Source organism: Grus americana, chromosome 1 (genome assembly GCF_028858705.1).
Source record: "Grus americana isolate bGruAme1 chromosome 1, bGruAme1.mat, whole genome shotgun sequence".
NCBI lineage: Eukaryota > Metazoa > Chordata > Aves > Gruiformes > Gruidae > Grus > Grus americana.
Window position 1 is genome coordinate 71,419,672 of NC_072852.1, and position 135,673 is coordinate 71,555,344.

At 41.9% G+C, this 135,673-nt stretch overlaps 2 protein-coding genes across 3 annotated transcripts; both read left to right on the top strand.

The window, feature by feature from the left end:
* The first annotated feature begins 18,428 nt into the window (after window positions 1-18,428).
* Window positions 18,429-26,872, top strand: STRAP (serine/threonine kinase receptor associated protein). The gene is made up of 10 exons (XM_054805453.1): window positions 18,429-18,686; window positions 19,852-19,987; window positions 20,737-20,818; window positions 21,073-21,145; window positions 21,735-21,831; window positions 23,252-23,389; window positions 23,959-24,095; window positions 24,838-24,987; window positions 25,541-25,606; window positions 25,942-26,872. Exons 1-10 carry the CDS (start codon window positions 18,575-18,577, stop codon window positions 26,001-26,003), a joined length of 1,053 nt encoding a protein of 350 aa, XP_054661428.1. The 5' UTR covers window positions 18,429-18,574; the 3' UTR covers window positions 26,004-26,872.
* Window positions 26,873-27,881: 1,009 nt separating this feature from the next.
* On the top strand, window positions 27,882-86,790 carry DERA (deoxyribose-phosphate aldolase). Of its 2 annotated transcripts, XM_054812977.1 has the most exons (9): window positions 27,923-28,179; window positions 37,784-37,881; window positions 41,352-41,499; window positions 44,795-44,890; window positions 46,195-46,329; window positions 54,519-54,647; window positions 78,674-78,786; window positions 82,493-82,642; window positions 84,372-86,790. In XM_054812977.1, exons 1-9 carry the CDS (start codon window positions 28,149-28,151, stop codon window positions 84,426-84,428), a joined length of 957 nt encoding a protein of 318 aa, XP_054668952.1. In that variant the 5' UTR covers window positions 27,923-28,148; the 3' UTR covers window positions 84,429-86,790. The 2 variants fall into 2 exon arrangements, with proteins under 2 accessions (XP_054668953.1, XP_054668952.1); XM_054812978.1 differs by lacking the exons at window positions 44,795-44,890; window positions 46,195-46,329 and having other exon boundaries at window positions 27,882-28,179.
* Window positions 86,791-135,673: the final 48,883 nt, after the last annotated feature.

Here is a 135,673-nt window from a genome sequence, read left to right on the forward strand (position 1 = left end):
TGTAACAATCTGTTTACAATCAAACAGAAGAAAACCTAAAGAATCCCATTTTACAGATGCTATATGAGGCAGAAAGAGTATGTGACTTGACAAATTACACCGAGAACAGAAAAAGGTGAAAATAAACTGCAGTTCTGCTGACATCTAGTTGAGTCTATGCAGCCCTACACAACTGATGGCAGCCGGGTTTGTACTGGTAGCAGGTGACAAAAGCTACTGTCCACTAAAAAATTATCAGAAGTCATGAGTTTCTTTCCTGTCATAAATTCAAAATGGATAATGCACTTGTTATTTTTAATGTTATTTGTGTCATTATGGCTCCAGAGAATAAAAATCCCATGACACTGGGATCATGGGAAAGATTGAAAATAACTCCCTTCACAAGTGAATCACAAAACTGGAATCTGTGAAATGTCTTAGAGGGTAGACCATTTTATATTTAAATTATAAAAAGTTATCTCAGAAAAAGTTGATATCTAGAACAGAATCTTCGGCAAAATTGCTAGTTCTAAACATTGCAAATTATGTGGTCTATCTGTGAAATATTAAATGAAGATATTTTCGGTTTCCCTGTAACTTTGAGCCCTTAAGGTGCACTTGGGTTCATATTTTATTCTTCTTCTCCTCTGTGAGATCCAATAACTTTATAAAAGTGAAGTTTGAGCTTCTTCAAGACCTGAAGTATCAAGTGAAAGCATGAAATACCGACAGTCTGAAAACAAAGCTGCAACAATCAGCAGTGTTCTTTCACTGTTAGCCAAATAGGAGGGTGGGTATGAAAGCAAGCACCACTGGAAAAAAAAAAGGCAGTATTTGCTTTCTCTCTGAAACTGTCATACAAATATCAACAGGCAGAGGTCTCTTGTTGGCCTGCTATAAGGCAGAAAAATAAATGCAACAAGACTTGTGGGGTTGGTCATCGGTTGTTTTTGCTTAACACTTCCTTTCTTTTCCTCCTCCTCCTCACTAAAAAAAAATGTAGGAGCAAATTGTAGGTTGCCGTACAGGTCAGGTGATCTTCAAGCTGGTACCTGATTCCTGGCAGTGCGCACCACCTGGAACACAGTTGATTGCTTATGAAGGAAAGATAAATCGAGTTTTCTGCACGAGTCCTTTCACACAATGGTAGGCACTCTATTGCAAATGTAAACCTTGCATCAAACCATTGCTTAGGCAATCTCAGCGTGAGTCAGCAGCTGCAGGGGATTATCTCCATCAGGATACGTGGAAAGGCAGAAGAGGCTGTTTCTGAAGAGAGCTGAATATGTAACATAAATCTTTCTCTGTTAGGAAAGATTTACTTTATAATTTGAATCCTCTCAGTTCTAGTGGAAAAAAGTCTTTCACAAGAAAGATCTGGAGGTGTATTGGAAATCGCTCAAATCTGGGAACTAACAGCATCTCTTTCCAAATGGCAAACTCCAAAGTCAGAGTCCAGGATGTCATTAGGATCCCAACATGAGCAGCATAATTTTTTTTTTTTAATTATTTTTGTGCAAAAACTTTTCAGTGATTGTAGGTTTGTTCATTCTAGATTGTAAATAAATCTCAGTAATCTTAGTTCCCAGTTCCACATTTCCGATCTAAAATAAATGATTTTGTACTATAAAGATGAGGGGAACATTCTACAGGGAAGACAGGTAACTTTGGAAAGGATATGAGGAGTGGTTTTATGGTTCAGGACTGCTGAGTGCGTGACCTCCTCGAGGAGATTACTCAGTAGTGAAGGCTCTGCCAAAAGTATCTGTCTTCAGCCTTAGTGTACTTTGTCCTGGACTCTCTGAACTGCTTTTCTGAGAAGGATGCAGCTCTGTAGCTGATGTCCTGCCAATGTGAATAGATTAAAACTTGGTGATGGCTTTGAAGATTAAGATCTGACCCTCAAATTGGCAGCCAGAGTGGACCTGAGCTAACAAAGATCAGTGCAGAGGAATGATATAGAATAGCCGCAGCTCTTAATCCCCCTGAAAATTAGACAGCCGCATTCTCCAGCAGCAGAAGCTCCGGTGTTGTCTTTACCTCTGGACAACCTCTGTAACTGATGGGCTACTGCAGTCAGGATCTCTTCTGACAGGACACAGGGGTATGGGATCAAGTTTAAGGATGAGTTTTTGCCACGCTGCCTATGAGCTAATGAATAAGCTGATGTTTCTGATCACATTAACATCTGGATGGAAGGAAGCAAATATATTCTAACTAGGCAGGTCAGGTCTGAGAGGCAGCTACTGTTTTTTTGGCATGGCACAACATTAATCTGAATAACTGGTTCCTCATTCAAGCATTAAATACTGTGGAATTTCTGATGCTGAATTCTTCTGTGGAAAACTATATATCCAAACAATTACACCTGATGTACGGTTGATATCACTCAATTTTCTCAAGTGGTATCATACATCTCCTGAAGCAGGACTTCTGTCCAGGACAACTTGACAAAAAGGACTTCTTGCTCCTCCCTGATCTCACAATGCTGTTGATAGGAAATGACTGACTGACTCCCGTGTAGTACTGAGTGGCCAAATTGTACATTTTTCCTGTTCCATTTTGTGATGTAAACAGGTTTTCTGCATCGATGGTCAGACATGCCATCAAAATGCCATCAAAAGACTGAATATTAACATACAGTTTCTATCCAGTGCCATGAGAAAATCTTTCTCTTTCCTTGCATCATTGCTAGCCTCTGTGTATCTTGCCAGCATCCAGTTATTCCAGCAGCAGGAACATTTGCAAGCCTTACTATTTCTTGACAATGGTTTTTGTCAAAAAATAGGAGGATGAAATAGTGTGATAAATGGGGAGGCTTCCAATATCTGTTGTTATCCTGACACTCTTATTGCTTTCATGAAATTCATGGTGGTCTTATTCCTCTGAAGAAAGCTCAACATTTCCATTAATCATATATGCTTCCTTGGCAGTCAGAAGACACGCCATGCTGGTTTTGCAGGTTGTCATATTTTGGAGCCCAAATGTGAGAGGATCATGTATGTGTAAAACTAAAAGAGAGAGGTGGGAATCCTCTGTCCCCTGGGAGTGCCACTCCTGCTTGGCTGATGTGGCCTGTCAAATAGGATAGATAGTCATCCCAGGTATCACTGCTATGGTTGGATTACATGGTTAGTACAACAGGAGAAAAACCTAAGAGATCTGCTTAAATAAGAAATGGCACTAGGTGACCCAGCTTTGCAAAAAATGTTATTTGAAATAGAGACGCTGTGTGTGTCTTCCATTTCTTGTAATAAAAGAAGAAAAGCTGGACACAAACTGAAAATGCACTCCATGGTGGTATAAATCCATAAATACCATAGAACCATAGAATCACAGAATAGTTTGGGTTGGAAGGGACCTTTACAGGTCACCTGCAATGAGCAGGGACATCTTCACCTAGATCAGGTTGCTCAGAGCCCCGACCAGCCTGACCATGAATGCTTCCAGGGATGGGGCATCTACCACCTCTCTGGGCAACCTGTTCCAGTGTTTCACCATCCTCATCATAAAAAATTTCTTCCTTATATCTAGTCTGAATCCACACTTTTTTAGTTTAAAACTATTACCCCTTGTCCTATTGCAACAGGCCCTGCTAAAATGTCTGTCCCCAGTTCTTCAGTTGTCTTAATGCTCTTTGTGTCAACTATCGATTCAAGTACCATACGTCTTCTCCCTAGAGTGCCACTGTGCTGCTTTGTAATTATTTCCATACGTATACATTTACCAGATGAGTTTCTCAGGCTTCTGGAAAAAAAGATCTCTAGTTTCTGCAAAAAACAGAATATATAGAGGGGATGATATAAATTCTGATGGTGGCTTCTTGCAGCTGCAAAAAAGCCAAAACCAAACCCAAACTTCAGGCATATTTAGAGAGGCAATCTTCTTACATCTTTAAGCAAAATAATAAATCAATAGGCTTGTTTTCTGCTTTTAATGCACCATCTTTCCTTCAATTAACTAAGTTTTACATAGAGTTTAAGTCTACCCAATAAAGATCGTGGAAAAAGAATTAAGCACACAATCTACTTTTACTAAAATCATTGTACAAACGCCCACTGGTTTGACTGGAAACAAGTCTGGACACATTTCAGTTATCACTAGAAACAGAAAGGCTTGATTTTTTTGGTGGCTGGTTCCATAACCATATCCAAGCTTATTGGAAAATACTCTTATTTCTTTTACAAGTTGTTTAAAAATCTGGAATATCATACATTTTCCAAATTATTTTGAATTATTTTAATTCAGGGGCTAGAAAACACTTAACTGCCAGGACCAGCTACATGTCTTTTGGGAAGCAGCTAATGCACATGGAATTTCTGTAGACGGGATAATAGTGGAGAAACTTGCTTCAATCCTGCACTGAGTATAGCATAATATAATACAAGCCCTTTACCTTTAGTAGGTTAATGCATTTGTGATGAAATCACAAACACTACTGCCATTTCTCCGCTCAGAGCAGGTATGAGAGCAGCAAAAGCAGCGCCTGCAAGACTCTGCGCTCCCCGCAGTGCCCTAGCAATGACTTTGGTTCTGTTCCTTTGCCTTTATGTCTTAACTCTCAGCTGAGACTGCTCACAAAGCACCTAAAAATTACTTTTCTTAATCAGCAGACATCTTAGGAAGGTGGACAAAAAAACCTCTCTGACTCACTAAATAAATGCCACCCAATTGTCAAATGGTAGTACCGTGTAATCACTACTAACTGCCTGTTCTTCTCCGTCCTCCTAGGCCATGGTGTATCTTTGGGTGACAACAAAGAATGAAGTTCTCAAGTCCATTTGCTTACTACTGGCAGGTTTTGGGAGGGTGCTTTAGAACCCCTGTCTTACAGATACCTTTGTTCATTTCCAACAGTCTAATGCAAGATACGTGACACCATGTGAAATGCAAAACAGATAGGAGAGAAGAAAGGACTTGACAGAAGACAAAATTTGGAGCATGACTTTTCCCGGTTAGCTCTCTTTGGGAGTGTGCCTATGTTGATGGTTCAGGTAAAGCTGTTTTATAAGTAAGAGAGTAAGTGGGTAACAAACACACTACTGGGAAAGACACTGAATGACCTCATTGAATGAATGTTTTTGTATGATAATGCAGAAATGAAAAAAAGTAGGCAAATTACACTTGTTTTCAACAGTGCTTTGAGACTATTCTGTATATGAAAGCATCAAAGAAACATCAAAAATGTCACTGCAGACATACCATTATATTGCATGATTTGTAACACAGAAGCTGACCTTGTCCTTCAAAGAAGGTGACTACAGTAACAGTTGGATACCCAGTGGTGGTGCAAATGAGTCCAAATCTGACCTAGGTCAGAGTGTATGGCAAAACCAGGAAAAAATAACATTCACATCTCTAGTCTTAAATACAGAGCTGCTCTTCTTGCAGAGCACTAAATAAGGAGTCCGCAAACTTTTCTTCAGCAGTCCTAACGGCGGCTGCCAATGGCAGTGCCAGCTCCCAGTTCATTTTGCATTTCTATACCACAAATCCATGTCCTACCCTTTGGAACTTCCACACTGAACCTGCAGCAAAACATGGGCTGAAAATCACTTTCCCTATCTTGGCCCATACTAGTTAGCAAAATCTGCTGTTTGACCACAGAAAAATTTCCACTGCTGAGTGATTCCTAGGTCTGTTTGGCTGATTATAATTCCCCAACCTACCCTTATGTGATTCACACCCATACATCTGCTCTAGCTTCAGCATATAATTGTTATTGCATACAGACAGCCCAGTATTTATTCAAACAAGGGTGCTCTTGTGCATTTCTCCTTTTTTTAGCTTCCCTAAAAAAAGTAAATCAGCCACAATACATTACATTGTATATGCATGTTTGTGTGGGGGAATAAAAACTAATTTTATTACCCTCTCAAAGGCAGCAGCTGATTACTAAGAATAAATAAAAGTAGTATGTTAAATCAAGTACTGTACATTTACATTAGAGACAGGGCATTCCAGCCTTCTCTAAAATACTGTGACTTGTTAAAAATTATTTCTGTTATTTTCTGACATCCTTTTCCATATTATAAAACAAATATTTGCTCTCCTGCAGATCTGTTGCTACGGTACAAAAAATCTAGGCTGTGACTCCGTGACACTGCAAGTCTTTGAGTCCTATGTTATCATTTTGTCCTGGGAGAAGCAGAAAAGATACTTGTGGAATGAGCAAGTTGATACTGCTTGGATTATCTTCATAAAAGAAGCTGAAATGAGTTTAAAAACATTTGTGCTTTGCCAGAGTCAGCTGACGTGTTTCTCAGGAGTTTGTGTGAACTGTTGTTTCATGGGGTTTTTTGGCTTACGCATGTGTTAGGACTTGGGGAGAGTTCAACGAACCCAGATCTCAAAGCAAAAATATTTTACCTACATTTTCTAGTGAAGATTTTTTTTTTTTTTCCTTCGGAAAATATTTTAAAAGTAATTTTAGACTCATTTAACTTATTTTGTGAAAACAATCCATATATAGACTTGAAAGTCTAGGGTTGGCAGTTTGGCTTTTGGTTTAAGACATTATACAAGTAGGGACCTACTTGTAAAAAATTTTGTAACTACAAGCTTAATGCCAAGTCACGCGTTTTCTGGATGTGGAATTTGAGCTATTTTCAGTAAGTTCTACTGAGATAAAAGCATAGCATTGTTTTTTTTCTTAGAAGGATAAAGATTCTCAGCAAAGATTGTAATATAGGTTTTATTCCTGAAACCCCTGTGCTTCCTATCACCGTTTTCCACGGTGCTTGCAGTCAGATCAGGAGCAGATGAAAGCAGTGTGTTTGTTTTTATCTACTCATTCCCGTTATAGCTCTGAACAAACATCCCGTAACTATGTTTCCCCTCAAACTCACATCCCCAGTTCTGCAAACGGAATCACACCAGCAGCTGGCACTCCCGCCACCGAGGGACTCACAGGCAGCGAACCGAAAGCGTGCCACCAAAAGCCACAACAGCAGCTTTCATCTGGAGTCTTCTGCATTCTCATCGGGCTCTGCGGTAGAAAACGGGTGAAGGGTGTACACGCATGTAGTTAGCGAGACATTTGTAAAGCAATGAGGATAAGAATGTCCAGCAAACTAGCTGGGGCTTTAATGGAGGAGCTGATAAGAGGCAGAAGAGACAGGTAAGGGAAAAAGCAAAGAGAGGTGTCAAAGCCTGGTTAGGAGTCGCAGGGTAAAAGCCTGAAGGCCTTCAGGAGGGTAGGGGATACTCCAGTTATCACAGCGCACAAAACACTTCGCTTCCAGGCAACCAATTCACACTCAGCCACAGTCAGCAGTGCCTGTAAGTGCTGGTGATCTGACAGATAAGATGGTGATCTGCCGGTTGTTTAATGGAATATGTGGAATAAATCCATTTTTCAGTAGCGTGAAATGAATGTACTAATACATAACTTTATACGTTTCCACCAATGTATTTAAACTCTCACAAGAAGAAGGAAAGTTGTTCAGATGATAGGATTAAACTGCCTTTGGATTCTCAGGTGATGCTGTCAACAAGAGGGCTTTCTGATACTTCTGATTTATTTTATTTTTTTTTAAGATGACAAGCTAACTGATAGCAGGTTTTAGTCTTTCAAGTTGGCACAGATTTGATTAATGATCCACAGATGGAAATCTCTGCAGCTCTTGCCAACTGTAGTAACAGCCCATTCCCAGGTGCTGGGCAGATTTTTAATGGATTTTTTTTTTTTTTTGGCTGATACAGTACAATGTAACACGATAAGTTAAATTACTCATATAATTCCTGTAGGCTACCAGTTATTAGTTTCCAAATTCTGCTCCCATTTCTCACTTCACATATGGTTATTTGTTCAGTGCCTTGAATAAGCAAGATACTAGATGCATATTATTGGTTATAATACTATATTCACGCGGTTCATTTTTAGTGTTGTTTTATTATTCATGTAAATAGACTAGCCGAAGTCCCCAGATATGCTAATGTGATACGGGGTTTTGTCTGTAATCTGTTTGCAGCTGTCAACTCTTAGTTGGTCACAATGTTCAAGGGATTTGCAGGAGCTGTAGAGTGTTACCAGTCCTGTAAAACGACTTTTTTTATCTGCCAGAAAAATTCCTTCCTAAAAGCCTGCACTTGATAATATTCCTACACTGGTCCTCTGTACTTTAGCAAACTAAGAGTGTCCCAGCTGTCTCGGGGCATGTCTCTGAGATGCCTGAATACATTGCTTCCTTTGGATTTAACTGCCCCCACAAAGACGGGGCAACCCAAGTCTGTAAAACAGAAGGACAAAAATTGAGGTGAAGAGTTGGGCATAAGACCAGCAGAGGGAAACGAGAAGTAGAACAACTAGAGAATGCTATTCTAGCTGTAACTGGATCCTTTTATTTGCTCCAATACTCTCTGGCATTCAGAGCCCAGTACTCAGTTCCCATAGAAATACGGTACTTTCCAGATAAGGCCTAAGATTAACTACTTAATGGTTTTTCCTTCCATGGTCCTATACTTATGCCCTTAGAGTTAGGCTTTGTTGTTAAACTTCAAAGGCTCTTGATGGGTGTGAAGGGATCTAGCTGTCTTGGGAACTTGTGATTTCTTCCCCGTTCACAGTCAGTCAGCTGATGAACCTGTAACTGTATAACCAAAGATGATGGTTTCACCTGGAATCAAGCAGTACAGGTGTCTAAAGATTATTTCTTCTTCTATTTTTATCCAGTTTGACAGACAGCCACTTCTAGCCTAAATCTAAAGTGCTCTTTCGTGGAAAGCTATTCACACATCCACATTAAATGTTATATAAAACCTGGGTCACACCGGCATTCACATGCAAATAAGATTCTTGGTTTTAGCATCCTGTAGTGATTGCAGATGATCCGTTACTAGCACAGACTAGCTTGGACGTGACTGTGAGATGAACTAATGCCTCCCTCCAGCTTGTCAAGCTGTTCCTGTGTCACCGTGAAGGAACAAAAAGAAAGAAACAATAACTACACTTCTGGGACTCCTAGTCTGTATTTTGCATGGCACAATTACATGATGTGCAGCACTAAATGCGAAAGTCTCACAAAAACCCAACTGGCAAGTATCTTCACTGCACTAATGAATTTTCAAATATTTGTATAAGCCTCATGAGCAAAGTTCTACTCAAGAATAACAATGGTACTTCCTATCTTTTTGACTCACTCCACCGTTACATATTTCCAGTTCCTTGGAGTTATAGAATTGTCATGCATCTTGGGGCAATAATCTTTGTTCCCCAAAATCTCAATAAAATGGAAAACTTCGCAAATCTCTCTGTCATGTCTCATACTTGTAAAAGCATGGTCACTGTCTTCTATCATCAGTGCTATTAATGTCTTTCAAAGTTTGATCCTGGCAAAAAAACAAACCCCCGCAACTGTAGTTACTCCAAGCATAATACCATGAGCCAAATTAATCCATGATCTAATACTGATGACATTGGTGGATTCAGTCCAGATACAAATGTAACTTAAAGTTGTTTCGAAATGGAACATATTCTCCAATCTCAGAAGAGCAATAATATTTGTTTAAAAGTTGGGGGGTTTATTCCCTTAGGGCAGAGATAATAATATGAATTGCTGTCTATACAAAGAAACTGTATGTAGTAATTTTTCTAAATAACACAAATATCTGTCGCATATGAGTAGTCTCTTATCTTTTTCTTGCTATCCTCTATTTTCAAGTTCATCTATTTTTTTCTGCTGTGTCCTAAAAGGAAAAGATAGTCTACTAGTAGTACTTTCAATTAAAAAAAAAAAAATTTCTACTTTTTCAAATCTAATTTATTGTACAAGTAGTAGCAGAACAACATTGCTGTGCTCTAGTTCTCTGCAATGCACAACTTGCTTTGATAAACCAGCAAATGTCATGCTGCCTGGTGAAGAGGGGCTTACAGTCAAGTTACAAACTAAGCTTTGTTTATCAGAGATTACAGCATTTTACATCCTGGCCCTGCACCACTAATATTAATGGTGGTAATATTATAACAACTGGACTTGCAGATGACGGCTAAAAAACAGATTCTGAAGAAAATCTGCACGATTGTTCAAAAAGTGATTGGAAAAGGCTTATCAACAAGCCTGACTGATGTTACACACTTTAGCTTCTTTTTTTTTTTTCATACTGTTGAACTCAGCAAAGCTTATACCTCCAAAAACAAGGAAAAAAATTACAGTACATGCCAACATAAATTTAATTTTGTATCTGCTGCCCTGTAGAGGTCTTGATAGCTGCCATGGATTATATAAATAAATTTCATTGTGTTCTTTGCATTTGATCTAGCTCTTTTCATTGTTGGAAGCATTTACTAGCTTGGCATTATTGCAATATAAGGAGGTCACTGAAGGAGTATCACTGATCTCCCTGCCATGTCTGGTTGTGTGACTAAAGGAAGCAGATGTATGAGTCTTTAGAATGATCCAATTTGATACTGGGTTATAGCAATCCTGCATCAGTCAGCATTGTGTCTCTGATATACAGACTCAATAATGCATAGGAAGCATATGTTAGATGACATCCTGTGCATGAAGGTGAAGGACTTGTAAAATTTAGCCGTGGAGAAGGATGTGCTTCTGAGGAATCAGGTTAATGCTTGAATATAAAGCATGTATAGGTGACTCCTGTCAGTCTTCTAAGACATAATGTTTTGCCTTAAACAAGATGACAATTTAGGAAGCTATTCTCACTCATCTTCAAAGGCTGAGGGCAAATATGTTTAGTGAAGGCATAAGAAATCATCATTCAAAGGAAACAGGAAAGGAAAGGAAATAAAATCACATAGGCTGAAAGGAAACTTCAGAGTTAACCTCATCCAACCTTCTACTCAAAGGAGGGACAATGTCTACCAGGTTGCTCAGGGACTTGTACACTCAGGTTTTGAGTATCTCCAAGACAGGAGATTCCACCAACTCCCCAGGCACCTCTTCCAGCACTTGATCACTGTTGTGGGGAATTTGTTTGGGGTTTTTTTGCTTACATTCACTTGGAATTTCCCATATTCCAACTTGTGTTCATTGCTTCTCATCCTTCCACTGTGCACTTCTGAGAATAGTCTGACTCTGTCTTCTTTACGTCCTTTTACAGGTAGTTCTACAAAACAATAAGGTCCTCCACCTTTGCTTTATCTTCTGAATGAACCCAGTACCCAAAGTGCAGGACTTTGCACTTGCATTTGCTGAACTTCGTGATGTTCCCTTCAGCCCATTTCTCCAGCCTTCAAGAGCCCTGCTCTCCCCCTTGGGATCTGTCCTGTGGGAACATTTGCAGATTTGCTGAAAGTACACTCTATCCCATCATCCAGACTGTTAACAAAGATGTTACATGTTACTGGCCACAGCAATGATTACTGAGGGATGCCGCTGGTAACCAGTTGCCAGCTCGACTTGTACCACTGATCACAATCCCTTGAGCCCAGCACTCCAGCTGATTTTCCACTCACCTATCCACTCACTCAGTTCTTATAATTTTGGCTCTAAGGATACTACAAGAGACCATATCAAAAGCCTTGCTAAAGTCAAGGTATGTAGCATTCCTCACTCTGCCCTCATCCACGCAGCCAGTTATTTCATTATAGAAGGCAATATGGTTGGTCAGGCATAATTTGTCATTGGTCTGGAAACGGCTGTACAATCTTCCCAGGAACACAGATGAGGCTGACTGGCCTGCAGTTCCCTGGATCCTTCTCTTGTCCTTCTTGAAGATGGGTGTGTTTACCTGTTTCCAGTTATGAAGAACCTCTCCTGATCCCCGGGACTTCTAAGGGTGATAGAGCGCAGCCATGCAATGGCACTGACTCGCTCCCTTGGCACTCTTGAAGGGTTCTGTCTGGTCCCATGGACTTGTGGTGTCCAATCAGCTTAAATACTCCTAGGACAGTAGAACTAAGGCTGTCTGCTATGCTTGATTTTCAGAGGCTGATGTTTGAATTACGGAACAGTAAGTATAAATATCTTGCACTGTGAAGAACATCTTCCAAGTGAAAACATCAAAGCAGCCTACAGTTACGAATTAACTCAGCTAAAGCTTGTTCCTAAAAATTCGCATTACTGTTTCTTACAGTACAGTAAGCTCAGAGAGAGGTACTGAGATGATACTTAGAGAATAAGAATTTTGCTAAACTCTTTCCTGGAAGGCAAGTGAACTGCCAGACAATGTAATTCTCCTTTAGCAAAGCTTTTACAATTGGATTGCAAATACTTATTTAGCTAGCCTGAATTAGCAAGCGGTTCCAATACGAGGCTTGAAAAGAGGTAGGAAAAAAATATTATGTTACTCCTACATCTCCTCCTTTACAGTGTAGTCATGCTTTGAATGGCCTAGACAGCAAAGCTGCTGACTGAGAAAGAAAATACAGAAATGGCTTATTTCAGCCAGAACTTAGCACCTATGATATCCATAACTTAGCTGGTTCACTTTGTCTTGGTTACAAGAGCTCTAAGCATGGGGCCAGACTTGTATATCCCTCCATTTCCCCTTGCCATCTCCCTTATTAACACTGCAAGATCACCCGTCCCACCAAGCCTTCTGTGAGCTGCTATAATGCTGTTCACTGACCTTTGTCCCTTCCATAAGTGCGTATCATATGCATTGGCTTACTGCAACATTCTGTACTGTTAAATGGATTGACTGAGCACAGTCCCAGTGCGGGATTTTGGAACACGTGCACACTATATTTTCCTCTCTAGATCAGTTCCCTATATTGACCCTGCATGGGCTTCCCCAGCTATGTCTTTACATCTTTCCGCCTAAACCCTGAATACGTATATATTTTCTGAGGGTTAACTTTAGCAACAGTATATTCTGAGAACATTTGGGTAGAAACTGGGGAAGCATTTCCTTTCCTTGGATTTGTTTTTAATAATTTCTTCACTTGTTGTCCCTTTTGTTTTGCAGTGGCTCCGCTTTTCAGTGAAAACACTGGCTACTGAACGTTTGTCCTTTCTTCTTCTTATCACTCTCCTCTCTATCTGGCCAGCACTACCAACTTTTTCCTTTCAAAAGACAGAATGGGACCTGAAGACTGAGGAACAGAGAAGCTATTATAGCAAAGATGAAACAATTTTTAATATTCCTTATCGGTTTCATCACTCTATGGTTGGTCCGTGCCCTGCCCTCCACACAGATGGAAAGGCTCCTGATGGCCTAACTTGAATGCAGACGGCATTAGGAACAGTGTTCTTCTCAGAAGAGTAAATCCTTTTGAGATCCTAACACTAGGATTAAAGAAGTGATCTTACATCTGACCTCACCTGAAGAGATGGAGAAATAAGGTACAAATCCCACCATAAGGCACACAGTTGGACTCCGAGGTAAGTCTCCTATTTCCCTTCCTATCAAGCTTCCATGTGTTATAGTTCTCCTGCTAAACCACTCCTCTTCCTTGCTGCTGTCAAACTCCTCTTCACACTCTTTGCTGTTCCTCTGCAGCCCGTTTCCCTGTCTAATCCCCTTGGTCTCTGTTCACACACAGCCACAATCATACCGTGCACACCCAACAGGAGTGTCTGTGGTCCAGCACTCACATTCCCTAGATCTATGTTACAAGAAGTTGCATGAAACTAGAAAAAATATGGTCACCTGCTGTGAAAGGCTTGACGTGAAGCACACTGTTCTATTATTTGTGAAATATGATTACATCTGCCTTTTATCTTTCATCTTGTTGCTCAGTGATAACTGACTGCTCAAGGCTAGCATTCAGTTGTAATTATTCCCCCGGTGAAAACACAGCAACATGCTCTGCAATTGCTCTCACATATCTGCACGCAGCATCTGTAACACATCATCCTTCAGCAAACAGCTATTCCTTTTTTTTTTTCCCCTCTAAATTAGCTGTGCAAATTAGCAGGGGACATTTCTCCAAAGAAAAACTTAACAGGAGTAGAGAGCACCAATGTGCCTACAGATTACACTGAATGTTTCACCATACATTAAAATATCTCACATTCAAGGCCCGCTAACAAAGGGGCTGCCCTGCTGCTGTCTCTTGTGGCACCTGGAGATTTCCGTTTACCTATTTAGCCAATTTATTTTACAGAATTGAGCATGTAGTAACTTCTTGAGCTCTGTGTCCACAAAGCTGCCAGGTACAAGCTGAAATAACCATCAGTAAGTCACCTCACAGTAGAAGCTCTCAGCTAGATCGTTAGTGTACTAATAAATATGTAAGCAGCTCCACTCAGTGGCAAGAGAATGTATTTCCAACTATGATATCTAACATGAGAAGAAAGGAGTCTTTGGAAATGTAAATATGTATACTAAACACTCTCTACTTAATTCAATCTCTGCATGATTTATTTTAATCAAAGCACTAGAATCATGACCTTTCACTAGGATAGCTTTATTCATCATCAGCAACAAATTCTGAGAAAATTCAATCACTGGCTGTGGAAAGATGTTGTTTAATCAAGCAGACACTCTGAATTATAAATGGTAAGTAAAACAGAGTCTTGCCCAGATGCTTTATAACCTGTGATTGGCATACTTGTTATTCCGTGCAGTGATGGGGTGAATTACTCTGTATGATTACAAGGCTCTGATTATTTCCTGACAAGTTGGGGTTGAATATTTATTTAGCACTACAAGACATTTATTTGGACAATAGACAAAGATGAAACTTTGAATAAAAAAGTTTTTAATGACGTTTCTTTTCTTCATTACATTATTGGAATCTGATACATAATCACCTTGGCTAAAACAATACAACTCAGTATTAAGTCGGTATTTTTATTTTAAGCATGCTAGGCTTTCATTTGTAAGTAACTACTTTTTCCATCTTTTCTTCTTTTTCTTGTACCTTCTCTAGACTTTCTTGAAAAACAGGCCTGTTTCACAGTTCCTAGCTTCTCTAACATCTCTTTATTAAAAGTAGTCTAGCTTGAGTGCACAGAATTAGTGTATTTCTAAATCAAATACTCTCAAACTGTGGGGAATAAACATAGGCAAACGGAGATGCTAATAGGGAGCAAAAAGGAAGGCAACAGCAGGGGAAATGCCAGAGGAGTTGCAGCTAGGGCCAAAGGCTGTCAGGCTCCAAGGGAGGGAAACGAGAGCTCTGAACACAAGCAGAGGAAGCACATCTGATAGAAATGACCCCATTTGGATGTTGCTCCCCAGCAAGAGCTCGCTGACAGTGCTGGATCAGTTCAGCATCTCCTTCTGCTCTCGCTCTGTGTGTATTTGGCCCCTTCCCTTCTCATCCTTGGTCTTGCTTCTGTTTGAAACACTTCCTCCTGAACACACTTATTCCACTTGCAGTGGCTCCACGGCGAAGTGTTTCTCCTTCCCCAGCCGCAAACGTGCTACATGGTGGTATTTCCCCTCTCCATTCTCAGTTTAAGAAACGCTGCATTAGAAATTTCTAGTTGGAGTTGGGTAGAGATGCAGAACGTACCCTGGAATGTAGCAGGAAAAAGTCTAAGATGGCTGCTAAACAAACTCACTGACTGAATTATGCGTGATATATCCTGAGATAGGCCTAGAACAAACTTCAGAGACTTTCAATTACTATGTTCTGTCTTGGTATAAAAGATTTTAGAAAAAAATGTAGATACCTTCATTTTCAGTATTATTTCTGTATGTCCTTAGTCATGTTTCCCAAAGATAAGAAAAGTCCCCCCTGCAATTTAAGAGTGATATCCTTCTGTATCACTGTTAAATCTAGAATCTAAAGGCCTAATTCCTGTATTTCTTGTCCAGACACGTGGCTGCACTATTACTCTACATAGGAACAGAAACACCTTCAGCGTGGAAGGCAAAAATCAGTTTCTGGACGGCACTGTCTGGTGCAGAGCAAGGAGCTAGCGGGTGGGATGTGAGGACAGGGAGGCTGGGGCTGGGGGAAGTTTCAGGCTCCAACTGGGAATCAATCAAGCACCTACTGCTGGAAGCAGACACGGGCACCGTGTGGGATCAGTGTTCATGTCATCTCCTACATGCTTGTACTAAGTCCATCTACCAGCAGATTTATAACTTCTACAAACTGGGCAGTAGCTGGTAACAGTCAATGCACAGGCTTCTACCCACTACAGTTGTTCTTCTCTGGATGAAACACAGCAGTCAGCAGCAGGATGCCTAAAGTCTGTCTGGGTCCCACAGTAGGTATCAAAGTCCCTTTTTAAGGATCTGGCTTTAGTGACACCCATCGTGTTCCTTACTAGAATTTTCACGTTCCTGCAGCGTACGAAAAACATTAATTCATAATACTACCCTATAGTTTTGCTGGGCCTAGTGGGATTTTTAATATGTCTAGATTTTATAGGTTTCACATCTCCATGATTTTTTTCCTTTTCTGATTTTCAGCTACTTACTGGCAAATTGGAAATATTTTTGCCTCTGTCTGCCTGTTATAGATTTTGTGTCTTCCTAAATGGATGTCATATTTTTGCTTTATGCAGGTGGAAAATCACGCTCCAATTTAATAGAAGACAACATCAATCAAAGCTATGAAATCATTAAACATAAACTTCCCTAAACACAATCTTCCCAAGCAGCATTTCTAACTAGGAGACATAATCCTATGTTTAGATTACTTTTAGGAAAATGTAAACATAAAAGTAATTAATCTTTTGTTTACTCCAGTTTTAAATATAAACTTAGATAAGGGATCTCCATCTATCTTTCCCCCTAGTTTCTGCCTCATTCCTATAAAAGTACTTTTTGGTGTGCAGTGGGTCTACTGAGAATCAAAACAGATACACATTTAGGAATGAAGAAAAAAGGAATAGGACAAACAAGAGAACATACATGTAAGGTTTAGAACATTAATATACCATGACATTTTGGAAACGCTGCTGTAATATTAAGTATAATAAAAATGCATTTGACTTTTGCACTCTGAAGTTTTAGCTACTCTACTGAATAAAAATATTTTACACATTAAGGTCTCAAACTATTCCTAAGGATGGGATAAAATACAGCAAATCCTTCAGTCGAAAACAGCTTTATCAACAGAAACACATTTTGGGAATTCTATTTAAATATGACTTTTAATGTGAACTTAAAAGCTTTCAGCAATGCATGTGAATTCCCCACGATTATAATCTGTAGTCTGAGACTTGATAGATTCAGCTATAGGCCTATGTCAAATCACAGTGAGAGACTGGTTATCACTGTTAGAAAAAAATCTAGAAAATCTCAAAGATACTGAAAAGGTCTACGTGGCTATCTGTGGCTGTGCGTGGAAAAACTTGAAATGTCAGTTACAGCGGTAGCATGCATGAAAATGGGTCACGAAATTACGAATTCATTAGGAGTTACTTTTGAGAACTCTGGAGTAATAAATTAAATACCAGGTCAGAAAACGAAATTTGGTGCCTAGCCTTTAAAGAGAAGCTGTGGAAGACTTAAGTTATCTTAAACTTCAATTATCTGTTAATGATTTAAATGCTTTTCCTAGTTACAGAATCACAGATTGGTAGAGGTTGGAAGGGGCCTCTAGAGATCATCTAGTCCAAACCTCCTGCAGGATCACCTAGAACAGGATCGCTTCCAGGCAGGTTTTGAATATCTCCAGGGAAGGAGGCTCCACAACCTCTCTGGGCAGCCTGTTCCAGTGCTCGGTCACCCTCAGAGTAAAGAAGTTTTTCCTCGTGTTCAGATGGAACTTCCTGTGTTCCCGTTTGTGCCCATTGCCCCTTGTCCTGTGACTGGGCACCACCGAAGAGTTCTAACACTTGAAAAAGGAGATGAGTAACTGTCAATCATTCCAATTTTTTAGCCTGTTGAAGGAAGACAAAGACCACTTCCCTAATTTTTAAGTAAGGCTGTTGACACATCTTCAGCTGCCAACTTCAGATGCTTCTGAGGGCAAGCCTAGACACTACCGTGAGCATGGCTCCCTCATGTTTTACACAAACCCAGGTGGGTGCTGCTATGTACCCCGAGATCCCTATGTCCCCTTCGGCCTGCCTTCCCCAGCTGGAAAGGCCGACCGGCTCCTGCAGAGCTGGGAGGGGAGCTCACTCTGCAGAAACTGCCATGCTTTCTTTCGCAGGATTCATTCGCTGCTGGCTCAGAGGCCTGAGGAGGGCAGGGGGTACCCGCCGGGCGCGAAGCAGTGCCCGGGGAGGCGCTGGGCAGGAGCATGCCAGCACTGCCATCCATCTCTGGGAAACCCCAGCTGTTGAAAGGCAAGCACAAGGCTGGGGCGTGCAGGGAACTGCTGCAGAAGCGCTCCTAGTCAAAATAAAGGAGCGCCGGGGAGCCTTGGGCCCTATCCCGGGGTCAGCAAAGTGTCCCGTTCCTTCAGGGGCCGGGACGAGGGAAGAGAGCGCGGTTATCCGGCGGCAGAGGCCGTTACGAAGAGTTCAGCATCGCCAGCGTGCGGGAGCGCTGCGGGCGCAGGGCAGACCGGCGGCCCTCTCAGAAGCCGTGCACACGCTCTGCTATGGACGAGCGCCACCCCGCCTCCCGTCAGGGGCACGCTGTGCGCCTGCGCACCCGTCGGTGACGTGCTTCCGGTCCGAAGCGTTTCCGTGCCGTCATTTCCTGCCCCGCCGCCGCAATCGCCGTTTCCTGCCCGGCCGGAGGGGACTCGTGTCCCTTCCCAGGCTCCGTGCCCGCGCGCCCCGCCGCTGCCCCGCGCTCCCTTTCCCCCTCCGCCTCCGGGGCCGCCGCCGCCATGGCCATGAGGCAGACTCCGCTGACGTGCTCCGGGCACACGCGGCCCGTGGTGGACCTGGCTTTCAGCGGCGTCACCCCCTACGGCTACTTCCTCATCAGCGCCTGCAAGGGTGAGCGGGGACGGGGAGACGGCGGCGCCCGCGGCGTCGGCCCCCCTGGTTTGGTCTGCCCGGCGGGGGTGTCTTCGCCCCCGGGGGTATGTGGGGAGCGGGGGGTGGGCCGCGCCCCCGCCCCGCTGCTCGTAGGCCGCGCATCGCCTTTCTGAGGGGGGTGTTGCTGGGGCGGGCGGGAGGAGGCGGCGGGAGAGGGGCGAGCGGCCGGGGCAGTTGTGCCGGGGAGGCCTGTTCGCCCAGCGAAGTGCTGGTACTTGTTGGGTAATAGCGGCTTACGGTGTTGCCGAATGAAAAAGGGAGCGCACAGCTGGTTTTCGTGGCGCTTAATGAGCGGGTTAGCCCTGGGGGGGTATCAGCCCGCATTCGCCCAGTTTGGATCCAAGCTGGGGGAGGGGCGGAGGCGGAGCCTCGGAAAGGTTTAATTCTAAAAGTGCCCATTTCTGCTGTCTGTGCACATGGGCTGTAGATTTCAAAGTGAGGTCCCGTTTACCCCGGGCAGCTGCCTTGCTGGGCATAGAATGATGACGTCCGCCTCCTTTCCCATGAGAACTCTCTTCTCATTGTGTGAATAGCGTTTCCCCTTCGTACGTGTATATGTTAATCTTACATATGTATTTGTAAGTTTAAAAGGATACTGTTTTCTGTCTTGGCGTGCTTCCAGTTCAGCTTTACATCTTCATGTGTGAACAACTCTTTGATAGCCTCCCAGAAAAAAATAATCACAGGAACGGCTTTCTGTTTGATTTTTACAACAGCTCTGTATGTGTTTTAAATATATCTGATTACAAACACAAGACTTACTTCTCAGTACTGTTAGTCTGAAAATACTGTTCCAAAGTAAAAAACCAAACCTATCCTGCCTGAAGAAAACATGAGTAAAAATTAAACCTAAACAAAGTGCTCCTTTCTATCTCCCATATGCCTTAACGCAAACCTAAAGAAAACTTTTATCTCATTTGGAGTAGTATTTTAATCTGTATACAGTTTTAGATGTATGCAGCAAGTATAGCTGCATATCTAAGCTCTTCAGCTAAACTCTTTTATGAAGAATAGGTTCATAAAGTGTGTGGTATTTCCAAGTGCTGGTGCAAGGGAGTATTTTTTTTAAAACAGCTTCCTTTTTTTATCATGTTACCTGAATATTGGTTTTGTTTTTGTGAAGATGGTAAGCCTATGCTGCGTCAGGGTGACACAGGAGACTGGATTGGCACGTTTCTAGGTCATAAAGGTGCTGTTTGGGGTGCCACTTTGAACACAGATGCCACTAAAGCAGCTACAGCAGCAGCAGATTTTACAGCGTAAGTGATTAACTGTCTTTGAAGTCTGTATTTTGATTTTAGTCTATAGTGCTCTTTGGTGACATAGCTGTAGTAAATAACCAATTCATTTGTTTTTCTTTAGTAGTTGTTAGCTTATTCATAGCTAGCCAAATTAAACCCTAGACTTCTAGGTTCTTGAAAGCAGCAGTTAATTCCATCATGATGAACAACTATGATTGCTTCTTGGTAAATATACTTATTCTAGCAAACCAGTATGGTAATTAACATTTCTATGCGGCTCTAATCTCTGATGCTGTAGCTATAGCAGAGGTGAAAGAGTGATTTTTATTTTGCTTCTACCAGCTAGCCTCATCTTATTACAAGAAAACTCTTGTGAAAATTCTAATGAATTATTTCTTTGATGGTGTGTGTTTGTGCTGTTTGCAGCATTTATTAATATTTGGCAAGTTGAATCCTGTTAGTAGAGGGTAATCTCTATTAATAAAGTTCCAGAGAAGAACTGCCATTGTCTAAAACTGAAATACTAATTAGTCTGCGTTATCCTGAAGAGGAGAATGAAGGAAAATGGTGGGATAGTACAAAAAAAGCTCTAGTAAAAACATATAAAGTATTCTCATTGACTAACTGGGTTACAACTTGTAAGAATGTAGCATTTCTGATAAAATGTTATGATGGTGTCGGGAAAGATTGCTTATACATTAATCTGACTGTCCACATTGATTTATCCTGATCCTACTAAAATATAAATGTTTTCTCTTGCCGTTTAGCAAAGTGTGGGATGCTGTGTCAGGCGATGAACTAATCACATTGGCTCACAAACACATTGTCAAAAGTGTGGATTTTACACAGGTATGAAAAACCTTTATACCTTATTCACCAGGGAAGTAAGCTCTTGAGTATGTTTTGCTGTTAGTTACTTTCCTACTCTTTATGAGTGGATCTTAACAGGCAAATAATCTAGTATACCACTTTAAGATTGTAGCTTAAATGGAGTAAGTGTGTTAGAGGCTGTCTGAGAGAAAGAACTGTTATTTTAAGACTCACGGTTGAAGGCTGGTATTTTGGTTCAAAGTAGAGTTGACCCTTTATAACTTCTGTTTCAGGATAGCAATTATCTGTTAACAGGTGGACAAGATAAACTGTTGCGTATCTACGATTTGAGCAAGCCAGAAGCAGGTGAGTCTGCTTTTAGAACTGATTCTTGGTTTTTGGAGTTAAATAAAAGTTCTGAAATTAAAAGCTACTTTCTGTTATGAATCACAAAAGACAAAGTTGAGAGTTGTTTTACAAATGTAGTGTCTATAACCTTTTGTTATAGTAAGATAATCTGAATGTTTTAAGTTTACGCTTTTACAAGTCAATTAGAGTTTATGTATAATGGTCTTCAAGGATAGCATGTTTCAGTTCAATGCAGACTCATTAGAAGTAGGTCTAATTAATTAAAATTTATTCATCTGAAAGAAAAAAGACTCCACATGTTTAAGTGTGTTTAAATTCTTGTTGATACTGAACTACTGATGATTGATACGAAGCTAGAGAACCTTGATGTTAAACTAGCGAAGCCTTTCAAATTTAGGCAGTCAGATACCCAGTTTACATTTATCATGTTCCTGGAATAAGATCTACAAATAAAGTCCTAAGTGCTCAAAGTAATTTTACAGTTTCTAGTAAATGGAAATCCATATAGTGTAAGAAAGCCCCCAAACTGCTACATGACATTATTTCATTTTCTTACATGTATTAAAATATTTGGCTTTATTTTAAGAACCTGATGTTGTCAGTGGACATACTTCTGGCATTAAAAAGGCTTTATGGAGCAGTGATGACAAACAAATTCTTTCAGCTGATGATAAAACTGTCCGGTAAGAAAAAGTAACTTTCTGTTTTCTAAGAAGCTCACTTTTATTTATTGTCATAATCTATGTGAGAAGACAGTTACGGGTCTTTTTGTGAAGGTTATAAGTAACACAGGTTATTTGATCCTAGATTATTACAGCTGCATGCCTAATACAATTCTCTTCTGCTATTAGAGTCATAACTTTGGTAATAATTCTAATTTACCCCATAAACGTGTCCTTCCTGATAAGAAGAGGTGGTCTTTGAGAACTGCGTAATAGAATGAATTTATACCTTTCATAATCCTAGATAAGATTAATTTATAGATGACGTCTTGTGCATACACATTGTTCTGAGGTATTTCTGCCTTGTCTTCTGCAATCCAGCCTTGAAAGATGCGCAAGGCACGGACTAGCAAGGCACTGGGATAAAAGGCTGGGAAGAGTATACGGAAACAGTGCTCTGTTGATAGACGTAACCCTCTTTCTCTGCCATGCTGACAAGTTGAGTAGGCTTTAGTGTTTTTATAAGATGGCTCGTCGAGTCATGGTTAAGTGTTTACTTTATGCCCATTTGGTAGGAGATGTGCTGAAACCTGGACAAACCTGGCTGCTGGGGAGATGAATTGGCAAAGACCCTTCCTCAAACTATGCCGCCCAGAAAAGATGGGAGATGTGCCTAACTGGTTCCTCAGCTTTCTGGCTGGTATGACCAGTGTCATCTCCTGCCTAGCTGTCTCATTGTTCTTACATTTATGGCACACAGGAGATAGAAATAGAATGGTCTTTTCTGCTTTGTGGAAGGAAGGATGGGAGGGTGAAGTCACTAGTGCAATTTCCCTGTAGGCTTCTTTTCGGCTCCACTTCTTTTCAGTTTCTTAGTGTTCAAGATAGGCAAGAGCCCAGATTTGTTTATTTTTCTCTGAATTAGCAGTCAGCTAATGAACAAAGATTCTTAATTGTTCTGCTATGACAAGTTCATTTCTTTTCTGCTTAGATAGCTCTTGCACCCCTAGGTAAAAAACTATATTAAATGAATCTGTTCTTTGTATAAAGTGGCATTTAGTAACTCTTTGCCTTGTGAGGTAAAAAGACAGAATGGAATCTTCAAGCCTTGCTTCTAGAAAGCTCTATTGCTCAGGAGACTTGCAACAAGATTTTTAATCTCTGAGAATCCTTGAGTAGTTAAACGGTATGTATGCCATTTAATGATGTTGCATTAAGCTTCAAAAGTAGCAGTATTTTAAAGTAAGCATGTCTTAAAACTTTGCCTTGGTGAGAATGAAGGTAAGGATGCCACTGAAAATCCGAAGCACCTGTGGAATCAAATCACATTGTTTGTTAGGTTGCTTTTTTGATCCAAATCTTGCCATGGATGGGAAGTGAAAATTGTTTGATTTGCTGAAGTAATCTGAGAGTCTTTTTTTCCTTTTTGTTTCCTCTTAAGCCTCTGGGACAGGAGTACCATGACTGAAGTGAAGGCACTAAATGTTGCAATGTCAGTGAGCAGCATGGAGTATGTTCCAGAAGGACAGATACTTGTGATAACCTATGGGAAGACTATTGCTTTTCATAGTGCAGAAACGTAAGTCCAAAACCACAGAATTTTCACAGGTTGAGTAATGGGCTTGGTTGTAGGTAAAAACTGACTGTAAAAGACCAAAATCACCAAGTTGTCAGAACTGGCATTAGTGGACATCTTTGCTTGCCATCTTGTCAGAGTGTGAAACAACTACCCTCTTCTAAAATAATGAACCCTGACTGTCTATAAGATGCTAGACTGTAAAAGTTCAGTACCATTTTTGTATTTCACACTGATTGTAATTGTGGTGAAATAAGTTTCAGCCAGGGTTCAGTTCAGTGCTTTCCAGAGAACTAATTATTTATACATCTCTGTGATGTCTTAAGAAAGCAAGTTACACACTTAAACATATTCCTGGAAGTAGCTCTGAATGTGTGAGCTTTTGTTTTGCTTATTCTGAACTCATTTCTAACTTGACGAGTGTGATTTTCAAGTATTAAAACTTGTTTCAGAAAACTGTGTGTGGGTGTATTCTATTTTTCTTAAAAGCAGTTGTGCTTAGTAGAATCACAGTTTCTTTGCTCTCAGGATCTTTTTTTAATGAACTTTGTTAACAAACTTTTCTCCCTCAGTCTAGAGCAGATTAAGTCTTTTGAAGCACCTGCTACAATCAATTCTGCATCACTTCACCCTGCAAAAGAATGTTTGGTTGCGGGTGGTGAAGATTTTAAACTCTATAAATATGACTATAATACAGGAGAAGAATTAGGTATGTTTGTCTTCTATAATCAGAAATGAGTTCTGAAATGGGTATTAGATTAATGAAGTAATGACTAATAAATGAAACTCATGTATTCATATAAGGTCTTAGCATAGCATGCTGTGCAAGAGGATGAAAAGGTATATTATCAGTTAAGCATTTTTTCCTGTCTCGTTATACCTAACATAATTCTTTTAGAACTAATTAAAGCCTCCATTAAAGAGCTCTCTGTGCCTATTTAAAAAAAGTCATTCTGTATTTCTGCAATAGCAAGCTGCGTGTTAACTTCAGTGTCATACTATAGCATTCATTAGATATGTCTAACAAGTTGCAGCTACTTGTTTTTATGAAAAATGTGATATATTTGTATTCTTGTTAACGTTGGCCCAATATATTTTAAAAAAATGTATTTTGAAGTTTGTCCGTTGATCCTGTCCTCATTTAAAATTGTATATATGTGGACTGAGTGGTTGAAGGAACAGAGCATGTGTACTCCATGCTACTGGCTTGCTTTGTAGTTTTGCCTTGAATAAATAAGCGCCTGTTTTCTTCAGTTAATAAAACATTAATATGTTATCTAAATTTGAGATTGCTGAGATACCATTTAATAGAAGCTTTGTTTTGCATTGGAAGTTAAATACTAGGAAAGTGCCCTCCATCAGTATTTGTCATCTTCTGATCAGTTTTTAGTAATTAATTTCAGTTGTTGACTGAAATTTGAAATGAACGGTCTTGATATGTTCTCTTATAGAATCTTACAAGGGACACTTTGGTCCAATTCACTGCGTGAGATTTAGCCCTGATGGAGAGTTATATGCAAGTGGCTCCGAGGATGGTACGCTAAGGCTGTGGCAGACAACAGTAGGGAAAACCTATGGTCTTTGGAAGTGTGTAGTTCCTGGTAAGTGTGTGCTTGTGCTTGTTCTTGGTGAAACTTGCCTGCTCCATGTGCACTCTTTAAGCGGTATCTATCATAAATGGTAAACATCTGCGTTTTCTACAGTAACTACTGTCTTCTGAGGGTCTCTATATCCACTCAAGACTGTTAGATTTAAGGATTTACTTTTGTAGCTGTCATGTAAGCAGTTAACTTCAAACCTGTAAGTTTATTAAATATAGACGCTTTGTGGATAGTTAAGCAAATAGTCTGGTGTATTTTTATGTTATAGAGCAAGAAATAAGAAATGCCATTTTTATAAATCTTAATAAGAATATGAGAATCTCTATAAAGATGTGTGAATAATAGGCTTATTTTATATTGTACTTTGGTTCTGTAAATTGGCGGGAGATGGGTTGGAAGCAATGTCTAGAAGACTGCAAGTGAGTCTCCAGGCATGGAATTGCTTACCCAACTCTTTCTCCTCAACATTAAGTGGAAAATTATTTTTTTTTTTTATTAAGGTGGGTGGGGGGAACTAAAGGTTTTGACTGTTTTTTCTCCTTCCTCTCTACAGAAGAGGAGAATGCAGAAGCAGCCAAAGCAAGGACCACCCTTCCAGGAACTGCAGAGGAGGAAATAGGTAATGCACTGAACTGCCACCTTCAACTCAGCTAAGTGTTAAAAGATCAGTCAAGATGGTAGCATTCTTTAGTATGGAACAGTTAGTTTTCCTCAAGTACCTTCTGGCATTTTTCACTCTTCTCAAAAGATCTTTGAGTGCATTTTTCTGAAAAGGATTGTGATAAGTGTCAGACTAGTGACCAGGGCTGTGCAGACTGAACAGATGGCTTAGAATAACTGGATCAGGTTAAATGGGAAAACAAACTGAACTGATCTTTAAGTAATCCCTGCAACATTTATTTGGTTTATATATCTAAGGTGAAGTTAAATAATACCCCTTTTATTTAATTGCAGAAGAGCTTGCCTCTGAAAACTCGGATTCAGTGTACAGCTCAACTCCTGAAGTTAAGGCCTGATTATTGCAACTGTTACACAGCATATGGACGTACAAGACTAAATCAAGTGAACAGTGATAAACAGCAGCCTTCCAGAGTGCGCTCTCTACATAAGGCAAAGATGGGCAGTAATTGATGAGAATGCGGTGGAACTGGCTAGGTGTTGTCTGTAAGAGAACTGAGTATCCAAAAAAAAAAAAAAAAGACAAGTAGTAGAGTTTTGCTATCTTTTTAGCATAACTGCTTACTGTCTTTTCAAAGAAGTGTGCAAGCCAAGATCCAGTCTCTCCAATTTCAATTAGACTCATTGTAGTGTGTTTTCTTTATTATGGAGAAGAGATACAATGACTTTTACCCATTTTTTTTTTGACAGTTGGAAAATTTGGCTTTAGTTGAAAAGAAGGGATTATGTACTGAAAGTATTTGGTTTGGGTTTTGTTTCATTGTACTCTGCTTCTGAATGTTTAACTGTTTTCAGTTGTCTAAATAAAATGCCTCTCAAAACTTGTATCTTACTGTTGAGGTTTGTAGAATGGAAAAGGAACCAAGTTAATTATGTAATCCTTTCTAGCATCTTGGTTTTGTACTATACAGAGGGAAAGCAGTAAGAATGTTTTAGTGTTGGTACAGAGGGTGGCAAGTTCTTTGATCTGTAAGCTTTGTGTCTTTTTATTCTTTAAAGTTTGAATGTAAACGAGTCCCTAAAATCAAAAGCAGTGAAAACTCCTAAATTAAACATGCTGCCTGAAGTATTTGGTTGTACATGAAAATCTTGGAGGTTGGCTACGAATCTGTGTAAAGCTTGGGTTTAGTCCTCCAGACTGGATAAAAAAGTTACTCTTTCAAGGTTACAAATCGTATTTTCTTCATTAAAGAAAATATTGCCGTTCTTCAACTTGTCATTTCCTTTAATGTTATGCTGAAAGGTTTACATAATGTGTTCTATATGGAGCAAAGAAAAGTCATACAGAGGTATATTTATTCATATACCTCTTTATCTTTTTCATATTCATTGTTGTCCTTAATGTTTTTTGTCTGTCTGTTCTGCCCCCCCCCCCCCCCCGCAGAAGTACAATAATGCTATCATCTTAAAAAACTGAAGCTAAACGTTTGAAAATGGGTATACATTAAAACATGGGCAATTCTGTCCAAACATAAGAAAACACTTTTCCATTGTGAAGGGCAGTCAAACACTGGAACAGGTTTCCTGGGAAGGCTGTGAAGTCTCCATTCGTGAAGATGCTCGAACCCAAGTGGACGGTGTCCCAAGGGACCCTGCTGTAGCTGAGCCTGCTTGAGGAGAGGGTTGGACTTGGGTGGTAGACAAGAGGTCCCTTCCAGCCTCAACTGTTGAGTGAGGGGTGGAGTAAGAAGGAAAACAAAGAATGATACCATGAACCGTGGTTTCTTAGTGCAATACTAGCAGTAAAGATACGTTATTTCAGACTATCCCGAAATTAGTTTTGCAGTTACCTATTTGAAAGCAACTTGCAATGCTCTGATTTGCAGTTGTTTCAGCCTTATCATTAATTCCCTTAAGGCTTATGAGGGCACCAAATCTAGTACTTCAGCCTAGAAACTGTTCATTTTGTGAGCTGAGGACGTGTTTAAAATGAGAAACTCGCACACCTCTCCCCATGGTGAAACTCCTTCCAGGCTGTGGTCTTTGTGCCATATTTCAAGTAGGCAGTGTAGTGTTTCAGTGACGTCTGGAATAGTTTCTTCAGATTTCAGAGCTGTGCCCCTTTGCTGTGAGTTTGTGGATTCTTTGCTAGTGCTAAGCAAGTAGGACTAAAGTTGCAACTCGAAGAAATCGGAAGCTGCCTGGACTTGTTATCATCAAGACCGCGTGTTCGGTGTTATTTAGCATTAAAGGAAGAGCCCGTCTTAGTAATTCCCGTCCCAGAAGGGCAGTGGTCTCCTACCAGGTGGAGGCTGAGCGGTGGGGGTACGCCTTGGCTGCCTCGTTACCGACAGCTCCGGTGCGGCGGGCTCGGTACTAACGTGGTGGCGGCGGGGGAAGGCCGTGCTCGGGCGGCTGGAGCAGAGCGCCGAGCCCGCCCGCCGCCGCTTCCTGCCCGCTCGGGGCGGGACCGACGAGGCCGAAGTCTGCCCGCCCCGCCCGGGTCGGCCAGCGGGGGCGGAGAGCTGCCGGCAGCGCGGGCCATGGCGGGCCGGAACCCGGGCACCGAGCTGGGTAAGGGGCGGCGGCCCAAGGGGAGGGCCGGGGCGCCCACCCGCGCGGCGGGGCAGCGGAGGCGGGCCCGGGCCCGGGCCCGGCTCCTCCGGCGAGAGCTGTTAGCTGCGGAGCCGTGGCGTGAGGGCTTCCCGAGGCGGCAAACCGGGCAGCGCTGCTCGGGCAGGGCCGCCCGCCCTGGGAACGGGAGGAAAAGTGCCGGTGAGGACGGGTGAGGCGCCAGGTCCGGCCTCCCGCCCGCGGCTCTGCGCCCGGCTGACCCCCGCCGATGCGTGTGTACGAGCCAGGCTGCTGCAAAACCTCGTTTTTCTGAAGCCGACATAGAGACGGACTTACGATCCTTGTAGATGCTCTAACATCCACTCGTGGCATGTAACCTGGAGGCCTGTGGGAGGCTTGTTTTCCCTTTGGTACTCCAGGTTAAACTGAAGCTGAGGTTTGCCCATCGCGTACGGCCTTGTCTCGAGAAGCTCCAAGCAGGGCACCAGGTTGTAGGACCTAGTCTTGTCACGAAGCTGAGCCTGGTTCCTTCTTGTGCACCTTTCTGGTTCCAACTGAATAAACCTTCCCCCTCCTGTCTCCCAGAGAGGTTCAAACCGCTTTTTAATAGTTGGATTCTGATTTGCAAACTTGTGACTTTATCTGTCCTTATTGTTCTCCTTGTTGCTTGCTCTCCAAAAGACTGATAAGGATTATCCAGGTGTTTGCAAGTGGTCTCTAGGCTGGAAAAGTGGCTGTGCCTTCAGGTAAGGCAGAGAGCAGCCAAGAAAGTGTTTCTCTGCCATTTTGTGGCTGGAGCTCCTCTTTTGATGATTGCTGGGGATGGGGAAGGAGAAGTGGTTACAGCTTTCTGACTTCTCTGCCCAGCAAACCTCAACTGCAGTGGTGGAACGAATTAAGGTCATCAGCCTTCCTACAGTCTGCCTTTAGGTTATGATAATTTGGTCAATATGAGTAGATGTAAATTAAGTTGAGGAGGTACAGGGGTGGCATCGTGGAAGATGGGAAGGCAAAGGACAGCTGGTGTGGAACAGGGAGATCTCAAAGTTATCATGAGCAGAGTTCAGGAGGCCACGCCGCACGATGTCACGTGGCTATGCTCCTGTCTCTAGCACAGGCGCAGGCATTTTTACAGAGCTAATATGCAATTTAAATGATTAGCCTGTGGACAACTGAGAGTTGACTCTGTTTTCATTCTCCAAAACGTTGTAACTCCTAAAAGTGAGCTGTCAAGTTGCACTTTGATGTGCTTATATGTGGGCTGCTTGCAGGGACAGGTGAGTTTCAGCTGTAGCCATCTGAACAGCATCTTTTTGCTGAAACAAACATATTAATAATGTAGTGGCAAAACTTCAGTGTCTGTTAGGGGAAAAGCTATCATGGAAGTTTGCAAATGCACTCCAGTTACTTTAAACTAGGTGTGTGTTGTGCTTTTTCTTACTGTAAATTTAATCTTACAGTTAATTGTCAGTATGTGTGTGGGGTCCAGAAACTTGAGTGTGAAGTCAGTTCTTACCAAACAGTCATCCTCTGACAGACATGTAAGGAAGGCCATGACGCTGAGTGGGAAATTATTGGAAGGGATGGGTGACCTCACTAACATTTGGCCAGATCTGCTGTACAACTGTAGTCAAGGGAAAAGCGTTAAATGTGCCGCTGATCAGCACGACATAGTTGTTGGTTTTTTGCACCCACTAAAATAATCTTTGAGAATGTTCCAAATATTTTATATAACTCTTCCTTCTCCTGTAAGTAGCCCTCCCCTGCCCAAGAGGCAGAGTCAGCTAACACTCAAGATTATTAATGGACAATGCAGAGGGATGGGTGTCTTCAGGGCTGCACCGTGTGGCCTCTTCCAGCTGCAACTGGTTTACCTGGAAAGGCCACTGCCCTCAGGTACTTGTTGCCATCCTTTCCCAGGGATCTTTCTTCAGATTGGTTGGAGTGCAGATGGGCTGGGTTAGATGTGCAGGGCAGGCGTAGCAGGGGAATGGGGTGGCCGCGGCAGCATACCCGCTGTGGCTGTTTTAATAGCTGCCTTATGCTGGCTGCTTTAAAGGGAGAACTGAATCTCCCTGCCATTTGCTCACCCACTAAATACACATCTGAAACACGTCGAGTGGTGTATTTAAGTGAGTTGCTGTATCTTAAAGTGCAATATCTTAGCTGGTAGCAGTACTCAGAAAGGACGTGTTAAACCCTTGCCTTTATGTTTCATGGCCGCTAACAATGCACACTGCTTCTGTGACTTAGGCGCTTTGGCTTTTGAAGGTTTTGCCAGCCTGTGCCAGCAGCTTTAACAGTAATTCAAATGATTTGTCCTGTATCTCCCAGAGCATTACGGCTTTCTAATGGGGACACCTAGTGGTAAAATATCTTTTACTTAAGAATGTATTGTTTTAGTCCTTTTCTCTCTGTCTGCTATTTCTGTGCTTGCTACCTAATGTCATTATTTAAGCAGTAAATTTCTGATGCTGCCATTAGAGCACATCTATTTGTTTATCAATGACAAGCCAAACTCTTCTCAAATCATGGCATATAATGCTTTCCCATGTGATTTCTTTTGGCAAAATAAATACATTTTTGTAAAAGCCCTTAATTCATCCTTCCTTTCTTTCTTTCTTATCACTGTTCCTTAGTAGAACAAGGTGTTTACTTGGAATAAAGAACAGGTACATGTAACACAGATTAAAGGACGCTGATTTGCGTGAACTAGTCAGAGGGTCACTAGTCTAATACACTGATACATTTGCCATCAGAGAGACAGGTAAAGAAGGTGTATAAGGAATTTCACAAGTTTGTTATTCCCCAGGGACTGTTTGCGGAGTCATTCTTGGGTACTTGGGTTCACCACCATGCCTGCAGGGGCTGAAAGGAGTCTGCCTCTCCTGCTCTGCTCCCAGGGATGCTGGAGTGTAAGGGAACAGGTGCTTCATGTTTTGTCACTTTCCAGAAAAGCATTAGATGCCACTTCAGAGCAAAATGGTGAAACACATCGCTGAGCATCTGTTTTCTCGTGTAAGCTAGTAGCAGACTCCTTTGGTTTAACTGTGGGGATGCAGGCATCTGCCACATGGGCTTTCTGCTCCCTGCAGATGGAATTTTGATGCAACAACTTCAGAAGTTACGGAGAAGGGCAGACATTCAGTAACCTTGGGTAGTAGGATGCCTACTTGGCAAATAGGATGTTACTGTTACCAGCAGGTAACATAGCCAATAATACTTCACTTTGAGGCTGGTACCAGGTAGAGTAATGCAGGGGTCTAGCTTGGGACCCATCCTGTTTAACATTTTTTGTTTTCAATAACCTGGAGGAGGCGATAGACTGCTTGCTATAAAGTTTGCAGAGGACACTAAATTAGCCAGATCAAAGGGACCCAGCGAGGCCAGAGGAAGGGGCCACCGGGAGCCCAGTGACATTCAGCAGGGCCGAAGGCAGAGCCCTGCCCCGGGGAGGCCGAGCCCCGGCAGCCACCGCGGCTGGGCCCTGCCTGCCTGGGGAGCAGCTCTGCCCAGAGGGGCTGGTGGGCAGCGAGCTGGGCACGAGCCAGCGGGGCTCTGGCAGCAGAGGCGGCCAGTGGCCTGTGGGCCGTACCGACGGGGACACGGCCAGTAGCTTGCGGGAAGAGAGGGACCATCCCTCTGCTCAGCACTCGTCAGACCGTCTCTGGAAGGCCGTGTTCGGGTTTGTTGCCCCCGGATGGAAGGAGGAGATTGATAAACGGTCACAAGTTCAGCAGAGGGCCACCAAGGCAGTCGGGGGCTGGAGCACCTGCCCTGTGAGGAGAGGCTGAGGGAGCTGGGCTGGTTTGGCCTGGAGAGGAGGAAATGGCTTCAGGGGCCCTACGGGCAGCCTGCTCAGCCCTGTGGGGAGTGTACGGAGACAGCAGAGCCAGGCTCTTCATAGCATTGCACGATGGGGTGAAGCGACACAACTGGCTTGTCTGAGATGGAGAAGTTCAGACTGGATATAGGAGAAACATCTCCCCGCAGGACAGTCAGGCGGTGGGGCAGGTTGCCCAGAGAGGCTGTGCAGTCTCCGTCCTTGGGGACTCTCAAAACCCAACTGAATAAAGCCCTGAGCAGCCTGGTCTGAGCTCAGAGCTGACCCTGCTTTGAGCAGGGGTTTGGACAAATGACCTTCAGAGATTTTTCAACCCAAATTATTTTATGATTATATGTTGTTTTACCTCTCTCTATGTGTATGTATGTGTGTGTGTGTATATATATATATGTATGTGTTCTGAGTAATGAATAATTAGTTACAGTTGTTTTGCAAAGTATGTTCTTGGATTCTAAAAAAAAAATAATAATCTGTTGCTCAGCCCCTCTAGTTGAAGGGCCAGAAATATATTCATTATGTTTCAATTGATATTTTTAATTATAGTTGGTATTTCTGAGCCATTTACATGTGAGAGCTAGCCTGTTGGAAAGTGGCATTTAGATAATGAAGTATTGCATCCCTTTTCAAGACAGTATAATTCTGTTCTAATATATTAATAGCTGTTTTTAGCCTGTACTACTCTGGCTCTGTTTCTTCAGTGTTCCTTTCTAACACCGTTTGAATCTGCTGGATAATTTTAATCAAATTTGAAGGACAGATGGATGTCTCAGAAATAAATAAGTCACTGAGTGGAGCGACCAAATTAGTCCCTCTGTTGAGGGTAAGGCAGGCACAGCTCAGCAATTACATGACTTTTCATTACTTTTACTCTATGGTTGTAAGAATCATAATAGGACAGGAGAATTATTGGGGTGAGGAGAGGTCTGGAGCCAGGGAAGAAGAGACAGAACAGCAGAAGACTTGGACCTGCAGGAAACCAAGCTCCCGTTGTTCTGCAGCTCACTTTCTGAGGAAAGGCTTGTCAGCGGTTTTCAAAGTTCTTTGGAGAATACCATGATCTATTTTATGCGATCCATGGTCAACATTGTGTGATTTCACTAATGTCACAAGATAATAGAGCTGATTTCTAGTTCAGGGCTCATGCCTTGGTGTCCTGCTTTGAGTATCTGAATGCTGATATCTTGGAGACCGAACTTCTCTCATACAAGGAGGGCCCATCTGAAAATAAAATAGGTCTGTAGCAAGAGTCACTATGGGAAAATAACTACAGCTTCTGTCTCTCAGAAACTGAATAACCCCTAAACCTCTAAACAGCTTGAGTGGTATGGTAACTGTAACAAGACCTTTCTCTCTCCTCAGTGGCTTTGCTGGGCTGTGCATGGCCAGCTGGGGTCAGCCTGTGCCCAACTGAATGCCTCATTTCTCCACTCAAGGTTCGGGGCACGGTTTCACCCCCACCTCCAGAAATAACCGCTTCCGTCACTTCCCTTACCTATTTTATCATGTGTTCATGGTAAGAGCAGGAGCACACATGCTGTTTCTGACACAGAGGAGGAAATACCCAGTTTCGGGGGTGGGGGGGCAGCTTCTTTTGGGGACAGTGCTGCCTTAAAATGCTTGTGAAATTACAGCCTCAGGCATCCTTGAGCTTTCTGTTTCACCATCTGAAGGGATGCCATCTACACTTTTTTTTTTTTAAAGCTTCTGAAAAGCTTAGTCTGTTTTATGAGGAATGTGTTAGATATCTGACATATTTATGTAATTATCGTAATGAAGTGGTTTTATTTATTGTTTTCTGAGGAAATGCTTAGTATTTTTGGATTCATGTTCTTCAAAGAGAGGAGATGAATTTCCTGTTAAGATTATGAATATGATTTTTTCAAATGTCTTCAGAGGAAAAAGTAAACTTGAAGAGTGATTACAGAATATTGGCTAATTAGCTATAGTGTAACTGCTTTAATTACTTTTATCCCTGAAGCCACATGACTGTGCAGATGACTAGCAGATGACTTATTTAAAAAAAAAAAAAAAAAAAAAGACGTGTTCACACTGCAAGGTTAATGAGCCTAATTAAATATAGTTTTCCTTAGCCAGATACTAAATAATGAAGCTTGAGGGAGTGGAGGAGGGAAAGAAACCAAAGGCAGTCAGTTCTATTTCAAATAATGGTTTTATTCTGATTTTTAATGAGAAAAAAAAAAAAGCTGGAATTGTGAGTGATTTTTCTGAATAGAGAGAGACTTACATTTAAAGATTTGGTGAGACCTCACATGGCAAACTTTGAAAGTCTATTTAGAGACAGTTACACTGAGACATATTTGTTTTCACTTGCCCACTGCTTTAATTAATGGAGAAGTGGGCTTGAATAAAAGGTCTGTGTTAGATAGAAGTCTCCATCTGCTGCTGCGTACGTATCACCAGAACCTTTGTCCTTCCTCACCGTGTGTTTTTTTTATTACACCATTTTATTTCCTTTAGTAAGCTGCATAATGTCTCACATTAAGTTGTATAGACAGGATGGAGTTTTGATTTTTTTTTTGTGTAATTATTTTAACATTTTTTATTAAGTTTTCTGCCTGTGCTGTGCACAGTGGTTTGATATCCTACATTTGAAAAAAATACTTGGAGATCCAAATTCTATGGTCTTTCAAGGAAACTTGCATCTCAGGCACAAAAATTAGATAGTACACCTTACTGAGTTGCCATGTGTCAGCTACCTTCATGACTAGTCTTGAGTTACTGCAAACAGAAGGTAAAATGTGTTACGCAGTGAAATGGGCTTAAGCCAATTAATTTAATCATATTTGTAAAGACCTAAGAGCATGCAATCAGCTATTGCTGGTCAGCTGGTATATGGTAAATTTCACAGGTGACTTTGGGCAAAGATGAGTTAGCAAAAGTAGTAGCTTTTTTTTTCATTCCCACTATTCTTCCCCCTCTTTTCTCCCATTGATCATGAACTTCTTAAACATTACTTCCCCATCCCCTGCAAAAGGATATTACCCTCGACTATTTCCCATAAACTAATCTAATGTGCAGTGTTGCGTTTCCTGCAGAGATTACTCAGACCCTCTGAGAAGCTATGCTCAAAAGTCAGGTCGGGCCAGATACAACAGCAGCATGTTTATGCCAAATTCCAGCACAAGATTACTGAGACTGAATCTGCTTCAAATAATAGGTAATGAAGGGTTAACCTACTCATGGGGGGAAATTTTGGTTCTTTCACTTTAAATTCAGGTTTATGCCCGAAGAACCAAGAATATGATATTTTTCCATATCTAACAAACTGGATGCTGTTTTCATAGTCTTCCTAACTCTTCTGTAGAAGGCAGTAGTTGTTTTATAAATTAATTATTTAGTTGGATTTCTTGGTTGTTTTTCATTATGTAGAAAGAATAGGTTAGAGTAGAGTAACTGAAAGGATCCATATTTGAGAGCAAGAAGCTGAGTTCCTCATCTAAACTGGTTGCTTTGATTTTATCACATTTTCCAAAGGGGCTGAAAGGTCACCAGGCACCCAGTAGGGTTCAAAAGTTATATTGATAAATTGGGTTATGACTAAATGATTCTTCCTGAGCACTTTGCATATAGTAGCAGAATCCCACCACAGAGTTTGTGTCTCCTTCATTTATTTATTCATTTGTATTTTCCTCCTCCATGGACTTTGTCAAATATTGCCTTTAATGACCCCATGGGAAGTGATCACGTAGGAGCCTTGACCGTAAAGCAACTGCAGAGGATGTAGAGGTTTCACTAGCTTCTGTTTGAACTGTCTGTGTTTATATGGTTTGCGTTTATTGATATTCAAAAAGAAGGAAAGTTCTAGCAATAGGTTTAGTAGCAATAGCTTTTCTCACCTACTTTCTGCATGTCAGCTGAGTTTCTTGCTTTTGGGGCAGAATGGATAAGCCTGCGGCTTTGAAAGTGGAGAGGAGTAACGAGGGTTTGTTGTTCGACTGGTTTGCAACTTCGCAAGCTCCTCCTTTTCTTTTTCACCATACAGTGAGATGCTAAAGTCTTAAAGAAATCATTGAATGCCTTAGGATTCCTTTGAAATTTCTTCTTTGGTTTAACTTTTTCTGCTTTTGGCCAACATTTTGACCTTGCCTGTACTGCTCATTTAATTACTTGTATGTGGTAATAGAGAGTGGTAACAAGGTAGCTAGCTATGCTCAGAACAAGATTTCATTTAGCTGTGTTTCATGCCTTTGTTCTGCATTTCCACTGAGTCATCTTTCCCCTAAATTGGTTTCTCCAGAGCTTTTTTTAAGTCTAATTAGGAAAACAAGCTTCTATCTATACATCCTTTAACTAGTATATTAGTTCTGCACTTTTCCTGGCCATTAAAACTATAAAGGAGGAAGAAAAAAAATTGAAGATGATATTTCTGTACAAAATTAGTGATTTTGGCTATTAGCTTTTTTTTAAAGTTTTAAACCTTTTTAAATCAATGTACTCAAGGGAAATGCAAGTTTAATACAGTAGTAAAGAGGACTCATAGAGATGAGATGCTCTTAATAAAGTCACCCAGAATTATTATCTCTTAGTATTTAAGCACATATCCATATACTGACCTTAACTGATGATGATATTTGATTGATGATGGTGATTTGCTGATGACTGGTGGTTAGTGATTGTCAATGTTGTCTTCAGAGTATTTTCATGGATTGCTTATATGATTAGTATTTAGAAGAATTATTTATGTTTTGAGATAGGAGAGATTTTAAAGATGTTCTGCTTTCTTTTTCCTGTGTACTTCTGTGAGTAGTTTGTGTTCGTTAACATTCAAAATTACACTTTTGGTTTATCATACTAAGCAGAAATTTCAAGATCCAAGGGCGTGAACTCTCAATTCTCCTTTCTCTGTCAGTTACCCTTCATTAAGTGGTGTCCAATTTTTGGTGCTTCTATTTTTAGACAGTTTCATTATCTTAGTAATTATTGAGTATCTGCTTCTCTTTGACTCTGACGATTGTTTATGGATACTGAAACTCATTGAGATTGTGAGCTAGGCTATCTGCAGTTGGCATCTGAAGGAATTCACATGTTGAAGATGTTGCCATGAGTCCTCTTGGATGCTTGGCGAGGTGAGCACTTCCCAGGCAGGCAGGCGTGTACCTCAGCAGCTTTCAGGCAAGTATGTTGCCCAGGAAATCAGTGCTTTTGGAAACTTGCAGTTAGTCAGGCCCTAGCAGCAAATTCAGTAAAATTAGCTCTAGACAATAAAACCCCAAATGCTTTGTTATGCAAGGGTCTGTCCAGAGGTTTTGGTGACCGTGTGGGGTACAGTTCCTGTAAAAAAGGGTTCACGCGCACAAAAATTGCTGTTGTATCCTGGGTGCCAGCAGAGAAGCAAAGGGCTGAATAAATGTTGCCGTGTTCTGGAATCAAGAAGTAAATCAGCAAGCAATGGCAGAAAGCTGTTTTGTGGGGGTATTTTTATATGCTACCTGTATAATAAACTTCATAGTCTAGGACTGGCAACCTAGTGTGTCTCATCAGCAGTAAGTTAATTCAGTTGTAATGGCAAATGAAACATACTGCGTGAAACATCCAGTTCACAGATCATACCCTAACAGAAGTTAACGCTACTATGATATTTTGGACTGGTGATAAGTATGCAAGCCCTTAAAAGGACATGAAATCACAACATGCTCTTCAGAGGTTCCAAACCAAGCTACAACTTTCTTCTGAAGTCCCAAACCGTATATTAAAAGAACACAGAAATAGATGAGAATTTTTTTTCTTTTTCCACCCCAGAACTTGGCTGGATCTCAAAAGTGCATGTGAATCGACCTGCAGTTGTGAGGCATGCAGAACAAATTAAAAAATGGAGAACTGTGAAAGGTAATTGGCAAGTAAGTGCTCTTTTTATGCATTCTGTTCCCGTATTTTTCAAGCAGTCACTCTCCCTCTCCAGGCTGCAATATTGAATTTTTTTCAAGATACATGTAAACTTAAAAGGTGTGCTTGTCCATGTCTTATTTTAATAATTTGTATTTGATGATGATGGGATGGAATAAGGTGATGCATTAATCCAAACAAGTTAAAAACCTTATAACTCATGAGTGGCAAAACCGCAAATGAATTTAAGTCATCTTTATTCATGAGTGGATTAAATTGTATATTACTAACCCACCACATTTATTCTGTTTCCCAGACAGACCTCTCTGCATGCTGCCTTCTTATTTTTTAATTTTAAAGCTGTAAGATATGATCATGGTCCCTGTCAAGTTTGACCTACCTGGATGATTTTTCTTTACTTAAGCATCCCCAACATGTGTGATTTCTTTGCTTAACTAGTTCTTGCCTAAAACTCAAAAATCCTGACTCGCTATGGCACCTGGGGGGAGAAAGGAAAAAGCAAAAACAAATGAGCAAGCTCACTAATGTTCAGGAGACTGACTTCTCAACTCCTGAGATAAAGTAAATGATCAGTTATTGTCCATCTTAGTATAAAATAGATTCACGTAAGCCATCGCCAAAGCCTGTGGTGCAGATGAACTTTTCTTCAAGGCTGACTTGTATTAATTGCACACACGTGGTTAGAGTGCCGTAGCAGTTACCCTCAGCCTCTGCTGTTACAGCCCTCTTGGCCGAACTGTCAGATACTGGCCTGGTATGTGTTTTGGTTTCTCCAGTTTGTACGTGAGAACTGTAATGCGAAGCCATCAGATCAGCAACGTAAGCTAGTGCGTTCTGCAAAGCAGAGCAGGTGAGGTACGGCCACGGGCTGGCTTCTGCCGCCTCAGAGGCAGGACGGGAAGAGCTGAGAGGGGAACGGCAAGCAGAGCTGGCTGCAGGATGCCGCAAGTGCTCTGGCAGCATTTAGCCAAGGGCAAGGTCTGAGAAATGCCATGCAGCAGACCTGGAGCTCCCAGTGAGCTGTCAGCCATGGGGTTGTAAGCGGTGTCCAAAGGACAAATTATTTCTTCGTTCACCAAACAGCTGTTTTGCAAGCAAATGCATGTGATTCCTCCCCTCTGCACGCTAAACAAGTTGTTTACTTGCAACAGTAACTAAAAACCTGGAAGCAGGAGGAAGGAGACAATGAAGGATCAATCTTAACAGTGCAACATACTAGAACAAAGCAAGAACCATTTAATTATACTTAATCCTTAAAAAAGCTGTTCACAATAGTTGGCATTCTGAGCTTAGCAGGTTGGGCAGCCGTTCTGGGGTGGCCGAAGCTGCATTCACAATGAGCACAGATCTTGCGGATGACACTTCACGGATAATTTGATGTAGCTGTAAGATCCTGCTGGAAGGTGATAGAAAAAAACTTCCTGCTTGTTACATAAACCTGAAGGTTTTTTGCTTAGAATGCTGTGATTAAATAAAAAATGGACATAAACTGAGGAAAGTTAGACACCATCTCAGCATTTCTCAAGAATTTCTTATGCATAAAAAGTCACGTCATACCAAGTTTAGCAGTCCAGTGGCTCTGGGTTGGAAAATAGCATTAGTGAGAAAAGCCAGAGGGTATTCCATGACGTTGGCTATCTTCAGATACTGCAGGTGCAGTAACGTAAAGAGTAAGTCTTCTGATTTGACCAAAGTTACTATATAAAGAACAAAGAGAGCCACAGGCTTTGATTACAGAGAATCATTGGGAAGAAAGGGATTTAGTGTCACTCCCTCAACATGGCTGTAGGACAAATGTTTAATTATTACTAACACTTCTCCACTCTCCTGTGTGGTAACACTGGTACTGAGTTACTCGAGTGAGGTTTTACTCTGAAGAATGCCAGAAGCATCTCTCCTGTATTTAAACACTGTCATTGCAGGATAGTCACGTGCTGTTTATTTCACAGAGATGATTTTGAACCTTTACGTGCTTGAATGTAAGTAGCACCACAGATTCAAACTTTTAAGGTTTTTAAGGTTTGAAAAACCCTTTTAAAAAAATGAAGTTCATACCAGTTCTTGGAACTCCCTGACTACCTCTGTCTTGATGACTTTATGATTCATGATATAAGAGATGAGACAAAAATTCCCTCGAATGAAGGATAAAAAAATCCAAGTAAAAGAAACTTAAAACCATTTAAAGTGAAAAACCCTTTTGAAGTATTATAGGGTGAAAGTAGAAATCAATTAGAAACAAGCAGTCAAGTTTAGACTAACAGGGGCCAGTAATGATTCATTACTCCATTCAGTCACCCCAAAGCAGCATTCAGTATAACATTTACTGCAAGTTCAGAAAGGAGACACCCATGAGCCAAGTGTGAAAGGTTTGTAGGCTGGGCAGCCACTTAAGATTTGCAGAGTAATACCTCCATGCAGAAACAACAAGTTTTGCTGCCTATACTGACAAATCGTGTCACAGAGCAGAGCAGTCAGAGAGGGACTTTATGGACTCAAATGGATTTTGCCATTGTAAACTCTCCCCAAGTGCCCTCTAAGAGATGTCAGCTTTTAGTGAAGCCATCACTGTAAATGAGAATTTGCTGGAAGACCTTCAACAAATATTTCAAAATAATGTCTTAAGCTCGATTTTTGTTCAGCAAAAAAGCTCAAAAAAAATTTTAGTTGTGCTTCTGTTCCATTTGCCAATTAATAAGTCTTTTAAAATTCCGTAGCATTTTCATCTAAAGAGTGCTTTAGCCTTCTCACTTTGCTCTTGCTTTTGTTTTTTTGCACCAGATAATTACAGATGTTTTTTATTCCTGATTCACACAAAAGAAAGTGGAATCATATGGAGTCTAGATCCCAAGTTTTAAGAAGTCTGGGTTCTTACCCCCCACTGATTTCATGTTTCACTCTCACAGCAAGAGAAACATGCAGACGTGCAAATGTGCAAATTGCTGATGTGTAGACTCATCTGGTTACTGGCAATTGCAAACTTGTGCTCCTCTTGCAGCGTGTTTCTCGTGCATACAAGCCTTAAAGATACAGACATACTATATTGAATGGAGCATATTATAACAGTGAGGTTCCTCACATAGGTGATGTTTTTATCTTTGTCTTACAGAATTAAATTTGAAACAAGATGCTTTTTGTCCAAGTAAAAATGTTTGTCTGATTCTTACAGTCCCATTTGGGAGTTAGATTTTGCACCAAAAAATGTAATTTGATCCTTTGGTTCTGAGAGAGTGGACTTTTGATTCCAAATCCTTTCTGTGCCATTAGCTACTGCTCAAGACATGAACAAATATCTGCCAACCCTGTCTGTCATAAACCATTCTTTGCATATCCTCCATGTTATATCCCATACATTTCCTCATTCTTAGAGTAAGAGCCAGGCTTCTGATTCCTGCATCTTCTAAGTTGGTTTGGCTTTGGAAGTGTAAACTGAAATACTATATTCCTTGCTTTACTCCTTTTGTAGGCTGCTTGGCTGCTGAAAGCTGTCACCTGCATAGACCTTACCACTCTTTCAGGTGATGATACTCCTTCAAATGTTCACAGACTGTGTTTTAAAGCAAAGCATCCCATCAGAGAGGATCTGCTGAAAGCCTTGGACATGCACGATAAAGGTATGATAGTTTTTGTTGTGTGTATTTTGTAGAGAAAATGTCTGCATTTCCTCATTATTTTTTCAGTTTTCAGAAAGGTGTAAAAATAGCCACTTCTTCCTATAATGGAAGCAGTTATGGCAGGCAGCACTGCAGAACTAATAGTCCTGAGAGAACAAACTATGTCCTATACGGTCTTATTCAAAGCAACCGTCTTAAGTTCTAACTGCAAAATATCTATTCCTTTGAGTTAATATGTGAATACAAGGAGAAAAAAAGCTATTCTCAGTTTGGCAACCAAAGTGAAGCATGGACTCAGGGCAACAGTGTAAGTTATGATACCTGATGAGCAAATCCCAGCACAAATACAGACTGGGCAGAGAATGGATTGAGAGCAGCCCTGAGGAGAAGGACTTGAGGGTGCTGGTGGACAAGAAGCTCAACATAACCCAGCAATGTGCGCTTGCAGCCCAGAAAGCCAACCGTATCCTAGGCTGCATCAAAAGAAGTGTGACCAGCAGGTCGAGGGAGGTGATTCCCCCCCTGCTACTCCACTCTGGTGAGACCCCACCTGGAGTACTGTGTTCAGCTCTGGGATCCCCAGTACAAGAGAGACATGGGCCTGTTGGAGCTGGTCCAGAGGAGGGCCATGAAGATGATCAGAGGTCTGGAGCACCTCTCCTATGAAGACAGGCTGAGAGAGTTGGGGTTGTTTGATACAAAACTGGGAGGAGTGACTGATACACGAGAAGGCTGTGCTGCCATTCAGTGAGACCTGGACAGGCTAGAGAGTTGAGTGGAGAAGAACCTAATGAAGTTCAACAAAGGTAAGCATAGGGTCCTGCATCTTGGGAGGAATAACTCTAAGCACCAGTACAGGTTAGGGGTTGACCTGCTGGGAAGCAGCTCTGTGGAGAAGGACCTCGGAGTCCTGGTGGACAAGTTAACCATGAGCCAGCAGTGTGCGCTTGTGGCCAAGGCGGCCAATGGTATTCTGGGGTGCATTAAGAAGAGCGTGGCCAGCAGGTCAAGGGAGGTTATCCACCCCCTCTACTCTGCCCTGGTGAGGCCACATCTGGAGTGCTGTGTCCAGTTCCGGGCTCCCCAGTTCAAGAAAGATCTTTTTACTGGAGATAGTAGAGAGAGGAGGGCTACAAGGATGATTAGGGGACGGGAGCATCTCTCGTATGAGGAAAGGCTGAGAGAGCTGGGGCTGTTTAGCCTGGAGAAGACTGAGAGGGGATCTGATCAATATATCTTATTGATCTTATAAATATCTAAAGGATGGATGTCAAGAGGATGGGGCCAGACTCTTCTTTGTGGTGCCCAGCGACAGGATAAGGGGCAATGGGCAAAAACTGGAACACAGGAAGTTCCATCTGAACATGAGGAAAAACTTCTTTACCCTGAGGGTGACTGAGCACTGGAACAGGCTGCCCAGAGAGGTTGTGAAGTCTCCTTCTCTGGAGATATTCAAAACCTGCCCGGACGCGATCCTGTGCAACCTGCTCTAAGTGATCCTGCTCTAGCAGGGGGTTTGGACTAGATGATCTCCAGAGGTCCCTTCCAACCCCTACTGTTCTGTGATTGTTCAGCCTGGAGAAGAGAAGGCTCTAGGGAGACCTTATAGCAGCCTTCCAATACCTACACATGGCCTACAAGAAAGCTGGAGAGGGACTGTTTACAAGGGCATATAGTGATAGGACAAGAGGTAACGGCTTTAAGCTGAAGGAAGGTAGATTTTGATGAGATATTAGGAAAAAAGTCTTCACTGTGAGGGTGGTGAGGCACTGGAACAGGTTGCCCAGAGAGGTTGTGGCTGCCCCCTCCCTGGAAGTGTTTAAGGCCAGGTTGGATGAGGCTTTGGACAACCTGGTCTAGTGGAGGGTGTCCCTGCCCATGGCAGGGGGGTTGGAACTAGATGATCTTTAAGGTACCTTCCAACCCAATCCATTCTATGATTCTACGAAATTTGATGTGGAAGCCACAAGTGTGTAACCTCAGTGTATGTCTTTTAATAACAGTACACTAAGGTGAAACTAAGTGAACGTTCTGTTAATCTGTCCTTAGTAAACTGGAGAAGTGGGGAGTGTTCATGTGACTCCTTTGGGTTTCATGCTTAGCTGCTGTTTCTGTACGTAACTACCAAGCCTGCCACTTTGCCTGTCAGAAAAGATGCATTCCACAGGCCTAAGCATGTTATTTTTCCTTCAGAAAACATTATCTGTTGCCTGCTTGTTTCAGTAGTTAAGATAAATAGGAAACATCTTTGCGGCCCAGTCTACTTTAAGGACTCAGTCCTGTAGTGAGTGTACGTGGTTGTGTGTATATCATGTATACACGCACACGTGCATGCACACACAGAGTTCTCAGCTAAGTCAACGCACTTGAAGAGGTGGAAGACAGCCCTTAAAACTTTCACTGACATTACTCAAGCAGGCTGCATCTGAAGTCCCAATGTTACACCCAAGACTGAACACAATAAAACTTCAGAGCAAATTCAGACTGTCAATATAACTATCAATAAAACCTCTTTATATCTGAGCGGCGTTTCTGAATTTTTCCAGATGTAATCACTGATGTGTCAGTGAATAACATTTGAATTTTGTCCTGTCATATTGGTCTTATGATGATCTAACAAAAAGAAAATCCCAGTGACATTTGGGGCATGCTTTTACTATTGAAATATTTCAGTTTTACACAGGCATTGGTCCACTGATTGAAGTCATATGATGTAGAACCAAAGGGGAATCAGGCCTCTGATTTTAAGCCATATACATAAAATATCAAAGATTAGTCTTTTTTTAAAACTTGAATTTATGGACTCTTCAGACATTGAAGTATTAAATATGAGGTCAGTTATCTGAGACTTGAGAGAATAGCATTTTAATGAAAAATGCAGTAGGACTGCATTAACATAAAGACTACTCAGTTGCTGCTGGGCTCAGTCTGGTTCAACAAGTGAGGACAGGGCTTGACAGTGTGGTTTCTCTTGCAATAATTTGCTGACTAAGCATGTCTTAACTGTACGTGTTGGCATTGAACAGTGAATCTGTTGATAAAAATCTTGGCGTTTTAACTCCTGCTAGTGCAAACTTGCTCCCAGGGTCCAGTGAAGGAACATGAGGGAGGTGACAATATGGAGAATTACCTGAACCGTTTGAGCAATATAACAGACATCCCTAGTGCAGGTGCTTAAGATCCTTGAGAGAATGCAGAAGTGGGAGGTGAGAACAATGTACACGTGCTCGTAATATGGATTGCACTCAAGAAGGTGGAAATCTCTATATGAAGAAATGAACTGTGGCTTTTGCAGGTATTACTGTTGGAGCGGTTTGTGTATATCCAGCAAGAGTCACCGATGCTGTTAATGCCCTAAAGGCTGCTGGTTGTAACATACCAGTAGCTTCAGGTAAGCTTTATTCAAAAATATCCAATTAAATATTTTGATGCTATAAAATATGCAGGAAAATCCAGAAGTTTGGACTTGCTTTTGTTTCAGAGTAAGGTGAAAAGGTAGCAGGTGGAAGGAAGGGAATGGAGGAGAGGATTTGCTTCTGGTATAATCTTTTGCTTTCTTTCAACTTCAAGCTTACCAGGAGTGCCAAATCTGTTTTACTGGAAGCTCTTCAAAGAGGTTCTTAAGATATATCAGTGTTTTCCTCAGCCAAATAGAAGAAATTGAGATAGTGTGCTGGACAACGTATCAGTAGACACTAAGTAGGTGATGATGATCATAGTAGTAGTAGTAGTAGTAATACTGCAGTGTGAGCTTTAGGAGTTCTAATACAAGGGTGTTTTTTTTCCCCCTATCAGTTGTTTGGCTTTTAAGTGTAATCCTACAAGCTGATTTCAATGAAGCTGTGTGCAGAGGCAAGGGTTATTGCCTGCTGAGCAGCCTGCAGGTTCAGGACTTGTACTTACAAATCTAAGTGCCAGCTCTTCTCCAGTCACCACACGTGAGAGACAAGTCCTGAATCTACAATGAGCAAGAAGTAGAATCAAAGAATTATTTAGGATGGAAGGGAGCTCTGGATGTCATCTGGTCCAACCTCCTGCTCAAAGCGGGGGCCAACTTTGAAGTTGGATCAGGTGTTTAATGCTAAGATCCATGTTTTCTGGTGGGTTTTTGTTGTTTCATTGTTTTGTAGGGGAAAAATACATACTAAATGCATTTATATGTTAGAGAGAAAGAGGATCTCTGACAAAACCATTATTTTTTCCATTTCCAAAGTTACCTTTGGGTTTTGTACTTAAACATCATAAATGCAATCTTGAAAGCAATTTTTACTATATTGTGATTTGGCTGTTAAACACATTACTAGGATTTAACTTGAAATATTTCTTAAAAGAATTAAAAATGTATGCATTGCTTCATATATGAGTTCACTCCTTGTTTGCTCAATTCTGCTGGAAGCAATAGATATTGTGCTTTCTTATGTTAGGTTGCTTTGGAAAAACTTAAGGCATGTGAAAGATCTTTTCACAAGATACACTAAGTATCTTGCTGGACATTGGTTCTTGAGGGAAGAGCTAATGCTTCTTGTGGATGAAGAGAGGGTAGGATGAGGTGCCTTTAGATGTTTTTGGATCATGGTAGGGATAAAAAAAGAATAACTTTCAAACTCTTTAGTGTATTAGAGGTATATGCAATTTTATGGTCAATTTATAAAACATTCTCTTCCCTCTACCTGCATCCATTCCCCTTCTTGCTAGTGGCTGCTGGGTTTCCATCTGGACAAACTCCTCTAGAAACCAAACTGGCCGAAATAAAGCTAGCTGTGGAATATGGTGCCAGAGAGATTGACATTGTCATTAGCAGGAGTCTAGTCCTGACTGGCCAGTGGGAAGGTAAGTACCCACCCTTTGGCAAGGAACCTAAACCTCTGTATATGCACGTGCGAGCTCTGTCTTTGTCTCTTCCTCAAGTCTCCACATCAGTCCCTGAAGAATTTGGTCCCTCCCCTAAGAGTGGCTGATAATCTGGGGCACTGAACTAAATAAAAACAATGTAACTAATTTATGACAAATGATTACATTTCTTGAAAAGAATGCTGTTACAAGTCCTGTCAGGCTGGGCATGCAGAATGACTTTGTATTTTGAAAATTCAGGCCTATTCCTTCTATGCCTTTAGATGATTTTTTTGTACAGGATTAAAAAATAGAAAGTAAAATGGAAGTAAATGCCTAATTATTTGAACAATTTTGTTAAAACCCCCAAGGGGTTGCTAATGTAGACGATACCTTGTTAAATATACATGTTTCAATTCTTGACAAAAATATGTATTTTAGTTGTTTACTTTTTCCTGAAATTTGAGGGTACAAATTGACTGTTCATATTATTATTGATGTTCTTGTGTCTGTAGACTACTACTAATTAGTAAGAACAATAATGCTGAAGATGGTTTTTGCTCTAATTGCCTCCTTAATGTACTGTGAATGGTTTGCCTTAAGTGCTGACAATGCTTCAATAACTAATCTTCATGTGAAGGTAAACACATCATTGTCTTGGAATGAATTTTCCATTTAGTTGTATAATGCAGCTCCATAATAGCCTGTTTGCTTGGAAGACTTCGTAAAGGACCCCTGGTACCTGGGTTTGGTTAAGGAAATACAGTCATCATGGTAACAGATCATATTTTCTGATTTTGGTCTTCCTTCCCATTAGCAGTTAGAATCGAACAAAAAATCCCACGTGTTTCTGCATCTGTGTCTTCAGGACGGATGTCCTGGTTTCCACTTGCTGTAACATCTTGACCTCTTTTGTATTATTTACCATCTCCAGCCTTTTACTCTTAAATATTTGCAGCTATACAAATGTGTGACTTCTTGAGGATGGGCATTACTGCAGACATTTGTTTCTTTCAGGGTGGCTATTTTAAGTTAAGGTATGGTCTCAGAAATTGCTGGAATATGGAAACTGGGTGATTGAGCGGTTTTAAATAAGACAGAATGATGGATCAAGTTCTGTACCAGCTGGCAGCAAGACTATATGCACACCTTCCTACGCTGTATCTTTGTTAGGGTCTACACTATGGTCTACAAAGCAGGTACCCCCTCCAGGAGCTGTGCTCCGCTGGGAACGTGTATTGGTCTTGGATACAAAGTGAGCTGAGTCAGTGATCTGTCACTAAGACTAAAAAAGGTCCACTAAAGTGGACTTGAGCAGCAACTTGCAATTGAGTCTGAAAAAGTCTGTGTTGCAGCAATTTCTGCCTTAAGTGTGGTTACCATGCTTCAGACTTCATGGTACAAACCACTGTCAAGGGTTTGTATGCAAGGGGCATAGAGCAGAGATCAGAAAGTTAGTGCATGTGGGCAATTGCAAATCCAGGCTCGAGGTTACGTTGCCCAGGATTACATTAAGGAAAAGTCTGAGGAGAAATACAGGGCTAGATTCAGACAGAAAGTTCGTATCGGTGATTGAAATGAGCTGGACATACATTATTAGGTTTTTCTGTATGGGAAATTAATTGGGTTTTGTGATCACAAATTACAGAGGAGGAGTACACAGATGTAGCAATGATGGATGTAATATAAAGCTGTCAATTCACTAAATAAGTAAATTAAGGATGACTTTTGATTTGATATGCATATTCTTTTATCCAGAGCTGAAGTCATGACAAGGTTGAAAGCCATCTGTTTTTTTGCAATGGTTTGTTTACATTTTTTTTACTGAGGGCAGAATTGAAATTATTTCCAAATGTTTTCTGAATGTTTAGCCATGAATGTGATTCTGTGTATGGCACATATTTACATGGTCTTGAAAAAAAGGTACCTCGGGAACAGAGTTTACTTGCAATCCAGATAGTGATGCTACAGAGTGAAAAATTATAATATTTAACTTCCCATCAAAAAAAATCACTTCAGTAGGTGATCTGAAAATTTAGTGTTCTGACTTCCTGTTTAGCTTTCAATAGATATATGTTACCTGTCTGAACATGCTGGTTTCCACCTCTATCTAATGATTAGATATGATACATAAGAATGTATAAAATACATTCAAGAAAACTAGAAGGGATGAAGTAGTCTTTTTCTGGGATGAATCCCTATATTACATAAAATTGAAAAGTCTAGTGCAGTAACTGTGCCTGTGTTCAAGGCGCTTCATCAACTAGAGCTGCTTTGCAGTTATGACAGAACCTCTGCTTATGCTTATAACACTAATATATTTTTATCGTTATTTTCTCATGCTGCCCATCTTCACAGCTTCAGGAGTTATTGACAAAAATATGTATGTGGTAGAGTGTTTTATCTTACTGTTCTTATATTTTAAGGTTTTTTTTTCTAGCCTGTGCAATAATTGGGGTCACCATGATAGAATAGTGTTGCTCTGTGATTTGTTTCAAAGGCTTGTTTGGTTATTAAATATTTTAGTGTATGTCCAATTATGTCAGGTTATTTTAAAGCACTTCTTAAATATCGTTGGAGCTCTTTATGGCACTCAGAATATATTTTCTAGATTTTTACAAAGTAATTGTTAAAATCTTTTTAATAGTGCTGAACATGAAAGCAGCTTTATTGGACAGCTAATTTATGTAGGAAAACAATATTAAATGAGATTTAAGTTTATGAACTTACATACCTTTTACAACCTATTAGGTTTTAAAGCAATACTACTTTACAATACTTTATTCAATCATTGTCTTGTATCCCTTGACAAAGTATGGATTAAGCTTAAAAATCACAATTTAAATAAGAACAGAATGTGGAGCCTGTATGAGTGATGAAGTTGGCCAACAAATTGTTGAAAGAAACTGGATTTATTTAGTTTTTTTTTTTTCTTCTCTGTTATCATTGAATATGTTGGAGTTGCTGTACCTTCTGGAGCTGTCTGGGGTGCTGTAATGTTACTTCTAGTTCCACAGCTTTTAGCAAACACCTGGACATACTACACTGTCAGCAGCTTCAGAGGTATTGTTAACCCATCGTTCGCTCTGTGTCAGTTGAATTTTTTTACAAAAAAAGGGAAAAAAGAAGTTTGAATGTGGCTGCATCCATGATATAAATTAGGTATAACCTTATTATGAAAGCTGCCTTTCAATTCTGTTAGTAATTATTCAACCGTGATTTTAGAGGCTTTGTTCAAGGATTGGAGCCCCCTTTTGTGCTATATAAACAGGGCAGAGAAAATACACTCCCCACTCCAGAGACTTGGAAAAGACTCCACATGTTGTTCAGAAATATCATAGCTTGATTTACCGTTTTCTAGATGTGCAAGCTAACTTGGGACCTCAAAGTCTAGTTGCACAATTTCTTTCTTATATTGTCAGCTGCAGCTCAAACTCCTGAAGCCAAGCTCTGTTTTCAGTTTCATGTGAATCGCTGGAGTCTGGAGCTGCACATATGTGGCTGAGAGCAGAACTGAAAGAGTTGTGTTGTGCTGATAGCCTTGTACTTGTCATTTTGTTAACAAACCTGCCATTAATGTGCAAGACAGAAGGGGTTCCAGCTCATTTTCCAGTTTCCCATGATGATTACCTTGATCTTTTGGTCTAACAGAAATGGAAACATCTTCCCCCCTCGTCTCAGTTTCTAACCTTAACATCAGTCAATGTGACTGACTAGATAAAAACAGAAAATAAGCTGAATTTAAAAAAAAAAAAAGTGTTTTTATCACCACATTTGTAGAAAATAGCTGTTTCGTAATAATTTAAGCTGCTGTCGTGGTTTAGCCCCAGCTGGCAGCTGAGCACCGTGCGGCTGTTCACTCACCTCTCCCTCTTTGGTAGTATGGGGAGGAGAGTTGGAAGAAAAAGGTAAAACTCATGCGTTGGGGTAAGGACAGTTTACTGGGATAGCAAAGGAAGAGGAAAATAGCAACAACAGTACTTAGAATATACAAAGCAGGTGATGCACAATGCAATATGCTCACTGCTGGAGCCCGATGCCCAGCCTGTCCCTGAACAGTGACCCCTCCTCCCCAGCCAGCTCCCCCCTTATATGCTGAGTACGACATCATGGTATGGAATATCCCTTTGGCTGGTTTGGGTCAGCTGTCCTGGCTGTGTCCCCTCCCAGCTTCTTGTGAAAATTAACTCTGTCCCAGCTGAAAGACAGGATTGGTTTTTTTTCCCCTTAATATTTTCATTTCCCATGTAGGAGATACGGATTAGCCCCTTTATTATGTGATTTGTAGGACGAATGTATTAGATCAAAGTAAAATGCCATCTAGACAATCTAGGGCAGATTATAGCCAGCAGTAATTGTCAGGGATGTTTGCTTGAGATATGTAGGAGGAGGAATATTTTCTTTGGGTTATTTAATACCTGTTAAAAGCAATGTAATGTTTGTACTGAATAGTTAGAATTTTAGGAATACTACCAAAGAAAACACCTTCCAACACTTATCTTTTATAATGGTGGAATTAAAACCGCAGATCTGAAAGTATTTTTTCATTTCCTAGAAAATGTGAGTTTTTCTGACTTCTATAAATGCATCAGAATTGCAGATCTAAAGTTCATAAAAGCAGTAAGCTATCTTAAATAAGTGGGTGCAAAGTGAGTGAGTTCTTTTGTCACATCCATTTTTACAGCTAAGTCAGTGGAGCTACTGCAGACTACAGTGGGCATCTGGCTCCAAATATATTCTATATAAGTTGCCTTGCTTTGGGTTTTGCTTTGCTTGCTTGTTTGCTTGTTTTTCCTGGGGTAAGACTTAGACTCCTTTTAGAATGGATAGTGTTGGTTTGTTGGTGCTATGTTCAAGATGCTACACTGCATTGGCCATTTCATTTGAGAGCTCGTGATTATCTTGTCTCTGTTTTTAGCAGTCAGAAGGAGAATCTCTTGCAATCTCTTCATGGTGGTCTTAGTGCACAGTTCAAAATATGCCTGTGGGGTTTTCTGCAATATAGAGATTTTTCCCCAAAGCTTTCTGCCACTGCTGCTAACCAGAGAAGCTCTATCTGCTGTGTCAGTTACTGGTGTTCTGCACAGGCTGTCGGTATTCCCAGAACTGCAGTGTCCAGCTCTGCTCCTGCTACTGATCGGCTTGACGGAACTGAGTAGTTAAGTGATGGACGTTTTGGCAGCACAGACTGTCCCAGAAGAAGCCAGGATCCCTTAAAACACTGAGTGCATTTTCAAGTGCTATTAACTCCACCCGTACTTTAGACATTTGCCAAGAAGTTTCAGGATAATGAAGTTATTTGTGCCTTGATTTAAATCTGACTGAGTACTGAAACCTCTTTATTTTTGAAAGGAGTAGGAGTTTTTGCACTTGTTCTGTATCAAAGCAATCCCTGCTTGCACTGGGACTGGGGTGCTCTGCTTAATTTTCTCTGTCCCAGAGGTAGATGCATTTCTATTTGTGCTTTTACTGTAGGGTTGAGAATGTCCTATGAATGCCAGCTATTGTCTGCAATAATTGGTCTCTGAATAAAGAGAAGTATTTATTACCTACACACCTGCCCCATTGAAGTATGCCCACTTTTCCACCACCTCAGCTAACCTGATAGAAACAGATGATGGAACACCCTCAGTTGTTCTTGTCCGTGGGTTGATGTGTGCTGTCAGATAGTGAGACTGTTCAAATGATCTTGGCACTAATTGCATATAAAAGTACCTTCCAACAATAGGGAGGATGCTGTAGCTGTGGTACTAACTCCAGCGAACAACAGCTATGAGGATATAATTTCTTTTCATGGAATCCAACCTAAATGTACATTTTGTTGATTTTATTTTGACGTTTCTGGTGGTGTATCTTAAAGGTAGAGAAAACTTGAGTCTTTTCTTCTTGTTACTGAAACTAGAAGAACATGAAAGCTGCTTTCTCTGGCTTTTCCAAAAGCTTCAGGAAAGAGTCACTCCACAAAAAAAGACTGCATTTGGATCTAACATGAGCAGTGTTATCAAATGCACAAGAAAATAGCAGAGTTTCTTTGTATTTCCTTTTTGAGTCTCGATTTGATGTAGGTTTCTGGAGTATCATCAATTGATCAATAAAACATGTTAGACTGCATGCTAGTACTGATTAATTCACACCTTTGGTACACGGTAAGAAACAAGGTGAAGCCTCGTGTCTATAAAGGGACTTGCTAAGTGCATTAGTCAGTTGTCTACTAATGTATGTAGTACATCTCAGAGGACCACCCCAGTGATCCCAGCCCCGGCCGCCTGGTGTGCCGATGGCATCAATAGGATGCAGCAGCATTGCGGGTGGAGGGGTGGTCCAGCAATACAGCAGCTGGCAAACCCTACTGTATGTTTCTGGGTCTTGCTTCAGGACTGAGAGGAAAAGAAAGCTAGTATTGCTGGAAAAAATTAGTCTCTGTAGCCATATCCTGGATTTTTTTAGCAAGAAAGGTTTGTGAAAAGCTGTGTTTTAGTCTTCCATAAACAAGCTTTTCAATTACATGTTTGAAGATTGAATACAATTTGTGAAAAGGACTTTCTTGCAAAGGATCCTGTTTGCTTATTTTGTGTCTTTTTTTTTTTAATTCAAATCCCAGAAATGGTGACTGTACACTGTAAGAGCTCCCCACCATTAACACTGGATGAGTCTTAATCATCCCCAAGTGGCCAGCTTCTAACAGCTACATTTTGATAATTTTAATCTCTCTATGTTTAAAATTTTGTGGGACCACTGTTGAATTTTACCAAAAAAAGGGTGGATGGGTTTTCCTGTGCCCCCTGTGTTGCGTTACCTGACCAGATCTGCAAGTTCTAGCCTTTTTTAAAAAATGCAGTTGGTTATGTCCATATTTATTCCAGTCCTTACTGAAACTGTTAGAAAGTTAAGCGTGCCTCTGGCCACCACACTGCAGGAGTTTATGAGCGGGTGGTGTGCTCTGGGCACATCGGTGAGCAGCCCAATACTGGCCTGTCCTCCCTGTCCCTGCTGCTCCCTGGCTGCAGCCGGTGGCTGGGAGGTTGAGTGGCAGGGCATCAAGAAGCGGTGGGCAGGTGGGATGTGTGCTAGTTTGTCTCAGGGACACACTGACTGCTTGGAGATGAGAGCTAAGGAGAGCTGAAGGTCCCTCCTGAACTCCAGCTGGCTTCCTCAGTGAGTGTGGGCATCAGAAGCGGAGGTCCCTTGGATGTCTGCCATCAAAAGACCAATCTAGGTTACAAAGCAGCAGGGGAAGAAAAGCAATCTGAAAGGCTGGCAAACCTGGGACCTGAGTTCAGGTTTGGGAACGGTAGCTCCACAGCACGCTGGGCAGATGCTGTCCTGCTGGGCAGATGTTGTCCCGCTGACCCTCCTGCCGTGGTGCTTTCTCCAGCCTTCCTGAGGCTGTTTGACGTCACGGCAGGCAATGGTCCAAGTCCTCGCTAACCTCATGGGCAATGCAACCACTTGAGCTGGTTTGTAAATGCAGATCCGTGTGGATTCGCTGGTCCCTGACGTTCGATCCCAGGCCTCGGTCTCTCCTCACCAGGGATTTTAGCAGACCACATTGATTTGAATGCATCTTTTCAGGAAATTCTTATTTTCAAGAAGCTTAAAGTGGGATTCAGATGCCTAAACGCAGTCCCATGGTACTAGGGTGTATGGCAAGAGACCAAAGTGAGACGTGGAGCTGGAAGCCAAGAGGGCTATGTCATGACATCCCAGGTGGCACTAAGGTCTGTAATTTGACAACTTGTTCGCACCTTTGGTGTCTTTTAGGCTGAACCCTTTGGCAAATGGGGCTGAAGGGGACAGGGAGAGTGGTGATACGATGTGGACAGGAAAACGTAACCGTGCCTGAGTACTGATTCAATTTACTACCGTATTTATTGCTGAAAAAGCTGTTTTAAAATCAATCTTGACTCTCATAGCATTTTTTACTCCTGATGTATTCATGAGTGTTTGGCATACTGTGCACATTCTTAGTTTTGAGAGAACCGACATTAATAGCGATTAAGTTAAGTCTGAAACTGTGTGGCATTGTTAATTACCTCCAGTCATGTAATTTATTGAACTTACAAAACTTAAGTTCTTGAGTGCTATGACTAATTATAAGATTGGAAATTAATCCAGAAGTGGAAATTACAGCCATACTTGAAAATGTCTCTCAGGCAACTTTGATCATTTTCACATGCTTTTATCCCCAGGTCTCTACAAGGAGATTCGTCAGTGCCGTGAGGCCTGTGGAGAAGCTCATATGAAAACAATCTTGGCGACAGGTGAACTGGGGTCCCTTGCTAATGTCTACAAAGCCAGTATGATAGCTATGATGGCAGGTAAATATATGTGGTTTTCTTTTTAAGCTAAGAATGTTTTTGTTGTATTATTTATGAAGCTTAAAAATTTCAAGTCACGAAAGTTTAGGTTTTGCCAATAGTAGGCAAAAACTATTATGCAGCAATTACCGAAGTTGCAGGTGTAGTAATGAAGTGTCCCGTGTTTTGTATAACCTACAAAAACTGCATGAAATGTTAAATAACACTTAAAACTGCTAAATGACAGAATTTGTAGGAACAAATATTTGTTGTCAAACGTATGATCCCTGGTGTATTTGATAAGGACACATACGTTTGGGCCGGATATGCATATTGTCCAGGCAATTGTGGTGGACTACAGATGTGGTGTAGGTAGACGACTCGTAAGCTTATTTTAAATGCAGGGGGAACTTCCCTGTGCAGGTTCATGCTGACAGCTCTTGTTTCTGGTTTGCGATCACTTCTAACCACCTCTGTGAGAGTGTGATTCGGGAAACCAGCCGTACTGGAGATGCAGTGAGGGGAGGAACTCTGCATCCAGCAGGTGCTGGGATGGGCTCGGCTATAACTGGTTACAACTGGAACACTCAAAAGCAGTAGCACTCACTACCTGCAACTGGCGCTTCAAAAGGAGTTCAGTCTTCCCTGTCTGAAAACTCAATTACATCAGACCTGATGTTTAGGAGTCTGTCTGTCTTTTGTCCTGAACCTTTCAGCTAAGAAACACATTCCCATGAGCAGGATAGGGTTTTTAGGGGCTGCATTTAGTTTGTAGGTATTACTTTTTTGCATAGCTATGGCCAGTGCAGACTGAATGTAGCGAAGCACCCATTTGAGCGCAGTTTTACAGCAGTATATTCTCTCTGCAGCTTTGGGCCTGTGCTGGTATAATTTTTCCCTAGTTTAACCAGGATTTTAACTCTGTCTTTAAGATGCAAAACCGGGAACTGGCTGATAAGGCTATGTTCCTTGAACTCTGTTCTAGACACCTGCTTCTTCCACCGTGCTTGAAAAAGGTGTCTTCAAGTATATTGATAGAGAGAAGTGTAAAGATATACTAAGAACCACTTGGGTTAGTCTGTCTTCTAAACTTTCCCTCATTTTTGTGCTGATTTTTTTTTTCTACTGTAAGCTCTTCAGACCTGGAATTTCTTCTTATTTTAGAGCAAGGAAAAAATCATCCAAGTGTCTTGTCAGTATTTAAATAAATATTCAACTTGCTGCTGACCTCATTGTCTCCTTATACAACACTATGCTTATCTACTTCAAATGGAAAGGAAAGCATTTCAGGCTTTTTACATGCTCAGCTACAGTGTCAATTAGTGTCATTAGATACAGAGGATCAGTATTATGCCAGTAAATTTTGCTTTTAATTAGAAGACGTGTAAGAAATACACATTTCCTGTCATTTAAACTGATGTACTAATCATTATGATCACTTTTTGTAACATGGAGTAGTGAAAAATTCAGGTTGTAAAGCATTTTAACATTTTCAGATTTTTTTGCTGGTGTAGTTTTTTTGAAATACAGCAGATGGCTCTATTGTTAATGATTTTCCTTGCATAGTTATTTATTTTACAAGATACTTATCCATCTGAATATGTGCAGTAATTTCCTTATTTTCAGTCTCTTGCTTTTTCTTTGTGGGTAGGTGTAAAAATAAGAATTTATTGGTGCCCTACATACATGTATTGAGGGCCAGTTTTTCAGACTGACTTGTCAGAACTGCAGAGAACCTCAGAATTTCAGTTGAATTTTGTTTGATCTGCATATGTGTAAGATTTTGGGGAGAAAGTAATTTGGCATGGTATATTTAAATTCTAGCTTTATTATCCATTTATTTTTTCAACTTCTGTCATGATCTAAAAGAAGGAAAGAAAAAAAAAAAAAAACCACAGATGATCTTGTGGATATGGCAGACCCTGGCAACTTTTATCTGAAGATAAAAAAGCAACACCTGATAAACTTGACTCCAGTGATTAGTTTTATATGGGGAAATGAATTACACAGTATAGTGGATTCAACCGCAAAACTGCCTTTAGAAGTCTTTGCTGCTGCTGGCCAATTGTTCCTGTCCTTTACTTCAAAATTTGCTGCTCCTTCAGCCATGCTGTTAGAGGTACTCGTCATGCTGCATTGTAAACTGAGCTTTCGAAGTAATATGGTTGAATATTACTTCAAAAAAGGGATAACTAGTTATGTTTTGGGTTTTTTTTGATTGGTTTGCAACATGTTTATTTGTTGGTTTGTTTTTTTTTTTAAATGGTTACCACCTCAACAATCTGGTTTACAGCCTTGCCTTGCATGCGGCTGTATCAGTGCCACTGAGGATGTGATGTGCAGTCCTTAAACTGTTTTCAGTCCACAGTGCATGATGTAAGCCTATCGTAGGGAGCACAAAATCCTAGCCTTACAGATGTGTACATTGCCATTGCTGAGCATGCACACATTCACCTAGGTCCTGAAGCACAGAGCCACTAGATATGTGGTAACATATATAAAATATGTGCATTTCCCACGTGTCTCATTTGTGAGACTCAGAAGGCTGAGAGAGTAACACAATGCTGATTTATCACTGGCTTCATGGTTAAAAAGCTTGCCTGGGATGTCTGGGACTTGGTCTCTCTGACTGAGGTTCTTTTCCGCACAAGGGTCAATTTTACAGTGTATTTGCCGTTAAGGCTCTCAGTCCCTCCTGATAAAGTTGCTCTGCTTTACACAAAGCAATTAACTGAGCAAGGAATACAATCCAGATGTCTCCTCTCTCAAATAACTTTCCAAAATTTCTGTATAGTCTTCCTTGTGGTCTCTCGAGGAATTACTGGTGTATACTGGGAACCCCTGCATGTTACATTTAGTCTGATTCAGCTAGCAGGTGGGGTGCTGGATGTGAGGCCACCTGCGCACACTTGAAAATGGATGGTAAAAGGTCAAAAAATGGGCACCTCTGCATTGGCTGGCATTCTAAAAGAACGCTAAGGTCTGTGCTAAGACTCAGGATGGTGTGCCTCTGCACTTCTATATTCAAAGCAGATTGCATAGGCTGTTTCTGTAGGCAAACATCTGTACTCTGAATCACAGCCCTTGCAGGACTCAGCGGAAGCCATTCGCTACACACCAGTGAGTGAGGCTGAGCCCAGTGAGACGCGCAGATCCCAGCAGTGCACTGGAGGTGGAGGCCAGTTGTAGAAATGGTGCTTTGTACAAGATGTTAACACTTGCATCTGCAAAAACTTGGGAAAAAGTGTTGCTTTACAGTGAAGTGTGATAATTTGCTTTTATTCGAAGTGGTGGCTCTTGGCTCATCCTGTGTCTGAAACAGTATCTCCAAAGTGCCATGACTACTTTTTCTTCCTTCTCGAGCACAGTACATGAAGAGAAAGACATCAGAATGGGAGCAGGCACCCACTTCTCTTAAATTCTTTTAACCGCACCTTTACAGACTTGACTGACGTGCTAAAAATTCTTCTGGAATATTTAAGAACCTGTTTCTGAGTGAAAGATGCTGACAGCCCTCTAAGGACAGTGACTCACCTGGTAAGAATAATCCTTGCAGTGCTAAGGAGGACATAATGGCAGGTAGGATTGCACATCAGTGGTTCTGTGTCACTATCAAAGGAGCACATTGTTTTCTGAAAGGTAACCAAGAGAAAATCTCAGCATTAAATCAGGGAATTTTTGGTCATTGATTTATAACATCCACTGCTATTTCTTGAGCTTCTTGAAGTCTTAATGGTGGTTTGAGTACCTGAGCTTCTCAAGGGAAGCTGACTGCATCTTTGACTTTACCATACAGCTTCCAGACAATGACTAGAGCAAACTAATTAGTGGTTTTCACTAGCTGAGGGCTGTAGTATCCAGTCTTTGTCTCTAAAAGCAGAAAGCAGTGCCACAAGATTCCCACAAAGAAAACTCAGGACATGGGAGTACTGCTTGAAGAGTTTTCCGTAAAATGAGAACATCCCACCGCACAAAAGCCTAGTCCTGAATTAAGAAAAGATATAACAGCTTAATGATTATAAGAGGAGAGAGTCCAAGACATGTGGTTTGGAGCACCACAAAATAATGCCTGGCTACACAAAGCTTTTACCTCAGCTTTAGATAAGGTTTTTATACTGTAGTGAATATTGGTGCAGATCCATTTTTAGTATGAATAACAGGAAGACAAATTCTAAGGTACCAATAGCTGTTGTTGTTTTGAGCACTGTATCGCAAAGATTTGTTTTGAGCAGGGTTAGGTGGTGTGGCTATAAACATTCTAGCAGCTAAGTGCAAGGGATGAATTTCCTGCTGCTGGATGTGGACTGCCATGATCCAAAACTTCTACCAAGCAAATGTTTCATGAAAAATGAAAGAGAAGAAAGGAAACCAAACTAGCAAAATTTGACCGAAAAGCTAGGCATGCTTTGCGCAAATGTGACTAACATAGGAAACAAGACTACTGAATAAGTAATAACACTTAGCACTTTACGTCTTCAAAGTACATACAGACATTAGCAGAATAAATCTCTCAATAGCTCTGCAAAGTATGAGACAAGGATCGTATCAGACAAGTCCAAAGTCAAGCTGAGATTGTTTGAGAGTTCTTGACTTTAAATCCCATGCTCAAATCGGAAGTTGAGGGTCCCCTCAATAGCATGTGAGTCATATTATGTTTAAAGAAAGATTTCATTTAATTACTTGTCTGTAGCTTCAGCTGTAATTTGATACTAAGTCAGTCAGTTATTAGAGCCCAGAGCGTTTCCAAATGAAAGGCAAACCAAGGGAGAAGGCTTGGTAACAGATATAAACCAAAACTTCAATTTATGTTTTGTTTTGCCCATCTGATATACAACCAACTGTATTGAGTTTACAGTTCCATCTGTAAAGGGTACACTTTAGGTCCATCAGAAATCAGGGGCAATGCATGGCTGTGGTCATCTAAAAGCAAACTGCGTCAAAATTGGCAGCTCCTTTCTACAGATGTGAACTGGCTCCCAGTGCCTTCCAGGGTGACAGATGATGTTAAGCTCTGGTCTGGAGGCTCAGTTTAGTTCTGGGGACAAACTAATAAATCCTTACTCTTCTGAATGTGTAGGAAGAGGGCTTACCACCTGACTGGTGACTAAGGCTTTGTTGGTCACAGTCTGGTGGCCATTTCCTCTCTCCCTCCAACCAAGCAGGAGTCAGAGCGAGTCCAAGGTGTGATGGGGATTTTGTGCTGTTGCTTGGCTGAGCTGCGCTCACTGGCTGGGGAAGGTGGATGTTGAAATGTAGCGTATTCTTGCATCTGACCTCTCGTCTTCAGAGAACAAAGTGCAGTGCAGAGAAAGTTCTCCCGCGTGCGTTGTCAAATGGTAGAGAATAATCTCAATTTTCTTTGGCTGTGATCTTCTGGCAGTACAGATTAGATCTAGCATGGGCATGAGCACGTTTCTGAATTTCTGTCAGCTTACTGAGAGTGCATAAAATGATGTTTATGTCAGCTCTCTTCTGTCTGCATGCATGCAGACAATACCTAATTTGTCCAATGATTTGCCCATTCCTTCAGAATTTTTAGATAAATTTGAACTTGCAGAGTTTGTACTACTTCAGCACTTTGCATCATGCAGATGCAGCGTTGTATGTCATTTTAGGAACATAGCCTTGGTTACTGTCTTGAATATGAAGAAGTGATTGCAGTTGGCTGCTGTAAGAGGCTCATCAGGACAGTAATTAATGCTATGGAATTATATTAGTAGTTTATAACTTTCCTGTCTGTTGCAGCAGATGTCCTGCATTCTGCATAGTCTGCGGTTGTTCTGCATGTTCAGAGCTCTGGTTAAGATCACTGAAAGTTTACTGCAAGGAACGAGCACAAAACATGCTGTGCAGAACCAAGATGCAGAGACACTGTCTCAAAATTTTGAATGATATTATGGACTAAAAAGTTTTTGGATTAGGAGTTAGATCAAAAGATGGATGGTCTTTAAATACAATCAGTCTGAAAGAGGTCTCTACAGGAACAAGTGACTTCATTTATTCTGGTACGGAGTGGGGGGAAAGAAAAAAGCCAGTGGTATAAAAATGCAGATAGCAGCATGATCAGTAAGACAGTACAAGGCTGCTCCCTTAAATGATGTAATTGCCTACAAGCTTAATAGTGATACTGCAGCTAATCACTAGAAATAACGTAGGAGTGATAGATAAGCTTGGAGTTGAACAGTTCTAACAATGCAATCACAATATCCTCAGGTTTGAATTATTGATGAGAGTCCATACAAAGAGTAGTAACACAAAAAAACTGTTGGGCATGAGTAAAGCAGACCTTGAAGGAATGCAAAATGAGACTTAAAAATCTGTCTGGAGCTCAATAATGTATGTATAGGGAATCAGAGGTGAAGGAATGGAAAGTGATGGAGAAACACTAGGGCAGTCTCTAATGAAAAGTCTTTTCAGTAGAGTCAAAAGAGCAACAGAAGCCTGTTTGGGTAAGTAGAAGACAGAAGTAATACAGAAGAGAAACAGAGATGTTGGGGATGGGGAAAGAGTCTGTGAAGGGAGAAGAGAATTAAAGTGTATACAGTAAAACTTCATTTGTTTGCAGTTTAAGCTAGAAACTCAGATGTGGATACGATGCCACGTTTTGTTATGCATTTATTTATGTGCTTACTGAACTGTGTGCTAGCCTATACAGCCATATCTGAGGGGAGGTAGTTATCTGGGGCCGTTCGTTATTTGTCATACCAGGATGCCTGGCAACTCAGTTTGCTAATTTTGTGAAAGGTCTATTCTATTCATGGTGTTCTACTGTAATCAGAAAATAGCAATATACAGCCTCTACTCAAGTCAAAGAAGAAATACCAAAGCAAAACAGATGACATCTGTCAGATCTGTACCTGTTCATTTGATTTTTGTGTTATCCACACCGCTTGACTTTCTCCCTCCTCCACCCCCCATTTACAAGTAGAAACAGTGCTATTTCCAAGCACCTCTCACCAGAAGAATACCAAGTTAGGTATGAAGCCAGAAGATGGGTAGGATTGTTTGAGGTAGCAGAACAACTCCTAATTTATCATCACCTTTGACAATTCAGCTTCTCTGTTTTTCCATATGCAAAATTAACATTGCATATTTTATAGGACCTCTGTGAGGTCTAGTAAATTAAGATATAAGCAGAAATATGTTACTTTCATTAGAAGGCAGAAATTTTCCATGCCTGTGCATGAAGATGGAATACCCTCAGTCAAGACTGAAATTGGGAAATGGAGCAAACAAAAGTCTTGAAATTTTCTGGTGGTAGCTGCTGGCTCTGATTTACTAGTACAGCCCACCCGGGGAGTGACAGTGGAAATGGGAGCCGGCACAGCTTGCCGTGGTACTCAAGGGTGATGGTATCGTGCATTGTGCGACTGACTGGCGCTGCCCACAGCAGCAAGGAGGTCGCCTCCCTTCAACTGCTTTCATAGCACCCCACCCAAAATGTTCTTTTAAATGAAAGAGATTTGCTATTCCTCCTGTACGCCTGTTTTGCTATTTTTTGTTGTTGTCCCTGCACTGAGCAAAGTGGAATGAGCAGTATACCCTACGAGCAGGATAGCTCCCTAGAAATCCCAGGGCCTGTCACTGGATCTCAGAGAACAGAAATACAGCAGCATCAGTAAGGATCATACGGCACGTTAACCTTTCTTTGACACTGGTCTTCAAAGCATGGACAGGTACTATGGACTTCCCTTGCGTTGTGGTGTGTCATAAGGCTTTGAACTCTGATCTGCGGATTTCTACTTCCTGACCTGTAAGAAAGTGGCTGTTCTTTATGCTTCAGCCTTTGCGACTGATTGTGAAATAGCGGGTTACAGAGAGTAGGCAGGTACTGACAGTATAACACACTGTTCAGAGGGGTCAACCTTCTATTAACAAACTATCCTAAATGCCTGAATAGCATTTTTCTTTTGCTGATATTCAAGATCTTTGCAAAGCATGTTAATTAAGGAATATCTAAATGGTATACTTTCAATTTAAAACAACTGATGCAGAGAGGTTAGAAAGCACCCCTTTTGCGTTAATTTTCCCCATGAATGAAACCTTGTTTCTATGTTAAATAATTTGTTAGAATTTGAGTTAAAACTTCTGAAGTTTCATATCACCTCAGACTCAGAAATCGTTGCACAGTGAATAGTTCTAGTCAAACATGCCACTAAAATAACCCGGCTTCATAGCAAAAAACTTTGCATCTGTGAAGCTCCAGTATTGAAGGTAATGGTTTGAGAATGCAATTTTAAAACATGGAAATATTATGTAAAATCAATAGATGTACAGGGTGCTATTTATTTCTCTGATATTTCAGGTTGTTTTTTTATTGTGTTAGCAGCAGGTGTTAAATTCGACTAAACCAGTGAAAAATAGAAATAAATATTTAATTTACTGTATCTATCAATTATACAAAATTGGCTTATGAAATATTAAAGTTTCTTTTAAGAGATTGCAAGTAGGAACACTAGTTAGAAAATTCAGTCCCTTAACAGAAACTTAATATAGATGTGGAAATAAACTAAGCATGGTTTTAGGGTTGTAGGTCCTGGGATTTTTTGGTTGCTTTTTAAGGTGGCAAAGCCTAGTGATTGTGCCTATCTGATTTGAAAGTATATGGTCATGACAGCAGAAACATTTAATTAGACTTCTAAAGAGAAAGATATCGAATGGAAAAATACACTAGGAATATGTGATCTCGAACATCAATAGGCAGCTTTTGAAACACTATGGACACTGATTTGAATAACCACCTTTAATCATAAGGAACAAGAATGCAGTGGAAGAGAAAGAAGCATACCAAGAGATGGACACAAACTTAAGTGAATTCCATACCGAGACATAAAAGTGGGACAAAAATTAGCCATATGAAACAAGAGTTTGTCATAAGGAGGTTATAGATAGTTTTCGTACTGATAAACTGCATCTTAAAACACACCAAGATCGATATAAAGACATGTGCTAACTTTTAGCAGCTCATATCCTAATGGTGCTGACGCTGTGTTTCAAAGTGTTACTTCATTAAGTGCAGAGAAACAGGCTGAATACCCAGGCTAACAGCCAGGTAACGTGATGCAACACACACATTCCTCAGTGAACTAAACAGGACCGATTATTCAAATGCAAACATTTAAACTCGTGTTTAACATTTTGCCTTCCTTATATTTATAAGTTTTTAACCGGAATTTAAAAGATCGTCTTAAAAAAAGAGTTCATCAATCTTTTCCCAAAGGAAAATATTTCTATCAGAATATGACCATAGGATATAGCAATTTTCTTCAGGAATGTGCTTATTTCAGTGGTATTTGGAAGAAGAGCTCCATGGCTTTTTCCAGCTTGCCTCTGTGGCTGCTTGCAGGATTTTTGGTGAGTTGCAAAACAGATCTGAACTTCCTTGGTAGGTACCTGGGTTGCTTAGAGCCTGTCTCCCAGGCTTTACGCGCTCCTATGATTCGTGTTGCCAAAGTGCAAACCGTGATGGGAAGATGTTGAAAAGAACAGAAGATATTCCCTTCTTTGATACTATACTTTGGAATTTTAGCCCCTGGGATATGTTCCTGATGCACATTTTTTTAAAATTCCTTTTCTGAAATGATAGTTTTTAATTTCAGCATCTCTCAGATAAGACAATTTCTAGCTTCTGACTATGCTTACGTTGTAGTTACCAGAGACAATAACTTTCCCAGAGCTGCCTGTAATAGTCCTGCTTTCGAGAGGATTTTTTCAAAGACAAAGATGACAGAAAAGTCCATAGTCTTCATGGCAAGTCAACAGGGATCTGACATGTGATTGTCATTTGTACCTTTGATGTTTCTTCCCCTCTAGCATGTGTTCTATAAAGTGATTTCCCTGCAGTGTACAACTGCAGCTGATTTCTCAGGGTGAGTTCTCCCTAAATCTAAGATGTAGACAAACTTCCTCCTTGATGATGGCAGGACTACTTCTTAAGCAAAAAGTCTTCCTTCCATCACCTTTGCAGTTACACTGCCAATCCAACATCCAACTTACCAGCCTATCCCAAACATCGCAGAGGTGAAGTCTTGTAGTTTATCAAGAAGATTTGTTAATTCATCTCTAATGGACCAAAAAGAAAACAGATGATGTTCCATATTCTGTACAGCACGTTAAACTTAAATTATGCAATGCAAAATTATGAATCATATGTCTTCAAAAGCATCCTTCCCACTGGTCCTGGAAAACGGACGTGTAGAGAGCTCAAAGGAAATATAAAGCCTTACACATAAATGGAGCTTTGAAATGAACTCAGGCCCCAGGATGAGAAAGCAGCTTGGTGGGGTGTGATGGAAGGGGCTGCCACATTTATCATGACTTCGGGTCCCCAGTAAGAGGAGGGGTAGCATTTTCAGATGGTGCTCTGATAACAAGATAGCACATACATGCTGCTGATAGCTAACTGGTTGTGCTTATGTTGTAATTGGGTACTGTGTTTGCAGCTTCTCTGGATGTAAGCAAATTTAGCTTCACAGCAGTTTGCTTGGTTGCCATTTGCAGCACGCTCGCAGCTTTGAGGCAGGCTCCTCCGGGAGCTTCAGCTGGATGGACCCTGTGGTATTGTAGCGATGCCATTTCCAGCGCTTTCCAGCGCCTGGGTTAGAATTACAGCTCACTTAGCTTTAAAATAACCATCTTCGGAGTGCACTGCAGAAATGCTGGTTTGTTGCTTAGAAGTAAAACAAAAAATCCTAGTAAAATAAACAGAGCTACTCCGTGCTTTTGAACAACTTCTTGGTGATTCATTTGCAGTGACTTGCTTCTATTGGGAAGTAAAAACTGAAGGCAAGAGAGAAACCTAGGAAGAAAGTAATATATTTTTCTGCTGAAATGTTCAAGAGAGAAAGTAAAAAAAAAAAAAAAAAAAAAAAGGTGTAAGGGAGGGGTAAAGAGAAGCCTTTAGTTTTGAAGGGTTCCTGTGCCTTTTTTACTGTCTTAAGAACACAGTTTTGGAGTGAAACACTGGAACATGCAGAGCGCTTTGCAATCTATGTATGAAAGTGCTGCAGATGAGAACAAGTAATTATTAACTACTAACATCACTGTATTTTATTACTCAGAAATAATTCGGAGAAGGGTTCTGCCAGTTGAGGTTATTGTCTAATGTCTGGTTCATGAAAGACAGAAGCAAGAGAGGAGCTGAGATTTATTTGAGTGGAATTTTTAAATGGTGGAAGGCAAAGGGAAGGTAAGAACAGAATCCGTTCAAGTTGGAAGGAGGCAACTAATACAGCATTTGAGGTATCGGTGATGCATTCTGTATTATTCACGGCCGTGACTCTGGTATGGCTTGTAGGTTTTCTACGTTTTCATTTGCTAAATTAGGTGGGACATCACATAAAGAGTAAAGTAGTCAGTGAAACGTAGAAAGGTTTAGATCATGATGATCATACAAAGCTTGCAGATGCCTTTCCACAAAATGTGAGTTGCTACAGCACTGATTTTTATGTTAATTTACTAGTGAATAATTTAAAAAGACCTGTTTATTTTTTAATAAAAAGGAAAGATATAAATTGGCTGAGTGTTCCTAATGTTACTTACAGCTGCCCTGAGCAGATGTTGGGGATTCTTAGTGGTATGCTAGACCAAAATAAGTTTTATGAATAAACAAACAATTTCTTTTTACTACCAACTCTTTCAGGCTGATTCTCTCCCAAATTCACAATAAATGGATTTTTAAAGTCTCCTCATAAATAATTACCTTTCTTGTGCCACTTTTTTCTAGGCACTTGGATTTTAATTACAATGATGAACTGTTTTAATAAGTTGTTAAATAATTTTATCTTTTTAGGGCTGAATCCATTTTCCATTTCTCTTTGACTTCATTGGTTCCTGGGTTTTCAATCCTTTTAATTCTTCCTAATTCACTTGATATTGCACTTTCGCTCCCCATAATAAATTCACATTTGAGAAGCAAACAGCATGCAGCAGCATCTTTTTCTTCTGTACTCTACGCACATACACCCACCTTAGCTTGCTGGTTAGCAACAGTCTCCTGTTACTAGTAACCATTTTGTTTAACTCAGTCATTTTGATTGCTGTAAGTTTGAAAATGGAGTAATTACATGGAGACAATGAGGTTTTGCATTGGACTAATGTCTGGGGGCCTTAAAGCACTCCACAGAAAATGGCTAGCAAAGTGAGTACTGTGCTTAGTTGGTAGATAAGGGATGTGCAATGCAGCTGTACTCACCTTCAGACCTGTGTTTTCGCATGTAAATAATTATTAGATACCTATGAATGTAATTTGGTGTAGAGAAATGCTGAACACATAATTCCCCGTGACTTCAGCTGTGATTCAGTATCTGTGAAAAACAGCTGCTTTATTGAAATGTGTGCATCCTTGTCAGGAGGGGGGAGAAGACCCAATTGACAGATTTTTAAAGTTCCTGATTTTTAGTCTCATGGCATGATCAAGATTTACTTAATTAGAAGTGACTGCTGTTAAAAACAAAACCCCCACAGATCGTATTTAAACTTTCATAGTTTTCTTTCAGTTTATGTATGTCTTATGATCCCACTCCTGACACTGAATAATTGGAGTCACTACAGAAAATATGAATACCAATTTAGATATTGTTAGAAGTCACAGTTAAAAGTGTGGAGCTTGCAAGGCTTTACTTTTATCGGGTTAGGGTCTGTCCACATCAAATATCTGTTGCTTTGGGGTGCAGCCTTGGGTAGCTTTGCTTACTGTTGTGCTCTGTATGACCTAAACAGAGCGTGCTTAGGACCACGCTCAAATGGAGAGACAGTACTGCAACTTTTTGCTCTTTGTGTCAGAAGCTTAGGATTACAGAAGGAAAGGTACAAACTAGGTGGTCGTGCTTCCTGGTGTGATGGTGACACCATTGCTAGCGCTGTATTTTGGCAAGTGACAATTCAGTAAAACACAGGTAATGTTTTGCTTGAGCCCTTCTATTTTTGAACATGTAAGTGTGGATGAAGAAGCCATAGATACCAAAGTGAGGCTCTGAAATATTGCCATGCGAAGTAACAACCTTGAGATAGATTTTTTTTTTTTCTGTAAGAAAGATATAAAATGTACTTTCTCAATGAATAGTGACATTTAATAACTTGCCACTAAATACCTATGAGGATATATATCCATCTAATACAAAGACAGTTTGATACTTGATTTCTTTCATTCACAGTATTTCAGTAAAGAGTCAAATGCCAAAATACAAAATGATAATATATATTCAGTGTAGGTTTTTAAAAATATAAAAGCCTATACAATGTAGATTTGAAGATTGAAATATCATCTTCATTTTGCCAGTGAACTAACAAAATGTGCATTTCTGTATCAGTTTCAATTATTTTTAACCAAAACCCAGGCAGTTGTTTAATCAGATTGTTGGTACTTCTGGTTTGAGATGCTCGCCATGATTGCAGTCCGTGACCAAATCAGCACACAGGCTGTCGACAAATGGAGGTGGAGAAACAATGCCCCAGCATGTTAAATACCTTTTTATGAGTGGCCGCCTATTTCTGATGGCTCTTAAAGGGCTTTTTGATTTCCTTCATTTGTTAAAGTAGTACTCAGTAGATTGTTATGCCAGAAAAGTCTGACTGAATTTATCAGTAACACGCCTTCATAAAGCATCCGTTTGAAATAAAATTGTTAGTTTTGCCATGTATAGCATCATTAATAATACAGTGTGCGTGGGGGGAGATTTCTTAAAAAACCAGAAGTGTGTCTGTCCCTGACACCCAGCAGAGAGGTGCCTCCTGCTAGGAGTGTGGCTGCTCAGTCAGGGGCTTCGGTTGTTTTTTTTACTGAGGGGGACTAGCAGGCTTTTTGGTATTCAGTCTACCTGAAGAGCTAGAAACCTTGTAAAACAACCCTGCTGACAGTCGTGAAAACATCTGTCAGTACCCTGAAGTTCTCACCCACATTGCAGCCTGCACGCGTGGGCTTTTGCAGTTTTGCCAGATGTCAAATTATCAAGGTGGGGAAAGAAGAAGTAAACACTCTGAGGGGCAAAAACTTCTGGGAAGCAGGAGCTGCGAGTAAGATCGATACGTTTTAGAAAGAACCATAGCTTGCCATTTTACCATGCTGCCTTATGTGTAGTTAAGGCCTTCCAGGGTGTGTTACCCTTTGGATATTTGTTGCATCAGGAGAATGTCCAACACCTGCACCCAGCAAGTCCATGATAGAACCTATGTGTTTGTAAGTTGACTATATTGAAGACTTTCAAGTATCATAAAAATTAAACTAACATTTTCCTAGTAATCATATGATTACTAGACACGCATCCCTCTACACAAGCCCCTAAGTAACCTATTCTGCCTGATTTGTAAAAGTATAAAAGCCAGGATGAAGCAAACACGTCACAGGTGAGTCTGGTGAGACCTGGCACCTTATTGTGGGGGTTTTTTCAGGCAAAGCCACATTGGCATTGGCCACATAGTGCCCTTGGGAGATGCCTTTGATACTAGAAATCCCCCCAGTGCTGAAGCCTCCACCTGTGCCAGCTGCCCTTTTATGTGTAGGGAGCAGCGTGGAAGAGGGGCTGATGCTGGCTGTTTGTCCTCTGCATGACAAAGAGGCTGGATGTTGGACAGATTCTGACTGTGGCATTAAGACATGACTTTTAAATCTCAAAAATCAATCCTGCCTTTCTCTGGGTTGGAGTCAGAACAGAATCTTAAAATGCTTTTATCATGAGGTGTTGAAAAACACTCAAAATGACATTGAAGTGTCATGATTTTGGCTGTATTACGTATGTTGGTTTTTTTAAAATCTTTAAAATTCATAGCACCTTCTTGATAAAGTAGACTGATTTTTCTACTTGCTTTGTTCAGTGTGGAGTATTTCCAAATGGATTTTAAGCAGCTATTTCTTCAATTTGAGTAATTTTGTTACAAGTTAATAGACAATACGTAAGCATACTTTAATGTTAACATATTTGTTTCAAAGTTGCTATCAACATTAAAAAGCACAAAGCTAAATGTGGTTGCTAAAACATGGTATGCAATATGCCATGTAGTGCTGGGATTCTAAGCAGTCATGCATATTTATTATTCCAAACTGTAGTGCTATTACTGGTAGATATATCAGGGTTTTAGCCTCAGTCTGTAATACGTCATGTACTGGACAACATTTTGAGAGACTGAGGTGTATTGATCCAAAACCAAGAATGCCAAGAATGAAAAAGCCTGTCCTAGATCAGTGCTGGTTTAATTATATCACACTTTAGGGTAGTTTATTATTGTTTAGATTAGTTTAAGTGTGAACAAGTAAACGATACGATTGAATTCAGTGTTTGTAAAGGGAGCGTAATGGGTAAGATGTTCCAATCAAGTCTAGTTTCTCCCACAGCATTTTGCTTTTTCACCCAGCCCAGCAGGAGCACGTGGCTCAGTGCTGAGAACCTGCATCTAATCTGAAAGGAGCGACCAACATTTATGTTGCTCCTTTATGGCGCAACAACCCGTTTTAGCAGCAGCCTGTGCGTTACTGGTAAAGCAATAAGAATGAATGTGGTGGTTCCTTCTCAAACACCCAGCATGCCTTTAGCTGCAGATGACGACTTTGGAACATTAGGGCAATCTGCAGAATTCAGCCATCGCTGTCTTTGCAGCAAGGAGTTGGAACAAGGTATTGAAAGATGTGACTGCCTTTTTTTGTAGGTAGCTGCTGTGTAATTGTGGAGATGATGGCAGTGGTGGCAATAAGAGGGAGCAGGTCTGCTGCTCTGTGCCTCCATGCATGCTGTGGAGCACTTTCATTTTATGCAGGTGCCGCGGCTGCTCTCACCACTACCACGCTATCCGTGCTTCTTTCAGTTGTTTGTGGTGGTTCTTCCCCCTTCCCCCTTACTCTTCAGGTATTTTGGTAGCTGATGGAACAGCCTCATCTTAAAACTAATGGTAACTGACACGTGTCTCCATGTGCCGCTTCTGTTGCTCCTTCGACCCTGTTCACTCTTCTCTCTGCTGGCTTAAATGCACCATGGCTCCCTGCTTCTGTTTTGTCATGGGTATTGTGCTGGAGGAGGCTGTGGATTTGGACATCTGGGGCCAGAGCTGTGCCACCAGCACTGCCTCCTGCCCTGGGAGTGCTGGGCTGCGCTCTCAAGCTGAGCCTATGCTAGAGTGGACGAGATTTGCACTGATGACTCTTGTATTTTGTCTCTTGCTCAAAATCAGAAGGGTTGTGGCAAAAAATAGCCCACAGCGTAGTCTGTGAAGGAAAACAGCATTGTGAGAGGATAATCTGACAGAAAAGATGTATTTTTTTTCTCAGTGATTACAGTGAGGTTAGGATTAAGTGTTGGGATGTTATTGATTTATTTATTCTTTCTACCTTTGGCTTGTCATGTGTCATTAGGCAAACTGCTTAGCCCGTTCCAGTAATGCCATCTGCAAAATGAAATAAGGTTAATATAGGTCATACACTGAAAAGCTCTTGAGTGTAATACATGGTACAGAGTTTTAAAGAAGAAAAATGAGATTTTGGTAAAGAAACATGAAATTTAACAAGCAGATAACAATACAGAGATTCTTTAGGCTTCCTTGTGGTCCCCCTGGTCACTCTTGGGAGGATATCCTGCTGCTTCCTCTTTGGAGAGGAAGAGGAATGGCTGTTCCAGCAGCAGCACGTAATTGTCTGAACTGCTCCTGCACCCTGGCATCTCCCAACACCGCTTCTGCCTGGCAATGCGGGAGGGGACTGGGAGTGTGTTTCCTTCTGTGCTTCAGTGTGGTTTGAAGCCTAGAGCCACCATTGACAGGGATTCTGGCTGTGGCCTTTGAGCCTGGAGCACGTCTATTACTTATCTTCTCTTTCACTATACCAAATAGGGATTGGAAGGAATGCTCTAAAAATAGCAAGAGTCCATGCTATATAGCCGAGCAACAGAAGTTGATATGGCTCTTTACATTGAACCTTCTAAAAAACCAGATTTTAAATGAACACACAAGAAACTAATACTAATTAAATAATAGTATTCTATGGAGACCTGTGGTAGACACTATAATAGTGCATTAGCAAGCTATGCATAATTCAGCAATGCTGAATTCTTTCAGACATCATCTACAGGGCATTTGCATAAGTACAGACTTAATAATTTGTCCCTTCATGTGCATGCGTAAGTCTTCCTAAGGGCATCCTTTGGCCTGCAGAACGCCTGTTACCGGAGGTGGTCTACAAGGGAGGAAGCATCTTTTCTGAGTCTTGAAAACCAACCTGACATGATAGAATGGGTCATTAGGAAGGTTATCTTATTTGTAAACAGATATTAAACATGGAGGCCTATGATCTTTTTTTTTTTTTACCCTCCATGCAGGCACTTTTCCAAAAAGAATTTAAAAAAAACCATGCAGTTCACAAAATACCAAGTTATAAGCTAGCATTTTTCAAAATGGTAGCTTAGACATAGGCGTATGAAAACGTGTAGGCACCTAACGAAGTGGTCTGGCAGTGCAGCCATGTATGATGGGGTTGAAGCTACTTGGTGAGCTACTGCTAAAGTGAGTTGTCACAGCTTCGTGTTCTCTTCTCCTCTTCATCAGCAAAGTTAAGCTAGCAGGGAATGTATTTTATCTTGCCACTTGTGGTGGGTTGAGCCTGGCTAGAGGCCAGGTGCCCACCAGAGCCGCTCTCTCACTCCCCTCATTCACTAGACAGGGGAGAAAAGGCATAACGAAACGCTTGTGGGTCGAGATAAGGACAGGGAGAGATCACTCACTAATTGTTGTCACGAGCAAAACAGACCAAACTTAGAGAGGGAATTCATCTAATTTATTACTAGGCAAAACAGAGTAGAGGAATGAGAAAATAAAATCAACTCTTAAAACACTTCCCCCCACCCCTCCCATCTTCCCGGGCTCAACTTCACTCCTGGCTTCAACCTTCCCCCCCCCTCAGCGGCACAGGGGGACGGGGAATGGGGGTTACGGTCAGTTCAGCACGTTGTTTCTGCTGCTTCTTCATCCTCAGGGGGAGGACTCCTCTCATCGTTCCCCTGCTCCAGCATGGAGTCCCTCTCACGGGGTGCAGACCTTCAGGAGCAAACTGCTCCAGCGTGGGGTCCCCCACAGGGTCACAAGTCCTGCCAGCAAACCTGCCCTGGCATGGGCTCCCCTCTCCACGGGTCCACCGGTCCGGCCAGGAACTTGCTCCAGCGTGGGCTTCCCACGGGCCACAGCCTCCTTCAGGTGCCTCCTCCTGCTCCGGCGTGGGGTCCTCCACGGGCTGCAGGTGGAATCTCTACACCCCCTCATCCTTCCTCCATGGGCTGCAGGGGGACAGCCTGCTTCACCATGGTCTTCACCACGGGCTGCAGGGGGATCTCTGCTCCGGTGCCTGGAGCACCTCCTCCCCCTCCATCTGCACTGACCTTGGTGTCTGCAGAGTTTCTTACATCTTCTCACTCCTCTCTCCCGCTGCAAAAGCTCTCTCTAACTGTTTTTTTTCTTCTTAAATATGTTATCACAGAGGCGCTGATTGGCTTGGCCTTGGCCAGGGACGGGTCCGTCTTGGAGCCGGCTGGCGTTGGCTCTGTCAGACACAGGGGAAGCTTCTAGCAGCTTCTCACAGAAGCCACCCCTGTAGCCCCCCCGCTACCAAAACCTAGCCACACAAACCCAACACACCGCTGGAGTAGGATAAGGACATGTAAGTGGACAATTATGATAACTCAACTGACAAGAATTAACTACTACGTTAGCCTTTTATATCTTGCTCTGCCTTTTATTTTCAGAGGGTTGATAATCTGGTCACCCCTAGTCAGGCTAATTGCGTGTGAATCTTAAGACCCTTATTTTAGATACTCATAAAATAGAAAGATGACTTGCTAATGGGACTTTATGCACATTTGATAATGTACTACTACCTTGCTACTTTGTCAGCACAAACAGCAGAGGCTTTTGCAGGTCCCCTCAGCAGCACACTTCTTTTTGCCACCAGTCCTGGAAGTCTTGGAAGGGTACATGTTCACCCTATGTTGCCACGTATTGTTATATCTGAGTTGCAGCAACCAAGATATATTTGTGCTCATTGCAAGTACTTACAAAGTAGCATGGCATAATTGTCCCTCTGCAAGCATCTCTCTCTAAACTCTTATTTAGAACTGCCAGGCGCATCTTTGTTCTTTATTAAGAGCAAAGCAACAACACAGAATCTGTAGTTATCAGTAGATAATCATTCCCCAAGGGCATTTGAAGCACTTCACAACCAAAAGGTTGTGATTATTCCACGATTGCTATACTGCTTATTATTCCTTATTGCTTAATTATGGAACCAGAGTGTATGTTTCCTGGATGCTGTCATCTAAATAAGATTCTTCAGTTCTCGTGCTCTGCTTCAGTGTTACCTGTACTGGGAAGCTTTGTAGGGTTTCGAGATGATGTGGGGGATAGCAGTAGGGTGGGCCAGTCGTGGCAGCTCTTCCAGCCTTCAGGAGACCAGGGCGTTCAATCCTTGCCCTGCCAAACGCTTGCTGGGAGGCCTTGGGCAAGTCTCTCTGCTTCTGTATACCTCAGCTCTACACCTCTGCTCAGGTACTACCGTAAATAAGGCCGTGTGAGTATCTAGAATAGAAATAATATAGTAGACTTCATCTTGACCTCTAGGTATGGACGCAGGCAGCATGCTATGAAGACACCGATTTTCTTTTTAGCATCTGCACGTTCACATGGCTTATTTTGTGAGAGCAGTGGCTAAGAGTTGTGTGTGTATGGGGGGTAAGAGCACAAGGGAAGAGGGGATTTAATATCTTGAAATACTCTACCTGATTTCACAAGACGTGTGACCGCAGCATTTCTTAGGGTTTATTCAGATTTCCATCTCTGGTTAAAGTACACCGATGCGGTTTGTGCTTGCCGGGCTGTGGTGCTGTAATGTGTCACACGCAGGTGGGTTACTAGGTTGGCAGCAAGCCCACCTGAAACAGGCATGTAACGCTGCTGTGTTTCAAAAAGGCTTTGATGTTTCCACTCTTTACTGATTCAATGGGTCTTACATGACTCACTGCCTTGAAAGGCAATGTACTGTTGTCATTACACATTGGAAAAGAGTAGAAAGTGTGGCCTTTTCCAGGCTCACTGGACCTAGAAATCTACCCTGAAGAACACTTTTTTTTTTTAAGTCTTTGATTTAATGTTTCATTGAACCATGTAACCTACTCTAAGGAAGGGGAAAGCCATCCAGCATGTATTTTAACATTAGCTTTGATTTTTTGAGTGTATACATTCATAGGAAGATGAGAAGATGGGTGGTAAAACTCAGTTTCTAAATCATCACCTAAATTTCCAGGTGAAACTCCTGCTGAAGTCCATTCCTTAGACTTGTTTTTGAAAACTCGAGTGAGAAATAGACTCGGTGAAACTTCCTTATTATTACAAGGTTGGCATAAAGTCTACTTAATGAGGTGCTTTTTACGGCAGTGGTTGATTCTTAAATCCCCCTTTTCATTCCTGAAATCTAAACATTAATAGCACCTTCCATTGTGGCTCGCTCTGCTAGCGCGCATCTTCTATCTTCTTCGAGAGGCTGCATGCAATCCTGCTAGCAAGCTCTTGTGTCATAAATAGAATTTGTTCAGGAAATAAAAATGTATTGTTTTCATTGTTAGAGGATGCTACTAAATTGGCTGTATGTTTGTCTAATAATCACATCTAAAGCTGATTATTGTGGTAATAGCCTTAAGATATTATTTAAAAATAAATATATAAATGCACTACTTTTGAACTAATACTAGTTTTTAATCTCTTCTTGTTTCTATGAAGTCTGAATGAGATTTTCAAAATTGAATAATAATTTGATCCGTTAATCTTTTGAAGCTAGTAATTTTATTTTCCCCTCTTTGCAGTCTCTGAGGCTCGCAAATGAATAGAGCTTCATTACTGGAGTCTGCATTTAATAACCATTATCCATTATCTTGTAATTAAGACTCCCTGTAACGAATCATGAGGACAATGCAAAAATACATAGTACATTTCTTTAATGAACTGGAAAATGTTCATCTTGTTCTATTTAGTAATGAGTTGCTGAATAGTCGTTAAATCCACTGGAGAATAGAGCTAGATGGATTTTGAAGACTATCTTGAGTTTGTGGTTAATCTATTAGAATTAAAATTTCATCTTCTATTTTTATCAACAGCTGATTAGAAGTCATTCTGTTTGACCAAATTGATTAGAAGACCATATACAAGGGCAGCTGTTGTTTAATGAAAGTTTTTAATGAAACTGTACCATAGAGACTTGTAATTATAAGTCTTATAAAAGCTTTGACTTACCTTATACTAGAAAAAATGAAAAGTATTGCACTGAAGGACTTTAAGTGCTACATTTCAAAAGGGAAATTAAAAATATAATTTGGCGATGTTGAAGTTTCACTTCCACTGTAACTTGTTTTAATGTGACTATCAGATGTCCGTAGTGTCTCTCTGGAAGGGAGTAGCTCTGAAATGTGTAACTCAATTGTCTCTCCTATGTGCTCCGTTCTTTGCAAAGCTCAATCGACTATTAATTGCCTCTTTTGCACATTGCACTTTCTCTGGAGTTAGAACTTTTTTCACAAATAACTGTTTCTCTTTAGAATGGGAATAGTCATAGGAGGGTGCAATTTAATCACCAATGGGCCGAGTTACTGCCTAGACAGGAAGCCTACAGAGAAAACCATGGTCTTACAAGACACAATGTTAGCGATACACTTCCATTATGTTTAAATCACAGGATGCAGAAACACGACTGGCTTTGTCTTAACTTCCCATCAGGCTGAGACCTAGCTGTGTGCCGGTCAGCTGTGTCATTGGGAAGATGGGTCTCAGGACTGTGCCGCAGCACACCGTCAAAATGTAGTCTAGGCAACTCTTTAGTTTGAGCCAGGAGTGAACCTTTCCTTGCTTACTCTAGGGGATGTTGTAGAGGCATCATCATTCAAATAAGAGACAAAATGGACCCTAAGCCAAATTTGAAGTGGAAGCAGATGCAGTTCCAATTGACTTAAGTGGATGATGCACTACTACATGATGTTTGAATTAGCCCTCCTCTTCTCCCGATTACTTTTGATAATTAATGATCCCACAGTACACCTTTTCTAAGAAGTAGGTTCCCAGGGATGAAGGGCGCCCTAATGCAATTAAAGAAGTTTTATCATTGTATTGTGTCAATGCAGGATCATACTCTGCAAGGCAATTTTTGTGGTTAGTTTCTTAGCTTTTTGTTATATTGTGCTGCAGGATTCGTTTTAAGCCAACCCAGAACAGCAAGAATGCACAAGAACACTACATAAGTATGCAGGACAGGCAGTGGAGAATATTGTTCACAAGTGAAAAACCAAAAAAAATAAGCCAAGGCTAACTCTCCTTTTTCAAATAACACGGATGTTTTGACCTCGTTAATGCATTGCATCAGACCATGGCTTTAAGTATAGTAATTTGCAATGTTGCAATTGCAAAATACATAAGAAGGGAGTTTTCCCCCTGTTTACAGTATTGCACAGCTGGTTTTGTAAATACAGATAGGATTTTTTTTCTTTCACTTTAAACAGCTGCAGGAGATACATTACTAGACTGTCAAATAAACACTAAATAGATGCAAAGTTAAATTAAAAAAAAACTGATGAAAATTGTTTCTATTCAGAAAGATCCTTGTGGAAATACTAAAATGTTGATTTATATGCAAAATTTGTTTGGAGGAAGTAATTTCCATTGTTGCGGTTAGTCAGACACATTCCTATTAATGTATATATACACATATATTGAGTGTCCATACAGGAACATAGAATCGTAGAATGGTTTGGGTTGGAAGGGACCTTAAAGACCATCTAGTTCCAACCCCCCTGCCACCGGCTTGGACACCCTCCACTAGACCAGGTCGCCCAAAGCCCCATCCAACCTGGCCTTGAACACTTCCAGGGATGGGGCATTCACAGCTTCTCTGGGCAAACCTGTTCCAGTGCCTCACCACCCTCACAGTAAAGAATTTCTTTCTAACATCTAATCTAAATCGACCCTCCTTCAGCTTAAACCCATTACCCCTTGTCCTGTCACTACACTCCCTGATAAACAGTCCCTCTCCAGCTTTCCTGCAGGCCCCTTCAGGTACTGGAAAGCTGCAATTAGATCTCCCCAAAGCCTTCTTTTCTCCAGGCTGACCAATCCCATCTCTCTCAGCCTGTCCTCATAGGAGAGGTGCTCTCCAGCCCTCTGATCAGCTTTGTGGCCCTCCTCTGGACTCTCTCCAACAGCTTGATGTCTCTCCTGTACTGGGGCCCCCAGAGCTGGACACAGTACTCCAGGTGGGGTCTCACAAGAGCAGAGTAGAGGGGCAGGATCCCCTCCCTCGACCTGCTGGTCACGCCTCTTTTGATGCAGCCCAGGACACGGTTGGCTTTCTGGGCTGCAAGCGCACACTGCTGGCTCATACTGAGCTTCTCATCAATCAATACCCCCAAGTCCTTCTCCTCAGGGCTGCTTTTGATCCATTCCTCGCCCAGCCTATAGTCGTGCTTGGGGCTGGGCTGACCCATGTGCAGGACCTTGCACTTGGCCTTGTTGAACTTCATGCGGTTCACAGGGGCCCACCTCTCCAGCCTGTCAAGGTCCCTCTGGATGGCATCCCTCCCCTCCAGCATGTTGACCCCACCACACAGCTTGGTGTCATTGGCAAACTTGCTGAGGGTGCACTCGATCCCACTGTCCATGTCGCCGACAAAGATGTTAAACAGTGCCGGTCCCAGTACCGACCCCTGAGGAACACCACTCGTCACCGTTCTCCACTTGGACATGTATTATATTGGACTGTCCTGAATGGGTTGTTAGTCTGATAGATAGCTAGAGCAAAGAATTAAGAGCTGGGATGTTCATTTAGCTGCTGAAATGTCTGACTTGCTCTGAAACCAGGTGGGTATCATCCTCCTGCTCTGTCCTTGACCAGAGCAAGATTAGCATTGACGCCACAGGGACGTACGTATAAAGGTATGCTTCATAATTGCTGTCAAGGATGAGGACATCTTTGGAGAGTGTGAGCTGTGTATGTGCAGAGTGACTCTTGTTCTAAAACTACCATAAAGCTATTTACTTCATTTCAGGTTCTGATTTTATAAAGACATCTACAGGAAAGGAGGTGGAAAACGCGACCTTTCCAGTTGGAGTAGTCATGATGCGAGCCATTAAAGAATTCTACTGGCAAACTGGCAACAAGGTAATTCTCACTACCTTTATAAAAATTAACCACAGGGTCACCCGGAAGGAAATAAGACTGTAATAGTTTCAAAATGTAGAGCATATAAATCCATGTACATTAACTTACTTAGTGGCTATTTGAACAACAAGCAATGGGACTTCCCTCTTGTATTTCTCATTTGATTTGCTAATATTTGTATTCTTAAAAAAAAAGAAAAAAAGAAAAAAAAGCAGCACTTCTGGCTTTCCTTCCTTGAATAACTGTCACTTCATTCTCTAAAAGCTCATGCCCTCTTGCTGCATCCCCTGCTGCATTTGGGTTTGAGTTTTGTTTCACCATTGAAGTATTTAAATGGTCACCTCCATTAATAACAGGGCAAATCTCAAGCTGATGGTGATTGGCATACTCCCATAAACCTCAGTGGAGCTATACAAATTTATAGCCATCAAGAGACTGTCCAGTGTACACAACTGTATTTTCTGACATTGTTCTGGCAACCCAAGGGATAAACTCAGCTCTTTCCTCCCTTGCCAGAGGGGCTCTCCAAGGGGACAAGAAGGCAGATTCAGTTGGCTCCTGTTGTGAGGGGGAGAGAGAGGGGGACAGGGACCAGAAGACATTATGTCCTGTTACACAACATTTATCCATCAGGTCACTGTCAAGTGAGGTCATGGAGGCAAGGAGCAGGGGGGGAGTGTACAGCACAGCCATAGATGTGCCTGCATCCTTGGGCTGAAGCAGTGAGAAAGGAGGAGGTTATCCAGGAAGGCTTAAGCCACCTCTCACCTCCTTTATCCCCAGGCAAGTGGGGGCTCCCAGTTAGATCTGGTGCTGGTGTTCAGCAGTGGGCTTTGTCCTCACCTGCAGCCTCAGGGAAGGAAACCGTATCTGTAGCTAAGACCCCCTCCCCATTTCTGGGTCACCCTCCTGTCCTCTCCAGCTCACCCTTCTGTACCTTCTGCAGGTGGCCTTTCGAGGTATCATGCTAGGGCAGTGGGATAGGGGCTGAGATGGCTTCAGGGGCTGTTGGAGCTCAGGGAGTGCATTGACACTGGGTTAGATGTGTGTCCATCTGCTCTCTGTAGTTGTCCAGATGAAGCCAGCATGGATCCCTGGGCTGTCCTTACTCCTCCCTTCCCCAGCCTGCATCTCTCTCTGCCACGCAATAATTCGAGCAGCTCCGAAAGTCTTGCTTCTGCGGCAGCATCGTCACTGCTGCCAACCTGCGGCAGATCCCTGGGGCTGGGTGACTCACCTCTGCACCGGTGCTGCTCACAGGAGCTATGTGCCAGAGGTTGGGCTCTGCTGCATTAACACAGCTTTGTACCTATAATTGGATATAAACGTTGAATTCACCTTTTGCTTTAAAAGGATGCATTCATGGTATAAAATGTGTTATTAAGAATGAGTGCTTATGTCTGTGTGCATGTGTGTGTCAGTGAATTAGATGTAAACTGACTTTATGTGCTTTTATTAACCGAAGACAATATTATCAGTGACAAGAGATTTCTAAATGGTTTCTTTAACAAACTAATTTTGCTGCTGTAGGGATGCTTTCTAGCAAGGCGTTGGCTGGGAAAAACAGGTTAATACAGAAATTAAACTTCTTCGAGGAAAGGAACAAGTTGCAGAGTAACATTTATTGAATGATAAGCTGCAGTGGTGATATGAAAAGTGTGCAATATAATGGGAAATAATCTTTTCCTGTCATTATTGAAGGACATACATAAATTGGTTTTTCTGTTGGGAAAACCCCCAATCCAGAAAAACTTATTACTTTTAATAATATAAGGTGAGGAGAAAATTCTTGAGGAGATGAACTTATTAAGCAAAATAATGAAATGCTGTGAAACAGCAGGAAAGTGGTAGCTGGACTTTGTACTGCTCTTGAATTAAATTCCAACCCCCCTTCCTTTTTGCGTTTTTATGGCAGTCAGATGTGCCGTTTGGAAAGCTGGTAAATGGAGGAGAGGACAGGCTTGTCTTTGTCAGCTTTTCTGCAAAGAAAGGAGCTTTCAGAATTTGCTAAAAGGGGAAGGAATTGTGCGTGGTGTTTTTAATTCTCTTATTAACTCTATTTTACTTAGTTTTGCCACAGATTATCTCAAAGAGCTGTAATATTTCTAGGAAGAAATCTAAATTCGAATTTCATTAGAATTTCTCTTCCTGAGGGAAAATACATACCCACTATTTTAATTTATTGTCTAGAAGATGCTTTTCCAGTTGCTGTGGTTTAAATTCCTTTTAGAAATCTAATGTTAACAGATGTATGCATACATTCATGCATCCATCCATCCGCCCATCCACAAAAACACTCTTCATGTTTTGGATTTATCAAGTTTTTGTTGTTATTGTTCTTTATAATCTTATTGGAAATATGCTGTTATCATAATGCTTCAGTGTGAGAGAAGGTTTTATTCTGTGTTTGTTTGTCCTGAAATCACTATAAAAAAAAAAAAATTACCAAACCCATTTAAAAACAGATACTTTTTGATTCCACTATTATATCCATAAGGTACAAAGAAATCCTCAATGCAGTGAGGTTTCAGGAATGTATATACAGAAATCAGAATGATAATTCTTGCAGAAGGCAGCTGACAGAAAGGAGTACCCAAGGTAAAGGTTTATGGCAGAGGGAAATGTAGAAAGAATCACTGTGTGCTACTGTACAGATTGTTCAGATTTTTATTTTTTTTTTAATGCAGAAACAATTTTTCCTAATTCTCCTTGTTTTTCAGGAGTTTAGTAAGCTGCTGCAGGCCAACATTTTGGCTAATGGAGGTGACAAAATTTTTGATGAGGGATTTGATAGCTGCGTGTCACAAGCTCTGTCTCAGGATGAGATGCGTTTAAATGGCATGTAACCAAAAGACTGGCATTGGGGGTGCACGCCAAGTCCCCCTCAGTGGTGGCTCTGCACAGCAGGTTGATCGTGGGATTCAAGACATGCTTTACCTCAAAGACGGGTTTTTCTTCATGTGTGTGCCTCTACATACGTGACAGTTCACCCGACCGAATGTGACACGTATCTCACGCCAAGTGACTGAAAGCATATCCAGCATGTGTTGGGAGAGAAGTTTTGCAGTTTCTCCGAAGCACTAAATTTTCAATTTTTGGTAAAGACAGACCTAATTCAATTCCCCTCTGGAAAATTTTAGTGAAAATTAAACCTCTGATAGGTTCGAATGTACAGCCCAATCACATGTCACTGTGGCGCACAGGCTTTTTATAAAGTACAACCGTCTCTCACTGCTCTCCGTGTGAGTCGGCTGCCTCACGTGCTTTATTTCAGCATCTTTAGTGTTATGTTATTGCATGCATATTTGTTGTCACATATTTGGAATTAGATTGTGACACGGGCAGTAGGTGATGTGCAGATATCCCAGGTCCTGCCTAAATCCCTTGGCCTAATATGTACTATAGGCACGGTACTCCCATTAGACCTCAAACCCAGCTCCTGAGAAGGCGCCCTGGAGTCAAAAGTATTGCTCCCTCAGTCGCTGTCCCTCAGGATGAAAATGTTACCTTTTGCAGTGATGGCTGGGGCTTGATAGCTCTCAGCACTAGTCCAGAGCTTATTCTGTTTGCAGTCAGACACTTACCGAGTAGAGTTGTTACATGCACCACAGGCACTTTGAGACTGCAGGTGTACAAATGCTGATTGCTCTTCTGGGCTTGCTGATGAGTGAAAATATGTATTGCACTTCTTTTTTTCTATATGAAGGTTGGATTTAAACCTGCTGGGGGCATTCGGACGGCAAAAGAAGCTATTACTTGGCTTATGCTGGTGAAGGATGAACTGGGCGTGGAATGGCTAACACCAGAGCTCTTTCGCCTGGGTGCCAGTAGTTTGCTGGAAGACATTGAAAAACAGGTTAGATGTTAACGGTTTTCAGCTTGGTGGAGAGAAAAAGTAATCTTTCTAAATGTGCTGGCTTACTGTTTTTGAAAAATATGTTTTTTGGTGCTGTTTAAAAGATAATAGAACATACATCTAATTCATTATTAACGACAGGTTCACTTCCAGCCCGGTATTTCTTTAAATTTGGCCTGTCGTTGCAGACATCTGGGACTCTCATATTCCAGCAGCTGGCAATTGCCTGGGCCAGGTTTGCATCGCAGTGAGCAAAGAGGCTCAGTTTGTACATATGTGGAATCTTTTGCCAATGCACGGTAGTGCACTCCCCTGTGCTCCTAGCTGTTGCCAGTTCAGCTGACCCTCAGAATATCTCACAGATCCTTTGTGTCACAGTGCCACAACTGTTCACAATACATTTCCATGCTGTGGAGAAAGTCACATCTCATCCTACATATGGTAATGCTGATAGAGAAGTTTTTACATATTGATTATTTTCTGGGGAAGAAAAGCAATTGCCTCCTACAAAGCCTCAGTCTAATTGCTTTTATTTTTGTGCAGGCTGGTCACTGTGTTTCCTGGCAGACAAATAGTGTGTGCGGTGCGGTGGCAATGTGTAGTTCCCAGTGGGAAGAAGGGTTCTGACCTGTCTACCCATGACCTACCTCACTGGTGCAGGGTATCATCCCTGAAGGATGCAGCATAGTTGAGAACAGTGTAGTGTCATAGGAACTACTAAACCCTTAGGGCTGCTGAACTTCACTCCCATGTGCATTAAACCCAGGAGATGACATGATATTAGCTTTAACCAAGAAAAAAGTTTGAGAGTCCTTGTGCTGTTGCTGCTGGTGAGAGAACATGAGATGTAGGGGATTTGGGAGACAAAAAAAAGTCTGACTGTTCCTTTTCCCCACCTTTCCTAGCAGCTGAAATACTGACATATCTTAAGAAATATAGAACAGCTGATAGATGGGAGGTGAGCATTCATGACTGTTGAAAACCCCTGGCTCGCTCCTGCAATGAGAATACTGGCCTGCTTCATTCCCAGACTGCCTCTGCCTCACTCTTCATCTAAAATCATGTCCCCGATTATGAGAAAGCAGCATGAGCTTTCTTGTTGCCACTGGCATCGTTGCTGAGTCTTACAACACAGCCTGTGATTGTGTCGTGTGATTTGTTGATTTCTTAAGCGTGGCATCCTTTTATCTGCCAGGGATTGCACAAATGCCCCAGTCATGACCAAAGCTCTGCTATACTGTGCCATCTAAAAACATGTAAGATAAAATGTCCCAATCATTATATTCAATAAAACAAACAGGTATTTAAAAAAACAAACAAACATAGAAAATGAGGACAACAGTCCCTCACCCCCAGGACAGTACAGTTAAAAGAACAGTTTGAAATGAGCCATGTAAAAGCATAAGCAATTTTGGATACTTTATCACAAAATAATACTGAAATCATCAAAATCAGATTACAGTGAGAGAAAAGCATTGTCTTCTACCTGGCTATTTTTGAAAACGTAGTAAAAGCAACAAGAGTCTTTGCTTTTTTCTTTTTTCCCAAGCAAAGCAGCAAGAGCCCTTAGTTCAGATCCTATAAACAAATATATAAAGGTATATTACATCATATTTTATGCATGCACACACAAACAAATATCCGTCATCTTCATCTGGCATGCCTTTGATTTGTTACTTCCTTGACACGTTCAGATTTAGTCATACAAAAATTTTCTTTTTTCTTGCAGATTTTCTACCATGTGACTGGCTCTCATGCACTTCAGCATGACCTGGCAATGGCTTAGACACAAAATCAACTCAGGATTATTTTTACAAAAGAGGTCTTTAAGCTAGCAGCATTCAGAAGTCTTCTGACAACCAAGTGCATATGGTAGAATTAAAGGCCTAATTCTCCCTTCTTCATATTTTATAGTATTTAAAAATATGCTTGAGTCTGCTGGTTGCCCTTGATCCAAAAGCAGAAAAAATGGTAATTCTGAAATAGTTAAATAGTTAATACTTACAGATTTGCAAAGTTAATCTTGCAAAGTCTTCCTCAGACTAGCCTGAAAAGCTTATTAATGGCAACACTGAAATACTATGAAAAAGATTTAGGTGGCCTGGTAACATTTTGCAGGCGCAGAATATGAAATATCTATGGAATGTTACAGATTGCTAATTAAGAGCTACAGATCTTGGAATAGCTCTCCATTCACCTCAGACAAAATCTTCTGCCACAGATGTGTTGCACTATTAATTGTTATGTTGATTCAGTTTCAAGCATTGTAACCTGAGAAAATGAAACTTGGCTATTACTTTCTTTTATAAAATGTCTCTGTAGCAAAAAACGCCTTTTTTTTTTTTATTTTTTTCCCCAAACTTGGGCACAGACATCCATATTTAGACCCTTGAATAAAGGTGGCTTGATTTCTAGAACAGCTGAGTATCCACAGTTGCTCCTGAAGTTAATGGGAGCTCTGGGTGATCAGAACAACTGAAAATCAAGCAGCCTCTATATAGGTGCCTAACTATGCATTCAAGGGCCTATTTTTAGGCATTTCACTCTTAAAATTTTAGTCTAACTTGCTTAGAAGCTCCCATTCCTGTCTCCTGTCATTTTAAAACACATTCATGCAAATCTTTCCATTTTAATGTAGGGGGGTTTGACTGTCAGTTTGCAGGTGTCACTGCTATGCTGGCTGAACTTCGACTTTCCCCTTTTGAAAGCAGTTCTTTAATTTAAAAGGTGATTTGAATTGTGTCCTATATGGGGTTTACAGCTTTAATGTAAAAAGTACTTTTCTCAGAGCACATTAAGAATAATACCAAAATCATCAACACCTTTTGAATATCAGACTGGAGCTAGTAGATTCATTATTTCAGAACTGCATTCTGCTCACTAACCAGAGTTGTACTAAAAACTTAATTATCTTATCATCATGACTAGTCTCACTGACTTAAGTAGGTCTCATCAGGGAAGTAAGAGGAGGAGGATTTTGCTGTAAATCAAGCTACAAGGCACATTTATTACAGAGAGATCTGTGCTTCATAAAGATAATAACTCAGTTATTTATCTGGTTATACCACCTGAATCACTAGTGGTCTACAAAACACCTTGGACAGATAGAAAAGCTGAATAGGGGAAAAAAATAGTATCAGAGAAACAACAGAAAGCAAAATCCTATATGCAGTGCTCAGTACTAAAAATAGGCCTTAATTTCCCAGGAAGTAGTCCAGCCTTTTTCTGGTTTAGGCTTCAACACAGAAAATGAGACTGAGTTGTGACTGTATTTTCACACGTTTGTTTTCCTGGAAAGTGGCGGGTTTTGCCACGGGTTTTCCTTCTGATTTCACTGCTGGTTTCTTGAAGGAAAGATCCAGTGCCTGATTGTGTATTTAGAGGAAAATTCTGCTGCTGAGCTTTCAGAAACACAGAGCCCATTACGTGAAGTCAGCTCCCACCAGGTGCTTGCCAGGCTGACCCTCTGCCATTCCCTTCCAGCAACCACACACTGGATTTTGCTCTATCCACATAATTGTTAGAGTGTATTTCAATACTTTCATAACAGAAAGATTCACCTCACTTGCAAAGTATACCTTTTTTGTTGGTGGTGTTCTTTTGGACATTTAGGGTGAAGACAGAAGCTATTTTTTTGGAGATGCTTTAGGTTCTAGGTGAAGGACTCTGTGTATTTCCTTAAAATTAATGAAGGTCCAACTTTGCCACCTAACTATTCAACGTGAATACCTCTGAGAACAACCTCACTGTTTCCACGGGAGCTACGGGTCGATTAATGACCTTGCCAGGAGGAATTGTTTATATTTCTGTTGATGCCCCCCCTTCCTTTTGACGTGCACGTGGGCTGCTGCTGGTTACTTTGCTTCAGAGGGAGCAGGCTTCATTTGTGGAGGGAGAAGTTTGGCTTCCTGAAAAGTCGAAGATAGCCGCTTCCCTTTTCCATGAACATTACAAACACACCCATGTGAAATTCTGTGCAACTCCAAGCCAACTGGTGTTTTGGGATAAGCTTGATTGGAAAGTAATTTAAACATTTTTTTCTGTTGAATCCTGTAAATTTTTTTTGGGGGGGGGGGAGGGGCGGAAGAAAAAATTTAAAAGGTACAGAATCTGTAAACACATTCAAATAAAGATGATTCTGGTTTTGAGGTGGTTTTTTTCAAGGAATATGCAGAAGGCTCAGTGTTACAGAGTGATTGGTTGTCTTTGTTAGCTTCTCTGTGACTGAAGTGAGTTGTACTCGTCTGTGGTTGTGGACCCCCATGTGGAGCCTCATCTCTCACTTCTCCTACAGAAGCTGCTGCTACCAGACAGGTATTGGTCTGTTGACAGCCCTAGGTGATGCGAGGGGATGAACCTGGGCCGGGGGTCCCATCAGGAGCAGGAGGGGAGCGGGCTGGAGACATATGACAAGGCATGTCCAGGAGACAGCTACCAGCAGCGCAGGTCTGAGGTGCATCCCAGAGGCAGGGCTGGAGACCGGCACTCCTGCAGCATAGCTCAGGGAGGCGCTGAGTGCCGTGGGCTGAGCTGAAGGGGGGCTTCTGGACCCCTGCTGTGGGTGGGAGGAGGCTGGGCAGGGCCGGAAGCATCACTGGGTTGATTCCAGTACTGAGCCCCTGAGAGCGCCAAGCACGAGGACGCAGCGACCCACATGCGGTTTGAGCTCAGGCTGGAGGCTGGCATGGCAGGACCTACACCCCCAGCCACTGGAAGGGCACAGTGTTGCTCTCCCAGGCTTGCTGCCCTTCGCCCTGACCGGCACTTCCACTGCCCTCTCGTCCATCTGTCCCATTGCTGATGACCGTTTGCTGCCATTTAGTTCCCGTGGTCAGGGGGCAGTTGAGATTTACTGAGGCTGCTGCAGCTGGTCGTCGCTCCTGCAGACAGCACGTGAAAAGCGATGGGGACCTGAACTCAGTCGGGAACCAGGGAGGGAGCAGCAGGGAGGGAAAAGTTCAGATTTTGCGCTGTGCTTCAGGCCATTAGAAAAGGAACAGGCAATTATGCGCTCCCATCTAAATATATTTCAGCGTATAACATATGTTTTGTGCAAGTCAGTCTTGTATACTAATTTATTATTTTTATAGCACTTATTCATTTAGTATTTTAAATAGCTTCATTTTGTAGACCACATTACTTTGCAAAGAAGAGAATAAATTCAAGAAGAAAGTCAAGTAGAAACTGCAAATCTGGAAGATTCTGCATCAGCTTATTTACAAGAAGAGGGAATTGGGAGAGAGGGTAAGCTTTTTCTGGTGTGTAGGAAACAAGATATTAAATAGTAATTATATGTGAAGTGTACATATCAGCTGGGGCAAGTAATACTTTGATAACTTTATTTCATCAGTCCTATAAGTTCATTCTTTCATTTCCTTTGTGAAGCAGGGAACATACATTATATACCATAGCACACGCTACTGAGACATAAAAAAATGATCTACTTTTATTTTGCACAATTGGAACTTTGGCTCCCTGCCTCCCCTGGGGGGAGGGAAAACTCAAAACAACAGCAGCAAGTTTTATCCAAATCTTGGTGAGCTTTTGCTGAAATTACCAGTGCTGACATCTGGATGATACGCATAGTGTGCAGTAGGAGTAGGAGGAGGGAACTGCTTTTAATTAGATGCAATCGGCCCAGGAGAGAAAGACAGAATTGTCCATCTGGTCAGTCCTTATTTAGTAGAGCAACCAAGGATAAGAGTATTCTTAATATGCAAAGACAGCATAGGTAAAGCCACTGTTTGACCATTTTTATTAAAATCCCCCAAAGCCAGAACTGTGCTAAATTAAGAGGTGGTAAGACTTGGAAAGAAAGAAAGAAGCATCAGGAAAGCTCGTAGTCCTTGCACTCCCTAAAAGCAAGAGGAAGTGATGGGTGACTATCAAGTCCCAACCAGCTATATTGTAGAGACCTTTCCTCTGTTCTAGACAATTTACAGATCCTTCCCCTTCTGGGAGGACCTACAGTAACCGCTTATCAAGAGAAAGTGTGACAAAGTTGGTTTAATATCCTTTAATGAAATTTAACATTGATGCAAGGAAGGAGTGCCAACAAGATGCTCTAGCCATTCCTAATGAGTCTAGTGATTTTAAGGGGCGCTGTTTTGATCACTGGGAACATCCTGTGGATTGCTAATTCTTGGAAATTGCAGAAAATTTGGTCTTCTGGCAACAAAGCTTTCTCGAGGCATAACAGTTTCAGATCTCTGAGATCACAGGGAGTGTTTGAAAACAGTGAATTGTAAAAGCATCAGTTTAGAATTGCTGCCTTAGCTGAGATGAAAACAAAGGATTTTTGAAAGAATGTTAGCAAACTGAGGAAACCATACTGGAATTGACTACACTTGTCTTTTCAAGTGTTGCTTTCTCTATAGGAGGAGTAGAGGAAGGAGCTTTGCAGGCTCAGCTGGTATACAGTACAGTGTTGCATAAAACCAAACCCCCAAATGGATGAGGGTTCGCCCAGAAAAACAAGGGAAAGCTTCATAAGCTGGTTTTTCCATTTCAATAGTAGCACAAGCTCTGGTTTTATTCAAAGACTTACATGAGTCCTCAGCTATTTACTAGTCGTAACAAACAAGTGAACCAGCCAACCAGTTTACTTCCCACCTAGCGACAGGGCTGGACTGGTAATCCAGTGGGGGGTGCCTGGAGAGCAAGTGGGCTGATGGAGGAGCCTGCCAAAGTGGGCTTACCATCGTGCCCGCTGGCTGCATGAACCAGCCCGTGCTCTTGCTGCGTGAGAGGTTGCCCTGGAGGTGGAAGGTGCTAAAACTGTCTGCAGGGATTACTGGCTCATCGAGAACTCTTTTTTTCCACCCTAATGCTCAGACCTGAGCAACCAGCTTCTGAGCAGAAGCAGGAGAATGCGTGTTCTCCATAATTTAATTTAATTACACGTAAGTTGATTAAGGATGTTATCTTCATTTCCAGGGGAAATGAAACATTCAACCGGCATCGTGTCAGAAGCCTGGCTGAAGGCTGGCACGTCTCAGCGTTGGCTGCTTTCTGCTGCCTTCAGCCGAGTCTTGGGCTTTCTTCAAAGTACAAGCACCGGCTGACCTAGAGCGTGATTTCTTGCTTTAACTTATTTAAAAGCCTGAATTGAACCAGAGCAAAGAACAACTATCCAGGCTCTGAACAAGAAGTGCTTTGTGTTCTAGTTAGCACAAATCTGTCCGATTCCGAAAAAAACCCATGAATGCCATCACGCCGTCTGACAGTGACTGTAACGAGGCCTCTGGGAGGGCAGTGACAGGGAGATGTAGATAAAGGAAAAACAGAGGGGTAAAAAGAGAAGTTGCGAGAAGTAATAGAGATCTTCGCCACCGCTGTTATTGCTTCACAGAAGTGTAATCTTTTGTGATCGCTTTGGAACACGAGGTAAATAATAAAACACAAGGGAGGGAAAAAATTAAAATAAATGTAGTGCGTGAATGCATGTTAAAACATGTCGGATTAAAAATAACTGAAAAGGAGATTCTACTGTAGGGGAAAAACTGCTTTTTCCTTCAACATTTTATATTCCACCTTCATTAGGCAGAAAGTGAAAGAGCTGTAAAGGAAAAGGGGAACTTTTGTTGTTTCCCTCTGAACATTAAGAGAGGCCTAATGCGAGCGCAGGGGGATGCTCTGTGGCACGTGGTGCTGGAGCAATTCTCAGGGTGAAGCCCAGAAGCAGCGAGGATGTTAAACAGATGCACTGTGCGCGCCGAGCCCTGGGACTTGGAGCTTTAAACCTGCAGTGCTGCACGTCCAGGTGGTTTCATCCTCTCCATCCTCCCTCCCTTACTCCCTTCAGGGTTGACGAATCCTCCAATGTTGTAGAAAAATAAACCCTGCAATCTGGTAGGATCACATCATCCAGTAATGCCCCTCTAACTATAGATATAGGCACCAGGGACTTCACTCTAGTTTCTTCAGCACTTTTAAATGGGCTATTTCGGTGTTTGATGACAGCAGAGTGGGGAACATCTGTCTACACAAACACGTATTTTTCCCCACATGGCAGCCAGAGCACACCCATCCTTGGGGATGGCAAGTACTCACAAAAATACCGGTGCCAGTCTGTAAAACAGTGTCATCCCGGGTCTATTCTGCTAAATGTGCTTCAAAAGGGGTCTTAAAAATTCGTGGTCTGAAAAGTGACCTGCCCTGCACCTGTTTAAAGCTCAAGGAGCTTTACATAAATACCTTGAAGATGTGCTGAGGCTGGACTGGGAACCACTACATGTCTTGGAGAGTCGTTTGGCTTGTTCACATTAGCTAATGAAATGAGAATAATCTTTATACGGTTTCTTCCTTTATTCCTGAGTGTGGGATGCAGGTTTTAAAAAAAAAAAAAAAGTCACAGATCTGTGACTAATGCCTCAGCTTACAGGAAGAGTCAGAAATGACAGATATCTTTGGCTACCGTTACAGTGAGAATGTCCAACTTGAACAACTCAATGGGATCCAGAGCGGGTATATTCCTACAGTGTTTGAGAAAAATGTCTTTACTTTTCCCTACCGTTATCTTGAGTGAATTTGCACATTTCCTATTTAGGACACTTAAGCTAAGAAGGAGGCAGCTGAGACAGAAGTAAAAGGCATCCTAAAAGGTATCCCCAGCAGACTGAGGGAAAGCTGTTTCACAATTTCTGAAACTTTTCTTAAACTTGTCCTGAAAATGCCAGGTAAGATCCCAATGGAGAGTCCTCCTAACGAGAACGGCTGACGAGCAGGAGCATCTTGGCGTTACGCTGGCATGGGATTTGCCAGAGAGGAAGGAGCAGAGGTAGCCCAAAACAGCTCCAGGCAGCCATTCGGGGTGAAACAGGTACAATATCAACATGGAGAGTACGCTTTTTGTTACATCTGTTGTGTTAGACTACGGTCAAATGAGACGGTATTAGCAAGGTGTAACATTTCCAGAGAGGATGGCTGGGCATTAATGGCCACTGACTGGAGACGCACCACCTCTGCCCACGGGCTGTCTCGCAGAGATCCGGCAGAGAAGCAGGACATCCCCAGTAGCGATGTCTTCTCCAGCGAAGGTGGGGAGGCCGAGGTCTCCAGGAGGTTTCACCTGCGCTCTTCCCGCTAATTAATTTCATTCACCCCCACCCCACCCCTGCTTCTCACCAAAGAGAAAACTCATGACCTTCTGCTCTGAATAAACAAATAAACGCATAAATAAAAGTCATGTCAACTGCAGGAAAATATCTGTCTGCTCTTAATTGAGTATGTGTTTTCAGAGCTGCCTCCTCCAGGGGAAATTTCTTTGTTAAGCATTAATTCCATTTTGTTTTGCTGAACGTGTCTGCCATTTTCTCCATTAGAGGGCTGCAGAGCAGTGTGTTACAGTGTTTTAGAAATGGATTTAAACCTGTATACGTACTTTGGGCCTAATTTCCTGCTGTATAGCTCTCCTGAACTCAATGGGGTGTAAAACTGGTGCAACACACAGAGAGGGGGGAAAAAAAAAAATGTGCAGCGCCTCAGAATACATCAGTGCTTTGGGTTTTGCTGATGAGATTATGAAACGGCGAGATGCTAAGACAGAATTTTAAATACGCGTGTGACAGGTGAGGCAGACGAGTAAGGTAATTGCTGCTTGTGTGTTTGAACACGACGTAATTGGTCAATAGGGTATGTTTCCAGAGAAGAGTAGTGAAGTGCATGAGCAAAGTACAAGTAGAGCTTTAAATCCTTCTGTAGAAACTATCCTTATTCTAGGCAGAAGTTACAGTCTCTAACACTTTTATAAGAGTCATAAACGTTATATTCTCCATTGTGCTCCAATTGTGGCGTTGGCGAGCTAATTGCTTGGACTGAAATTTTCTAGGTAGATGTCTTCCTCGGCTGAACTTTCTTCTAAAAAAGAGTCAGGAAATAAAACTGAATAAAAATATGGTGTGGGCTGGGGGTTTTCAGCCCACACCTAGAAACTTTGGCAATTGAGCTCTGTCAAACTCCCACACTTCGGAGCATGAACCTGTGGCAAAGGGGGGGAGAACGGCCCCGATCCTCGGCACCTGCCTTCCGCGGTGTTAGTTGGAGCCGTGCGGCGAGGAAGCAGTGTAAGTCCACCGGCAGGCAAGAGCTAGATTAGAGGGAGAGAAAGACACTGGCATGGGTTATAGAGAAGTAAAGGCAACAGGGAGTGCGAGTGTGAGGTGGGAAGTGGAAGGAAAGGCGGCGGGGGGGAGATGCCTCAGAAGACCAGAAGCAAGAACTGGCAGCTGAACAGCGAGAGCGAGGTGATCAGGGCAAGAGGAGTAACCCTGCCAGAAACATGGTGCCTCATCAAGAGGGGTCAGTACTGAGACCACAAGAAAATGGTTCACAGACCTAATCTCCCGTCCATGAATTTACTTTTGGGAATGGCTGGAAGAGACATTGTCACTGACAGCAGCATTTGCAAAGGTTGAGATACGGTGGCACAGGCAACCTCGGTACTTGGTGTTTTGTAACTTCGAAATGCTTCGCCCTCCAGACCTCAGTGTTTATTCCTTGTTTCGTCGTGCATGTTGTAAATTTAATTCATCTGAGCAATTAACTCACTGAGGCAAGGATTGATTTATTTTGTTCTGGTTTTGTACAGCACTTGCTGCCATGTGTTGTGGTTCCTGGCTAGTGCCCTTACATGTTTCTAACACAAGCAGGCAATAGCATGTTGATGGAGGTAAGCGTGGATTCCAGCAATGGAGGAGACTGGTTTGACTCAAAATACTGGGATTGTATCAGGTGCACCAGGCAAAAATAACAAATGGAAAATTCAGGGTGAGTACCAACAAGTCTTTCTGTAAGCAGTTAGGCAAGGCTGTTTGGCAGCCCACCGGGGAAGCAGCAGAGGCCCCTCAGCTGGGACCCAACCGAATACAAGACAGCTACGTTCAGAAAGCACAAGCCTGTGCGGGGAGGCAGATGGGCTGGATGGTCTAATGGGTGCACTCCATCTCTAACTTCTCAGATTCTGCACAGCCTTCCCCAAAAGCTGGCACAAAGGAGTGTCAAAAGACGCAATACATATTCATGGACATTTCTGGAGCTGCGAACTATGAAAAGAAATCAAGTCGTTCTCATCCATGGACTGAAATTGAGAGTACACTCTAATCCAAAAGGATACCAGCTCACAGAGTGGTGTATGAAAATCTTATAAAGCTCTGCAACACTCCATAAATAATTTTCAAACAAGAAGCTTTTTGTTTCAGTGATGGCAATACTAAAAAGGAAGAATGGCAAATAACCGTCAAAAAAGGCTGAAACAGCCTGCACTCTGTACCGATGTTAACTTTAATCACTGCAAGAGTTACACACAGCGTTATCAGTCATTTATTACAAACCACAGATGATCATTGCAGAGGTTTAGATTAACGCGGACCGGAGCCTGGTACCTTGCCAATGGGGCACCACGTGATGGGCAGCCCATGGAATAAACATTCTGGCACGTCAGCATGCTATAAATCCTCCAAATGAAAGAAATTAAAAAGCCAGGAGCAATTTTGAAAATGATTTATGATTGGAGGTGCACTTAGGAGTGCTTTTATTGTCACAGGAACATTTCCTTTCACATCCTTAAGGTGACAGACTCAGTCTGCTTCCCTCTGGATTTCTCGGGCTACCCTGTGACCGCACGCTGTGCGAAGGCGAGTGCCCCAGGAGCACGCGGGGTGATGGGGGGTGTACGGGCAGCAGCCCCCCCTCCCCGGGTTGTGGGGGTTAGCTTTGCACGGCCCGAGGGTGAGAGAACTGTGAATCGGTTCTGACATTTTAAGTATGCGAAATAACACCAGTTGTGAGGGTGGGATTTTTTTTTTTTTCTCTTACAGCTATACCCCAATCATGCTCCTAAGTGCACATATAAACATTTTATAACATGGGTTTGGAATAATGCTTGAAAAATAAACTTAAGAATAGTTCCTAAGCAGAAGGTATTCTTATGAAAATAGCAGCCTGTTGCAAGTCAGCCCTTTGCTCCATACGTAAAAGATGCAGCACTATCTGTTAGTGTACTTCTAGTATAAATATTACTAAATGTTTTACTAAAATAAAGTTTTAGTACTAATATAGATATATTTTCTTAAATAAAAAGTGCATTCACTATAAACTGAAAGGCAAAAGGTTGTGATTTGCTGGCAGAGTGCTCTGTTGCCTATCTAAAGAATAGCAGTGACGATGTGGGCGAAAGCCTGGATATCTTCTATATCCAAGAGACGGGCATGACGGTTAATCCTGCCCCAAGGCAGTGTTTCCCAGCGCCTTCCCGGTTTCTCCTTTGGGCATGTCTTCTGGAGTCTGGCCTTGCGCCTCTTGCTCTTCTGGGATGGCACAGGGGTGTCCCACAGGGCGTGCTGTGCACGTCGACCCGGCAGGGCCGGCTGGTTCGGATACCCTTTGGATTGGGAAGCCTGTCTGATCGTTATTACTGCTTGTGTCTGCAGCTGGAACAAAACTGTTAAAAACATAATCTGCGTGGGTGATTATTTCAATTAAAGGCTTACACATCTCCCAGTGTTGCCTGTCTTCTTTAGGTGATCATGGATACCTGTATGGGTCTAAAAGATTTCCTCCACACATTCCCACAGCTGTCTTCTTAGAAAGGGTTGATTTTGCGTCTCTCTGCTGATCCTTCTGACGTTCCTCGTCCTGGGGCAGCAAAGCAAAACAACTTCTATAACTTGGTTGGACGTCAGCTCTTCAAAGCCAGCAGCTGCCTTATAATTCCCTGCATGTGTTTGCTGAAAGTGACTTTTCCTTTGCTGGGCTTTAAAATCCTGCAGGGTTCTTTCACCCTTTTTTTGGGAGGGTTCCACTTTGCCCCACGCAGATCCCCACCTCTGTCAGGCCCAGGCAGTGCCTCCTCCCCGGGGATGCCGTGCGTGGACTGACGGTATGGGGCGTATCACGTGGGGACCTGCACCGTGGGCAGGCGTACGTGGCCTCGTGGGGTGCCTCCTCATCCTCACAGAGGGGCATGCAACTGTGTGGATGTGGCAGGAGGGCGTGGGGTTAAAACTTTTGGGGATTACTTATGGAAGGCCTTTCCTGAATTTGCAAGTGTTTGCTTACATTTTGTTAGCATCTTGTATGGTGGATTATCTGTTGTGCTGCTGATATTGACCCTGGATGTATAGTTCACTGATTGCCAGTTAATTACATGTCATTAATAAATCAATAACCTGCTTTGATCCTGATGTGCTTTAAACCATATGAATCGAGCAGCTTTTCCCTGCGACAACACTGATCTTTCTCTGTCCATTTCCCAGAAATAAACCAATGAAGTTGTAAACCAGACACCCCCCCCCAAATGCAGGTATCAGCTTGCATGTCCCATACCTCGTCCACCACACTGAACAAAAGGGGCAGAATGAGCTAAAAGGGGAGCTGAACACGAAGGGAGAAGTTCCCTGTGGCCCTGGAAATGAAGCGTGCAGCTAAGTGTTTTCCAGGGTAGCAGGAACTCTGGGTGGGGAAGAAGACCAAGGAGCTCGTGCAGCGCAGGGAGAGCACAGTCAGCTGTACAAATGGGGCTAAGGGAAACCGGAGGGACTGGAGTTGTCTCAGATCAAGCGAGTACAAAGAGGGCTTTAAGCTTCCTCCCTGCGAAGCCTGCGCTGAGATGCCGCAGACTTGTAGCTCAGCAGCTTCCGCACCTCTGTACAGACCAGGTGTCAGTCTGCTCTGTGCAGCGAGGCTCTTCTTGATCGCTCTTCCCATTTTACTGACAAGGCTGCTGAGGAGTGGCTGCTATGACAGTAATAGGCACCTGTGGATCCCTATTTAATAAGAACCTGAGAGAAATTCTCCATCTGCATAGCAGGGTAATGTTCCTCCTTTTTTTTTCTAATTTGGATTGATTTAGAAATACCGAGCCGTAATTTTACACAAGGCAAATGCTGCTAGAAATGCAAGATGCAACGAAAAGTGATTTAATCATTGCATTGTATTTAAAACAAGAATGTGAGTAGATGCAGCAAAGGACATTTTAGCATGTATCAGCTCCATCACAAGTTCTCCATCCTAAGCGGAGGGGCACGTCTGAAACGGTGGCCTGGGAGCCAGCCACGTTCCTCAACAAACCGAGGGGCTGTGTTCCCACCACAAAACCCTACGCACCCCCGGTTTGGTATTTCAGCATTAGAATCTGAACTGCTCGTGCACGAAGTATCTGTGGGTTTGTTAGCGGGTCTGCCCGTGTTCTCCTCCCCCCCCGCAAGAAATCTGCATCAAATCTCCCAGCGGACTTATCTCCATTCTCAGAGAGAGATCTCACTTTTGCAGTTTGGAAGGATGTACGCCTTGTCTCGCGGGGCCGTTTCCTCCCTCTCTCTCTCACCCACCCCATCAACACTCCAGCATGAAAACGGGATGCCATCAGGCGCAGTTATTAATACACAATAGAAGTGCCATGTGTGATTGTCTGTGAATGCTCCAGTGTTTTATGTAAAGCAGATTTAGAGATTTCATTGTAAAGTGATTTTAAACTCTGAACTAATGGGTAGTTTGGCAACAGCTTCTAAGTATGAAATCATTATTAATTCCTTTAGTACCATAATAACATTGATTTAGATGAACTCTTATAACATAGAAATTGTATAGTATTTAGCTGTAATTAATGTCCCCTAATTAGGAAGTGTTGCCAAGTAGTTTTCTCTGCTGGCTCTGTTGTACTTAAGTGCAGCTGGATGAAAATTAACCACAAAGGGAACAGCTTGTGTTTTATGTGAAGTTTGCCTTCGATTGATTAAAAAAATATTCCTTGGTACTTTATTATCAAAGAGGGTGCACTGGGTTATCAATGTTACAGAGACCCACAAAGTCCACATGCCGTAAACCACACACACATTTGTATAGTATATGAGCCCAATGACTTAGATACACATTCAGAAAATTCACAGATTTATTTTGTCTCAATACCACAAGTTACCACAATAAAAATGAATTGATTTTAATGTGGCTGTCATTAATAAAGTCTGTAGAAATTTAAGCAGAATTAGCATAATTTAATGTCCACTCAGAGGAAAGAGTCATGCACTGCAAGCTGAGAGGCATTTGTTGATGTGAAAAATGCTGACATTTTTGGAAATTCAAATTATAAATGAAATACTGCTGTCAGTTTACTGTGCAACTTCATAGCATATGGTGCTTCTGCTGGTGGGTGTTATTTCAAAGTTTGCAAATCACACTATGAGAGTGTCCCTCTGGTGAGCTTTTGCAACGCTTAGCAACTGTGAATCAAAAGTGACAGTACAGAGGAAGAGGGACTAAAAAAAAAATTCTTTCTCTAAGTCAGTAGAACAAAGTACATGATAAGTTAATACATTTTTACGGGGCAGGGCGGGGAGCAGAAAGGAGGCCAACATACTAAAGCTAAAAGGGATCCGGTGCCTTCATTCTGGCAGAATAATGCACAAAGTCTTCTAAATTGTTAAAATAAAAATATGGTTTCTCTCTCCCAGTCTCTTTGACTTTGGTATGACAAGAGAATTAAAACAACTGGCAGATAGAACACATAATGGTTCACTTTCAAAATTAGGAAAGTTGCTTCAAGACATAATGCAACGTCCTCAGGAGGTCCAGATGTTTCTTTTACTTATCGCTCTGAAAAAAGTTCCTACAACCGCAAAATAGCATTCGCCATTTGAAAAGCATTGTCCACCCGAGGCTGTCAATGCAGAGGAAAAAAGCCAGAAAAAGCTTTAAGTTTTGTATTAGCCCAGCAATGTCGATTCCAACTAATCTGCTAGAAAGCATGCACTGGTAAGGTAAATCTAAGTCACTGAAATACTACAACACTCTACACCATGGTTTTCAAGAATCTGCCACCCAGTGACCCCTTTAACACGTATATACACTATCAAGAAATGAGCATAAAACTTGGATTCGTTGTGATTTGATCTGACCGTAGTTGCTGCTCGTCGTTCTGCTCCAGGTAGTGATTTTTGGCACCAAGATGGAACCGTGGCTGCGCGGTACAGACCCCATCAATTTGCCAATCAAGCTGGCTGAGAATAGAAAGTGATGGAGCTGTCAGTAGCAGTTCAACCATAAGCAATTCTAAACTAAGCAATTTGGAAATTTAAATAGTTATAATGACCAAGATTCTCTACGTTGGCCCTTAATTACTGGAATGTCAATTCAGCTGAAAATTGCCTTTCCCAGGTAACGATAATTCTTAGAAAAGTCTTTGCTTAGACACCCACCCATAGCACTCATTAAGTCAAGCTTCTTCCTTTTGTCTGAAGAGCTGTCAATTTTATGTGACATCACCAATCATCTGCCATCTAAAAAATCTCTAGGCTGTCTTGCTGAAGGCAGGCTTATTCTCTTTTAGCTGTAGAGCACTGCACGGCAGCACAGCCTGCTCTTACAAGCAACGTTGCACCACATGAGTGTAATGAATTGCCCAGTCTTGGCACCGCTAAACGATGAGCCGCTCAAATTTGGTTGTTGGCATCTCGGGTGAAACCTAGGGCCGGTGAAATAGCAGTACCTGTTTTACGCGTGAAGGGAAACTCCACTGCCCAGCCCTTCGCAGCACTCGGCACTGGAAGAGAAGGTTGACGTTCTCTCCATCGCTTCTTCTGGAAAGGAAAGGGAGAGGGAAGTTGCTGGGTTCGCTGTATCAGAGGGCTCCCCCTCAGATGGGCATCAGGGATAGAAATGGGTGCAACGAACCTGTGGCACATGAACATATCCCTGTGTATTCCATATATCACATTTGTTACATTTCTTTTGCAGCAATCTGCTATTTCCACTTCAGGATGATTGCATTGCAACTGTCCGTGTCAATCTACATTGGTCGACACGCCTAGTTGTTTTCTTTTTGAGAGAAAAAAACATCAAAAAAGCACAACCATCTCCATGGCCAATATGCGGCGTTGGTTTTACCTACAAAAATGAGGAAAGGGGCTCCATTGTTGGTTTGAAAACTTTTCAATGTCTTTTCCTCTATTAAACGGAGAAGAGGGGAGAGAGTTTCTTCCATGCTTCCTTCTTGACCACGACTACTTCTCTCACCGCCCTACACGCTGAACGTGCCTCTCCCCCCCATCTGTAACAGCTGCAGAAGGGTTACAATCATATTCTCGCAGCCAGAACTGTTTCTTACTAGTTTGGATGCAACTTGCTCACTCTCTCTCCCCACTCCTGATTCTTGGCTTGCATGCAATGAAATAGTAGGGGCCTTAGGCACTTTAAAAAAAAAAAACAACCAAAAAACCAGCCCTCAATAAATCCCCTTAAGGGCCCATTTTAATTCTGCTTATGCTCTTGATGTGCAAGTTCTTACCCTGCTATCCCCCTAGAAGCAGTTTATTTCTGTCTGTCAGCACTGCCAAAGTGACAAAATCCCCTTTCCCACCCACCATGTAATTGCTCTGTTGTTGCCCTTCCCACACATGCCTGTAGAAAGAAAGCTCTCGCTTTATTTGTACTGCCGAAGTGAACAGCATCTCTTTCCTCCCTCCCTCTGTGTGCCTTTCAAGTAGTCACACTATCATTAGTTATTTCTATTCTGGAGGAGCTCCCCGTCTGAGAAGGGAGCGTGGTCCATAGGAAATAGAGCACAGGCCTGATCCGACAGCTCTCATGCGCCCCCAAATCCTGGAACTGAGGAATCGGGGGTCTGCAAGGAACGCAGAAGCGAGCATTGCAAATAAAGGACATTCAGTGAAGGGTAGTAAAAGAAGAAAATCAAAGGACCTGGCTGCAGTTTTCAATTGCATTTTTCTTATTGGAAAGGCTTTGGGGCAGAGTAGTTCCCTTTGTTCTGTGCTTGCACAGCACCTTGGTGTTAATTTTAGTCTATGACAGGAAAGCTCTCCATTAGAAAAGGGTTATTTTTACTTTTCCGGGGTGTGTGTATGTGTCTCTTCTTTATTTAAACTCCCATTGTTGGTAGAAAACAAAAGCAGTTCTAGAAGCAGTCTAAAATCATGGTTTTCTTTTAATTTCATTTGGGGTTATTTATCCATTTATTTTAAAGGCACACCACAGATTAATTTCCCCACCTTGTTCTAGGTGCTAGGTGTATGACTGCAGGAAGACCACACCGCCACTACTAACTAGATCATCAGAAATCATTTCTTCAACTTGCCCCCCAACTCTTGTTAAAACTTCAACGTTCACCGAAGCATGGTTACATGGAAACAAGAAACAGAGTTTCAGAACCACCCAACTCTAAGGTAAATGATGCACAATAAATTTATTTCTTAATACAATTTTAAAGTATAATAACATAGCCTCAGATAGAACAAATTTTGGGTTTAGACATGCCACATTTTTCGTGTAGTTTTGTTCCTCTGTGGTTTGGCAATCTAGGATTGGTGAATAGCCGTGGTTACATTGCTAAATAACAGGAGAGCACGACTGTAACATGTTTTGCAGGCAGCATCCTATTATGTGCAGCTTCTACAATTTTGCAAAGTGACGACTCTCTTTGGGCGGGGGGGAAGGTAAGTCCCTAACAATGATCTAAATCACACATTTGCTCTTCCTTCGAGCACTGGCGGTTGTCAAAACCTGTTGCGCTCCAGCAGGGGGGCCTTTTAGACATATTCCAGTGCTGGCTCCATGCGGACAAAATGCATTAGAGGCCACTCAAATACCACATCTAAACAATCACACAAACCCGCTTATGCCCACTTCATCCGCGAGCAGTCCTGTAAACCACACGCAGAGGTCGGCTATCCTCCTCCTCTGCTGTGTGGAGCGCTGCCAGGCACAGAAAATATCAAGGGCTGGTAGAAATTAATCTAGATTACTTCCCAAGCATGTATTTAGGATATCAGAGGGGGTGTTATCAAAAACAATGCAAAAGCTCAAGTTAGGAAAAAAAATCTAATTTTAGCAAGAGCATAATGGACTAACATTAAGCCTCTTCCTCTCTGGATGCCCAGAGTTCTCTCTGTGCTAAAGTTCCTCCCCAGCACTCCCCCTCCGTCCTAGTAACTTCATCTTAAACCAGTCTATTTTTATTTAAATTTCTGTTTATTTAGAATTAATGAATTAATTTTTGAAGCAGCCAGACGTATCTGTGAAGGAGGTGTATTACAGTACCTTTCATTTCCTGGGCTAACCCAAAGAAACACGCACTGTGGAAGAGCCTTATTACGCTACCGGTAATGATGTTCTTCTGACGACGCTGCCATGCTGGACGCTGCCTCTGCACTTTTATTTTTGGTTTCCCGTCTCTCACTTCGCTTTTTTATCTCTGATAGGACTTTCTCTCTTCAGTTCAAGTATTATCAAGTTTTCATAGCTGTGTCTGATTTCGACATTTTATAATCAGCTCTAAAATTTTCCATTTAAACCACAGCAGCGGAGCTTTGTTAATGGCAGCCTGGAAATAACAGCCTCTGCCGTAAAGCCCTACATTAAAATTTTATCTTTATGGAAATATTTACGTTTGGTTTTGGATAAACAGCAAACCAGTTACTCCTGCTGTGAGTACAGATCAGTGCATATGCTTTAAAAATTGAGGGGATGAAAAAACTTGAATGAAGAGGGGACTCTGGAGGATGCTCCCCAATGATCTGCAGCCCCCCTCCCCCCACTCCTTCTATTTATTCTTAGCTAGTTACTCCAAAGCTGAAATAAAAACATGTTCCTCAAAGTAGTTTTTGATTGGTTCAAAGGTGATATTTCCGTCAGTGATGATTTACTGTTCTCAGCAGCCCCACTCACCCAGCCCTCCCGAGAAATCACATCCCTTGTTTGCACCCCAAAAACCTGTGGAGTTTGAGAAAAGAGACCCAGAGGGCCTTGTGAAACTGCATTGCCTCGGCCTCTATGTAGCCTCTGATTTCTGCTGATATTACCAAAGGACGTGCCAGATAAGCACGAATAATTTCTGTAACGTTAGCCAGAGCCACTGAACAGCCCCTTGGCGATGACAGCTCCTCCCCTGGCTCGGACCAGCAGCCGAGCTTCACCTTCCTAGTCCCAGGCGTTCGCACGCCCACCGGAGCCCTCCCGGCCATCCCGGCAATGGCCGCACAGTCCCGTCACGCGAACACAGCTCGCTCGGAGCATCCCAGACGGCTCCTGTGGCTCGCACACGACGGGGAACTGAACGGCGGTCGCTCTCTTTGAATTGTGTTGGCGCTGCAGTACTAAGTGGAGTACGAACACGGACGGTTATTCTTCAACACTTATTTCAGCAGGTGAGACCTTACTTATAAACGCAGAATAAATCAGCTACCCAAGGCAGTCCCAGCCCTGTGTTAAGAATTTAAGGTTCATAGGCAAAAACGGATTTAAGCGACACATCACTAGTCACCCTGGCTTGCGTGGCTACTGCAGGATCAAGAAGCTGCATGCAGCGTCTCGCAGGCTGTGCAGCTCGGATCCCCAACTGCCTGACACTTACGTGCCCGGCCTCCCTGTAGGATGACCGGAGGAGTGACAGGTATCTAAGTACTATCCACAAAAAACCAGCAGTGCCCTCGATGAGCAGCTAACCAAGATGAGGTGACGGAGGGCCAGCGATACGGGGGAGCACTGCCCTCTGCACAGCGCACAGCTGAGCTCTGCTAACTCCGCTTCATGCCTCCAAGAGGCAAATTGGTCTCATCCTCACTTGCCGCCACCGTCTGCAGGGTTTTGCAGCTGAGATCCAGCACACCCAGGCGTGAGCCTTTTCTCACTGTAAGGGGACTCAGATCCACGTCTTACTTTAACCACCATGCGACAGCCTCGTAGTGACGCCGTCTATATGGGTGCGTGTGTGCACGCCTGCGTGCCGTAACACAGCTGAGAGTGAAGGCAGGAGCCTGCGCTTGAGTCCTCGTCTGAAAAGCCAAAGAGCATCTGTACTAATTGGCGGGGGGAGAGAGAGAGAGAGGAGAAAGAGCATGCCTAAGCTAGAGGGACCACGATTCTTCAGATTATTATTGTGAGCTTTCCTCCGAGAGCAAGAGTCGTTGGTCCCAGTGCACACTCCTAGAAAGTGATCTGTTTTACATGGCACGGATTTTACACAGATAAAATACAGAAGGAGTTGGGGCTGGAACTCAGGAGCCCCTCTTTTAAACTAAACGCCATAACCACACAGCTGGTTATGGTCTGTCCCTGCTGCGCCGCGGCTCAGCTCCCACGGGGTGGCCGGAGGGGGCAGCCCCCGTCCTGGCAATGCAGGCACACAGGCAGGTGGGAGGCAGGGGCTCAGGCAGGGGAGGTAACAGACTTAACTTTCTGGCCAAACCTCCTAACACCCAGCCACTCCACAGGATCAGAAAAGCTCCAGTTTAAGACAGAACTGAAATGAAAGCAGAAGCTTCCACCACGTTTCACCCAATCTCATAGGCTTTCTTTTTTTTTTCAGACTCTACCGGGAGAAGCAAATGTACAAATGCATTGCTTGAAGATCTTGATCAGGCTTAGGCATGGAGGTAGGCAACAAGCTGTTCAGCCATTTCAAGACTAGGAAGCTGCTCTCTGTGCGTTAAAGTCAATCGTGAGGTTTTTGGAAAGCTATAAGGAGAAAACTGCCCATAAAAGATTATGAGTCACAAGCTGGAGGTCCAAATAAATGATGCTTTGTAGGACTGCAGTTTAGGATATACTTGGCTACATTTAATGGAAGTACCACTTAGGCATCCTGGTTCTTTTTGCATCTTCCCTTTTAGAGGCTGATACACCTCCCTGAGCAGTCCTGAAACCTTGTTCAACCAACAAGGTCACAATGTTTCGGCACCGTATCTCCGCTGGCTTTGATTCCCTCCTATTTTAAGCAACCGTACGTGGAATGAAAGACAAGCACACGTTTCTTAGGCAATCAGATGCATTTAACTTTTGGCTGTGTGACACAGGATGAGGCGCACCCAACCTCTCAACTTCTCGCCTGAACTCACGCTTCCTTCACGGATGACATTTCTCCTTCTGCCAAGTCAAATCAAAACCCTATCTCACAACTCCTGAAAACTGCCTTTACAACCAGTCCAAGGCTCCCCAGCCGGTGCCAGCTCTTCACACGCCTCAGAGTGTTTGGTAGGAAGGAGAACGGCCTTATGAAACACACCTGCTTCGGTTTACTGGACAAGAGCCTGTTCTCATTTACGAGTCAGGCGTAACGCTTGTGAAGACAGGAATTATTCGTATGTACGCTAACTCCAAGAGTGAAATACATCCCCCTCTATCCATGCAAAATGTAAACCCTTTCTTTTGCCTTTAGGGTAATCTACCACCGGCTCCAAACTTGCACTGTCCATTCGTTTAAATCACAATTCTGTAGGGTAAAATTTGGCTCATGATGCCCTGTACTAATTTAGGAGGAAAAGAGGGGCCTCACTCATGAAATATTTCAGGTATCATCAGGAAATTGTGGTTACAAATGCAAACCAGAAGCATTTTGGGTTGGTAACCAAGGCAACACTTCTTGCTTCAAGACACACTTTTCTGTTCATAATCTATTGTAATGCCAGTAATTGCAGCTGACAAGGCTCTGTTTGTTGTGAGAGATAATTAGCACTTGAAATAAAGTAACAGATTTAAATAAATTGGGGGGAACTGAGTGGTGTGACCTGATTGCTTTAGAAACAAACAAGAGCTTTGGGGGCCTACACACTGTGTGATGTTAGTGGTGGCCTCCACAGTGACAGAACAATACCAACGTTTATTAGGAGTTGTTTAATTGGGAATTACAGTCACTTTCATGATGAAAACATTTTTTCTCTTTCTCATCCAGGTTATATTTACATTATAAAACATGCTTTTAAAAAAACAGCCACAAAACCCCTCTACCTACCTTACCAAACAAAACTACTGATGTTTTCATGTGCTTGTTCTTTTGCCTAGAATTTGACTTGTTTAAAAGCCAATGTTTTAAAATAAGTAAGTGCTTTGGACATTTGCAGAGTTCAAAGAACCCCGGGTGACTCTGCCCAAGGGTGTGGAGGGAGCGTTGTTCATTCAGCACGTACCAGGTACGTCCCCAGGTTCAGCTTCAGCTCGCTGCCAGTCTATGCAAGCCCTGGTTTCACGGCTTGGGCTGGTAACAACGGCTCCTTAATAGATGGTTGTGTTTGTGTTAGGTGGTCTTGTATCTAGAGCTAGACAGGCAAACCAGGGCTGCTGCCTGGTGTAACGTGGGATCCCATACCCTGCAGAGGGAATATTAGCTGGAGGGGAAAGGTGGGGGTCAGAAGCCACAGCAATTCCCTTGGGATCCACTAATAAAGCCAGACTCGATATTATTTTTTTCTTTCTGTAATTGTGAGACACAACTGGTTGGCTCAGTGGATAGCCAGAAGAGGAATACAATCCTACCGAAACTTCTGTGACCCAGGGAATGGAAATATTTTACATAAACTTGTAGCTGTTGAAAAGAGGATGCTTCTGGGATGGGGCGACACAACCGTGTGGCTGCACGCAGCCAAAGCTAACCTAGTTAAGTGATCCCCTTTTCCACAGTGCCTGAGCATTGTTTTCACAGTTAAAGAGAAAATAAGATTTCCTAAGAATATGAGATGAGCTTGTTTACAAGAGAGGAACGAAGGCTCGGGCTGCACAGTTTTGTCCAGGCTGACAGGCAAACACACGGCAGATCAGTGAGCTGAGCCCACGTCACACAAGATCAACAGTAGCAGCCCAAATCACAGGCCACGTTTCTCTTCTGAAAGCCAGGCTGGTTTGGGCTGGAATGGTTCAGGTCCTTCACAGAATCTCACTAAACCTGTGAAATCCCCTGGCCAGGACATGATATCATACCCAGTGTCAAAACAGACACTGTCATGGCAATGCATTCATCTCGGGGCTGGCCAGAAGGCAAAATCAGTACCCTCTCAAGATTTGCTCGTCAGACATTAAGTGACGAACTATGGCTAGTATATTGTTTCTTTCTTTAATATTTTTGTCATCAAAAAGACAACTTCGCTGTTAACCTCAAGACAACATCCACATTATTTCTCCAGCAAACATTAATCAACAGTTCGCATCAGAATCACAGATTCATTATACATTACTATTCGCAGCCCATGTAAGGCAGGATGGTCATATTCTCCGGAGTCCCAAACTGCATTATTACTTTCTTTCTGCAAGTGAGGTCAGTGGCTAAAGATACCAGAACTGAATTGCCTGCCGTTTGCTGACCTCTGCCCAAGTTACAAAGGTGACTAGCAAAGGAGACCAGACTGAAGCCCAAGGGGGTTCACGCTTCCAAGGCCAGTGGTCAGGCTCTCCCCTGCCAGCTCCCACGTGCCCCGCTTCCCGTACAAGTTCACCAGAAGCAATCAAAGAAAGGTGGTGCGTTAAAACTACACGCTCAGCGCGTGGATTACAGTCGTCTTCTTTCTTTAGTAATCAGCAGTTTAGTTCCACCAGGCAATGTTTCTGCTTTCTAAATGCTTTGAAACACACAAAAATGTTGCGTTTATAAGTTATTTAAAAAACAACAACAAATAATGATCTGCGGTAGTTCCCCAGGAATTAAAAATCGCTTACAATTTGTAGCGTATGCAGGATCTTACCGCAAATCCCATCAAAGCCCCGGTTCTAAGTAGCTCATAAAAATGGCCTGTTTATTTTCTAAAACGATCTGCATAAAAAGATTAAGCTTATTTATTGTAAAAATTAACGTCTTGCTGAAACAGTAATGACTATATCATCGAGGAATGTTCTTCCCCTGAATGCCTCCCTCGGCAGTGCTGTGCAAGGAGACCTGCATTTATAGTCTCCTAGAATAAAGTTAATGCTCATAAGACTCTGCTCTTGTACGCCTACAGCTAAATCATGGTATCTAGCAGATGGTGTATGTGTGTTTCCTAATGCAATGTCTTGTATGTGTGTAGTTGTCATAATTAAATAATAACTCCCTACACCATCTCATGTAACGGGAGAGCCACAGCCGTATTTCCCATCAGAGTGAAGCCGTCAGACCCAGCCTGTGGGTAGATGAAGTAGGCTATAAGGAAACCAATACACAAAGCACTCATCACCTCCTCTCAGGAATAAAACAAGTTCTTCTGTATGTGGCTAGTCCTTTTTGAAAAGTAAACAAAAACATCTCTGCCCAAAACCTGTTGGGTCCCAACGCATCTCTGAGGTTAAGTAATCTATTCGCGTCCCTGAGGTTAAGTAATTTGTTCTTGGGGGAAAGAAGTCTGGGCTTATGTATTTGGGATTTTCCCTTCTTTTCACGGTCATCGTCGTGACGGAGGAATTATGGACATCTGCAGGAGAAGTGCCTGTGAGACAAGGCAATTTACAGCTATCGTCTTCTTAAGATAAATGCAACAGCTGCTTTTTATATTCCTTTATGGATGGAAGACAGAATGATAGGTCTCTGCAGATATTCATTCTTTCCTTGGCTTAGGGAGAGAATTAAGTTGTTGATTACGCCCAGCAAGAAACATCTCTGTTCAAACTGAGGACAAATGTAACTTATTTTAAGGGATACGATTTTTACGAGTTTAACAATTCCAGTATTATCCTTCACTTTGCTGTAAAAAATTTCTTTTGCTAAGGATACTATAAATGCCTCAAATAGATGAAAGGCATTTAGCCTTTATTTCATACTAAAAATTAGAATGTGAAATCAAGAAAAGCATCTTTCAAATCCAAGTGCGCAAGTTAAACAGGAGGTAGTGGGAGCTATTTACCTCTTTTGTGTGAAAAAAATGCAAGGAAGCTTTGGCTCCCGCTCTCCTTTGGCCAGGATCCTCTGCCCGCGGAGCAGCCGCCTCCTCCTCCTCCTCCTGCCCCAGCAGGTCGCATCTCCCAGTTAACTGGTTACTGCTTGGGAGTGGGGAAGCAGCGAGCAACACCTCCCTGCGCCTTTCTCTTCTGGAAGGTGGCACAGCAATAGCTGATCATCTTTTCCCCTTCGCTCTCCTTCAGCTTCAGAGAACTGAAAACTAAAACCAGGAGTCGGTTCTAAACTTTGTAAAGGGCCTCGACCTCTTAGCGAACAAATCACTCCTCCTCTATCTTCAGGATGCTAACATCCTTCTTTTTGGCTTGAAAAAAATGGAAGACATAATTGTCTAGAGCATACGAAAGACTAACTTGGTATTTTTATTTCATACTATGATCATTTTGATTCACATGTGTGAGAAAAAGAAAAAAAATCCACCTTTAAATTTCACATCATATACTCTAACTAAAAGTCAATGCGAGCTATTGCCACAGGAAGCTCATAAAACAAAAACTCACTTTTAATTTTTTTTTCCCAAAGTTTACGTTATAATAAATATTCATGCCATACTCCCTTCACAGTGTAACTGCTAGAGAACACACTGTAATCTGTTTAAGAAGAACATGAATCAGACTGATAAAAATAATTGGTTGGATTTTTCTTTTAAATTTTTTTTAATGGTTTAAATAAAGCTGTCAAAGGTTCCTGTGGTAATGAAGAGCTTTGTTGTTATGACAACTGCTTATTCCTTTTCCTTTGAAGAAGTCTGCAATTTGATAGGCAAAAACATCAGGAATAATTAAAACAAATGGTAAGGGAAGAAAAACATCTGCTAGGAAAAATCCCCACCCGAAATCTTAACAGTCATCTCGCTTCTGAAGTGACAAATGTCAGATGGAGTGTCTTAACGTCAGCAGCTGCCAGGGGTTCGAGTAACCCCACGTCAGACAGCCCACCTCTTCCTAAGGGGCGCGTATATGTTATCCATATGACTCTTTATCTTCCTCTCCAAAATATATTATCAAAGAAGGGTCTTTTCAGAAGTTAATTCTACTTACTTATTCTAATAATTTATTCTGCTCCTCCATTTTAAAAGCGGCGGTTGTTTAAAACATGGCCTCCAAGCATTTGGCAAACGATGCTGGTGTCTCCTGCGACGCGTCCCCCTCTCGCTGCAGGACGGGGACTGGGGAATGGAGAGCTGTGGGCAAACTGGTGTGAAGCAATAGGTTTTGGCAGGAAGCAGCGCTTCCCTTTAGAAGTGAAGGTGGACATTGCCAAAGAGTCCTCTAGTGAAGATGGAGCAATCCTCAGAGCACCAGCCAGGGCCATACCAAGGGTCTTCAAGGTTTTGGCAAACCATCCTATGAGCAGCGAGTGCTGCCCACAGCTGAGACCATAAGCAGACGGCTTTGGTGTTGGCAGCCACGCACGCGCAATGGATCTTGAGATGAATCGATCAAAAGTATTTCTGCTGTCTGGGACTAATGTTAGATGCGAGGGGGAAGCACACCAGAGACAACTACTGAAAATTTGGGTAAGTTTTCCCTAAAGCAATTTTTTTCCCCTCATAGTTATCTCATGGGCTGTCCTTCCCAGGAGACATGTGACTGTCAGATTTTAGTCATTTCTTAGGTATGATAATTAGTCTGCTCCACTTTACAAACTGCAAGACTTAACCCCATAGATGTAATATGACAGAAGGGATACAAATGCATGTTCCTGGCTCCATAATGCTAATAGACTCGGTGTTTGGCAATAAGCTGTGATGATACACGCCACTCGGAGACTGGAATCGGGAGTGCCAACATTCCTGCTGTGCATCTGACTTCACGAGAAATAGGACACTGTGCAATAATTTCTGTAGCTTTACATGCCAGCTCGTACTGCCAGGCACACCATGGTCTCATTTTGCTGTTCTTTGCGGCACACTCTGCTCTCCATTGCTCCATCCTCTTGGAAATAATCCAGCGCTCTTAAGCAGCAGAATTTTAACCGCTGTCTTGCCTTGCCACCAACATTTAAGAACTTACATTTTTCATGAAGTCTTTTTTTGATACCTCTGTGCTCCTCATTCATTCAGCCAAGACTCTCCAACTGAAAGTGAGGGTTTCAACATCCGTATCAAGAAAGTGCGGTCCCTGTTTGCTACCCTTTTCTACGCAGAGAGATTTCAGACATATGAGAGAAGACAATCTTGCTTAGAAGACGGCAGGATTTAGAAATAAAAGCAGTATGTCACACGTTGCAACTGTAGATTTTTCTGGAGGTGCTGTAGGAGTCTACGGTAGTTTAAGAAAACAGAAAGAACCCCCTGAATTTTATTTTCCTTTTTTCCCCCCGAAGCGGCTGTATTCCCACGTGAACGCCATCCGAATTGCCAGGCTGGACACTAGGTGGTGCTAGGACAGTGGATTGTCAGGACATTCCGCAGGAAAATTCTGGGTGGAAGAGCACAGTGGGTTGTAAATGGTTACTTGCCAATAAAACATTTGCTCTGGTACAGCTAATCCATTACTATCTGTCTTTGTTAGACTCACCCACATGACTGGACACCATTAGCTGGCAGCGGGAACATCTAACGCTGCCTTTTGCCAACCTTGTTTCCCATACATCCATAAGCTGTCAGAGGTATAATGCTCCTTTTGCCAATCTGTCACTCTTCCTGTCCCCTCCCAGGCGGACACCAGCCTGGCTGCCTCCTGAATGCAGAGAGGAAGATGCTCCAGAAGTTTTCCTGAGCTAGCCCTGCCGCTCAGGCAGGAGGGAGGCAAGCGAGCGGGACTGCTATGTCGTCACGCTGCACCTCCGGCCTCGTGCCGTGCCCGTAATAGCTGTTTGCGTGGTTGTGCAGCTTGCCAGGTCAGGGAGCTGACTTGGTTTTAAAACAACCATTTCCCACCATGTCCCAAGGTTGTTTTTCAGCTGGATCGGGTCCCTCACATCGCAGGCCAGAGACACAGCGTGCCAGCGCAGGGTGCTGGGCCAGCCCCGCTCCGTGCGACATCCAGGTCAGCGGTGCTGCCACTGACCGGACACTCGCAGCCCAAGTCGCCGTGGCCGGCTCTCGTGGTAATGGAGGTACCAGAAATGGCAAGTTTTGATAGACAGCTGTCTGCTGGAAGCGGACAAGAGCTCCCGGCTCAGCTCCCTGCTCCCCTAAACACCCCTGTGCCGCAGGGGGGCAAGGCTCAGCATCCCCCGAGTCACCCGCTCCCCCGGGAGCCCTGTTTCAGTCCTCTCAGAGGTGGCACACGTTCTCCTGCAACTGCACCGAAGGCGCATGGTGCTCCGAAGGTTACGGCAGCCGCCACGCACCACACTCCCTGACAGCGCGCAAAGAAACCCGATGAAGCCATATTCAGGAGCGCGGCAGCTTTCTGCGCTCCCAGAGGTGTGAGTGAATCTGGCGACGGGAGGAATGAATAACGCTTAGAAACCAATTAGTGGGAAAGGCTTGCTTTCTCTGATCTGGTTTTGACACCCAGCTAAAGTGTTTCTCCTCACTTACAGGGTGCCACACAAGTGAGAGCCCTCTCATCACGGCGGCCGCTCGCCCCGCTCCCCCAGCCTCCAGGCAAACTGCACCCCCATATTTACAGGCAGCAAGTTAGGTGAATTCCCTGGGCTCAGTCAGGTGCAAACTGGACACAGCTTGTCCTTTTGATAAATATATTCAGAGAAAAAGAAGAGTTTGAAAGAATAAATCGTGTAGTTTTATGATGTGGTATATACCTAAAGGATTGGCTGAAACTGAAAAATTCAAGGGGCAATTCATTTTTCATGCACACAGTTACTTCCGAACTACAACAATTAGGTTGTCTCCACTTCAGCCTAAATCCTTTTACTCAAAACATTAGGATTAACAAAGTAAAGGGGCCCCAGAGATCCTGTACTCGGTGCTTTCTATTGTCAGAGGGCACTATTTGGAAAATCAGGAGCAGTTTAAGGCAAATTAAAAAAACCCACCAACCGGCAAACAAACAAAACAAACCTTAAAGAATGAAATGCAATTTCAGAATAACTAACAGCATACAGCAAGTAAATAAGCATTCCTGTGAGAGGTGCATCAAACCTAGAGATGATACCTGGCTTAACAGTGTGCAAGGCCTGTTCCCAGAAACAAGAAATTCATTACATTATACAATACACAATACGAGGAGTTGGTTATTTTCCACAAACAGAAAAGTTTGTGTAAGAATGGTGCTCCAATTTCTATATTTATCTGGAATGAAATATCTAGTCTGGAGCAGGCAAAGATTTGAAACCCGACTTGTGGGGAAGTGTCCAAGGGGTGTAGCGCAAGACTGCTCTGGACACACTTTTCAGTGCCAGCTTTTCCTCAAAACATTTTCTCAGTCTCTGGCAGATGTCTGGGCACAGAGTGGAAAGAGATCTGAAACCTCAGAATTGCAGAGAAGAATAAACATGCTCTCACCCAGGAAAGGCACACAGTAAATTTAGCATTTTTGACCTTTCGGTGCTCGTGTTATGCACGAGACGACACCCATCACATCCTCATTCATCAGTCACCTGCGGCAAGACAAACATCCTTCAGCGGATAGGGCAGGAACCGGGACTTAAGGCAGGCTGCATCCATCCTGTCGCAGTTAACCAGTAACTGAGTAAGCGGTGCCTATTTGTAATGGCTCCCTCAGAGGAAGACGCTATTGAGATCCAGGTGTGCTGTCCCCCAGCCAGCACCCTGCACACAGAAAGACCCGGATCACCTGGACGTGAAGCCTGGGAAGTTGTGAGGAACACGCAGATGATCCAGCTAGCAAAAAAACCCGTAGACTCTGCTTGCCAAATCGCACAGCGTCCTCTGCACGGGTGCTTGTTGCGGGAAAGAGGTTCTTCTGTTTCCTCGTTCCTAGCTTAAATTAAGTAGGAAAGCATTCTTAATTGCAAAGACGACCATTTGCACGTGGGAAAATTCAAACTAGCTATTGTGATTTATATCTGTGTCTCCATCAGTCAAATTAGCTTTCATGGGTAGACAAGCCTGTGATGGAGCCAGGGGTAGTATCACATCAAATAGTTTTACGAAGTCATTAATTACTAAAGGTCAGAACAATATTACATAAATCTTAAAGTGTCCTTTAATGGAATTCCCTCTGTTTTGTCTATTACAGCCAGAGTGTGAGCAGCTTGCTACGGATTTCTTGCCTTTCCCTACTGCACTCTTGCTATGGATTCAGGGATCTTTCAAGACAATAGTTAATACACATTAAAAAAAGAATTAAAAAGAAAAAAAAAAGGTCACAGTAACTTGGTGGCTATTTTATTATCTAAATGAGTAGTCTCAGGTGACCATCTTGCTAATGCACGCTATAAAATATATTGTCCCTGCTTGGTGGATGTAAAACAAACACAGAGATTTGTGGGTTCTGGCAGGTGCTGCTTGCTCAGTAATGCTCATGCATCTTGTCACAAATATAAAATGTAGATTTTTTAATATAGAAATATTTCCAGCTTGGCAAAGTGATTAAAGACAGAGTATATCCATCTTCAACTATCCAAAGGTATAAAAATGAACAGGGAAAATACTAGCAGTAATTCACAAGGGGATGGGTCAGAAGACCCAGATGTGATTACGGTTTTTTAGCCTTTGGAAAAAAAATGTGGCTAGCTTGACAAGAACCGGTCACCCGTGACTTGAGGAACACGTGTTACGGACCCTGTCCCGTTCTGGCAGCAAACCCCCCCTGCTCTAAGCACACACGCAGCTGAAGGACGCGAAGATGGCCACGACCCACGGAGCAGGTTGCCGCCGCCCCCGCCACACGGCTCCGTCCCAAGGAGATTCGTACGGCAGTCCAGTGAACCAGCGCTCGCAGGACCACCGCTTGCTGCAGAGACAGACGGATTCAGAGAGCTGGTGAAAAGCCGCTGCGCAGCAGAAGCGCCAGGGCCCTGCAGGACGCTGGGTTGCAGGACTTACCGAGCCGCCCGCGCCTGATGGAGGAGGGCGAGCAACACATGCTGGGGGGGAACAAAACACACACCCAAGGAGCTGGCTGCTGCTTCAGGCCAGGTGAAAGTGCTGCTGTGAGGTGCGTGCCGCTCTATACCCCTTGAATTAGTGGCAGAGAGAGAACAAAGCATTAACAAGGTTTGAAGTCCTTTTGGAAATAACCAGCGAAATCATTGCAACCAGAGCTGACACGAGCGTCGGCGCAGAGTTGCTGAGCAAAACTTCAGGGCAGGAGGAGGCGCAGATCCTCAGACACAATGCGAGGTACTGAAAACTCGCTCACTGACAATACCCAGCCTGCTGCGTGCATTTATTGCAACGCGTGCACCTGCAGCAGGTGACTCTGGCGTTGGGGGGGCGGGGGGGGGGGGGCAGAAACTAGCTATTAACAACTCCTTGTAGAGTCGCTCTTAACTCCCTGCTGCTTCTATTGCTTCCCTTTCAGTGAACGTGGATAACCGTGCTGTCACTCCGTGCTCCCCAGGGATATTTATTAGACAACGGCCAGCAAATCACCTCCATTACAGCAACCAAACGCAAAGCCTCGAACGATGCAAAGATCTTTCAAGTTTACCAGCAACGCTTCCAGAACAAGAGAAAGCAAGCGTGAATTTAGTTTTGTTCTTTGCATACTGTCATCCCTCAACATGCAAGAGCTTCAGCTTGCTGCAGCCGGACTGTTGAGGACCCCCATGGATTAACACGAAGCCAGGAGACGGTAAGAGATGATCAGACGGCAATCACAGAAGCAGACACTTAAAGGATCTTTTCATTTCACCAGGTGACAGACCTGATATGCTAATTGAAACAACATCTGTGTCTGCTCGTGCAATTTCAAACCACTACAGCTCCATTTTTGACACAGGCATGATAAAAATAAAGTCCTCTTCAAAAGAGTAGTGGTGACCTCATTCAGACATGTTCGTGTTCATGAAAGGTAAATATGGCAGACAAAGTAGTGATGTTAGCAGTTTGTTCCTGGGAAGTAAGGCGGGGGGGAAGGAAAAAATCATCACATAGTTTGTCTTTCCACCAGGCTGCTTTCCTTTAGCAGCCTGAATAAGCAATTGGCTACTAGCCAGCTGCGGTGAATTTGTCCTGTGTTTGCAAGATCAGTCAGTGAGCAAAGCTGTTTTCAGTTAATAAATATTTGATTTACAAGGTACAGTAAGTAATAAAAAGGGAAGGGAGTTTAGCTGCTGGGAGATTTGTTTAGCACTTTAGTGGGGATAACTAACAACCAGCTTTGGTTGTTTTTCCTCCTTCGCATGGCCAGTGGGCAACCAACTTTATGAGTCTTGCTGCATTACACCTTGTAGTGAGCAGAACTAACACACTGAGCAGAACTAACACACTGAGCAAAACAGAGGTGGACTGGGACATACGCTGTGCCTTGACAGAAACACAGCTGAAGGGAACATTCTTAGATTCTCCTTTCTTCTTCTTTGTGAGTAACCTGTGATAAATATTGCATTTCTCAGTATCATTGGGAAAAATCAAAACTGTTTGATCCTTTCCATATGATATAGGTAGCTCTATATGAGAGGGGGAAAGATATAAAGTAGCAGGTACAGAACAGCCAGCAGCATTTTATCAAAGGAGAAAAGACCCCAGAAGACACTAATCAGCTGACTACAGAGTCCTGGATATTTTGGGTAGAGCTGGAAAACAAAGTGGGCACACACAAAAAAATAAAGGCTTGTGTTTAAACACCCCCCCCCCCCAAAAAAAAAAAAAAATCAACCAGCTATGATAAATACGGTAGCATTTTATTACATTTTAATTTCTTCCTAGAGTACTCAGCCTCTAGGTGAGGATGTGGTAATGCGGGCATGGCAGGGGAGCGGAGCGTCAGGAGACCTGCAGCGCGATGCGAAGCACGGGTGAGCGCTGCATGCTGAAGGAGCCGACGCTTCTGTTCTCAGTCTCTGGTGTGCAACAGACCTTCCGTGTGACCATGGGCACATCACCTAGTCTTTCAGATCTCAGGTTCCCCCCACTTGTAAAAAGACTGAGTATCCTACCTGCTGCTCAGGCACATCAGGTTGTGTCATTCAGGCCCTGTAAAGGAGTTTTGAGTTGTGTAGCGGTTACTAAAAAAATGCAGAATATTATTGTTAGAGCGGTGGCTGTTCATTGCAGATCAAGGACTCCAACAGAAGAGTGATAGCCTCTTCCTAGAAGCTCAGAACAGCAGTTAGGATGTCTGTACAGCTTCACCAGAAATATTGTGCCTACACAGAGTTACTGATTTCCAGGATGCTGTCGGTAGTTGCTTCCCAGTAAGTACCAGTAGGACAGAACAAAGTATTTTCTCTGCCAAGCGCAAACTAATTCTACTAAGTTCTAGCTCTTGGGTCTATACAGCTTTACGCTGTTTTATACCACGCTTTGCATTTGCCCCCAAAGCGCTTCCAGGTACTTGCCTAGCGAGAGCAGGCAGCAAGCCCTGGACAGCCCGCAGGTCTGAAAAATTTGTCCCTTCCTGACTCCCTGCCACACAGAGAGGTCTCAGACCACAGGAGGTGGAGAGGACAGCGAACACCGACCCTGGGTAACACCGCACTTACAAGCGCACGGCAGCACCGGAGCCTCGTCTGGGCTGGCGCAGCGGTCGGCTCTGAAGGAGCGCACGGGGGCCGCGTGTCCGGCTGGCTTCCTGCTGGGCGAGCAGCGAGCGCTTGGGAGGGCGGCTTTTGGGCCGCTCTGCAGCGGGGCAGCAGCCTTCTCCAGCTCCGCTCTGCAGGGTGTAGCAGCTCCCGCAGGGCGGGAGCAGCGCCCAGGGGCGACCCAGGCCCCCGCGCAGCGATGGAGGAAGATCCGCATTCTACCAGCGCAGAAATTCTGTCTTTAAATTCTGTTCCGGGCTTTGGGAAAACTTCGTGCCAGGAGTTTCATCAAAGCATATGCCTCTGCAAAACAGCTTTAATGAATCAATGTTTCCTGACAAAAATTAGTTTTTTCTAGAAATCCTGTCCAGCTCCCCTATTCAGTTATCTATCTCTAAAGACTGCAGCCCTCCATCTGCAAAACAAGGATAAGAATTTTACCTTCATTTTATGAAGCACATTAGGATCCATGGGTGAGCAGCTCACGAAATAAAGAGCTATTAAAAACTGGTGCTTTCACAAATGGATCTGACAGCTGCCACACTAATATTGGACAATAGTATTCAAATGGGCCAGAGAAAGTAGTAATTTTGGCATGAATGATTCTGCATTGCATTATATTAAGATATCCAGTCATTCCCCTGGAACTGGAGTCCAATGGTGATGCCAAGTGTTTCGGGGAAAGACGGGAGCAGGAGGAAGGCATATTTCTTTCATATATGCTTTACGTTTTAATAGCTCTTGGGATATCTGTTAAACTAAACCACAATAGTTGGACCACAAATGTTTATTGTAATAACAGCAACATTATAAAACTGATCAGCCCCATCCTTCAGAAACAGGCTGTGCCTCTGTTTGTTTTTCTGCTGAGAGGGGGATGTGCCCCAGAGGATCTCCCTTTGGGAACCCCTGTCTCGGCATGAAATGAGTAACACGATTTATGTAGGCACTGCCAGCTTCTTTCCCTTCTCAGACAGAAAATGGCTTTATCTAGTCAGGTAATGTCACAATAAAGTAGTACAGTAGAAATTTCATCACTGAATGGTCTAAGAGAGACAGATCACCCAATCTATATTTTCACAGGCTTTTTAAATAACGTGCTGTGCTCAAATGGCAGCGAGCAGTAAAGGGAGGGGAGAAGAAACCCAAACAACCACAAAACCAAACAACTGAGGCTACAGCACAGATTCTATGCCAAATACTTTCACGAGGGGCTGATGATAGCATTATCAAAGTTGGATAAACAGGGGACAATGCAATGCGCTGATCAGATTTAGCAAACCTATTGGACTTGCTTTTGGCGAGCTTTTCAAAACAACTCTTGATTTGTCATCTGTTTAACTAGGCAGGATCTGAGGGCAGAGGACGGGCTCCGGTGGGACTGACAACCCCCTGCTAACACCGTTCAATACGATGCTCCCACCGCCCCAGCACATCTGCGCCCATCCTACCTTTCCTCTCCCGCCCTCGCCCCTGCTCCCGGGTCAGGCCGGGGCGGTGTCCGGCTGTGTTTGCACATGCATAGATGGGGATTATTAATAGCAAAGTTTTAAAGAGGGGGGGAATGCAGTAAACGTTTGTTTTGCTACACTATTTCAGCTTCTTGGTCTAATTGCATTTGTCCCGAATCAGAGCCTGGTGGTGGGTACAAAGCTCCCTGCCCAGGTAGTCTGGTACATTACGGCAGGGCTAGCCACAGAAATGCTTATCTGCACCGTTTGCAGAGTCGGTCTGAACACAGGCAAAAACTATATTTCTTATGGTCTCTTCATGCTTCTGTTTTCAAAAAAAAAAAAAAAAAGGAAAGAAAAAAGAAATAAAAAAGAAGGGTGCCTTAGGAAATGCCACAGGAAGTTTTATAGGAAAATTTGGGATATGAGTGAGAGGGATTTGGAGGATGTTTTTAGTTTCTAACCTAAAAATTTTCAGCAGTGTCACCAATACTCACCACTTGCATCTAACAATGGCACACCTCTCTTGGCCGCATGACTAAATAAAATACTATGTCATTTTGATGTCTTCTTGGTTTTGAATACCTGAACACAAAGCCTTAAAAAACAACCAACAGCCACATTAAGTACATAACACTACTGTCACATTAGTGTCCAGAAGCTCCACTTGTGGTTTCAGCATAACAAGGTTTTCCAGTCTACGAAAAGCCTCGGTGGATGTTGTTTTGTTTTAAGGAAAAGAACACCACGTACGATGCAGTTGGTTTGAGCCACTTTTGTTCTGTCAAGGAAAGACCAATTAGTGTCTCAGAAAATAAGTTCCTTCCAAAAAAAATCCAGACTTTTCTTACAGCTCATACTGGTAACTCTGTACCACAACGTCAGTGCCAAAGAAGGATGGGAATGCAGGAATTGGTGATGGGATTTAGTAAACGAAGAGAAAGGAAGCGTGTTACCACCTACAGAGATTTTTACTTATTTTCAAAGGTGTGCGTGTTTACAAGCTCTCTTCCCTCAAAAGTAAAAGCAGATCTGAAACAAAACTATGTAAGTCACTACTGTCTCAACTGATTTAGGCAGCTGTTGTTGCTGATGGTATCTTTGCTTCTCGACATTCATGAATAAATTCCTTCATCTTAAACCTTATAAACATATAAGTTCATGAAAGAACCCACATGACTCCTTTTATTTTTAGGAGACTGAATAAAATATTTATATCCCTCTGTGTCCCAAATATCAATTACTTCCTTCACCGAAAAAGTACACATGCAACGTGATTAAAAATTTACCCTACTACAAAACAATATACAATTAACTCATACATTTCCAACTGTCCTTGTCAGACATACACTATATACATCCACATCCATCCCTTTTAAACCATGCACACCATCTATACATCCTTTCAAATTTGACAGGTAAGTAAAAAACACAGCTATTATCAGACAACGCATCCACATGATCTCCTGACAGCTACAAGCACACACAGCAGTTACCACTGGAAGAAGTCAGCATTTACTAACGCGTGTCAGATACCGGTCTGATTTTTCTAGATTATAAGATTCCTAAAGTACTTTGGCTTCAGAATTAATTTTTAGAGAAACTTAGACAAATATAAATTCTGATCATTTTCAAAATAGAACTTTTTAGGTTGCGCTTTTTTAAAAATTATTCTATACAATTGTATTTGCATCTATTTTCTTCTCTCTCATGACAACTTCCCCCTCGCAAAACAAGAATATCCAGCAAAAACCTTTAAAACTTTATCCCAGTAAAGCTTTTGATTTTTTTTCTCTTCTTCTGGAATAGAGAACATGAAATCCAATAGCAACTTTTGCTTTCATCACTGCATTTTACATGGAAGACATGAGGAATTAAAAATTTTACTTAGAATTAATAGTTTTTAGATGCCTAGAGAAATACATCCTCCTCAATAGTCTTACAGTAACATAACCCTGAAAATCAGTGGCATTAAAAAAATTGCATGATATATTACCTAGTTAAAAATAATTAAACAAAAAATAAAATCCACAAATCCAACCAGGAAATCAATGCTCATAAAGCAGAAGGAACACAAAGTTGTGTGGTATTTTTTAACCCCACATCATCCTCAAAATGTTTCCTTTTACAAAATCTCCTGAATCTCTCTTAAAAATTAACTTTAGTGATGTGATAATATTCAGACCACAGGAGCAGAGAAAGACTGGGAAAGCAGTATGTGAAACATGTAGTGAAATGCTGTTTATGAATACCAGATCCTACAGCAAAATACAACAGTTAACCAGAATTTGTTTTCTGGTACAGAGAGTTAAGGGGTGCTTTTCTATTATTTTTAAAAATGAAATAGCGATGATACAATCAAACATCACCTGGTCACAGTTAAATTGGCATAAACTAATGCAGATTTTCCTCCAATGCACAAAACCCTCTATACCAGCAGATGTTATCTTTATACCTACGAGGAAAGGGATCCTGCTGCTTGAATATCAGAGGTATTTAAAGAGCTACATATTTTCTGTTCAAAAACCCCTCCAAGTTCACAAAAGTAGGTACTTAGTGACATTACCACGCTGAGTGGTGCTGTCAGGAGAACCCCCAGACTGCTTCTGTTACTTCTGCTGCCCTCTCAGATTTAATTTTTTTGCAGTTATTAAGGGCTCAGAGCAATCTAACAGGAACCACGTGGTTCTCAAGCAGAGGGAAGCAGACAGAACGAGGGGAAAGGAGGGAAGCACTTTTGAGAAAGAAACTCCCCCAAATCTGTCTGTCTCTCTGCTCTTCTACGACCACACGCACAAACAGCGTGTCATTTCTCAGTTGTGCATGTGAAGTGGCCATCATTTCCAAGAGGAGAGGAAGGCAACTGCCTGACCTGTTGCATGCTCCCTCCTGTGATGGAGTAAATAAGCATTAAAAAGTTTTGCGGATCAGGGACGATGCTCGCAGTAGTATGACTATACAGATACCTGAGCTCCTACTGAAGTCAGGCAGAAATAGAAGTCCTTTCTCAACTGCTCATGTGAGGTTGATCACCCGCCTCATATTCGATTTTGGGAAATCGCAGGGTTGGTCTCCACTTCCCTATTTCTGGCTTTCTCTGCTACTATAAAATAGTAGGACTTCCCATCTGGATGGCTCTTCTGACAAGCAATAACAACATATGACTATGATTTCCAGCAAGGGTACAGAAGAATGCACAGTGGAAAAATGTATCTTTGAATTCATAATTTTCAAACTTATTTTCATTCTCATTCTATGAAAAATTCATTTGTGCTATTAAAAACTGTTGTGGCGGAAACCCAAAAATCCAAGCCAATTTCATAATGGAAGGCAATTAAGTTGATTGCTGAATGATAAACACCATATCTTTCTTCAATGGGGATACTGTTTTTCTGTTCATGAATTTAAAAGAATGCATCATAAATCTCTCTCAAAAGTTCAATGGAAAACAAACATTCATTACTGAGTTCTTCTTGAAAGTCTCAGCCATTGAAAGCATTTATATAACAACAATGGGGACAGAAAAAAAGGCAAACGGACTCCTCTGCAAAAACGTCAATCTTTTTATTATGATTAGAAAAAATACCTCTACAAATCCTGACCTATATTTTTGCTTTCCAGATGTCTATTCATTTTCAGAAACAAATGACTTCCTCTGGAATCTCTTGGTTGATTTAAGACTTGAGAGAGTCACTATGAAAGAGGCAGTTATCACCCTGCATGTAGTTAAATGGCAAAGTTTATTTCTCAGGTAGGACAAGAAAAAATATGCAACAGAATCTAATTGATGTATTCCCTTGGTCCAGGCTATGTGAATGATGTAGGTTAAGACTGATGCCTTATTCTGAAAGCCAGACCAAAACAAAACAACCCCATCAAGAACTGACAATACCAGTCTAGGGATTCATATCAAGATAAAGAACCTGAGTGCCAGGCAAACCTTGAGAAGGCTTTAAGTAGGAGAAAAAGTACATGGTTAAATCTATAGTAGAGATCAGTTTTGGAAGTAAAGTCAGGTAAGAGTCTAGGGCTGTAACTATAATTTGCAGATTCCTGGACTTCAGTATTTTTCTGCAGCAGTAAAGTCATGAATGACAAAATACCACACCTTATTATGGTATGATCATCAAAATCTAAATGTAGTTCTTACCTTCTGTAAACCATATACATTATAGATACAATGTAGGAAATGTAAAAAACTCAATAATAACAACAATAAATAAAACCCTTATGGCAATTTTAGGACTTAATGGTTGAAAAGTCCCATACGTTATGCCACACACTTATGCAAACCATACTGGGCGCTCTCAGACCCTGACTAAAGACTTTTATTCAAGCCAGGCAGCAAAACAAAACCAGCTACTGAACACTGAAGAAGAGTCCACTGCAGTCATGCTTCTCATGACTTAGAGCTGATATTATTCACCAACAGCTGAGATGAAATTCAAGCCACATGAAGTGATATTATTAAAAGACATTAGCTGAAGCAAAATTTTAATTGCTTGGAATAAGTGAGATTTTTCTCTTGTTTCTCAGCAGTCTTCTCTTTATTGTTTCAAAAGGCACCAAGAAGTTCCTGGGGTTAGAGACACTCCATCTGTTGTATTTGAACAACGTACAGGGAAATGAACCCCAAACATAATCAGAATCTTTGGACAAACTAAGGAAATTAACAGCGATACTAAAAAATGTGAAGATTCTCAGCAAGTTGCTCCTCCCTTCAACTCTTCTGTACAGGTCAGATAAAGATTTGCCCAAAGATTAAACAATATTTCTTTAAAAAAAAAAAAAGGATTTTATATTTACAGTGGGAAAATCCAATGTTTTTGATGCTTCATAGTGTCAAGAGGCAGGAGAAGCTCTTTGAATTGCATCTTTAGAAAGAGATTACATAAGAAAATTTTGTAAAGCCATAAATGTGGAATGGAATAGTTATGTGGAAAGTAGTGAACAGTGCAAATTATAGTAGCCACTATCAGAAAGGCTGTAGTGTGCAGAAATACAGGATGATTAGGCACAGCAGAATATTAGGAAGGCACTCCAACTCAGGAGCTCAAAAGCCAAACGCGATGATATGATCTTTTCTCATGCCACATAATCTCAAAATGTTTTGCTGGAAATGCTGACTTACAGCTTGCTGGCAAATGGGATATAGGTGCTCCAGATAATATTTCACCTAAACTCAATTTTCAGAGGATGCTCATGACTTGTAGAGCACACCTCTTAAAGGGCAGCCAAAATGGACATTTTAAAGGGAAAGGACTGCTGGAGTCATAGAGGTGACCCTAGACCTGTCCTCCTCTTTTCTTCCTTAGTCAACTGGCTACAGTGCATCTGAGGAAGATCAGCACCTTCAGCAGTTCTGCACACAACCCGGTCTTTGAGATGTCCTGTTCAAGACACATGCTTCAATTGTATTCATTATAACCAACTAGAATCCCCTGCAGGCTCCAGCTCCCTTGCCAGGTTTCCATTTGAGCAGATACTAGGTTAAGCAATTTGAGAAGCTCTTAAAAGACATGTACACTGTCAGATAATAATAAAAAAATAAGAGTTAATGTGGTTGCCTGGCATGACTCAGCAGTCAAATATTTTCATTCAGAGATATTTAGCATTAAAATTCAGACTATTAGCTATTTACAAGGGAAAGAACCTCAATTAAGTATTCTTGATTTGTTAACAATTCAAGTTACAATGGAGCTTTTATTTCCTTTTAATTGTAAGCAAACAATATTATTAGTACTCCAGGCAGACAAAACAGCAGTATTATCATTATTCATTTACCATTATTACTAAAAAGTAGAAGAAAAAGCAACAAAAATCCCCAACCTCAATCTCTTCCTCCACCTCTCAAGATATCCTTTCTAATCCTATAAAAGCATCTGTCTTTGATTTCAAGTGGAGTACCTGCTGTGCAGGATGCAATGCCAATCCAATTTGTGTGCAACAAAACCAAATGTGTTGAAATGAACTCTGCATTTTAAAGATGTTTTTGTTTAATCATTACCGTCACTCCTCTTTAATGAATGCATTAATCAAGCAAAACTTCAAGCAAAACCGGAAAGGCTCATCTCAAGAAATGAAAAAACAAACAAAAAACCCCCCCCAATCCTCACAATATCCGCTACTGTCAAACACAGTTACACTTTCCTTTGGCAGAACTTCAAATGCCTATTACTGTAGGTTGTTTGGAGACATTAAGTAGAAGCAGCAGCTCCCTCCAGAAAGAAGTGGAGGAGGAAACAGGTGAGCTGCCCTGTAGCCTCAGCTCTGCCACTGAACTGATTAATGACCTGCTGCACAGGATGCATAGCCCTGAGTTTTCCTGACCACCCCCTCAAGCGTCCTAGAATCCCGTTTTATTTTAAGGAAATAACAGGAACGGTCAATACTGCATTGTCAGCAACATGTAAAAGCCACGTACATAACATTTATTCATCCCTTTGAAATGAGTTTGTTTCTAAGCTTGGTATCAGTAAGAACAATTCAATACTTGGAAGATTTCCACCAGACAATAAGAGGCACAGGGCTGGCCTAAAGAGAAACTTGTTTTTAGAAATTAGGGTATGCAAATGCTCACTTCTGACATAAATTCAGTCATGCCTATTATTTACCTGAAGATGTTTAGCCAGCTTTTTGAGGCAGGGATTAAAGATGAATTTGCATGGGAGAATACCAACAAAGAACAGAAAATGGGAAAATACCACAGCTTTTTCGGTCTAGCATTCCCACCATCTCCATCACTCAGGCAAAATTAAGGATTTGTTGAAATTTAGCCATCATGATATACTGGGACAAGGCAGCTATCATTTCACAAATAAGGTGAAGATTATTTGATGTAACTTTGTTCAGATGACAGATGCATTTTATATAAATGCTTTTCCTTTATAAGAATTTTTCTTGTTGACATCATCATACTCTTTCATCAAGGTAATAATTACAAATCATTACCTCCCGCTTGTTTCATTTGTGTGCCATGGGTTTTTTGCCAAACATTTAAGGCATCTCTTCTGGTCACTGCCACCAACGTAGCACATGCAAACCTGGGGAAAAGAGTTGCTGAGAGCTGTACCAAAGTTGCAATGTTCCTTCAAAAGGGTTTATTACAGAGCTAGATCCTTTCCAGGAGGAATTATCCAATAGTGCTCCATTAAAGGATCATAAAAATTTTAAAGACATTTTATGATTAGGCCAGTGACCTCTAGTAGAATTTCTCCCATGGCTTCCACAAATTTTATCTCAATGTGGAAACAAAAAACAGCAGAGGAACAATCATATTATTTAAATTAATTCATAGTTTGACAACAAAAAAGGCACTGTTTCTAGTATCAGGTGGACTAAGAGGAATATAGTAATATTACATAACATGATAATAAATTAATTTTTCTTTCTAAAGGAAAAAAAGAAGTTAGGTTAGATTTTTATGTGCTCTCTCAATCCCTGAAGGGTCCATATTTTTTTTTCATATTTCTGAACAAAACTAGGGAGAAAGTTGGCTATACTGATGCGCAGCAGATAGACATTTTGCTGTTCTGATGCTACTAACTAGAAGATCAGCTAGTGCCATTTCTGGAGTTACCAAGTGGACAGAGGAGAGTTGATGACTCCACTCAATCATACAACAAGCAGCCATTAGGGCAAGAAACATCTTCCTTCCTCTGGTGTAAAAGTCTGGAAATCACTGGTGGTGTTAGTCTATATTGTAACAACCACAGAACAGGTCTTTATTTATTTATTCATTTTAAAATCTATCTCATTAAGAATTATTCCAGAAAAGCCCACTAGGACAGAAAAATGGGAGACACTGCTCTCCCGATGCGCAGTGACTGAATCTGATCACTGTCAGATTCAGAAAAGGGAAGGAATCGGCTCCTCTCGGTCTCATCACAGACTCCAGGTGAACCGAGGTATACATGAATTATGCATGAGGTAATTTGAAAAAGTTGTATAAAAAGTTTAAGTTGGGATTATTTGTCATTTTCTTTTTATATAATCCCTGCCATGTCTGGTAAAAACATTTATTTACCAGTTATCCTAGTGTTATGCATTCAAAATAACAGCTAATATTTTCCTTACTCTTTCTTCCAAATTCTCCATTTGAAAAGTAATTAAAATATATCCCCAGTTTCTTCTGAGAGAGACCCAGTTTCCTGGTTTCAGCTGTTGATAGATATGACACAACATCACATTTTGGGGGGGGGGGGGGGGGGGGAGGGGGCAGGTAAGAAAAAGGTGAGAGAAAGAAGTCATCCCAGCCTTCTGTCAGGCACTGTACAGCGTAATGAGCTATGATGAAAAATAAGTCAAACGCTGAGAAAAGAAGAACGCTTGGAAATTTGATCTTACTGACCCGATCGGGAGTAATTAATTATAACCCATGTGACCACTGGATGTCCCCACTGTTCCTCAAATGCAGCACAGACACCGTCTACATGGCCGTTACAAAACCAGCAGGTCTGACAAAGAGCCGGGAGTGTGCAAGGACATGCGTAGGGATGATCAAATTCCCAACGCGCACAGACTCACGTGCGCACCCGCACGTGCGGGCGCGAACCGGAGAGCAGGGGAACAGCAGATCACACACGGTGAGAGAAAAAACACTCTTTGAATAGAGTTTCCACCAAGTTCGCTTGGTGTCTACTCCATGCTTAATAATGCAACACTGAGTGAGGCTGGGTGACAGATCCTCAGAGGGAGCTGGGAAAGCAGAATTACTTCTGAGGAGATGTGCGGGAAGCCTGGTGCGCAGTGGGGCAAATGGAAGACACCCTCGTGCCATAACGGGTGAGAGGAAAGGTGAGAGGGAGCAGGGATGCTGGCATAAGACCACCGAGCAGCTGCCAGTCAAAAGCATCCAAAAGAGCCGAAATAACAAGAGAACATCTGTAATGCCACAGGGTGCTCTTCATATCAAAGCTTTGAGGGTACTGGTGGGATGAAAGCTGGAGGAGGTAAAGGAAAACAAAAACAAATCCCAAAATACACTAGGAAGACTCTTCCTACACATCTTTCTTTTGAGGTCAGGTCATATGAGAGGTTTAAGTTCACATGAAGGTGTAGGAAGCCGAGGTGTTAGTATCAACTCATTTTTATTTATTTTGTCACATGACAAAAAGCCAGACCCAATTCTGCCATCAAGGAAGGGCCAAGTGCCTTGCTCGCTATGATAAAAAGGAAAGAGATCATCTTATTTTTTAATGGAAGGAATTTCCTACCAATAGATTCAAAAGCAAATTTCAAATCAACCATGCATCTATTTTGTGGACTTGGAAAGCTCAAGCTCTGATAGCTCATGACTTATTTTACACTTGTGATGAGAGGTTACACCACAAAAGGTAACAGATCCTTCCTCTGTCCCAACTCCTTTTATTAGCACAACTCACTGGTGTTAGATGTTGAACTACAAATCTATGGGAAGGGCGGCAGTTGCTCATACAAAATAATATTTGAAGAGGTTGCACTCTGTGAAGATGAATTGTGAGTTTACTCTCGCTCCCTCCGTCCTTTCTCCCCTTCCTACCACTCACAGAAGCCTGATCAGTGAAGGGTCTGGGCCACAGTTGACTTCACCTTGGACTTCAGAAAGCAAGGCATAAAAGACCTGCAAGAGCACAAGTACCAGCAGAGTGAAAACAAATATAGAGTGAAAACAAATATAAACTGAAAACAAGTACCTAAATTGCAGATTTCACCGAAACATGCTAAACTGGCAATTAGTATTACATTATTATTAGTATTCTGATTAGTTACATAAGCTATTGGGACAAACAGAAACACAGAACTAAGGATGACTCCTTCAGCCTGGATGGGTTTACCAGAAGTGTTTCGTGTTCTGTTCTGTATTTTCCCCTCACACACCATTAGAAGGATCGCTGGTCTGACACACCGTGAATATTCTTTTGTTCGGATTTCAGATGTTCACAAAATAGAGCTTCACTGAAAAGGCAGGGGTTTTTTAGGGGGAGAGCCCTGGGGGAGGGAAGTGCATGAATATATTTGAATAATAAATTGAGAATTTCATGGTTTGCAATTAAATTAATTAGGTACTCTGAATTACTGGCCAGTGACTCTTCAAGCTTGTTCTACTCGGTTTGAAGTGATGTATATACACAAATGTGCCAGAAAGCCTAGATAGCTTTTGTTCCCCCCCGCCCCAGATCTCATCTATACTTTCAGATCAGCAACTGACCATAACGCATATGCTCTGTATGAAGAATAAAATGGATAAAATGATTTGCTGAGATTTCACAATAATAATAAAAAATTGTTACCTGTTAGGCTGACTTCTCGTAGTCAACACTCTCTTTTGCAGCTTGTTGTCTGACAGAGAGAATTCATTGTGTATGTTTCAGCCTTCCAAAAATAAAAGTTACTATCATGACTCTTCATCCAAAGATCTGAGATTGCTTAAAAATGTCAGGGATGCTTTATGACAGCTGTTCAAATTCTGAGCAGTTTCTTTATAGCTTTTGGCTCTAAAGGAGGATAAGTAACATATCTAATCCCAAGACCTGATTACTTTCCCAGATTTAAAATGGAGACTGTGCACTCTCATTTCCAGACTCATTGGAAAGCTAGTTCCCTGGCACCTCCTCCACTCTCAAGACGTTACATCTCCTCTTGACTCCAAGCTAAAGTCAAGTAAGAGTGCTCTGCGCTCTCCTGCACTCAGCTTTTTGCATCTTAATCAGGTGCTGCAATTAGAAGTTACCCATAATTAAGGCCTATGTAAGTTTAGGAAAAAAATTAGAAAAAAATTAGAAAAAAATATCAAAAAATCTATTGAGCCAAACATTTTGGGGCTCAAAAGTTCAAGATCCCATCCACTCTCTTTGCCCTAGAGCCCAGGGAAGGAAGAGTTTAGCCTGCAGTCTTATGGCTGTGATAGTGAGACAGACCCTTCAGAATCTGCCCAGTTCCTCCAATTTTAATATTATCATGGTTTGAAACTTGTAATGCCCACCACAGAGTACTTTAAGTTAAATCTTCACCCATTAGAGATACAACTAGGCCCCATTAGTGTTTAAAAAAAAAAATATCAGACTCATAGGAATTATATTTAGGTGAACAAAACAAAATCATTCAAACCATTGCTAGGGTCCCCCCCGGTGCCTCCACAGAAAAGGTTTTGGTTGTGCAAGCTGGAAGACAATTGAATGGAGAAATATTAAAAGGAATGGCTTAGGCCAAGTTTGCTTATACCTTGAATCTACAATATTTTTTCCTTATCAACTGTTAATTTAGCTGAGAAGAATTTGGCCCAGAGTTGCTACAGTTGTCTCTAAGTTTTAGCCAATCTTAAGTGATAGAAAATACACGTATGAAATCACCGTGTAGTCCAGCCCGAAACACTCGTAAAGCCTCGATAGAGCCCTTTAAGCATGATAAACTAGAACAAGACTACACAGCAAATCCCATCTTGCACTAAGGAGTCTCACAAATTCAGGTTTAGTTTTTATAAACAGATTGCTTCTTGGGTTGTTATTATTAGTGTGAGCTGGACAGCTTGAATTAGAGAATAATTTATTCCCTGTGCATTTCTAATTACAGAAAAGAGGTTCACTCACTGACACACTTGTCCGTCTTGTTCTTTCCTGTCTTTCAGGCATGGCTGATTGCAGTTAAATAGACAGACCAGCACAAACTGCATAAGAAACACAACTCTGTCAAAAAAGGACTGAAGTGTTACCATTAATTATTCTGGACCATGTGCTCATTTACAACAGATCTAACATGAGAAATATTCTCAGAGGTGTCAAACAGCCTCAGTTTCATAGGTGCATGGGGGTAGCAATGACTAAATGTTTGAGTGACTGGTAGGATGTGACCTGCCAGAGACCCTTGAAGCTTGGGGATTTCATGTGCAATTTGTGTTTCAGCATTCAATAGATAATTTAAATTGGGCCACTCTCTCTGAGCATTTCTGAAGGATCTACATGCCTGAGCCTGTGTCGGAACTGCACGAGTATTTAAAAAAAAAAAAAAAGGCATTTATGAGCATCTGCGCAAGTGATTATTTGGAACTCACTGCATCTTAAAAAGGCTCGAAGAAAGTGAAAATGTTGTTTTCTAAAGAATGTCAAAAGGTAGGCGTAACAATCACGGCATGCATAGGAAGATAGCTTGAAAATGCTAACTGGGGGGAAGAACCATAAGAAAATCACCATGATTTAGTTAACCTTTGCTATAACAGCGACTGTTATTTTAAATAACTGAGCAGAGAATAGTCCACTTTAGAATCAGATGATCAAACTTTGCAAAGAGAAGAATCAATTAACTGGTAATTTACATTGGGACTGGAAAAAAAAAAAGCAGCACTGGATTTACTAAGTTATAGCCTACAACTATTTCACTACAGCAGTACCCTCTCTGTTCCATTTTTAAAATATGAGAAATACGTGCTTTAGGTGTGCCCTCACCACCACTGTATTTAGTCTTTAACATCTATGCAATCTAACAGACAAGACCTTCATCCGCTCTCACATTTTCTTGTAAATATGAATCTCCTACCCCTCAAGCAAGGAGCAGCAATTGAAAGATCTTCCATAATGAAGCAACACCATTTTCAAGTAGGTAATAATTGCCTTCCTCCCCTGTTGATACAGTTTGCTGCTCTCTCTGTTGTTGAAACTATTTGCTTATTTTTGCAAGACCTGCATAATTTCTGTACTTGGATCTCTGCAATGAAGTTTCTCCCTCGAAGTCACAGATATTCCCTAACCCTTTTTCACAGAATACGTAGCGCAAAACACTGTGTAAATCCTTAAGCAGCAAAATGTTCTCACCATTAAAGTTTAGTTTACAAATAGCTTACGCTTAAAGAGTGTTTCCACTAAGTGACAGCTCTTTACAAACAGCGACAAAGCTTGTTGAGGGGGTTATCATCTGTCAGCATGATAATAAAATCTCTCAGGTTTTTCCACCTGAATATTTTAATAAGGAACATTTTCAAGACAATAGGAAAACTCTGAGCCAAGGTAAAGAAATTCAGAACTGCATGTAACGCTGGATTCGCTTTCAAGCGGCATCCTCTTGCAACCTTTGGTTTACTATTCAACATTTGTTGTGAATTTATGATTTTGCTTGGTATCAAAAAGATTGCCTCTTTCTGCCAGCTAAATAGACAGTATCTTCATATCATATTCATTGACCATCCGAGAAATAAAGCTAAGATAACTTGCTGTGCCTTTATATTAAGTGCTACTATAACTACTATCCCCAGCCTCATCAGCGATCGTGCTTCTGAAGTTCGCATGACATGACAATGAAAGCATTCAGGCTCTGGTTTCAAAAGATGCTTTTTACCAGGCTACAAAGCAGGTAGGAGAAACATTGACTGCTTTAGGAAGCTTTTTTGTTGGACATCCCCCCTCCCCCATGGTTGGGTTTTTTGGTTTGTTTGTTAAGTGTTTTGGATTTCAAGTAATTTCTTTTGATCTGAAAGGAAATAAAAATAAAAATATATATTTAAATAGAAAAAAAGAGCATCCAGAAGACACGCACACCTACATTCAGTCTCCATCCAGTCAGTCAACACACTCCGCCGGATATACAAGCCGGTTTCAAAACCTCTGTTCTAAGCTAAGGTGTTCCAGATGTGAGAGAGCAAGCACTTGAACAGGAGTTTCCCACATTAACAGGAAAGAAGCTAACCCGCAAACTGTAAAGTTAATATCTGCAATATTTTCTAGACATGTGCTTTTTCTCAGAAGCGTATCAGATGGTTGGAATGAGCACATTTTGGTGCTACACAAAATCCTGGTGTTTAGAAAGGTGGTGGACTACCCCCCCAGTCAAACTGTCAATATACCTACTCCATGTTTTCTATTTTTATTTTTTTTTCCCAAATTAAAAAGAGACACCAAAAAAAACCCCAACCCTAAACCAAAACAACACACACAAATCTCCACCACCAAAACCCCCAACCAACCGGAAAAAAAAAAACCAAAACCAACAAAGCAGTAAAAGATGCTGGTCATACAATATTTTAAAAAAGTTTCTGCTAACTTTCTTTTTGAGAGCATGTACCCCCCACCAAAATGTGCAGGCTGTATTTACAATTTGGTAGTCTTAGGGTGCGTTATCCAGTACTCTTCAGAGATGAAGTATCTGCAAAACACTGAAAAATCATTGTCAGAGCAGTTCCTTTCAGTCTTACTACCACTGAGTATTAGAAAAGAAATTAGAAAGGAAAAGGTCATTTTCATTCTGTTCAGAACAGAGACATGATGAAGAGGACTCGTGAATTTTTGATTTTTTTTTTTTTTAAAGATTAAATAAAAGCAGCCTTTCAAAACATCCTCTGGAAGGTAGTTGTATTTGCCCTTGCCAAGGCAAATCTAGTACACGTTCTAGCAAACGGACACCAAGCTGAAGCCCAAAAGCTTTCGTTCTGCTCTGCAGCTCTGCTTTGTGCCACAAGGAAGGCCTTCTCCTACCTCATTTTTCCAACTCAGAGTTCCCACAGAAGCTGAAAAAGACTGATTTTTGTACTGAGTGGGCGCCACACCTCTTTCTTCCATCACTAGCAGAAAGCAAGTGATTCTAGAAAATTTAAAAGAACTTTCAAGATGCAATAGTAGCTCCAACTAAAAGAAAGGAAAAGAAATCCAGCGCAGACCCAGACAGCTCTGTTTAATGCTGAGGTATTTTAAACAGACACGCTCAGGGTTCTTTACCAAAAAAAGACTTCTGAATGTTATTCCTCGTTTTGTACCTAGGGAACCTGACTGAAACAGATTAAATAACTTGCACAAGGACACTCAAAGCCTGTGTAATGTCTGATCTGGGTTCTACCTTCTGACTACTACTGCTGAGTCTGAACAACTCCCTCTTTCCTCTGCAAAGCTGCAGGCTTCAGCAAACAAAGCATTCCTTATAGCTAATTGGTATTACATGGAAACTCAACTGCTCTTATTTACAAAACTACAGATTTATGTCAAGCAAAGCCAATTATGCTTAATGTTTAAACTATTGCAGGTGCTCAATGACATTGTTGCTAGGCAGTAGAAGTGAAATTGCTCTTTTAATGCATCTTGTTCCAACTGGGAGCATGTGTTTTATCATCAGTGCAAACTTAACAGATGGAGATCTTAATCCTCTCCAGCGAGCTTTCTTCACCCTCCCTCACTCAAAATGGTGTCCCATGCATTTAGACTTAACTGAGGTGCTCAGTGGGACAGAACTTGATTTTTTTGCATATGCATACATGAATACAGTATTAAACACACATTTAATCCTTAAAAAAACCCAAACCCAAAACTGTACCAGCAGTAATCAACAATACATATGGCTATTCGAGTTTAGTAATGACCTCCGCTGAGCACAGCGCCTACTCAAATAGTTATAACCAGAAGCACAAAAGCAGCTTCTTTCAAGACTGAATCTATGGAGTCCCTTATACTAATTTCATTGTGTGCTGGGACAAGATTTAGAAAGTTTAAGCACTATTCAAAACTACAAAACTGAGCTGGGATGTTTCTGGTCACTCCTACCCTCACTTAGGAGAACTTTTTCCACAATAAATTTCAAAACTATAATTCTTTATGCCGAGAATTAAAACACACATATCTTACATTTACTTTGCGCAAAGTAACATCAACAGGTTACCTCAAACACAAGCAATCGGATCTGTTTTGTTATCTGCCATGAAAACTGCCATAGATCAACAAAATGCTCAACAAAGAAGGCTATTCTAACATCTTCCAGCTGCTTATTACAGTATTTCATATGCACACACACCTCATTTTTTGTAACGTATTAAACCAGATATGAAAAGCGACTTCTTTCAAAGTCAAGACCAAACCTATAGAGTCCTTTATACTAATTTCACTGTGTGGTGGTGCCAGATTTATAAAATTTAGGTAGTGCTCTGAAAGTACAAAGGATTCCATCAGCTTTGTATGGAGTCCCAGATGCTGCAGTTCAAGAAGCATCCCCATCTGTTGGGTATAACTGCTAAATTGTTCTGTCATAACAGCAAGCGTGATTGATAGACTTTTGCATATAGCTTCCTCTGCACCACCGACTGATATAAGTCAAAATCCAGCAGTCACTACCCCTTTCTTTTTGCCATCCATCCAAAAGGCCAAATTCTTAACTGAATCTGATAGAAAAAGCCTTTTTCTAGTCCATGTGAAGAAGGCAGAGAGTTTTCAGTAGTCAAGTACTCATCCGAAAGGGCATTTTAACCCTTCCAAAGTATCTCTTTATGAAGGCTGCCCAACTGCTTCCTTCTGCATTGCTGAAAGCCTTTCCTGCATGATTGCATGACAGAGAGGTCCTGTCCAGGGAGTTAACTAATCCTCTTTTTCTTGCAGAATGATCTTCATCAGACAATTAAACTGCAATAGCTGCATTCCATCCTCTGCTATCATCTATTGTCACATTTTGATTTCTCGGGGAGGTGGGGGGGAAGGGTCTTAGGAAGTTTGAGGTCATTCAGCCTGAGCATGCACTAGAGGAAACACCATCTGAAAAGAAAGTTAAGTTTCTTGTTCTCCTGTTCTTGATGTAAATGGTTCCAAACTGTTGCTATTTTTGCAGTTTAAATATATATATATATCTAATTATCATTAGGTGTTAAAAGCATCCCCAGCCAAGTTATACTCACTGGCTCAAATCTTAGATTTTACCCTTTTATTAAATAGTTCTTCTCCTTTTCTGTATAACTCTCAAATGCATTGACAGCAACCACATACCTCTTGTCAGCAGACTCCAGCCAGCATCTTTGCAGCTTTTCTGTGCCAAGACAAAGGTCAAGTATTCAGGAATTTCTCACTTTTTCTTTATGGAAAGAAACTAGGAGTTTCTGTGGCTTAAAGTTGGGTTTATTGCAATACAAATACCATTTAGAAAAATATCACCTTAGAAGCAAACAACTGTCAGGTGGGATGGACAGATTTACTGAAATACGGCAAAATTAGTCTGCTTCCCAGACTCTGGTGCCTTTGGAGACTAGGTCCTTCAGCCTTTTGCTGCCTCTCCCTCTCATAGCCCCAGCACCAGCCCAGCTTATCCAGTCACTTTTGGAGAAAGAGGCTGTCCCTTGCTGGCAGGGCAAAAGGCAGGGCAAGGCAAGCAGGCAGCCTTTCTCCCCCCACACCACTTCTTACAGACCAAGCAGCGAGTTGTACACTCAGCTCCACCATCAAGGCATGGCATCCCGTGCTAGTCAGAAAGCACACTTCTGACATGATGACCATTTCAGATAAACTCGTATGAAGACATACTTACTTCTTCCATCTCTACCAGTGCATCCTAGGATCACATTCTCTTTTACCATAGAGGAAAATATTAAACAAGTTGCACAGACAAATACAGCTTCCAGATGGGGACCCCCCTTTCTACAATATCTGTTGCCATCTGGGCTTT

Bases quoted from the DNA above. Each gene is read 5' to 3' on its own strand.
- STRAP (XM_054805453.1), top strand. From the start codon at position 18,575: ATGGCCATGAGGCAGACTCCGCTGACGTGCTCCGGGCACACGCGGCCC. The intron at 23,390-23,958 runs GTAAGTCCAAAA...TTTCTCCCTCAG, and splicing joins GCTTTTCATAGTGCAGAAAC to TCTAGAGCAGATTAAGTCTT. The intron at 25,607-25,941 runs GTAATGCACTGA...ATTTAATTGCAG, and splicing joins AACTGCAGAGGAGGAAATAG to AAGAGCTTGCCTCTGAAAAC.
- DERA (XM_054812977.1), top strand. From the start codon at position 28,149: ATGGCGGGCCGGAACCCGGGCACCGAGCTGG. The intron at 37,882-41,351 runs GTAAGTGCTCTT...CTCCTTTTGTAG, and splicing joins CTGTGAAAGGTAATTGGCAA to GCTGCTTGGCTGCTGAAAGC. The intron at 54,648-78,673 runs GTAAATATATGT...ACTTCATTTCAG, and splicing joins TATGATAGCTATGATGGCAG to GTTCTGATTTTATAAAGACA.